At 40.8% G+C, this 144,179-nt stretch overlaps 4 protein-coding genes across 4 annotated transcripts; 2 read left to right on the top strand and 2 right to left on the bottom strand.

Annotated features, from left to right (window-relative positions):
- The first annotated feature begins 58,514 nt into the window (after nt 1-58,514).
- On the top strand, nt 58,515-62,028 carry LOC146633745 (somatostatin receptor type 2-like). The gene is made up of 2 exons (XM_085351637.1): nt 58,515-58,856; nt 60,284-62,028. Exon 2 carries the CDS (start codon nt 60,327-60,329, stop codon nt 61,437-61,439), a length of 1,113 nt encoding a protein of 370 aa, XP_085207763.1. The 5' UTR covers nt 58,515-58,856; nt 60,284-60,326; the 3' UTR covers nt 61,440-62,028.
- Nucleotides 62,029-66,957: 4,929 nt separating this feature from the next.
- LOC146633744 (ubiquitin carboxyl-terminal hydrolase 22-like) lies at nt 66,958-93,292 on the bottom strand. Its single transcript, XM_085351884.1, has 13 exons — nt 92,876-93,292; nt 77,607-77,739; nt 76,203-76,316; nt 76,004-76,105; nt 74,228-74,394; nt 72,564-72,723; nt 71,970-72,072; nt 70,690-70,848; nt 69,295-69,421; nt 68,106-68,197; nt 67,636-67,698; nt 67,086-67,235; nt 66,958-67,000 (listed from the first exon to the last, which is right to left on the bottom strand). The coding sequence occupies exons 1-13, from the start codon at nt 92,993-92,995 to the stop codon at nt 66,958-66,960; spliced, it is 1,533 nt and encodes a 510-aa protein (XP_085208010.1). The 5' UTR covers nt 92,996-93,292.
- A 7,027-nt stretch (nt 93,293-100,319) lies between these two features.
- Nucleotides 100,320-100,993, top strand: med9 (mediator complex subunit 9). Its single transcript, XM_085352462.1, has 2 exons — nt 100,320-100,410; nt 100,618-100,993. Exons 1-2 carry the CDS (start codon nt 100,331-100,333, stop codon nt 100,835-100,837), a joined length of 300 nt encoding a protein of 99 aa, XP_085208588.1. The 5' UTR covers nt 100,320-100,330; the 3' UTR covers nt 100,838-100,993.
- Nucleotides 100,994-101,715: 722 nt separating this feature from the next.
- On the bottom strand, nt 101,716-102,649 carry LOC146633742 (dexamethasone-induced Ras-related protein 1-like). The gene is made up of 2 exons (XM_085352461.1): nt 102,356-102,649; nt 101,716-102,239 (listed from the first exon to the last, which is right to left on the bottom strand). Exons 1-2 carry the CDS (start codon nt 102,624-102,626, stop codon nt 101,716-101,718), a joined length of 795 nt encoding a protein of 264 aa, XP_085208587.1. The 5' UTR covers nt 102,627-102,649.
- Nucleotides 102,650-144,179: the final 41,530 nt, after the last annotated feature.

Below are 144,179 nucleotides of genomic sequence, written 5' to 3'. Positions count from 1 at the left end.
ATGGTAATATTAAATGGGCATGTTTTCTTTTTCTTTATCTTCAGCCATGAAAAACACATTAGAAGGTTGCCTGACAAGAAGTGCCCTAAATTTCAACAAGGTGCTGGAAATAATATAACCTAAGGTGATGTGGTCGGTAGGTTTTTTGAGTATGTTCAAAGACCAGTTTGAGATGATCTGAGCTTCATGGCATGGTGCGTGTGCTACTCATTGGTCATAAACAGATGGGCTTGGTCAGCAGCAGAACTCGGGGAGATTGTGGTATTCAGATTACACTAAATTTGTATTAAGAGACCCAAAAACTCTCCACTGCACATCATCACCTGCCTGAAAGGGAAAGATGGAGCCATCCTTTTATGTTGTTCATGTCAAATTCTGATCACACGATCTGCTGCAGCAGACTCATCAGTCCAGTCAATGTTTATCCATTTTTCTGGTGTCTAATTTTGATGATGGATTGCATTTATATAGCGCTTTACAATTCCACTATTCATTCACTCTCACACACTGGTGGAGGCAAGCTACAGTCGTAGCCACAGCTGCCCTGGGGCAGACTGCCATATCGCGCCATCAGCCCCTCTGGCCATCACCCAGGGATCGAACCGGCGACCTTCCGGTTACAGATGCGCTTCCCAACCCCCTGAGCCACGGTCGCCCCTAAATTTTGATGAGTTGCAAAAGAAGAAAAGGCCGGTTGGTATAACAGATAATACAAAGAAGAACACACTGCCAAGACACACAAGGGAGAATCGAGTCACAAAGCCTCTTGCCATATATGTCCAGGCCTGACCAAATGATTGGCATGCTGAGGCAGGAGTTAGGCCTCAAGAATTGAGTTAATCCCGATGACTAGGTTTGGCTGTAAAGGAGATGAATCTAATAAAGTCTATGATAGAGAAATCCAGGAACTGGGATAGTAATCTTAAAAACAGGATCAACTTATCTAAATCTTTGGCCAAATCTGGCCATTATAAATACTAAATATTATGACTATGAATGACTAAAGCTGGGTGAAAAATAAAACAATGTTCCTTTTGTGTAAGGCTGATGCTTTACAAGCAATATGTGTCCCTGCCACCATCCTACCATGTCTGAGTGCAGAATGAGCTCATCATCACTTCAGAGAGGATTATGGCCTTAAAAACCTGGATTAAAATTGAGAATAGTCCTTTTGTAATTTATGCTGAAGTTATTCTTTATGCTAAATTGCAGAATATGTGGTGTCTGATGCACGTTATCCAGTTTAAAAGCTGCATTCATCTCATTAGTCCCTGCACAATGGATGCATTTGTTATTATACATACACAGAAATTGGTTAATATAACAACACAAGTCCCAAACTACAAAAATACCAAATGACCTATAGTTGCCTTGTGGTGTACTACACTACTTATGTGATTATATGAAGATCTATTACTGGTAAGGTGTGAGCTCAAGAAAGTGCAATTTGCAGGGTGTGTGTATACAAAGACGTATTATGACTCAGGCTACAACTGAGTCACTATTTGTCCAACTTTCAGGAAACCGAGAGGGCTGAATGATACAGATCAATCAAAGCAAATAACGCAATGTAAAATTTGAAATGTAATAATACATTTTAAGTTAAATCACATAAACTTTTATGTTTGGGAGATTAGTTCCTTGTTGTATAAATGCTTCTTGACAATAAATCTTATACTGTTGGAGAGCCTGTGTATTTCCCTTTACATTTTGCCACGTTTATAAGAAAAATGCATTTGTGGGTTGAGGAGCATGGTTGAGTGTGTGGGTTGCGCCCATTAAAAACGTATGACTTCTTGACCCTAATATTTGTGTGTGTGTGCACAACAAAGAGAGGGGAGAAATGCCTCCAATATGCACAAACATTTGACCACACAGTATACAATTAATTTGCACAAATATGTCTTTGATATGCTGCTTAGCGATGATACTAACGCTCAAACTGGAGCCAGCAAGAATCGATAAGGGAATTAGAATCCCTAAATTCTTTTCGATTCCCATCTCTACTTTGGTTTGCTTTTGTGTGCTTGTTTTTGTTTTTGTTTTGTTTTTTGTGGTGTGAGTGCTCGTCTACTTCATTTGTAAGGAAGCATTTCACTTCCCCACATTTTAAAGCTAAAAAGCAGGGACTGTATCTTTAAAGAAAAGAATTTATTCCAAGTCTAAAAGCTGCAGATGGCAGTAATGAAAAGACTATTAAAACTTCTAACTTCTTAACTAAACAATCTTATATTATAGAAAATAACAGTGTTGAGGCAAGAGACAGACATGATGCAGGGAAGAGAAGGAGAAGACTAGGAGTGAGAAAACCTGGAAAATGTTTGAGAGAGACAACAGGAGACAGTGAAACATGGAATATTGGAATAACGCAACCACAAATAGCCTCGCAAATAGAAGGAATGTATAAACATACAGTCTAGTTTCTTGGGGAAGTCTGGGCATCCCGTGAATGGATTGTTTGTTTGTCTGCCATTAAAACGATGTGGGGAGCAACACAAAAAAAATAATAAATGACTAAAGCACTACATTAGCTGAAGTTCTGTTTCACTTAATATGTTTCTTCTGCTGACTTTAAAAGTAAATAAGTGGCGAAAACAGCAAAGATGATCTCATTTGAGAAAATGAAAGAAACGATCTTTGCCACCTTCTGCCTCCAACACTCTGATTAGGGCTGGCAGTGAAGTCAGGACAACTGTTGAAAGCTGCTGGCCACCTTTTAAACTGGGCAGTTTAAAGGGTGAAGGCAAGTTTGTAAAACTAATGTACCCATTAGGACTCAAACGAAGATGGAATGAAGAATGTAGACGAGAGGTGTAGGGAGGGAGGTGGAGAGAAGGGAAAAGGACCCCCATGGGCTTACCAAACAGCCCAGGAATGCAGTGGTAAAAATGAGTTGGGCTCTCTGGCACAAGATGGTCCGTGTGACTGGGTTTAGATGATGGCTGTGACAAAGACTCCTTTCTTACTGACTTTAATAAGTACAATGCACCGTGGAGCCGCAAACAAGCAACTGCTTGTTGTCGAAAATATGGATACACCCCAACACGGCGATGCACCCACGCACTCACACAAGAAACCTTTATAGAATTTCATCTATTATATGTGGACAGCCGACACTGCCTTTACAATGAAAAGGGTTTGTGTGTGTGTATGTTCATGTGTGTGTGTATGAGCCACTCCCTTTTAAAAAACATCTCTGAGAAGTGCAGAGTAGGCCTGTCATATTTACAATAACAGCAGACTTTATTGGAAAAGCCATCAATAAAGCTCACGGCAATATAAAAGATTTCATGTGCTGCACATTTTCATAAAGATCGGCATGTGAGAAGCCACCAGCCAATTTAAAATCTTTCCGCCGATCTCAACATTATTTCACCATAAAAGAGAAATACGTGCCTGTCAGATATGCTGACTGTAAAGGTTTACACAATCTAGAAAATGCATACTATTCGTTATCTCACATTTTTCAGTGAAAATGTCTCTATCTGGATATATCAGAACTCACTTGACTACACAGACAAACCCTGGTAGAAATGGAACATACAAAAAAACTGAAAATGTCTTAAAATAGAGCAGAGCTCTTTTTTTTTTCCAAGTTTGCCACTAGCTCAAGTGACATCACATCAGGCAGTTGGCCAGATTCTGAACACAAAAGGACATTTTCTCCATTTATCTATAAAAGTTCTGAGGTGTAAAATATATGCTCAGGTCAAAACATTAGATTGTATCAATGTTTCCAACACGTGCGTCACCATTCATCGGTGGACTGTATGATATAAGGGACTAAAGTGTCTTTCCTGAGTATACATTCGTTTTTAATAGAACCTCCTCAGTGTTGTGCTCCCCATTCATCACCATTACAGCAAATGTGTATGTGTAAATGCGAAAAAACATACAAAACGAAGTCGACATTAAGCAACAATGAGCTGGAACTGATATTTCTAAATAAGAAAAGGAACAAACTGAGATTTTGGGTTTATGAAATTGGCAGCACCAGGAAGAATTTCAGTCAGAAAAATGTTTTAACTACATGCAATATTACATAAACAAAATATTTATGTGTCTCAAGAATGGCATACACACGATTTTATTGTTTGATATTCCAACTAAATTTAAGTCAGTTTTAATCATTTAGCACCAATTCACAACAACGTTGCCTCACAGTGCTTTATATTGTAAGGTAAAGACCTTAAAATGATACAGAGAAAACCGCAACTATCACATGCCCCCCTATGAGCAAGCACATGGCAACAGTGGAAAGGAAAAACTCCCTCTTAGCGAGAATAAACCTCTGGCAGAACATGTACCAGGGATGGGAAGCCATATGGCGCAACTAGCTGGAGGTGATGGGAGGACGAAAGGACAAAAGGCACACTGTGGAAGAGAGCCAGAGATTAATAATAACTAATGTTTAAATGCAAAGTGGTGTATAAACACAAACTGAGTTGCAGCATAACTAAGGGAGGATTCAGGGTCAATTGATTGAGCCCTAACTATATGCTTTATGGAACAGACTCAATGCACAGCTTTACGAACTTTTATTAATAATTAATACCTGAGAATAAAAGTCTATCCCTTTAACTTGTTAAATGACAGAAGGAACAGAAAATCATCATAACGCTGAAAATAAATACACAAAATGTGTTGTTCTGTTGAAAGTTGGGCAGTATGTGCACATGTATGCAACCCTAAATGCTGTTCCACCTCAGGCACCACCACTACATCACCATACATAACGCCTTCCCTTTTCACATCTGCACAGCGGTTTAAGTCTCTCACTTGCTCTACACACTTCCACTCACCACCCAGCATTACACACACCTTACATATGTGTGAAAAAAAAATCCCCAGCCCACCAAATGTTATTCCACATTGTTTTTAAAGTGAAAGATTTAAAACCCAGCTGCTGGCCACCTAATGCATTTGGGAACAAACTTGGTGTAAGGGGGTTAAAGTTTTGTATTTTTAACCAGGCCTACTCCCTAATGCATCCCATCTGGTCTGGAAATAAAGTAATACTATTCACTGCTCATAAAGTTCCCACCTGGATCCATTACAGCTGATTCTAGTGGGATATGGCTTTGAGAGGTTTTGAGGTTTGTTATTTGAAAAATGCGAACATGCTGTTATCTTTGCACCGGTGCTCTGCAGAGGACTCGCACTCTTGAGCATGTTGAAACCTTGGCTGTTCCAATACGAGCTTTGTTCTACTGACAGTTAGTGAAGATTTACCATCGCATGGTCTAAAAGGGGTGCTTTGTGTGTCTTCATCACAAGACAAAAAGTGTTGTCTTTGAATTTTGAACTAAAAAAACAAGCAAAAACAAAGCCAAAAAAATAAGGCAAGCAGAGAAACTGCTTTTATCACACACCTTACTACTCCTGTCTTAATCTTTCTTGCCATAAATTCTGCAAAAAGAATTTATGTCGGCCTGCTATAGTGCTACAATGAAATATATACACATCTATGTTTTTAGCGTTGACGCACTTCTCCTGCGCTTTCCGTTCAATAAAGAAAGATCAAATTTTTACACGAGTTGTTCCTTGGCCAGAGATGAGCCAGTTTCCATCTCCTCCTGATCAGTTTTCACTCCTACTACCAGTTCAGGTGTTACTCTCAACAATAGTCATCTTGTCCAAGCTGTCACCCTTCACATTCCTAAACTCATGTAATCCCAGCTCCACTACATCATAGTGTTACCACATATGACAAATATCTCTAGCAGACACAGTGTACCCTTTGTTCCTCTGATGTTTAGTTATTCTTAAAAACACAGGATATCCCAGACTGGGCACAGATGCTGGTGAACTACCATGGGGGGGGGATTGATTAGGCATTTGAATCCAAGGCAGGTGTAGGGCTTTGACACTGACACCCAACACCTGCTAGGAACAGCAGACAATCACTTCATCGGGTCCAGTCAAAACATTGCACGTCAATGAATGAATTCCAGTTTTTCTGAATCCAGCGACTGTTTATGTGAAACCTGCACCGAGACACAGCTGCAAAAGGGCATGTGCTGAAAATTATGCCAAGAAAGAAATGTTTAATTCTGTGGATAGGAGCAACCCACATTTTGACTAAATATACGGTCGAATTGGGAAGTTAGGTTTAGTCTTTGATCACAAAATAATGTGCAGCCACGGTTAATCCAGTAGGTGGCATTACTACACAGTAGACAGGGACTAACGGTCGTCTACACAAAACACTCAGACAGATTTTGCAAGAGTGCCTGTACTGAAATGATAAGTCTTGTTGGTAAGTTGGGATATGCGTACGTGTGGGATAGGAAAATAAACAGCATCTGTACAGAATTGTTGTGACTTTCAAACATTTCCCAGTGCAGGTGGATACAAACTAAGAGCACAACAATACGGCCTTTTACTTGCTCATCACTAAATCTCTGTGCTGAGTTGACCTTCACCCACAATGCAGTCATCTCTCTTTAGAGTTTCCATCTTTCACAGACAGTGAAATCAATCATTCTTCAGATGTGACATCAGAGACACTCTGTTCTTGTACTGTGCTAAATAACTCCTGAATGTGTCATCTGCGGCTCAGCCTATCATCCTGTAGCATCTTGCATCATGGTACAGGAGAGATGTGAAGAGTTCATTAATATTTACATGTTTTTCACTATCTCTAAAGCTCTTACTTACATGAAAACCGTCTTAAATTATGACACAAACCTCACAGCTACTGTTAGTTACTAGTTTTCTTTCTAACCTCATCATCTTCTGCAGCAACACACTCCACCTCTGCACTGACTCCAAAGATGCCTGATAAAACAGCACCACCACCGCCAGAGGCCATCTGTGCCTTTTCTCAGCATACTCGCTTGCCAAGGATTAAATCACCAAATTGCTCTACAAGTTTGTCGCTGCATATTTGTTCAGTTCCTGCTTAAAGACAAAATGTAACAAAACAAAAACAATGTGGGAAGACTGTCTAAATATGAGAACCTTAAATCTCATTTTAGTGCATAGCAAGGCTTTCGACAAAAATCCAGCGCAGGCTAAGATAGGGCGAGAGATCATCTCGCATTCGAAGGGTTTCACCAGCTCGGTAGGAGATCACAGCCGTCCATTTAGGCCTGCAAGGAAACCCTACTCTTCTCTGATCTGATAACAGAGCTTAAAAGCAGAGACAGTCTTCTAGTCTTCTAAAGCTTTTTAGAATAGGCTGTGAGTTCTGAGCCCCAGATGGAACAAATCTCCTAGAGCGATGTATAGATCTATAAGAGTCGCCTGCCAGAAAAAAAATAACCCTGCTAAAAGGACTGAAAAGTGTTACTTGTAAATCTTTTGCTCTTGGAATCAATACTACCATACATCTAGACATGTCTGGGGATATTATGGTCCTTATTATAAGTTACTCCAGCTGAAAGTGGTAGTATTTATGGAGACATTTGTTGCATCTGTCGCCGGTTGTAACTGTTTATTTGCTGGTTTATCAAAAGCCACAGCTTGGGCACCAGATGGTGGATTATAAAGACGTGCAGATAGTGCTGTTGATGTGTGGGCCTCTAATCACACACCTCTGCATGTGCAGCCAAAACACACCGATGGCCTGTGATTTCTCACATCACCAAAGTGCACTCCACAGGAGCGAAATGTCTGGAAGGCAAAACTTAGAACACCTCTTAGATATGGAGAAGGCTGCAGGGACTCCTTGTGCCTTCACTTATTCTAATTGCATATGGTAATCTGTGAGGTCGTGGCGGGTGTTTGAAAAGGGGGTTAGGTGTATATATTAAGACATAGTTTCCATGTTGGGTCATGATTTAAACTGAACAGTCCCAAATGAAGGGAACACTTCATTTTTAACAAGCTGTAACTGATGTAAGCTTGAGCCTTTGCATTCCTCTGACAATTGATCCAAGTATCCACCGGCCAAAACCACCATCTGTCGTTCTCTGTCTAATTCCTTTCTTTTTTCTTCTGTTTGTTTCATTGATTTCAACAATAAAGTGGGGAAACACAAGGGAGCGATGTTGCTGTGTGAGGTCGCTTCTGTCGAATTACCCCACAATTCTTGGTCCATTTTGCAGGCCTCATTTTTCAACTCTTCAATTGGTTCATTGAATCACTCCGGTGCTGCAGTCAGTGAGAAGGAATAAAAAAAAACAACAACAACAAAACAGCACCTCACACAAAATCTTTCACTAACTTAAAAACAGGCATGTGTTGTGTTCCTGCGTAGAGTGCGTTTGTTTCTATTTTCAAGCAGATTCTTGGAAAAGACAACATGAAGTATTTGTTTATAGGCTGTCTATGAGGGATGTACCTACGGTAGTCTCTATAGCCTTCACAACCCTGTGGAGGAAAAGCAAGCACAGAAATTTGCTGGGTAGTTGGTCTGAACAGCACTGTTCAGCTCAAAGTGGCTAGGAACCAAGCAGGCATTCATCAACAGATGACAGATCCTTGTGACTTTTAATCTAAGCAACCCAAAAGTGCACATCTGTTTTGGTGAAATAAGTGACTGACTCAGGATTAATTGCCGACTTTGCAAACCCACTAACCATTTCTCTAGAACAACCTTTAGTTGCTTGAAATAAAATGGCAAAAATGCATTGAAAGATTGATAAAAATGTTACACGCCAATTAAAATCTGGGGATGTGAGTTAAAGATACAGAAACAACTGTGAGCAAATCATGCAAAGGTTTAAAACTGCAGAAGCATATCGGCTACGCTGGGTAAAAAGAAGATAGCAAGGTGAAAAGATTTAGATATGTTTCAGTGACCTGTGCGGGACTTAAGCAGTTTTGCACCACAAGAGACAGGAATGAGTGACACAGGGACATCATGATTGGTATTTCGTTTTTAATAACCTGCTGTTGTACGGTCTCAGTGCTCCCTGTCATTTGAGTTCATAAGTAATTGCTATGCTGTCGTATACCAACAAACAGCATAGATTGTCATGGGCATAGCTGGAAGCCACAGTCTTTCATTTTGTCTCCTATAATTGAATACTCCGAGTTCATTAAAACCCATCTGGATGAGCATAAATGTAAGTCCCTGAGGAATGTTACTGAAGGAGATTCAAATGTTCTTATAAAGACTGAGAGACTCACTGCAAAACTAAATGTGACAGGGTTCATCCAATTTATACAAGATGTGTTCCAAGCTGGTTGCAGAGAAAATGGGAGAGAGCGTCCAAAGGCAACACACAACAAAAGAGCGTGGGTGGAGAACAAATAGAAACTTTAGAAAAGCAGAAAATAAAATAATGACCAGTGATGTATTCTTCTTTTACTAATAGTGTCGTTCCGGCACCGTTAGAATGCTTCACTTGTCACAGCACAACATTAAAAGCTTGCAGGTATTAAGAGAATGAATGAAATTATAGCAAAAGGTTTGCATATGAAAAAGTTTATAAGTTGATGGATTCATTTTCCATCAACAACCGCAAATCAAGCACAGAAAATAAACAGCTCTGTTTCACATCTCCTGCCCACATGCTTCATCACCAAGTAATTATCAGTAAAGGTGGCAAACAAACAATATACCACGAGTAGGTGAGGATCACTGGCTGGTTGCTCTAGAGAGCGGTGGACCAGATGATGATGTGATGAGGTTTCTTAAAGGAAACTTCTAGATTTAAAAAAATATATCTTGATGTAGTTTACATTAAAATGTCAAGCACAGAGTTGGGTCAGAAACAGCCTATGAGACTATTCAGAAGGTGATTTTATCTACAATTTACAGGAAAGAGTTTCAAATGTAGTGAACTGGAAAACAATATATATATAATATCAACAAATGTTCCCCAAGTGACATTTGGTCCATTTTGGTTGTCAGATATGATGAATTCATTGTATTGATTAGATTTTCCTCAAGTAGCCTGTTGCTTTAGCTGCTGTTTGCCAATAAAGTGTCAGCTCTGTGAAGATCATTTTGACTCTGCTTCAGGCAATAAAGCTCAGCCAAGTATTATTAGACTGTGGAAGTATACCCAGTCATGCAGGACAGAGGAAAGCACCCAAACAAATCAACAACCACTGTGACAAGGTGTGTGTCTGGGTGCTTCTCTGCTGATTGTGATTATCTTAGACTGTCATTCGCCAGTGGCTCATTTTGTTCTTTGCACCTTTGTGCTATGCAAAAGCCCTAACCACCCCTCGTTTCTTTACATTTTGCCAGGAAAATACAAACATCAGGTTATTAAAATATGAACAAATATAAGTGGAAATACAGTATATAAGACAAAAATATACTGCATGTTCAGTAAATATACTGAATCTTGTTACAGATTGTCTTCTTACAGAATCTCGGCACCGAAGAATATTATCATTATTAAATTATTGTACTATTTGCCCACGCAGTCTTTCAATGAGTGGGAGCTCTTTTGATCATCTTATTAATTAGTTGTCAGATTAACTATTAGAAAGTATTGGTTTATGTTTTATTTTTAGGATTACACAGCTATCCCCATCTCATATTGTTCCGCTCCAGACTTACTTCAAACATGCTGCTGGGATCAGTTTCAGATAAAATATAAAATATATTTTTTCAATACACGCACGAGTTCCTAAAATTACTATAGATCTTACACAGTGACCAAAGACCTTTGGTCTTTCCAATTCATGTACCTGCACCACTAGTAGCTAGCTAATGGATTAAAGAGTGAGGATTTGAAGAATCAGCATTAAAATTCATATGTGACGTAATGAGGGTGATTCCAACTGATTAAAGGTCTCAGGTCACAGAAGGATTCCAGCTCTGATCATTAAAATCATCCCTGTTACTTATTGATGTAACGTCAGTGTAGGAGTAATCTGTTAACACAAAGCAATACAGAGAAGTCAACACAGGGCAAAATATGACTGCTCACTGTTAGCAAGACAAGCATTTTTATCAAAAACTTGACCTTAAAATGTTTTGTTTTTTGTTACATTTGAAAGCAAATAAAGCACTCTCTAAATCAGCACTGATCTACTCACATCTATTCACTTCACCGCACAGCTTTAAGTTTCCTGGACTGGTGTAATGAATGACATATGAACGACAAATTTACAACAAAATTCAGACGTCTGGCGCAGCGGACGCCAAAGAGCTTGTCCTGCAAGTGACATTAACGAGGACAAAATCATATTCAAAGAGGGGAAACAATGTGAAATGAATGTGTAATGTGAAACACTGACCTTAAGATTTAACAAAAATATTGTGATTATCATTTTTGTCATTACTGTGCAGCCTATTTAACCTGAATTCAGCTTCACCAGAGTGAAGTTGCTCCATTGCACTATAGTTTTAAAATAAATAAATAAATGCATGTGTTAACACTACATCAGAATTTTAACTCGCCCTGGCATTGTTCATTAAGTTTACTATATTTCACAAAGCGGATGCTCCTCAATTAAAGAACATACCGACTCCAAACGAGGAAGATATGTGAGTCACTCTTGAAAAATATTGATTCTTCTCTGCTCTCTGACGATGCCTCAGCTTGCTGTCAAGCTGTCTTTCAGTTTTGGTGACTGTTAAGGAATACAGTGTGAGAACTGTGGCTGAGGATATATTGGCTGCAAAGGAAGATTGACAGATGGATCACTGAGACTGGTATTGAAAGCAGGGGTTGCACTACAAGTAACTCTGAAGGACCTACTGAGCCTTTTCCTTTTGCAGAGTTCTGTTCTTAAGCTTCAGGTATACAATATGTACAGTACTGCCATCTACAGAGCATACAGATTACAGTCATTACAGATAGACATCGTTCTTGAGGCAAATATCCCATGTGTAAAGACACACGCCAGAGATAAATATCTATGCTGTGGAACAATAAAGCTAGATCTGTCTGTATGATATCATTCAACAATTTAATGACAATCCTCCCGAGGGTAAAGTAGATATAACAGGATATTACCAGGAAATTGCAGACCAATATCAAGCCTATTTCATTTTTAATCTTTCATCACCTGATCCTGACACCTCTTCCCCTGCTGACACCTGTTGAAAACACAACAGAGATGGATTCACTGTGCAACCTTTGTATAATTAAGGGTTAACTGATACTGGAAATTAAATAGTGGTGAAACTGATTTGTAAAAAAGGGGGCCAAATGTGGCCGGATATAGTTATGCCAAAGGGAATGCAAACATCTACTCAGGGGAATCAGTGACATACAGTCATATGAAAAAATTAAGCTTTCACAAGAGTCTATGTAGTCCTGTGAAAAACTGATTACACTGCATGATGCAGTGTACTCAGTTTTTAACAGAAGTAACTTTTTACTAACTAATAACTCATTTTGGCCCCATTCTTCTTTACGACATTGCTTCAGGTCATTGAGGCTTGCAGGCATTAAGTTACATACAGCTCTCTGAGGTCCTGCCATAGTATTTCAGTTGGGCTGGAAATACTATGTCATCAAAAGACTTACTGAATTATAAAGATTATATTTTTAAACAAATAGAGGTCCCTCTACAAGCACTACTGAAAAAAATTACACCACCCTGTTGGTTTTGCATTCAAAATTCATATCAGTAATGCCAAATCAGATGACACGTTCAGAGTTATACATGTTCTGTTTCTAATTTGAGCTTGAGTTATATTTCACTGGCAGCTAGACAACATTTTATAATCAATGTGCTCACACTCTGATTCATCGTATATTACTGGATAACAAACATGATCATTTGAATCAAGAGAGCACAGAAGAGCTCATCAAAATTCTGCAGAATGACTATCACCTTTTTTATATGACTAATTAGAAGTCTTTCTGCCACCAGAGAAGATAAAGGTTCAGAAATTACAACGCTGAGAGGAGATAACACTGTTATGTTTTGGAGTGCTTTTCATATTTTCAGCAGTAAAACTTCAAAGTATCAAATGGCTAATAAAAATGATTTAGCAGAAGCAATTGCAATATAAAGAAAATGAAGAAATGAGCGCATGAAATACAATTGTAATCAAATACATAAGTGAAGTAAGTGCATGAGATAACTGAGAGATTATCAATCTTGCGTATCATTCATGCACACAGTATGTGCAGTAGAAGATCTATTGTAGCTAATGATAGAGTGGTAAACCTTAAAGCCGCAACAGAACAAAAACAAAACAAAGAAAAAGAACTTGCTGCTACGCAGATGTCAAATTGTTTTCAACTAGAAGATGAAAAGCAGATTAAATGAATACAAATGATAAAGGACATTATAACAGTTAGAATAGAAATCCAAAATGTACCATGTTATCAGTGCAACTTTTACAAAGCCTTATCAACTTGCAAATCACAGCCTATTGTTATACTGTTAGCTGGTCTCTCATATAGCGATTGTGTTGGACACAGCTGACTGGAAGCTCTAATGAAAGCAAATCTCCCTCAAGCCTGCTATCTGCCCTGACAAGAAACAAAGTGTTAGCTCCCAACCTTTCAGACGGAGAAAATATCCCCACTTGGCTTGCAAACAAACTTTTCACTCTACGGCTCTCTCACCACAAAGTTAGACTGAGCTAATGACAAGTGCTTTAATTTGAGAAGTGTCCTTATGGTCCTTTATCTTAGATGTGCGACGGGCATCGGGCGCTGTTTTCCACTGCTGCGTCCGAGCTGAACGCAGATGATAATTTACTTGCAAGGATAAAGTCAACAGCAGAACATCCAGAGACACATTTTTCCCCTGCTGGTGACAGTGGATGGCTAGTGAGAAATTAAACGTGGAAAACTTTCATAATATAAAAGTAATAGTGCCCACATGATGCTAACATAATGTCCTCTAATATAATATACATACTTATTGTTCCGCATAACGCATTAGTGTCGTAATAAACTAGACTAATGAGCAAGGTCCCATAACATGTCACGTCTTCTTCTATAATAGGAGAGATCACTTGTTCTGCAACTGTACCAAATAATGTTGTTAAATAACCAGAATGACATGAGCGGTTATGAGAAGCATTCAGCACTGAGCACTGCACATGCACTTGTTATGAGGCTTCAGTACGTTGTTTAGATTTTGGTCAAATGTAAAAGTGTTACTGCTAATCCACTAAAGATTCTCAGTTAGAAATAAACACCAGACCAGTAAGGGGAACAAAGAATAGTCTTTTCGCCGTCTTATCAGAATGACATTTTGAGCAGCATCTGTTGCCAGTTAATCCTCCCAAAGTGTGATGAGGAATGCTCTCACTGACTTTCTCCTTTTGAAATGTTCCTTTTAATCAAATTCAGTCTGGTATCTCAATGAAAATATATGATATCATATATGATGATGGTAAATAGGAGCAATGTAGCAATGTAAATAAATTCAGAGTGAAGGCTTAAGTAAATCATTTAGGTTAGACATAAGTCATCACTTATTCTTCAGTTATCCATTGACATTTGAATATTTTACCACAGGTCTTTTGCTGCGGAATTTGCATAATTTTGAATTTTTAGATGAAAAAGTCAAAAACACCACCGGTAAAATGTGTCTGTTTGATAAGTGTATACTCATTGCAAAGATTTGAAGAAACACATGCAAAATAAAAAGCAGCTCAGTATTTTTAGTGAGGTCCAGTCCGACCAAAGGCCTGTTATAGCAACTCCTCCCCCTTCAGTTCAGTTAATGCCATCACTCCGAGACAAGTGAGCAATCCAAAGACAAATGCAGCTTCCAGCCATGAAACCTAAAGCCGTTACACAAGTGTTTAAAACCTTCATTTTTCTTAAGCTGCATCCACACAGTGGGCACTTTGCTTGTGGATCACATGCCAGGCTCTGGTTGCCTAGGTAACCCTCTAATGTAATCACCTACCTTGCCATATATCAATCGCCATCACTCACCTTGAAGGAGAGAAAGATTTATCTCAGGGCCCACCCATTTAAAATTTCCTCACATTTTTTTATTTTGTGATTTTGGTTTTTAAATTTTTCACCCATATTCTCTTTACATTGTCGAACGTCATTGAGTTTCTATGTTCGCTGGTCACTAGGTTGCTGTGGGTCACTCCCTGTGTGGATGCAGCTGAATGTTCCAAGTCTATCTGACTGTAACAGGGCAGCCCTTAGCGGCTGGAAACACAGTGAGACAGACCAAGGCAAGTGTAGTGGAACAAAGTATTTATTTGCTATATGGCTCTCCTTAAAACAATTAACTTGTCGCACTTCTTCACAGCACAAAAATCCATCCTCTAATGACAACTGGCAGCCTTAAATATGTTCAGCTGTCACAGACTCAACCATTATTCCACTCTCAGGTAAATTCTTAAATCCCAACCTTCCACCACAGTATACAATATATCAATAAGAATAAATAAATACATAAATACATTTTCACATTTACATATTAATAAATATTTCACACTTAATGTTACACCAAACCCAATATTATAAAAACCCAGAAACCCAAGCACAAAAAGATTCACCACACTCTCTTTACCAATGGTCTCTCCCGGAAACTTTAAATGGTGTCTGGACCCCCGGGGACACATTTGCCCAAACACCTTGAAGAGGACACAGGCAAGAAAGGTGAGTAATCATTAACTTACAAACACTTATTTGCACCACTTTTATCCCTAGATTTCACACACACACTTGCATTAGTTTTCCTTATTGGTAGTGATGGCCAAATGAAGCTTTCCGAAGCACTGAAGCTTGTATTGAAAAACGGTTCATTACTCGAAGCTTTTCAACACAGTCCTCTCCGGTGACATCTGGTGGTGAAAATTTTGAAGAGCAGCTTGAATCTGCAAAATAAAACGGACTGCTCAATCATCGCTGCTCACTCAAGAGTGGAGTTCTCTCTGATATTGGGCCACCGTTCCGTTGCTTTGAACATGTAATTGGTTTTGTTTTCTCGATTGGGGGGCTGAAAAAAATGTAATGCGTATTTGCGTAATACATTTTGATCAATAAACTTTCCCTATTTAAACATGCACTATGGTGTGGCCTTTCTTTGCTCATAACTCCTTGATGTTGGTAAATACAATAAGTGAGCAATATATATAATATACATATGAGAATGCACAGCACATTATGGAGTATGCCCCTGCTGTGAAGTCCTGCCTCCATCTACTTGTCGTTTAATCACTGGACAGCTGGACAGGTTCATACAAAATATTAGATGAGGCCAATTGTCCTATACATATTTTTGACCTAGGGGTGGGATTGATTGTGAACTGGAAAGGGAAAATGCTTAGGAAGCTGAGTACGGCTGCATCGTCACTGATTTGTAGAATCATTTTTGATTCGATACAGGATCCGATTCAATTTGATTGGAATCTGGAAAGTTTTGCCTCAGTCAGAAATATTACAATTCTGATCATTTAACAGTATATATCCATAATTTCGTATCTATTAAAAGAAAGCTGACACATGTGAGACTTAATTAGAGATGTAAACAGAGAGTTATGAAACCTGCAGCTGCAGAAGCCAGCGGAAAAAAAAAGAGGCAAACACAGCGCGGACCCGACGACGCACCAAAATCTGACTCTGACGCGTCGGGTCCGCGCTCTGTGTTCACGTTTGTATGCAGAATCCGTAAACCTGCTCCCAGTTACTGTTTTAGCTGTATGGTGTTTGACGACATGTTGTGAGGTTTAACCTGAGATGCTGGCTCTGCTGCCCTCAGGTGAATGTATGGCTATTCACCCTATGCAGCGAGCTTAACATAAGAGGAGATGGTTCCAGGAACGACAGGACACATTGCTTTGTCTTTGTGTCTTTAACTGAAGACCGTTTTTTCCTCTTTTAATTTGTAAGACTGTGAACATACAGTAAAATAATACGCAAGCATCAGTATCAACATATTTTGTAAACAAAACAGAAGTTAGCAACATAGCTTTCCTTATGCTTTACATTCACCATTAACATCTTTCCTTATACGTTCAAATAACCTTTTAAGTAACATGAAAGTAACAATCTTACAGAAAATGAAGTTAGACATTGCTTACTTACAGATTATGGCTCAACAAACTCCCCAACGATGTAAACTGGGCTTAAAGTTGTGCAGCTTGTTTTCTGCTCCATGCATTTTCTCACACTGCCCGCGTGAACTTTGCCTGCTGCTTACAACACATCACCAAAGGGGGCAGTGTAGCGCACACCAAACAACCAAAGAAGAAGCCACAAACTGAAGGGGTAATACTGCCCACTATTGGGAAACCTGAGAAATGCGCCAGCCAAAGAAATCCAACAAAGTAACAACCGAGGGGCAGAATACTCCCCGCCTGACATCCATGGAATGTCACCCTCAACTAACATGTAAAAGGCAAGTGACATACAATGAAACAAAGTTTCTGCTTCTAAGTACAATCCTTAGACACCAATAGCACAACCTCACTTATAGGCCTTATGTAGCACTTGTTTTCACCCTTGCGGAAAATCCTCACCTCTATCTTCCTTACAAGCCCATCCTCACTGGGAAAGGTTTTGGTGATAAGTCCAAGTGGCCAGTTGTTCCTATGTTCGAGTGTCTCTCTTAAAAGAACAACATCTCCTGTTTGTAGGTTCGGCTTTACTGTTTTCCATTTGCGGCGGTCCTGAAGTCCTGAGATGTATTCTTTTTTCCATCGTCTCCAGAAGACATCAGCGAGGTATTGTACGCGCCTCCATTGAGCTTTGAACAGATCACTGTTTCCAAACTGACCTGGTGGGATTGGTGGGGTCGTAACCTTTTGCGTGAGCAGCATGGCTGGGGTAAGGATGACTGGGTTATCTGGATCTGCAGAAACTGCTGTTAACGGACGAGCATTCACTATTGCAGTGACTTCAGCCATTAAGGTCACTAGTATTTCATGGGTAAGCTTTGCATTCCTGTGTTCTAGGAGCATTGCATCAAGGATTTTGCGTGTGACCCCAATCATTCGCTCCCAGGAGCCAGCCATATGCGACGCATGTGGGGGGTTGAATAGCCATTTGCAGCCAGAGTCTTCAAGAAAGCTGTTTAGTTTGCTGTTGTAGCAGCCCTGTTTGTCTATTTGCAGCTCTTTGCAGGCACCCACAAAATTTGTCCCACAATCGGACCTAAGAAGTTTGACTGCACCTCTGATGGCAAAAAAACGACGCAGGGCATTGATGAATGATGACGTGTCCATTGATTCTATAACTTCAATGTGAATGGCCCGTGTACTCATGCACGTAAATATGACTGCCCATCGCTTTGCATCCGCTTGCCCACCATGCGTTTTTCTGACGGTGACAGACCAGGGCCCGAACACATCAAGCCCTACATGTGTGAACGGGGGGTCAGTGGACAGCCTATCCTCTGGTAGCTCAGCCATAATCTGTTCCTGCTGTCTGCCTCTTAGTTTTCGACATGTCACGCAGCTGAATATCATTTTGCTTATTGCTCTTTTTCCTCCCACGATCCAAAAGCCTGCAGCTCTGACTGCTCCTTCAGTAAAATGTCTGCCCTGATGGCATACTTTCACATGGAAGTGTCTTATAATGAGCTGGGCAAGGTGGTGTTTGGCAGGGATGAGGATAGGATTTGTTTCATCCGAAGTCAACTGTGCTCGTCTTAGTCTCCCACCCACTCTGAGGATTCCATTTGTGTCAAGAAATGGGTTCAGTTTGCTAAGTGGGCTTGAACTTTTGAGGGGCATACTCTTTTCAAGCTGTCTTATGTCTTCTGCATAGATTTCTCTTTGGACAGTGCAAATGATAATGATCTTAGCTTGATCGAGCTGCTTTTCAGTTAAATGCTCACTACAGCTGTGCCAGCCCTGACAGGCGCCTTCTATGTTCTGCTTAAAGGACTGAACAATGTGTCGGAGTCTAGATATAGCCTTCAGTAGTACATTCCAACTAGAAAACCTTTCGAATCTGGCACCACTGAGAACATCCTTTGCAAGAGTGGTAACACAAGTAGTTACCTCATGACGCAGTTCGTTGTCAGTCTCTGGGTCTACAAGATCAAATGACTCTGCCTGAGACTGACCTGTTTCTGACTTGGTAAGAAAAGCGGGTCCACTGAGCCATGTGGAGGTAGAAAGGTGCTCAGCAGGTAATGCGCGCGTGGCATGATCAGCAGGATTTAAGTGAGTGGGCACATAATGCCACTGGTGAGCTTGTGTGGATCGCCTGATGCGTTCCACTCTGTTGTGCACATAGATGTAAAAACGCCTCTTTGTGTTGAAGATGTAACCAAGGACTACTTTGGAGTCTGAATAGAAGCTCACCTGATCAACTGCGATGTCCAGCTCATCCACGACCAACTCTGCCACCTCGACAGCCAGGACCGCTGCACAGAGCTCAAGTCTGGGTATGGTGATGTCTGGTCTTGGGGCAAGCCGTGCCTTGCCGAGAAGGAAGCCCACTTCATTATGACCATCTCTGTCTGTGAGCTTAAGGTAGGCAACAGCGGCCACTGCCTTGGTAGAGGCATCGCAGAAAACATGGATTTCCTTAGTTACTGCTGCAGAGAGTGGTATTGAGGTGAACATTCTGGGAATCTCAAGTTGTTGTAGATGTTTGAGAGAGTGTTTCCACTGTTGCCACTGTTGTAATTTGTCTTTAGGGAGTTCAGTGTCCCATTCACGAATGTCAGTGGAAATGTCTCTGAGTATGACCCTGCCCTCTACAATGACAGGGACAGCAAAGCCGAGTGGGTCGTACACACTATTAACGACTGACAATACTCCACGCTTGGTAAAGGGCTTCTCATTGACGGTTATCTGGAACCTGAACAAGTCTGTAGACAGGTCCCAGCCCAAGCCCAAGCTTCGCTGCATGGGTGTCTGCCCAAGGTCAAGGCCCTGCATGTCAGCTGCAAGGTCCTCACTTGGAAAAGCGTTTGTGATGGTAGGACAGTTGGATGAGATTTTATGCAAGCGTATGTTACACTGAGCCAGCATCTTCTGAGCCCCACAGAGAATGTTGATGGCCTCATCAGTGGAAGGAAATGATTTTAGTCCATCATCCACATAAAAGTGGCGTTCAATGAACTCTCTTACATCATTGCCGTGTTCTTTTTCTCCCTCCATCGCTGTTCGTTTCAGTCCGTAAATGGCCACTGATGGGGAGGGGCAGTTCCCAAACACGTGGACTCTCATCCTGAATTCCTGTACTTCTCCATCCAGATCATGGTTTTTGAACCACAAGAAGCGAAGGTAGTTGCGGTGGTCTTCTCTGACAACAAAATTGTAAAACATTTGCTCCACGTCGGCCATGACTGCATATGGGTCGGACCTGAAACGCATCAGAACTCCCACAAGAGTATTATTGAGATCTGGCCCTTTTAGTAGCACATCATTGAGAGAAACATTGTTGTATTGCGCACTTGAATCAAAAACCACCCTAATTTTTCCTGGCTTCTGAGGGTGATAAATGCCAAAACTAGGGAGATACCAGCATTCTTGTTCTGGAGCTAAAGCTGGAGCTGGTTCAGCGTGGCCCTTACTGAAAGTTTTGTCTAAAAACTCAACGTAATGTTCTTTCATTTCAGGTTTCTTTTTCAGTGTTTTGCGGAGCGTCATTAAGCGACTGAGGGCTTGGTCCCTATTGTTGGGTAAACGCTGTCTGGGGGAGCGGAATGGGAGTGGAGCTACCCAATTGTTCGCCTCATCTTTAGTAAAGTCTCTGTGCATAATTTCCAGGAATAATGCATCTTCTACTGACAGAGCCGTTTTGTCATCATCTGCTGTTTGCTGGAAAATGTGTCTGCCTACTTCTGCTTGTCTTCTCGAATTTAGGACAGCTTTCTGTGTATTTGTCTTTTATATAGATTTTGCTTGCACAGGGGCTAAGGAAGGTAGGGCGCCCGTTATTCAGAATGTCTGTCTTGAAAGAGTTTACTGTGGGTTTGTGGGCACCTGAGAGGCAGACATCGCCTACAACCACCCATCCCAGATCGAGGCGTTGGGCATAAGGTGCACTGTTTGGACCATTTACCTGACTGCGAACCTTGTGAGCTTGGATGATGTCCCGGCCCAAGAGGAGGAGAATGTCCGCGGCTGGGTCCAGAGGAGGGATCTGTGAAACGAGTGCGTGTAGATGAGGGTGAGCTGACACAGCCTCCTTGGTGGGTATCTCATCTCTATTATCTGGAATGTGATCACATTCTGTTAGTGTGGGCAGCACCATGGACACTTCCCCATTTACATCCTGAATAACGAAATTAGTTGCTCTGCGTCCTCCAGCCTCTGACAAACCTGCACATGTTTTCATGGTGTATGGGAGCATAGCGCTTTTTACATTAAACATGTCGAAGAAAGCAGACCTGGCTAAGGATGAGTTGCTTTGATCATCCAACATGGCGTACATCCTCCTTTTCTCTTCAGGATTTGTGCGGGGATACACGTCGACTAAACAAATCTTAGAGCACGATTTGCCTTTCAGAGCTGGGCCACACACCTCTGTGCAAGCAGTTGTGGTTACAGGGCTTGAAGGATCAGACTCCCCGCCGTGGCTTTGAGGCAGGAGGTTAGAGTCCTTGGTTGTCCACAGAGGTGGACCAGCATGCATAGCAGACACATGAGCGTCACTATTACATTCCGAGCATTGGATAATGGCTTTGCAATCGTTAGCTCGGTGACCTGTGGAAGAACAACACTTATAACAAATAGCATGTTCTTTGAGGATGCTTTTCCTTTCATCTAGTGTTTTTGACCTAAAACCCCTGCATTTGGCAAGTGAATGGGGCTTGTGGTGAATAGGACATTGTCTGTCTGGGTTGAGAACTGACGTTCGAGTTGTGACATTTGTTTGACTAATATCTGTTCTGTTCACTGCAACCGCACCTCTGTATTTAGTTGGTTTCAACAATGGCTTATCAGGTTTTGGAGCTACTATGTTTGGACTTTGTAACATAAAGCTAGGATCTGTTTTCATTTCTGCATAATCATTTATAAACTGAACAAAATATGAGAAAGGTGGGTAAACTGCACCGTTGTCCCTTTTGTATTTTGTCCCCTGTTTCACCCAGGACTCCTGGAGTCCGTAGGGGAGCTTTTCCACTATCGGGTTTATCCCCCTTGGGGTGTCCAGAAAGCTAAGGCCGGGTAGATAATTTTCACTTTGTGCATACTCTAACTCCAACAGGAGATCTGCAAGCTCCTGCAATAAGTGAGTGTCCTTATTAGATATTTTTGGAAAAGACTGTAAGCGTTGGAAAAGTGACGCTTCGACTACCTCTGGAGAACCAAAACTTTTGTCCAGGCGTTGCCACAAACGTTGAAGACCTGCGTGTGGGTTGTTCACATGGACCGCCCTGATCCTCAGCGCATGTTGTAGTGACTCCCCGCTGAGCCACTTCGTGAGAAGGTCAAGCTCTTCGCTGAACTTGAGGTTGAGGCCTTCTATGGCGTTGCGGAAAATGGACTTCCAGGACAAGTAAGACTCAGGACGGTTGTCAAAAACCTTGAATCCCGCTGTCAGCAGATCACGGCGTGCTAGATAGGCTGTGAGATCTGAGAGTTCAGTCTTTGGAGGCAATGAAGATTTAGGCTCGGTTGAAATGTCAGTTTTTCTGTTTATAGGAGGGGACTTTGGTTGCTTCTGATTTACAAAGTCAGTGAGATGTTCACCTGGAGAGGAGGCAACTGGTGGTTGACTCTGTCGTAGATGCTGAGCGTCGTTATTACCAACCAGTTGTCCTGTATCAGGCTTTCCGTCTTCATTAACTACCAAGCTGCGGTTAGCGAAGTGAGCGTTCACATAATCTTGAGCGCGTCTGATGGAAGGTGTTTTAGAGGAGACTCCTTGTTCTGTGAGGTCAACGGCGTCATGCTCCTCATCGGCTGCCGCTTCCAGGACATGAGCTGCGGCGAGCGCTGCTTCAGCCTCACCCTCCTTCTTTAGAGCGTTTAGTGTTGCCTCGATGCGTGCCTTCTCAACCTCCATGTCGATCTGGCGTTTGGCGTACTGTGCTCTAGTGCGGGCGGCTTCTGCTTCTGCTCTGGCTCGGGCTGCAGCTTGACTGGTGGATGAACGACGTGAAGAGCGTGAAGAGCGTGAAGAGCGTGAGTGGCACTCTGACCGGACCACCATCTGGGAGAGAGGCGGTGACGCCTCAGGCTGAGACATCTTGGGTGCTTGATAGGTAGATAATCTTCTTACTCTGCTGCCCTCAGGTGAATGTATGGCTATTCACCCTATGCAGCGAGCTTAACATAAGAGGAGATGGTTCCAGGAACGACAGGACACATTGCTTTGTCTTTGTGTCTTTAACTGAAGACCGTTTTTTCCTCTTTTAATTTGTAAGACTGTGAACATACAGTAAAATAATACGCAAGCATCAGTATCAACATATTTTGTAAACAAAACAGAAGTTAGCAACATAGCTTTCCTTATGCTTTACATTCACCATTAACATCTTTCCTTATACGTTCAAATAACCTTTTAAGTAACATGAAAGTAACAATCTTACAGAAAATGAAGTTAGACATTGCTTACTTACAGATTATGGCTCAACAAACTCCCCAACGATGTAAACTGGGCTTAAAGTTGTGCAGCTTGTTTTCTGCTCCATGCATTTTCTCACACTGCCCGCGTGAACTTTGCCTGCTGCTTACAACACATCACCAAAGGGGGCAGTGTAGCGCACACCAAACAACCAAAGAAGAAGCCACAAACTGAAGGGGTAATACTGCCCACTATTGGGAAACCTGAGAAATGCGCCAGCCAAAGAAACCCAACAAAGTAACAACCGAGGGGCAGAATACTGGCGTTTCAGGCATAATAACGTTAATTTACAAATCGACACGGGATTTTAATGAATCAATATCACTTTATTCAATTTAGCATGGATTGTAATCAGAAAGGCGATAATCAAAACCCACCCCTAATCAAGAACTTGCAAAGTAAAAACATGATCTATGTAAGGTAGCCCTTTTGTTATTTACATTTAAAAAGAGGATTAGTGTTACTGTGCGCTGGCTGAGTCTGTTTCTTTTCTTAGAAATAGTTTCTCCTGCCCTGGAGAAAATCCACTTGCATGGAACAGAAGAGGCTGTGGAGTGCAGGAACTACACTGCAAGCTGGTAGATATGCAGGTATTCCTGGGTCCTGCAGACTATCACCTAAAAACAATAAACAAAATGATTTTCTAAACTGTGTAGCAATGTAATGTACGTATAGTGTCAAATACATTTTTGTAGTCTTCATTAGCTTTAATTCACATGGAAGTGTTCCTGAAGTCATATGCTGTAATGATATTTACATTATGAAAACATGATTTTGGACATTTCAAGTTTTTCACTTCGGCAGATAAAATGAATTGAGCAAAATCAACTCAAAATATTCCCACACGCCAGAACGTCCTCTCTTCCTCGCTGGCTCCATATCTGTCAGTGGAATGATCACCTCTTCGCTCTCTGTCACCATCAACACACTCCACGAATCCCGTGGATGATTCACTTCCTTATATCCGTTTGAATCAGGTACCGAAGCAGTTACGTGCGTAATGAAGCTTCGGACGTCACTGGTCACGTGACTTTTGCCAAACGAAGCAAGCCTCGACACAGTGCTTCTGAACCAGTGTTGTTTTTTTCGACACACGCTCCGGAGCGTCAGCTTCAAGCGGGCCATCACTACTTATTGGTAAACCTTAATCACAATCTCAATCACCATTCTTCTCTCCTGACAGACAACCACCACATTCCTTGACGAGGAGCAGCTGTGCAGGATCTGAAATAAGGCCACCAACTGATTTTAAAATTCCCAATAAATAGTCAATAAATATTTAAACTTCTTGTGTGCAAATCCATGCTTAAAGTGCAATGCTACATAAAGTGCTTGATAAGGTGCTTTTAATAAAGTGAAAGGTGTGCTCTAAAGTGCTATATAGACAATACAATATAAATAAATGCAGTAAGGGAGTCCTCTTCCTTACACTGACCAAAAAAAAGAAAGACCCTGCAGTAATCCCGTAATGTCACGAGTTTCTTTTGACAGTGAAATCATACATTCACTTACGTGAACCACAGATGTTTAGCCCCCCACAGTGCAGCAATAAATGCAGAGAGAATCCCAAACCGTTCTCGGATGACTCATTTGAGATCTAAAGCTTTAAATCTTTTCACAACAGGTATGGTCTGGGTGAGCCTTCTGGCTTAGATTTTCAATTAAATTAGACCCAAAGCATCCAGAAATATTGTGTTTGTTCATGCAGAGCACTGCATGAAAAATATGTTCATAAAAATAATTTATCCAGCCATTAGAATGATGGTAATGAGGACTGTAATGATCTCTGCTGAAGACCCATTTGTGTCTGAAAGTGCACTTCATTTATGAGAAAAACACTACTTTTCATATCAAAAGTTAAAAACAAAACTATTGTTAAAAAAGTGAGAAAGAAAACCTACTCCTTGTTTGATTGAAAACTCATCAGTAAATTGTTATAGATGTACAAAAAAGTTAATGCCATTTTGTTCTTACCCTCTGGAAGAGAATACAGAGGTTGCTGTGTGGTCTTCAAACAACAAGCCTCTTCGATTCACATAGGCAATCAAAAGTATGTAAAAAGTAAAATTATCATAATGTATACAACTGTGTATGTGCTATTTTTCACCTGTTATTAAATAACAAAGGCCAGGCGACATCATGTGCTTACACTTAATCATTTGTGGTATTCCCATAAGAGAAACGGTTTTCTATCAAATCGACTCACTTTATTTGTAATCAAAGTTGCTGAGCAAAGTCTGGACTTCTGGCGCTCTGTCTGCTGGACACTTGATTAATGATCCCAAACATGTTTCTCACTCCCCTGAGCCTAAACCTATTTCTTCTGATACTGTAATACATTTCAGCAAAAAACACACAAACACAGATGTAGTGCACACACACACATGTATAAATAGGACAGGGCAGTGAAATTTTTCTCCAAGCAGGAGCAACCTAATTGATGATAACATGTTTGAGAGCTGTCAAGACATGCCACCAAAGAGGTCTCGCACAGAATTCCTTATTCTACAAGGAAAAGAGAAAGTAGTGTTTGCCTGCAGTCTCTTAATTCCTTTAAGCACATTCCAGAGTGAGACCATGGATTTTGTCATGTTTCATTTTAAAACTAATATTTGCTTAAGGTGGAAAAGCTATTTTTGTAAAAGTGTCACTTGCTTATTGATATTCATAATTCTTAGCAAGTATCTTTTTTGCACTCAAATTCATGCCGATCTAAGACACATGCTGTTTTTGTTTTCCACTGAGAGGTGGAAGCGTGCCTCTTTTCCTTTCAGCCCCATCTGTGCAGGTCAATGGATTAATGTAAAAACTCAAGTGTTCTGACTCTTAATTAATGCTGCAATCGAGGGTCAGCATGATTGCTGATGGAGAATAAACGTATGGAGTTGCTGCTATTGCTTTTGAAAGGAAATTGGGGTCAGTAATGATGCAAGGTCATATAAAGCGAGCTTTCACAGGCGTAAATGTGATGAGAAATCAAACCCCTCCAAAAAACACGAGGGAGGTCTTCAAGGTGCAATAGTGCAAATGTCCTCTGTGGGCATCATTTACCTATAATATCTGTAGCTTGATGCTTTATACACTGTTAAGTGGTAATGGTGGTGCAGTGCACGTATTTTTTATACTGACATATAGCTTATTGTAGGTATTTTTTTTCCACGCCAATTGTTTAGCTGTGAATTTGTGTAATTTATTATTAATTTATCTATTAGTGATATATTATAAATGGCATCTGTGTTAAACATATTATTAAGTCACCAATATCTGATTTCTACAACCTTGCTATTTGAGTGAGATTCATCAAAGGCTTATAACTAACCTATAAAGCAGTAGTAAATATTTCATAACATGGAAAAATATATAACTTAAGCCAAGTTATAACGGAAAGATATTCTTATGCAATTTTAATGTATTTAAAATAATAATAATATTAAAAGCTGAAAAACCTCATTTAGATCAAAAAACAACCTGTGGCGTGCTGGTCTCTAGACCGAATACCTGGGTCGGGTTGGTTCAGAAAGGACATTCGGCATTAAATTGTTTCCAAATCAAATATGAAAATCATCAAAAATGAGATTTTCATATGTGAGTGATAAGATGAGATGGAGGGAGATTATCCACTGTGGTGATTCCTAAAGGGAGTAGCCAATAGAAGAAGGTTAATACACCACCTGGGTCTGGGTGCAGTTCCCCCCTCCAGGGGCGGGGGCACCTAGACCCGGTTTGTAGAGTACGCTTGGGGAGTGTGATCGTGTGTACAACGTCTCTTTATGTCTGTCTCCACGTTGGTTGAGTGTGGAGTAAGTGCATATGAGAGCATGAGGGTGGGAATGGATGTTTGTATCTGTGTGTGCCTGTATGTCTGTGTCTATATGTCAGGTTGGGTGTCAGGCGCCACCTCTCTGGGGACATCTCAGGCCCTCCAAGGTTTGGAGGCCTATCTCCCCCTACCACCACTTCCCCTGCCAGTGGCGGACCCCCTCAGACATCGGTGCGTTGGTGGTTCTTTGTGTCCGGGGATGGGCGTCCAGGTACACACCGGCTCACTCCTTGGCAGCCGCTTATCGGGGCCTGGAGCCTGGGGCTCGCTCGGGCCACTTCGGAGGTGGGGTGCCCCCGGCCTCTCGGCCTGGGGCTCGGTCACTCAGGCGCAGCTGGCTGCCGGCGGAGCTCACGGGCGCGCCACTGCAACTCCCCCTGGCTTCTGCTCCGCGGCTGCTGAGTGAGCCCTCATCTGGGACTCTCCTCAGCTCTTTCCGGGACAGTGGCGCGGCTGCCCCTCTGTTGGTCTTCCTTGGTCTCTTGTGTTCTGGGGGCCTCTGGATGTCTGGAGTTTTGATCTCCTCCACACCTGCTTCAAGCCCTGGAGGACGGGGCTGTGGCCTCCCCACACCCTCTAGCAGATTATTACATGAAGGAACCTTTTAAAAAAACAAAAAACAAGCGCGTCCATGCTCACAGGTGTACACACGGGTGATCACACCCACAAACTACACCCTTTTTGGCTCCTACCTCAAAGCACACTGTGTTCTGTTGATCTTATGTGCTGCACAATAATGTTTAACATTTAGTATTTACTGTCATATTCCCATATATCATTGTGATGTTGTTTATTCTATTACTCTTGTTCTCTTCTGCTTGCTTTCTTTTTTCTTTCTCAGCAGGTGATCCAGGTGATTGATATATGCATTTTTTTTCTCTGCCCGTTCTGTTGGTTTTTGTCTTTTGCCCTTCTCCCCCGTCCCTCTTCTCAGCTGTTTCTCTTTCCCTCTTTCTTTCTCCCCTTCTTTCCCCCAGTCAAGTCTGTCCCGTATTCAGTAAGTGAAAATAAAATAAACAATAAAAGGTGAATCAAATGGACCATTACGGCAAGGCTGGGATGGTCAGTTTGGTAAAGTAAATCCGTTGGGCATCTTTCTTTGCCTTTAGACAACAATTCTGAGGGCAAAAGAGCCAAACGGGACAGGCCAAAAAAAAAAAAAAAAAAAAAGAAGGTTAATACATGGATGTATGATAGGGAGACTTACTGGTCTCACCCTAAGCCTTTCACATAGGGACATCTGTTCAAGATCCCTCTGTGTTCCATTTTAATGCACTCTTTAGCCCTCAGTGCACTTTTTTTTTTAAAAGTGGAGACTTAACATTGTGAACGCGTGTTTTATATAACCCAAACCATCATTGTATTGTAAGCCTGAGCAAGTAGCTTTGCCCAAACCTAATCGAACAAAGCAAATAAACAGAACTCTCTTTCTGAGAGCCTCATGGTTTACAAAACTGATGCCCGTCCTGCATTATTAAGCAGACTTTTTTTCTCGTGCAGTCTGTATGTCGACTAGGGCTGTGTCATATTGTATCATTTGCGTTAACACAAAACGCAAATGATAGCTCAGTGCTGTCAGAGTCTCCCGCATGGGGTGGAAAATGTTGTCCAACAGGGATGACAGCCACCGTTCTCCTGTCTCTCACCACCTCCACTGGGTCCAGAGGGCATCCTAGAACAGAGCTGGATAAGCCTGTTCAGTCTCTTCCTGTCCCCAGCAGAGATGCTGCCACCGAGGCAGACATGGCTGAAGCCACCACAGAGTAATAGAAGGTGTTCAGGAGTGGGCCCCTCACTCCGAAAGATCTGAGTCTCCGCAGCAAATACAGCCTGCTCTGCCCTTTTCTGTAGAGGGTGTCTGCATTATGAGACTATATCTCCCACCCCTAATGGAAAAGGAGTTGTAGCTGGAGTCAAATAGACAGCATTTTTAAAGTATCCATTGAAGATAGTAGAGCCAGCAGTACTCCTGGATATATTTGGTTACACTTCTGACCTTGATGAAGAAAGAGCTGAGGAAATTTCATTAACAATTCATTATGCCAACAGCACAGCTTTATGCCCATGCAACTACTGTCTTCAGTGACTGCAGTCTTAACGATGCCTTGCAAAGAGACACATAATATTTGAGCAAGTAAGTGGGGTCACCTGGGTGGCATTATGTTGTCCTGTTTTGGGGAAGTTTGGGGGAGGTATGGTTTCAAACCACACTGACTGCTTTAGCCCAAAATTGTCCCTAAATCGGTTTAAATGCCGGTTGCAAATGTAACAAAATCACTACAAAATAAAATTTGAAAAATAAAATTATACTGAGTACAAAAGATAAAATATCTCCCAAGTGAAAACAGAATTACCAGACACAAAAAGAAGCGACGTTAATACATCTCATGTTGTTTCGTGTCACAGCTCTCAGTCTCACAAACCACTCATCTCAACATGCTAGCCGTCTTCCCTGTAAGCCTTTAACAAAGTCCTTCAAAACTCCCAACTCAAGCAACAATTGCTCATTGAACACTGAAAGCCTTCACCACCACAGCTCCCTGGGCAATCAAGCAATTTCAATCGCACCTTCCAATTCCAACAGTGGGGGATGAACCTATCCCTGCTGTGACATCTACAACCCTTCAGACTTCCAATATACATTCTCCCTCTAACTGTCTCGCTGTGAGTACTATGTGCTGCAAACAGTATGCACTCTAGGTTTTCTCTGCTGCGAGACAAATCCTTGTGATTTTGTCAGTTGTATTTTTGTTTGCAGAGCCATATGGCTTCGTCTCGGCAGCAGTCACCAGTCACTCATCTCAGTGTCGCAGCTATAAACGTCTCAATTAAATAAGATTCAATCTTCAGATGAGCGGTTTCACGACTGCTTTGATCCTTTAATCTTCAGGTTCATCATTTCTACAATTTAATTTGGAAAAATGACAAGGCTGGGTTGAGATGTGCTTTTGAGCGTGGTACACTAAGTCCTAAATCACAACTGCTATGATTAGGTGGCTCACGGCAGGATGGTTATTCCAATGAGTACTCCAGTTCAACCCTCTTTTAAATACAGAAAACAGACTTGGAGTGTGCACGCAGTGTTCCAACAAAATATGTGAATTCATAACTACGTTTGTGAGGGTCTGATCAAAACTGAAGAGCATTATAGCCCTACAGCTATGCACTAAAGTATTCCTTACTGTCACATAACATCTCTGATACTCAAATGAGGATTAGTTTGAGAACGAGTGGTGAGCTTGAAAAAGATTAAATGCAAAGAAACAAAGATATAAATGGTTGCATGCAACAGCACTGCAGAAATTCATCATAATTCTATTCATCATAAATCAGGAACAGTCCATCTGAGCTGATATTGTTGCTCAGGTTTACTGTAATCCATATATAATTAGAGTTGAGCAATCATACAAGAGATTAAATCCAGGATATGGAAACACAGAGAAACAAGTTAAAGTGACCCCAACTGTAATCCAGAAAAACATATTAGGATGAAACACAGGACTTCAGTGAGCTTCTACTGCAGATTGTCTTGGCTTTATAAAGAAAGAACAACCGTTTAAAAGGACAAAGAACTCAAAGATATCATATTTATCACGCTCTACCATGCCATAGAAGAAGAACAATGACCAAGAATGCCATGTTCTTGTCTTTAAGCTGAATAAGTGTACTTAAGTGTGTGCGAGCATGTCACAGGCACTCCCGACAGACATCAGCACACAATGTACCAACACCTTCAGCACCGCAGCAGGCCTAAAGAGACACGCCTGTTGTTTTCTTCTCTTAATTTACGCTCGTTAAGACGTATCCTTTCACATTCAGCTCCCCTCAACAGAGGCAGGTCAGACCACCAACCTGACACCTACGGCGGTGTGAACACAAACACAGAGCGCTCGATTTTTACTCTTACTCGGGTAATGTGACTTGAAGACATTCGTACTGTGTAGCATTTGGTGTGAAAAGAGTGGGCAGACTATTCTCTCGAGGATTGCTTTCAGAAGTGCAAGCTGTTGTAATATACATCCCCAGTTTCCCGTGTTGATTCGTCACTATTCGCTCACATTCATAAAGCTGTTAGTTGCATACAATATGAAGCTATTCTTATTTATCTGTTCTGTGACGCTGCAGTGTACTTGTTCACACTATTGCCTAACAAGCAAAAGGGGGGAAAAAATCCTTGGTTTGGTCCTCATTGGTTCCAGGAGGAGACATAAATCCCTTTGGGGTTGGGTCAGGAAGGGCGTAAAAATCTGACAAATCAAACATGCACAGCTACCCGTGCTGATGATCCTCATAAATAAGAGAGCAGCCGAAAATATAATTTCATATGAAAAGAAACAGCACTATAAACTGAATATTAAACCCTGTTAGCTACAGTGGCAAACAGTGTACTATTTGCCATCTGTTGTGCTTTAATATAATTCCAGCTTGTTATTATTTCATTACTAAACCATTTATAAATCTCCTCCTCAGTTACACAGCCCAAAACCAGTGGCGGGTTCCAATAACAACAACACTCATGGTTTGTTCAATATTAAACATTCATTAAGAGGCAGGCAATGCTTTATTGAAACATGGTTTGTTTCTGCAGCCGGAGGCGGCTAAGCTCTCCATCTCTGTCACTGCGTCTCTGGTTGTCTTTAGCAACACTCTGCTGCTGCCACAGGAAAGCAGCGTTCTCACTTTGTGCTGCTCCCTGTCTCGGTTTGCCACTTGTATTTTTTTTCCTTACACAGCCATCTGTCCATAGCCTGTGTGTTTTGTGTTATGGGTTTCTAAACAAACATTAAGCAGGACTCACTGCTACAGATTTCGAACATCAATCCATGAGAAACACTGGGGCCTATCCACATAAACAAATGATTACCTCTTCTACTGGTAGAACACTTTTGAATAAACGTGTGAGTAAATAAATAAAAGCATTCAATCTGTTAGGGGTGATTAACTTCCTCTTTACTGATACTGAATTTGTGCTAGGCTGCAGCATTGTACCAGTACTGTGATTATTACATATACAACACCGGTATTCCAGATCTCTTTCTTCTGAAAACTCAATGATGCTGGAAAAAAAAGAAAGGAAAAAAACACAAAAAGATTTTTTTTCTTTTAGAGAGAATCTAATCTTGTGGATTTCGTTCTGCTTTTGTGGAGCAAGAACAGCTTTGGCAAGCTTGCTAAAAAAAACACTGACACACAGAAACACAACCAGGATTTGATGCAGAAAATATACATTTTCATCCCAAAATGAGAGGATTTACCAATGTGTTTAAAAGATTCAAAGCTGTTTCATTTAAACAGGACTGACATGCACATTCATGGCACTCGATGTAATCCCTGCAGGGCAACAGGCTGCAGACTGTAAGCCAAGACTGAGTCATCTCAGACAGACAGAGATGGAGAGAGAACGTCATGAAGCAGGTTACTTTTCACCCACCTTATTAAATTGGATGTCCAAACAAGCCTTATGTCGTGGTGATCAACTCTCTCTCCACTACCTTCCTTTTAACATGATCTGTTGGGCTTTTATGTGCGTTTCTCACACGTTTAATGGATCGGAAATGGATGGTACCAAAGAATCATTATGACCATCTGACAATGTGACTGCTGCCACGTTCTACATCTAACAAACCACCTAAGACTATTCGTTATGTAACACGAATAGTGCACTGATAAAATGTGACCTTGAAACAACTCTTTGAAAAACTGAATGGAATGAATGAAAGGAAAACGTTCAATATGAAATGTTGGGGGATTCAGTGAAAAAGAAAATCTAGTTTAGTAGTGGCAGTGGAAGCCCTGGTTTCATTATGTCTCCTCCAGCTGTTTTTATGACTGCACCATGGGGACACAGCAGTTGAAGAACTGCAGAGAGATTTTGATTCAGTAGGTTTTAAAATCGTTCTCTACTTCTCTACACTTTGTGTGGCTTGGAAGAAATTCCTAACACTGCCGAAAGGTTTCTATATTCCATAACTGTCATGATGGTACAGTATGAAGGGTTAAACTGCTGCCTCTTATGACCCACTAGCTTGTGTTTTACTGGGAACCTGTTTCTTTATGCATTTTATGACCTGAACCACACTAACTCATTTTTTGCAGCGTCATGCAACAGGAACCTCTACTGCTTAGGAAAAGATGAGCATCATGCTCCACTTGCAGAACTGACTGGTTAGTAAGGTGTGATTTAATACACATCGATCATTTAACCTGTTTAAGAGCAGGTTAGGTCTGCACCTTACGTTACCATGGTGATGTACCCCAATGAGAATAGAGCATCTCCTGAAGCTACTTTTCTAAGACCATAGCTCCGCTTTGTAGTAAAAGTGTGGTGGCGACCTGTATGTAAAGTGGTGGATTTATTCAGACACAATCTCCCTATTTAGAATTTCTTTTCTTTTTTTATTTTTCAGTAACTTATTGTAAATTTCTGGCAACATTAGACTTGTAAAAGGGTATTTATCTACACTTGATGCTTTATTTCATTTTAGATAGCCCAGTGCCAATACACTCTTAGCATGACTTATCAATTAACTTTAAGTTTAAATTGTTGATTACAAGCCATTTAACTATTTTTACATTAATTTGCTTCTCATAACTGAAGCTTGTATTTCTATTTCTTTATTTCTATTTGAATATTCTGTTTTGTTGTGTTTTGTATCTGATTTGATTCATCTTGTCTATTTTTAAATGTTTGTTAATAATTCAAATAAATCCTTATATTATAAATGAGGGATACCCCCAAGGATTTGTCCAGTCTAAATAAAATGCCTTTTTACCCTTTAAGACAGGTCGGAGCCAGCACGCTCCATTTTGCGTAACTAGAACTACAACCATGCAAGCTCACGCAATAATTTTTTTTGCACATGAAACAGGAGTTGTACCTACATCTTATCCCATCAGCTTGCCCTAGGTCACAGTTTCCTTCCACATATAGCTTTGCAAAAATTGCATAAAAAGCACTTGCAGCAACAAAAACATAATATTCCAGAAACAGGCTTTGCCGATCCGATCAGCTGTTCGTAACACTTCCTAGGTTGACGTCAGCATGAACTATTGCATATCCGCCATTACCAACCTAAACCGGAAGTGACGTCATTTTTGTGGAAAATGTAGTTTTTTACCTTCAGGGCTTTATAAGCCTTCATTGGTGTTTTTAAAAGTCATGTTTGACTTTATGCTTTTCTATATAGTTTCTGGGATTCTTAGAACTCAAGTTGCACAGCTGGAAATAGTTTATTTTGATGCACATGCTGTTTTGTTTTGTTTTTTTACAAATTTGCAATATAACATTTATTTTAGTTTTTCCTGCAGGATATAAAAATTGGTGTATTTCAAAATTAAAACTATGAAGACACTCAGAAATTATTTTGTGCAACATTTTTGTATTTGCAGTTTTGAGGGATAAACCTCTTAAATTTCTCTTTTACATATATTTCTCTAGAAATATATGTAAAAAACAAAAACAATTTTCAAATTTTTTGTAGTTTATTACACCTTTCTGCAATTTATGTAGTTACTATGCACTTAATGCATACATACTACTAGAATTTGGGCTATAATGGTTGTATTGATGTATAGCAACTTGAAATGCTCCCAGAAATTGCTCTTTAGCATGTAAAAATATAAAGATAAGCTCTGGCGGACTTGGTTCTATGGTAGGTCTTAAAGGGTTAATACTACAAAAATAGTAAAAAATCATAGCTGTGAATGAAATACACCTCTCCGTAGAAACATACATCTATTCCCATCTGTACGTGCCACTTATGCTGCACAAAGTTTGTTGTTTCTTTCAGCATGATTAAATATATTGAATACCTCTATTTGTCAAATCAAAACATATAAACATAACCTTTAATAAGAAACCTTCCATTATTCCAGAAAAGCTCCGTTACCTGCTATCGCTTTGTGTTTTCACATGATGAAGCTTGCAACCCTTAGCCTTCTATATCGATGGCAAAGAAATCACTAGAAGATTATTATGGAACATATGGAAATGATATAATAATAGATACATGTCCAAAGATGCTACAATATATGTTACATATAATCTATGTAACAAGTTTTTTGTAACATATACTTAACATAGATCTGACAGAGACATGGCTAAAGAGGGAAATTTCAGACTATCCAGTGGAACAGCTAGTTTCTCACTAATTCTGGTGACTGCAGAAAAACAGCAGTAAAAGCAGTAAGAAGGGCTTAACAGCTTTGTTTACTCAATATGCTCAGCACTGGATTGAGGCCATACTATTTACCACTGGAGTTTTCATCATTGTTCAAATTATGCCATCAGTGCTCTGCACATGTGACATGATTAATTCCACAGTCACAGGCCAATACATAGCAACCCAGTGCACTGCTCATGAGTGGAGATGGAGCCCATTTACCAGTTCTTGACAGTGCAATTAAACAACAATGTCAAGATGCGTTCGCACAGTCACTGTAACTTTTTCCAACTATACCAGACAGAGAAAGCAGTTAGACTGCACTGCATTGTTAAACAGTCTGCACCCTGCCTGCTCTCTAGTGAAAGATTCACTTACACTGCACCTCATAGAAAACCAGAATAGTACAAATTCTGTATATAATATCAGAAAAGTGAAGCCAATGCAGAAATGCCTTAAACTTGCATTCTTTTGAACAGCCAGCAGGTCGTATTTCATGAGGAAATTATGGTTCAGTGATAGTAGCGCGTGGGCAGCACATACGCAGCATGTGGGCAGTCAGTTGGCAGTCCATGAGGCAAATACAGACACAGTCTACCTGCAGAGAACGTTTTTTGTCAGATCGAGACAGTCTGTGGGTAACTCTTGCTCGTGCTGTTGCTGGTCCATCAGCCAGCTGAGGAGAAGAGACAAGTCCTTCCCTTCCCTTGTCAACCAATTACCATTCAACCGATGCACAGTGTCATCCACATCATGCACTGGGATGCTGGGACTTTGGGAAGCTGCACAAGAGCAATGGTGGTTATTGATATTTTATAAATAATCAATTAGCATTTCATAGTACAATAAAGCAAGATATGCTTTAAGATTGGCCTACCTAGCTTGGAGCAAAACTGAGACTACTGGGCCACATTAACTACTATCCATGTCCAGTTGATGTAGACATGCACAGTCTGCTGTGGTTGTTTTTCCAATCTGCAGTGGTCAGTGTTGTATTTTCTATGGTTTGCTGGGGAGGTGGCCTTGGGCCTTATGATGTCAATACGCTTATGACGAAGGCCAGCTCTGTGACATGGATGGAACTGGGCAGTATGTAGGCAGTGACAGAGAAAGGGATGAAAGGAAATCTGAAAGCACTCATGAACAACCCCTCTTATCCTTTGCCAAGCTGAGGAGGCTCAGGAGCACATTCACACACAGATCCAACCAGCCATGTGCCTCAAAATGCTTGGAGGATCTCTCATGCCATCAGCAATCTCCAAAGTTTACGTCCAACCTCAACTAACCGACACTCAAACACATGGTCTCTATAGCTTTTTTCCATATATAATGCATGAAAAACAAATGATGTTGCCTGGAGAGGCAAAGAGTCAACTGGAAAAAGTGGACTGTTGTGTCTATTACACACTTTGCTGTGATATGGGGTTGCACCAGCAGATAACATGGCACCTCAAATCATTACAGACTGCAAATCCTGTATTCTATGCCTCTCCACTCTCCCTCCAGAACCTTGGGAAATCGGAAATTTAAATGTCAAATCCAAGAGTATCCCAGCTAAATACTGCACTGCATAGGACTTTATTTTAACCATCAGTGTTTTTAATGTTTTCAGATCATGTTGAAATAATCAAACTCCCAAAGAGTGGTGTGAAAAAAAGTTTAGTTTTTTACACATTATTTATGTAAAAGAACTCCAAATGCTAGCAGGTGTTTCTGTGGTCAGTTGATAAGAAGTCTGTAATATGCAGATGGCTGTGCATTCTGTTTACGCTTCCTCTGAAGAACAGAGCTGCAGCCAGATACCCTAGGCCTTCCCCAGGCTGAAAGCTAATACATTAAGTGCAAGACAGCCCCCACTGATGATAGTACTCATCAAAACACACTCAATTATGCACATGTCCAAAAAAAGAAAAACTAACCCACAATCTCAAGCGAAGGCTCCCCTTGTCTTCAACAAAATATATATAAGCTCTATGAGTCAGTAGTTTTAATACAGTCACTTGTTGCTGTATCTTATTTGTGTGTACATTTATCCAACTGCTCTGTGAAAAGGATTGAATTGAAAAGAAGAAGTTGGATTGAAAAGAAAAGTGATTTAAATTGTTCGTTGGAGCTCATTGGTTTGAACATTTCAGAAACTGCTGATCTACTGGGATTTTCCCACACAACCATCTCTAGAGTTTTACAAATTATGGTCTTAAAAAGAGAAAATTTCTCGCGAGCAGTAATTCTCTGGGTGAAAATGCCTTGTTGATGCAAGAGATCAGAGTAGTTCTTGCTAAAAGGAAGGCAACAGTAAGTCAAATAATCACTTGTTACAACCAGGGTATGCAGAAGAGCATCTCCGAACTCACGACATGTTGAAATTGGAAGCAGATGGACTACAGCAACGGAAGACCACACCAAGTGTCATTCCAATCAGCTAATAACAGGAAACTAAGGGTAGAGTTCTCACAGGGTCACTGAAATTTGGAAAAAGTTGCCTGATCTGACAAATCGGGCGAACATGGTGTAAAAAACATAAAACGTCAGCTCCATCCTGACTTGTGTTAAAGGTTGGGGCTGCTGGCGGAGGCGTAACAATCGCACACTGAGCATCGTTTAAACACCACAGCCAGTTGTTGCTGACCATGCGCATCTCTTTATGACTACAGCGTACTGATCTTCTGAGGCCTGCTTCCTGCAGGATAATGCAGCATGTCACACAGCTCAAATTTATCTTGGGTTTCTTGTATGTGAGAGTAAGTTCACTGTACTCAAATGGCCTCCACAGTCGCCAGCTCTCAATCCCATAGAGCACCTAATGATTCTCTAATAAAACTAGGGAAAATTGCGAACAGTGTTGTAAAAGCTAATTGTCAATTTATCTGTTGTTTGTATGTGAGATTAAGATGTATTTCTTTCATAAAGTTGGCCTGAAATATCAAGCAGTTTTCAACATTAGCGATCTGGTATTTACTCATTAATATTTAGTTCTCATCTCCTAAACTGTCATGTATCTGAGAAGAAAATAACATAATGGCAGCTGTTGTTTTAGTCATGAAATTACTGTTACAATCCCAAGATAATTACAAGAAGAAAATGTATTTGGAATTATATGACTTCATTTCACACCATCATCAATATGGCACGCTACACAACACTTACTAGAGAAAGAACAGGCAAAACAAAAGCAAACCAGTAACAGACTGAACTTTTAAACCCTTTAAAGTCCGTTTTTGAGAGTTTTTGAGACATCTACATAATCAGTGTTATTTTTTTTTCACTCCAAAAAAACCGAGGTGAAATTGAAGAATACATTTTTAAGCAATTTATTAAAAAAAAAAAATGCTGGAATTACAAAATGTTGATACAAATGAGCTAATATATCCAGATAAATTAGACATTTCTGGCAATTATTTCATGGTTTGGGATTTAAAGGGTTAAAGACTTTACTTTAGATGTCAAAAAATGGGACAGCACAGTTACAGCAGAAATTTTCAACCCTTAATAGAAGCTTTGCACACCACATAATGCCCCAGGAATCAGGCAGAAAATGACACCTGAAATAAAAATCAAAGCTACATTTTAAATCAAGAGGCACTGTTTATCTGCAATAAGCAGCACTGATGCTACGATTATAATTTTAAAGTGGGAAAGTCAGACACTGAGCAGCGTGCCACAGAAATGCAACAAAAGCAGCACTGACAGCTTATTCAGACAGAGCTTACCTGAGAAATCTTATCCAACACCTGTCTCCCTCCATGAGCTATTTTATCTCTCATCTCTGGGCTCTGAAAAGTAGAGTGAAAACCAATTGGTTTCATAAGATTAGAAAGTACCACACGACCACCAGGTGCTCCATCTCTCAGCTTTTACCCTCACACACAGCTGTGAAGCAGAAAAGTGTGTCGAAAAAAAAAAGGTTTATTAGAAGATTGCAAGATTGATTGAAAACTGTTAACTGGCTTTTTGTGGATGGAAGGCTCAAGAGATTCATTAAACGCCTCTGTGTTTAAAATAAAGCCCACAAAAGTGTAATGCTTGACTCTATAACTACCTGCTGAAGTTAAAAATTATATTTGATCATTTCAAAATATATTTCCTCTAGTTTTCATTTTATCGTTTAACTCACAGCAAGTTTCTTCTGCTTCCCAAACATGTAAGCACACAACCAGGCAACACTTGAAAGAGAATATGAGTCACAAAGTTACAGCTGTGAAGGGCATACAATTCTGTCTGAAGACTGGTTTGAAAAGTGGAAGAAAACAATTCCAAGGACCTTCGAGAGGAACAGAAAATACTCAGAACATGAAAAGAAAATGTGTCTTTAAGCAAGCTTTCAGTGCTCTATAAAGAATCCAGCCTTTATTTTGGAACGCTAACTTCATTAGGTGTTTGGGTCAACTGCCCATGGCAGCAAATTACTGCATTTAGCCATGTAGGCATGGTCAAAACAAACTGTTACGTTTAAAACAAGCATCAGAATTCAAAGAAAATTTAAATGACTCTGAATTTTTCAATCTTTGTTGGGCTAGTCTGAGTATTTCAGAAACTGATGATTTACTTCCCACACAAGCATCTCTGGAGTTTACAGACAATCTTTTCTTGTTTAAAATGCATTGCTAACGCATTTCAGTGTCATGGCTCTGGTTCTGCTTTCCAGCATTCTGTGTTTTTTGAACTTTAAACATCTTTTTTTTTAAAGTAAGTTTACATTTCACACAGTCACAGTGAATAAAGAAGGTTAGAAAAACATTGTCTCAGTTTCTGCTTCGACATTCAGATGATAGGGTCAGATTTTAGCTGTAAACAACTTGAAAACATGGCTCCATGTTTACAGCCTCTTGTTGAATATATGCCATGAAGAATTAAAGCAGTTCTGAAAGTAAAAGGGGGCCTGGTCCCATATCAGCACGATGTACCACTGTACTTCTAAAGGTTGTGAGCTGGCTCCTTTCCCGTGTCTTTCTCCTTGTGTGTGTGTCAGTGAAATAGGGTCTACTCCTTATCTAAGGAGGGCAAGGTGTGAAAAGGAAGAGAGACAGATGTAGAAAACATTACTTGAATTAATGACGGTGACAGTGAGTGCAATAAAACCTTCTGTATTTATCACTCTAGAGCCAAAGATGGAAGGACACTTACATCAAACATGTGAAAGTAAGGCCACATGAATGTGGTGACAGTGGTACAAAGTCCCCTGCTAGTACCATCACAGCTGCCATGCTCCAAAGCAATCGACCGAAGGGAAACACTGTAGCAACAGCCCTCCTTCCAGATCATTGATATTGGGTATTGACAGTCTCACATGGTGTTGACTGAACAATGTGACTATGGAGAAGATTACCCTGCACAATAAACAATAGTCACAAACGTTAGCTTTAGCTCTTTTTTAGTTTTTATCATGTTACACAAATGACATCCTTAATTGTGTTTGGTATTTGTGTGCAAATGGATAAGATGGAAAAAGGTATGCTATCTGTAACTCATAAGAAAGCAATTAAAGAAAATTCTGGACTGAACCTGAGAGCACTAAAAATCCAGTGGAACAGTCTCCAGCAAAGATAATCAATCGCACTACACAGCTCTGAAACAAGCAGTTCTTTAGCTCTGTTCCATCAACAGAAAAGAGAGCAGTGACTGGTTTGCATGCCAGATAACATCCTTTGACAAAGCTCTAAAAGCACATTTACAGCCACATCAGGAACTGATCATTTCAACTTAACCAGCTATTTCAATCACAAAAAGCATTCATAAATGAATTATACATGAGGAATTACATAGTAATTAATTTGGATTTTACATCGCATTTTGTCAAATGTCATTGGTACAGCTATTATGGGAAATGGCTGGCACTTAAAACAAGCGCAGTGATTTGCGCTGACTTTTAAATTATTCCTAATCATCCATCATTTTGTGGAGCGCATCAACCCACACTGTTTATTCCCAGCTTGATTACAACCTGTGCTTCCTGCTACAAAGATGAACAGTCCGGTGACATCATGCCAGCAAAATAAAAGATACCTCTGACAGCAAAATTCAGCTGAATAGCAATCAGAGGTTTGTCTCAGTTTTTATTAACAGTCACGGCATCTAATACCAAATCTTATCTGTGTTAAATACTCTTTAACAAATGAAGATGGGGACAGTGAGATCCCACTGAAACCACTCTGGATACAGCTGAAAAAGTATACTCAATATGATTGAAGCCTTCCAATGTCAACTGTGAACCTTGGTGCTCAAATCCGACTACTGTGTTCTAAATGTCCCAACAGGTGTGTTTCAAGGTAACGTCTGTATTTCTTAGTGCTCAGTTTGTTGTAATAGACTATGTGGAGCAACATGAAGCAGACCATTATCCTTCAGAATCACCTTAGTCACCACAACTGTGTCTCACAGGAGTTAGTTTGTTGCAGCAGGCAGAGTCATTTTCTGTAAATAAATCGCAGTGTGTTAAGACTACTGATAGAGCCGTTGGCACAGACCGGGCAAGGCGTATGGCTGAGAGTGCCTTAGTCACAGAAAAGACTTATAATGCCTTAAACACAAAGTCTTTGGTTTGATAAATAAATAACTCATCTAATTTGTTTTGTTCCATACACAGTTGTGTGTTGCAAAGTTGTTCATGAATGTCTGAGAAATTAATTTAGTCCTTTTTATTTAATGCTTTAAAATCAGTTAAAAATAATTTTAGCAGGTTATAAATGTCTTTCAAAGATCTCTTTGGGCATTGGCGTCTTTTTTATTCATTGCCAGTCTAAACCTTGTATCTGACTATTTTTAGGGGAATGTTGTTTTTTAAGCAACTTAACACTTAAAGATCCAAAACATGTAAACACAGAAACTTTATCAAAAAAAAAACCTCACAAAATGTATTTCATTTTTTCAAGAAGCCTAAAATCAATGGAATTATGAACATATCATAAAAAATATCTTGAGATTTTGGTCCAAAAAGCAATATTATCTGGAAAAAATCTGGACAATGATTTACACTGCCAATGCAGCAGAAGCATATCTGGATAAAAAAAAATCACACAGTAGAACACCATCATTCGTGGACTGGCCTCCCCAGAGTCCAACAAAAGGTAGCCAACATTCAATGTCTCCCAAGAAGGCAGGAGAACTATTCCTGAAAATGACAAGAAAACTGGTCTAAGAGAGTTCAGGCTGTGGTGAACAATAAAGGTGGCTTCATTAAATTCATTCATTAGACTGTTTTTGGCTTATGTACTGTATTTCCATGTATGTTTGCAGGTGTTGCAATAAATTTCTGCCCATATTTCCCATTTTTCTAGCAAAATATAGGAATGAGAGGTGGCGCCAGACTTTTACACAGTCCAGTAGTAACCTTTTTTTTCTTTTACAATTTGCAGCACTATAAGTGACAAAACACTAAAGACAGAAAAAGGACAAAATATGTCAACAGTCTCTGAATGAAGCCTAATTTCCTCCACGTTTGCTAACTTATTATATAAACAGGTTCCAAAAACACCTGTTTAGTTTTTGTCACTGGTGGTACAGTCATTACATAATTGCCAAAAGCATCAGTAGTATTCATTAAATATTTTACAGCTGCCTCGGGCTTCTAATTGCTTGTCAATTCACCATGGTACGATGTATAATCAATGTTTTCAGTTCAGGGCCTGGACCAGAGAGGTACTTCATCATGCCTCAGTAATTAGAAAGCAAATAAAGACCTGAACTACCCAGCAAAGCCAAGTCAGGATTTCATTCTGCACATCGTTCAGTGCTATTATGTACTGCCATGCATTTTTCGCAGAGGGAATACCCGTAATAAGTGTTAGTGCCTAAAGGCCTCATGAAAAAATCTTTTTTTTTCCTTCAGTTGCCATAACATCCCAAGACACTTTAATGCCAAGGTTTCAATGACAACACAGCTTTACCTACAATATCATTGTTAAAATCATACAGAAAAGTTAATAGATCACTTTAATTTAACTATATTGCATTGTACACAAAACCAAGTTGATGGGTCATTGATTCTTTGTCACGGCAAGGTACCTACTAATAAATTACAGTTTAAATTCCCCCATGACCTTTTCCTTTTCCTTGTCTTTCTTCTGGACAGTCAACATGTGCTTGTTTCCTGGCTTTCACAAAAAGAAGAAAAAAGAAAGCCTAATATCCAATCAATAACTGCTTAATGGACTCATGCGAATTTTAAATGCAGGATTAGCAGACAGGCATTGACGATGAAGTGCACCCAGTACTAGATTTTCCCTGAACTGCTATTTATGTAAAAACAAAGTATGCTTTTAAGCCATTAACGGCCACCCTAAATCTGAAAATAATGTTACAAACATTGCACTTCCCTAAGTTCTTTTCTTAAACGAAAAAGAAAAACAAGGCAGACACAGTAGATTAAGTCCAATTTTAAACCCGATGTGGTCTGACATCTTCCAGATTGGTTGTTGTTTCATGTGTCATGAGTAATACAAGTAGTGTTAGGACAGAAAGTGCAGGTCTGTCAGCTTACTAGTCATGGCTTTTGTGGCAAAAAACCCACATTCATCCATTTGCAAAGAAAGTGGCACCTTAGTATTATGCTATCATATTGAATAATGCCCCCAAATTTTCATGCCAGCCTGTTACTTACAGGGTATCATTTGCTCTTCTTTTGACCCCATGCAGATTACAGCAAGTACCGTACCATTTACCAGAGGTTGCAGTACCATTGATACAAGGTACAAGTGCTTAAAAACACAACTAACAAACAAAATGCTTAAAAATAAAAGTGATAAAAGTGTGTCTCTCTTTTACGGAGCCCCGCAAGGGACATGGGAGAAAAAAAAATTACAATGAACTTTTGCGAGATCTCGCAAAACTAACTCGGGATCTCGCAAAAGTTTTGCCATGTCCCTTGCGGGGCTCCGTACTCTTTCTCTGTCACTATCAGCAAGATGGAAAAAAATCATTATATATGTCTCTTTAACCACTTTATACAAACTAAACATTGAATTTTTATAGACTATATAATTGCAATTAGAATATGATTTTCTGAAACATTAATACTGTGTTCTAACTGTGCAGAAGACTCACTCATAATGCGATGGATGATTTGATTGGCTTGTGAACTGTCACCCGCAGGTTGACGAGTAGATGTTTGGGATGCTGGATTTGTCCCTCTCCCATCATGCAGAGCTGCTGAAGAACATCAAAAAACTTCAAAACCAACGCTTGGGTATTACAGATGTGAAGTGAAGCACTCTGCAACAGTGATGTGTCGGTCGCGAACGAAACGGCTCTTAGAGCCGGGTCTTTGACTTGAACAACGTGAGCCGGCTCCTTATCGCGAGCTGTGGGTTTTGTTCTTTTTTTTTTTTCTCTCACCCTCTCTCTCGCACTTTTTTGCCGCTTCACTCCGCATGCGAGCCTTGTGCTTTATGCTGGGATGGGGGGGGTGTAGTTACACTCAGTAGCACAGGAAGCGGGAGGGAGAGAGAGAAAGAGCCAGGGACAACAACGTCACATTAGAAAGGTATAGTAATCATCCACAACTATTTTCAGTTGCGGATGATAAAGGATTCAGAAAGTTTATTCATGCAGGCCCATATGACAGAGAATGTGCATGTTCTTTTTGTTTTCATATTTTAATTTATATTTAATTGTGTTTTGGTTTGCAGTGTTTTGTGTTGTTTCACTTTAAATTTGTAAAAGGAAAAAGCTGAAAATTTAAATAGATAAAGGTTGAAATGTGAATAGTTGGTTTTTGTATTTTTTTGTATTTGTATTAATTTATGGATTTATTTATTACATTTTATGCGGAGTGAATAAATAAAAGTATATTTACGGTGGCCCCTACAGACAAAGAACATACAAACTTCAAAACACGTACAAACCCCGAAGCAGTAAAAACTCCAAAACATGTAAAAACTCCAAAACACGTACAAAACACAACAGAAGTGCTCCAGAATGCTAGGTGCAGTGTTGAGCTTTTGTTACCTAGTGGCTACACAAGCCAGCAAGTACCAACGACTGGATTTAGTGTGTGGTAGTAACAGGTAAATGAACTTTTTTTTTAATTATTTGAATATATATGAATGTTTGTGTATTTATGCAATACACATATGCTTTCATGCTTTCAATTGTGTAATTTAAGTGATCTAGTAGTTCTGTTTTGGAAGTTCAGTTCAAGCTAGAAATGTGTTTTGGAGTTTGTACGTGTTTTGTCTCTAGGGGCCACCACATATATTTATATATAAACATATATAAATAAAAACACTTTTTTAAATTCCTTTTGTGCATAATTTTATATTATTGTTAATAATAAATTAATTAAAGCAACAAAACAACCTGAAGAGCCGGTTCGGAGCCGAAAGAGCCGGCACTTTTTAGTGAGCCGAGCCGAAAGAGCCGGTTCTCTAAAAAGAGACGGAAATCACATCACTACTCTGCAACCACCTCAGCTACATCCTGCATCGTTGAGACTGCTAGATATGTATTGTGTTTACCACATTCAGGAAACAAGATGAAATTAGCTTTGCATGAGTGCTAGAGGTTTCGGCAGCACCTGATTGTTTTTGCAGCTCTGTGCTCACTACTGCCCCCTGAAGGGTAAAAGCTGAACTAAAGGTAAAGTATGGGCATGAACTTGCACGACACTTTTTTTTTTTGGCTGAAAGTAATATTTTCCTTTGTGGATGACATCCAAGTCTCACTCCAGTCACTCCATTTTCTTTTCTTTTTGACAGTTTGACTTTCACTGTGCAATGCCTATGCCGCATTGCTCAGACTGTAAAGTTTAGGTTCATTCGGCTAGCTCTAATTTCCCAAGGGCTGCCACAGCGGATGGATCCGTATTGTTTGATTTGGCACAGATTTAAGGGCAGATGCCCTTCCTGACGCAACCCGTCCTTTTATCTGTGCTTGAGGGACAGGTGTCGTACCATTTGTGTTAGCTCCTGGTTTCGAACCACAGAGTTTTCACGTGTAAAGCGCATGCGTTAAAGGTTTCAGCTAAAGGTTGTCGTATTATTCAATTATACGCGGGTCCACTGTACGATTCATAACCACACTTTATTTTCTTGTTCTTGCTCTGCCCCACATAACATAACATTCTATACAGAAACACACCGGTCTCGCCCTCTAGCTGCCATCAGCCTAACTACACTGACCGGCTGCATTAACATCTACTGTACAATGCAATTACACCACATCTCCCCTTTCTAGAATCAATGGGTAGACTACCATTGACTCACCAGACCTTAGAGGGTTATTCTGCCTCTGTGGCTGGAAGGTCTGGTCCTGCGCTTACCTGTAAGGAATACTATATAATGAAAATCTTAACTCTAATTAACCCGTTAAGTAACACAAATTCTTACATGCTAACTTGTCACACCCCCTGCATTTCCCAACTTCTGAACATGCATATTTGAAAATGACAACCTTTTAGCTTTTACACTTTTACCCATATTGTGCAAACAATACTACGAAAGAGGGGTATTCTTGTATAAAACAGTCCTTTCCATCTTATCCGTTATAAGTCCAATCTGGTTGGTCTCACAACCACTCTTCCGGATCTGGTTCTGGGTGTAGATGGAAGCTCTGGAGAAACTGTCTCTGGCATGTCCGTGGAGCACTGCTCCCCGGCTTCTGCAGATTCTGGCTCCCCATTATTGCTCTCAGTTTGGTCTGGAGAGTGTTTCATGGGAACAAGATGCCGACGATTCCGCCTAATTGTCCCACGAGGTCCCTCCACGAGATATGATCGTGGTGTGGAGTGGCTGCCAATAACGGTGCCGCTGGCTCTCTGGTCTGTTATCCACACTTCTTGGCCTGGAGTGAGCCTGTCGAGGCTGCGTGCGCGATGACGAAGGTTATATGACTGTGCCTCTTTAGTCCTCCTCTCCTTTTCCCTCCGGGTGACAACCACACTATCAGGAAGTGCGGGGTCTAGCAGAGATGGCAGTATTGGCACTGTGGTGCGAAGCCGTCTCCCCATCAAGAGTTGGGCTGGACTATAGCCATTCTGCAGTGGGGTGGCTCTGTAAGCGAGCAGAGCCAAGTGTGGATCAACAGCTTTCCGCAATAGATTCTTGACAGTCTTAACTGCTCGTTCGGCTTCGCCATTGCTTTGGGGATATTTCGGGCTGCTTGTAATGTGACAGAAGCCATACACTTTTGCAAATGTCTCAAAAGCTGCCCCTGAAAACTGTGGCCCATTATCTGTTACCAGCTGCTCGGGGATCCCATGTCGTGCAAAAATCACTTTGAGATGATGGATCGCGTCCTCTGACCTTGAAGGTGTGAGAGGGGCAATCTCAACAAATCTTGAGGCATAATCCACGACAAGAAGGTAGGTTTTCCCTCTCAGCATAAACAGATCGGCTCCTAGCTTTTGCCACGGCCGCCCCGGATACTGTGATGGCATCAGCGGTTCTGTGTGGTTTTCTCTCACTTGGCAACATGTCCGACAGTTAAGGACAAGCTCATTTATCTGCTGGCTTAGCCCTGGCCACCAAACCGACTGTCGTGCTCGCTGTCTGCACTTAACCACTCCCTGGTGACCTTCGTGCAGTCTGGTGAGCACATCAATTCTCATAGTTGCAGGTATAACCAACCTGTCCCCTTTGATTAGCAGACCATCATGTACGGTGAGGAACGCCCGTTCTGCCCAGTACAGTCTTAGCGCTGGTTCGCTGTTGAAATGTGTGGGCCATCCTTCCTCACACAGCTGCATCACGCGAGCACATACGCTGTCCCTCTCCAGCTCTTCTCTCAGCTGCTCCAAGAAATTGTTGCTAGCTGGCAGATTGTCCATCAACATGTCCACGTAAATATTTGTGCTCTCCAACAACTCCTTGTCTTGAAGTGTTTCTTTTGCTTTCACTGGAGATCGTGAGAGCGTGTCAGCTGTCCACAGGTGTTTGCCTGGTACATGCGAAATCGAGTAGGAATATCGCATGAGGCGCATCCTAAAGCGTTGAATTCTGGGAGGGAGCGCATCCAGAGTTTGTGCCCCCAGCAGACTTAGCAGCGGCTTATGGTCTGTCTCCATTTGAAAGTGTTTGCCAATAAGAAAGTTGCGGAACCGCTCACAAGCCCAGGTCAGACCTAAAGCCTCCTTTTCAACCTGAGCGTATCTCTGTTCCGTTGCAGTGAGGGAGCGTGATGCGTAGGCAACGGGTCTCCACTCCTCGTCCCATCTTTGAAGCAGCACACCCCCTAAGCCATACGATGATGCGTCCGCTGACACCTTGCAGTCACGGCTTGGGTCATACATGGCCAACACTGGCGGTGATGTGAGCGCATCTTTCAGGTTCTGAAATGCTCTAGCCTGGTCAATGTCCCATCTCCAGCAGTTTTTCTTAGACAGTAAGTCTCTTAGAGGTTTGTCCTTCTCTGCGAGCTGTGGGATAAACTTTCCAAGCTGGTTAACCATTCCCAGAAAGCTCCTTAACTCACTCACACTTTGTGGCTCCTTCATCTCCCTCACAGCCTGGGTCTTGCTTGGGTCAGGGCTGATACCGCTGGCTGAGAGAACATGCCCTAAAAACGTCACCTGCTGTTTCGCGATGTCGCACTTGTTAATGTTCAGGGTGATGCCAGCTTTTTGGATCCTGCCCAGCACAGCGTGTAGGCGAGAGTCATGCTCTTCCTGCGTTCTGCCCCAGACCAGCACGTCGTCCATGTGGCAAACCACCCCTTCCATACCATCTGTGACCTCTGTGACCATCCTGTTCTGGAAATGCTCCGGTGCTGAAGCAATCCCGAAGGGCAGTCTCTTGAAGTAATAACGCCCAAACGGTGTGATGAAAGTGGTGTATTTGGCTGAGTTTTCCGTCAGAGGTATCTGCCAAAACCCCATGTTAGCGTCCAGCTTGCTGAATATGCTGGCACCAGCCAATCTGCCCAATGTTTCCTCCACCGATGGCAGTATGTACTTCTCTCGACACACAGACTCATTGAGGTGTGTAAGGTCGACACATATGCGTACATCTTCTGTCTTCTTCGGTACCACCACCATGCCTGAGCACCAATCAGTTGGCTCCTCAATCCTGCTGATCACCCCTAGTTCTTCCATACGGGCCAGCTCCTGCTTAACTTTGTCCATCAGAGGCAACGGGATTCTCCGTGGCGTCTTCAAGGAAAAAGGTTGAGCTCCAGGTTTCAGTTTGATGTCGTACGGCTGACGTACTTCACCGAGACCACTGCACAGCTTTGGGTAGCACTTTTTAAGCGTCTCTATAGTTATGCTCTCCAGACGAGCCACAAGCTCCAGCTTGCTAATAGCAGGTCTCCCCAGCAAAGCAGTGTGCAGGTGTCTGATGACAAAGACATCCTCAAGTATTTCTTTGTCTCCCTTCCTCAGTGCAAGCTCACTGACACCAACGACATCCAAACGACTCCTCCCGGGACCCAGCAGAGCCTTGGTTGATTTGTGGAGACTGGGGGGGTGGTTGTGTCTGTAGAGCTCCTTAAACACCTTAAGGGGTAGGACTGTCACATCGGCTCCTGTATCAATTTTAAATGACATGTTTTTGTTGTTTATGCTTAAGTCGACAGTCCACGGCTCACCCTCACACTTAACACTGCCCAGGAACAAACCATGTTCATCCTCTTCAACCTCATGCACTGTTTTTGGTGCCCTGCATACACGCCTGTAATGTCCTTTCTTTCCACATGCATGGCATTTCACTTCATTCGCTGGACAATCCTGCTTTGAATGGGATGGAGCGCCACCACATTTCTGACAGGTTGGCCCTTTTCTGCCATCTTCTCGGAATCCACGTGTTTTAGCTTGACGACTATCAGTCTGGAGCAGTTTGGTTCTAACAGGCTTACGACTGATTTTATGCACTCTATCTACTGACTTAGCATCGCTAGCCTCACCTCTAGAGTCACCTCGCAAGGAGGATTGTTGTCGCTTTACCTCTTCACTTTGCCTCGCCATGTTGATAGCCCTCTGCAAAGTCAAATCTGGGTCAAGCTGCATGCGTTCTGACAGCCGTTTGTCCGTGAGACCGACAACGAGCCTATCACGTATCAGCTCATCATGTAGCACTCCATAGTTGCAATGTTCTGCTAGCGCATACAGTGCTGTCATAAAAGCATCCACTGTCTCATTGTCTCCCTGTCGGCGCATATTGAATTTGGCGCGCTCATAGATCACATTTTTCTTCACAATGAAAAAAGCCTGGAAACCATCACGTACCCCCTCGTACGTTGTCCTTTGCTCCGCTGTTAAACTCAGACCGCGAAGCACATCGTCCGCCTCATCTCCCATGCAGTAAATCAACGTGTTGACTTGGTTTTCCTCCGAGCTGACGTTCAAATTACTGGCGAGACGGAATCTCTCGAACCTCCGTATCCATTTGGACCACTCCTGCGGTTTTGAAAAGTCGAAGGATTCCGGTGGCTGGATGCTGAATGTCGCGCTCGGCCCCGCCGGTGCTCTCTGTGCAGTCTCATCCGCCATATTCTCCCCTCGTTATCCCGCGAGCTCCGCCAGACACAGGTTCGTTCAGTCGAGGTTATATGGATCAGTACAGGACTTCTGACACCATGTCGTATTATTCAATTATACGCGGGTCCACTGTACGATTCATAACCACACTTTATTTTCTTGTTCTTGCTCTGCCCCACATAACATAACATTCTATACAGAAACACACCGGTCTCGCCCTCTAGCTGCCATCAGCCTAACTACACTGACCGGCTGCATTAACATCTACTGTACAATGCAATTACACCACAAAGGTAATGTAACAAGTGTCACCTGGCAGTTTGTTGCTCTCTGCCAGGTGATTGGCTGAAGAGCTGTGAAAAGGTAGTGGGTGTGTGGGGTGAAGTCAGCGCTCTTCTGTGGAAAAAACCAGAGGCAATTAATTCACTCAGGTGCGAGTGGGTATACTGTCGGTAAGAGACTTTTGCCATTTTTTGTTTGGATCTTTTGCTATTGCATGTGCCTATTTTTTAATGTGTCATTGGACTTTTTTAGTGTGACCACGAATTTTAATAGAAGAATTGATCAAGCCCTAGATCGACTGCGCGCAGGGAAACTGATCAATATTGTAGGTATATTGAGTGTTTGTTTTAGTTTCATGATTTTGAATGGTTTTATAAAATTGCTATTTTATTGGGTAATATTTTAATTGATAATGTTGTTTGTTTTTCAGCTGTGCTGTCTCTGCTGTCCTTTTTTTGTTCTTTTGATTGATTTGTAATTTTGTTTTGGTTAGTCCGTCCAGCCGTAGAGGCGGTTGTTGATTGAGAGTAAGTTTTGTAAGGGCGGACTAACCTCTCTTTTGTTTTTTTTATTTTAATTGTTTGTGCCACTTCCCTTTATCTCTCAGATCACAGGCCATACATAGCACTGATTCCCAGCTGCGCTGAGACCCGAATTGTTTGCAGTGTGTGCCACGATTGCAGTGTCACTAAGCGGGGTGTGACGGGTTGTAGTGTTATTTCGCACAGTTTGTGTGGTAAGTCTCATGTGCAGCTGGGATATCAGCAGGATGTGTTGTAAGTCCTGTCTGGAAACGACTGGGAATTTGTATGTTTAATTCATGTAATAAATAAATGATTAATTATTTCTTTGCCCCGTTTACTCATCCCTTGTCCTCGGTTACATTTTGGCGTTGTTACGAACAGGTTTCAAGGGAGTGGCCATTTTGTTTTGTTATTTTGTAAGGACAGCAGGGACAGGTTTGTAAGATTGGAGAGAAGGAGCAGCCAGGTCTCGATCGCCATCATGGAGGGAAGCGAGCAACAAACAATGGCCCAACGTATACAGGAGTTGGAGAATGAACTTAGAGACTTGAAAACAGCATCTGTGGGTACAGAGAGGCCCTCTACATCAACAGGAGCTACAGGAAGTGAATCAGAGACTGTGAGACCCAATCCTGTGGTATACGTACAACAGGATAGAAAGTTGCCAACATTTTCAGGGAAGTTGGACAATATGGGCTCACTGACTCTAGATGAGTGGATTGAGCAAATGAGAGACTTTGTGCGCACGAGAGGCAGAACAGAAAAAGAGCAAGCTCAAATCATTTTTAACCATTTAGAGGGTACTGCACGCACTGAGATAAAGTTTTTGCCAAAGGAACAGAAAGAAAATGTTGAGAAAATTTTTGATACACTGAAAGAAATGTACAGTTGCTTAGATTCCCACATTTCTTTGCAACGCAGATTTTTCAATCGTAAACAATTAGAAGGCGAGTCCTTAATTGACTTTTCTCATTCCTTGATGGCCTTAATGGACCAGATTATTAAAACGGATGAGGAAGCCGCAAGAAAAGCTTCAAAAGATCTGCGTGATCAATTTTGTGATGGTGTTAGAGATCTGACATTGAGGATCAGGCTGAGAGATTTGATTAATGCCAACCCACAGTGGACGATTCGTGAGGCGAGAGCCGAAGCGACCAGGTGGATGGCACAGTATGAGAATCAGCCTTTTAGGTCTAGATATAATCAGTCTGTTTCAGTCTCTGCAGATATGCAAGCTTCTTGTGAAAGTGTCGATTCTAGAACATCAGAATATGCTGAGTTGGTGTCCCTTTTTAAAGCCCAACAGACACAATTAGAGTTGGTCATTAAGGCATTAAACCCACAGGAGGTGGCTGCTTCTAGCAATCACACTTCTCGACGTAGAAGGACGGTGAATGGTAAACCCATTTGTTTTAGGTGTGAGCAAATTGGACATATTGCCCGATTTTGCCCGACATTACCCAATTCTGATGGAAATCAGCATGAAAGAGCAGCTAGGGCTGATGGCCAAACTACTGGGGCGGCGGAAAACTAGTACCCACCAGTGCACAGAGCCACACACTGGTGGGAGGGTTGCAAGGCTCCAGTAATGTAGAACTCGGTCATCTAGTTGGTGAATGCTTGGAAGGGGAGGTTGATTTGGGTGGGGTTATTATTTCATGTTTGCTGGACACAGGGTCCATGGTCACAACAATTACAGAAAGCTCTTTTAAAAATAACTTTTCTCATCTCAGTGATAAAAAGCTTAAAGACTGTGGTTGGTTGGGACTTAAAGCAGCTAATGGCCTACAAATTCCTTATTCTGGGTATATTGAGTTGGATGTTACAATCCTGGGAATTCACCTACCTCGTCGAGGGGTGTTGATTGTGGGAGATCCAACAGATAGCCACATGGCACAGAAAAAGATATCTGTACCTGGTGTGTTAGGAATGAATGTATTGAACCCCCTTTACTCTGAATTGTGTAAACAATATGGTTCTGACCTCTGGGAAGCTCCAGTTTTGAAGACTGCGCCACGTGGTTGGAGAAGAGCGTTGAGATACTGCCAAATGATGGAGGCTATGGCAAATTCTCCTGAACCCCATCGTGTTAGAGTACAGGGTAAGAAGTCTTTCTGTGTTCCAGCTGGAACGCAAAGTTATGTTCCTGTTACCTGTCCAAAGATGCCTGTGAATACACCTATTGACCTCTTGATTGAACCCCTCGGGCCTGATGATGGTTTTCTCCCGGAAGGCCTATTGGTGTCTCCTTCATTGGTAAAGGGAGAAGGAGGGGAGGCTTTTGTTCCAGTTACTAATGTTGGTAAAACTGATGTCTATTTGACACCTCGTCGGGTGATTGCTACAGTTCAACTGGCCAGTGTGCTAGCAGAGGGTAACTCTGAAATACAGGTCTCTGTAAATTCACAGTGTTGTACAGCTTATATTTCCAGTCATACAATGGCAGACAATGCAGCGGAATTGGATCTGCCTGAATTTGAAAGTCTTGAGGAGAGCGAGAAACGGCAAGCAAAAGTTTTATTGCAGAAGTATAGCGGCGTGTTTGCCAAGAATGAGTTGGATGTTGGTTGTAGTAAATTGATCACTCATGAAATTCCTTTGATAGATGAAACACCAGTGCGACAACCATACAGGCGAATCCCTCCGTCTCAGTATGAACTGGCAAGGGATCATATCAAACAGCTGCTGCAAGCTCGCATCATCAGAGAAAGTAGTAGTCCGTACTCATCCCCAATAGTTCTTGTTCAAAAGAAGGATGGAAGTCTACGCATGTGTGTCGATTATAGACAGTTAAACGCCAAGACCAGAAAGGATGCATTTCCTCTGCCAAGGATTGAAGAATCCTTGGATGCTTTGACTGGTGCTCAGTGGTTTTCCACTTTGGACCTGGCTAGTGGTTATAATCAGGTGGAAATGGCTGAGAAGGATAAGATTAAAACTGCATTTTGTACCCCATTTGGTTTGTTTGAGTTCAACCGCATGCCGTTTGGTTTGTGTAATGCACCCAGTACAGTTCAGCGCCTGATGGAGCGTTTGTTTGGAGATTGCAGACATCAGTCGGTGCTTTTGTATTTGGATGATGTGATTGTTTTTTCATCCTCCGTGCAACAGCATTTGGAGCGGTTGGAAGAAATCTTCTCTCGTCTGGATAAAGAGGGGCTTAAAGTGAAACTCTCAAAGTGCCAGTTTTTCCAGAGGCAAGTGAAATATTTGGGGCATGTGGTGTCTGCCGAAGGAGTTTCTACTGATCCAGATAAAATAGCTGCAGTGCGGGATTGGAAAACGCCCAGCAATCTAGCAGAACTGCGTTCCTTTTTAGGATTTGCTAGTTATTATAGGAGATTCATAGCTGGTTTTTCACGCATGGCTGCTCCCTTGCATAGATTGGTCTCTGCACTCCTCCCTCCAGGTAGAAAAGGTAGGACCCCCCCAAAACCGTTATTGGATTCTTGGGATTTGGAGTGTGAACAAAGTTTTCATCAGCTCAAGGCTGCTCTGGTTTCTGCACCAGTGCTTGCTTTTGCTGATTTTCAGAAGCCATTTACATTGGAAGTAGATGCAAGCTATGGGGGTCTAGGGGCAGTGCTTTCCCAGGAGTATGAGGGTAAATTGCGGCCAATAGCTTTTGCCAGTCGGAGCTTAAAGCCTACAGAGAGGAATATGAGAAATTATAGTTCCATGAAGCTTGAGCTTGTAGCTCTCAAGTGGGCCGTCACTGAAAAGTTTAGGGAGTATCTTTTGGGTCATCGTTGCACTGTATTTACAGATAATAACCCACTAAGCCATCTGTCCACGGCAAAGCTAGGTGCCACAGAACAGAGGTGGGCATCAGAGCTGGCCGCTTTTGATTTGACCATAAAATACCGGCCTGGGGCTCAGAATGCTAATGCAGACGCATTGTCCCGCCTACATGGAACTGTAATGGAATTGGATGGTCCATTATCTAATGATATTGGAGTGCAGTGTGAGATGATTCCCAGTGTTCAGGCAGAGATAAGTGTTTTACCTGGTTGTTCTTTCTCTGATCTCTGTACGTTACAGAAACAAGACCCTGTGATTGGTCCCTTCTTAAAGTATTGGGAGGTGGCCAGGTTGCCAGATTCAAAGGAAAGAGATGGTCTTGGTAAGGGTTCGAGGGAATTGGTCCGTCAATGGGGGCGGATGAAACAAAGGGAGTCTGTGTTGTATCGCTGCACTCATACTCCTGATGGAGTGAGGGAGGTTGACCAGCTGGTGCTGCCACAGTGTTTACAGGGCCGCGTCCTTCGTTTACTCCACGATGAGCATGGCCATCAAGGGGTTGAGCGTACACTGCAGTTGGTGCGCTCGCGATATTATTGGCCGCACATGTATGCAGATATTGAGAGATGGTGCAGAGATTGTGAAAGGTGTGTTCTTTCTAAGGCTGTTGTGCCAAAGATTAAAACCTTTATGGGTAGTATTTCTGCATCTCGGCCTCATGAAATTTTGGCAATTGATTTTACAGTACTTGAACCCTCAACTGATGGTAAAGAGAATATTTTGGTAATGACTGACATCTTTTCTAAATATACTCAGACTGTCCCTACAAAAGATCAGCGAGCCAGTACAGTGGCAGAGGCTTTAGTGAAGCATTGGTTTCATTTATTTGGGCCTCCAAGCCGTATACATTCTGATCAGGGGCGAAATTTTGAAAGCGCTTTGGTGCAACAGCTGTGTAAAATTTATAAGATAGAGAAGAGTCGGACGACACCCTATCATCCACAAGGTAATGGTCAATGTGAACGATTTAATCGTACACTTCATGACTTGCTGCGTGCCCTGCCTCCTGAACAAAAGCGCCGGTGGCCGCGGCATCTCTCCCAAGTTACATATGCGTATAACACCACAGTACATCAGTCAACTGGTATGACTCCATATTATTTGATGTTCGGGCGAGAGCCACGGTTGCCAGTGGATTTTTGGTTGGGTGCTGGCAGTGAAGTTGATGAGGACGTCACTCTTGAAGAGTGGGTACAGGAACACCAAAAGTCCTTGGCTGCTGCATATGATGTTGTGCAGCAACGGTTAGAAAGGAGAAGGGTTCAGAGAGATTTGAATTCCTCTAAATGTGCTAGTCCTGATTTGGAGCAGGGCGATTTGGTGTATATGAGAAACCACTCTGTAAGAGGTCGCAATAAGATTCAAGATTTTTGGGATCCCACGCCCTTTCAAGTAGTGCGACCTCCTCCTGGTCATGGCGTAGTATATTCAGTCGCTCCTGCTGGGCACACTGGTCCACTTCGACAAGTACATCGAACTGAGTTGAGAAACATTCCAATCAGGGAATTGGATGGAGACCAAGATAGTGGCCTACAATTGTCAAAACAGGATGATCTAACCGGAATGTTGGCCACAAATAACAGTATGGTTGATGAAGTGGAACAGATGTTTACAGAACAGGGAGATGGAGGCGATTCTGCAGTGTTGGAGGAAGGGACGTTGAGTCCCACACATGTGGGGGTGCCCCATTTGGATTGTTCTGGGGACCTAGAACCTGGGGAGGAAGATGTTGCCAGCTTGACGCAAGGGTCTCGTAGGTCAATGAGGAAGACTGCTGGACAGCACTCAAACCCATTTAAATTGCCACAATCCATTATAAAATGAGCAAAATTTTAAGTGTGCTCTCTTTTCAGCTCATCGTCGGGTCGCCGATGCCCTTTGAAGGGGAGGGTTGTAACAAGTGTCACCTGGCAGTTTGTTGCTCTCTGCCAGGTGATTGGCTGAAGAGCTGTGAAAAGGTAGTGGGTGTGTGGGGTGAAGTCAGCGCTCTTCTGTGGAAAAAACCAGAGGCAATTAATTCACTCAGGTGCGAGTGGGTATACTGTCGGTAAGAGACTTTTGCCATTTTTTGTTTGGATCTTTTGCTATTGCATGTGCCTATTTTTTAATGTGTCATTGGACTTTTTTAGTGTGACCACGAATTTTAATAGAAGAATTGATCAAGCCCTAGATCGACTGCGCGCAGGGAAACTGATCAATATTGTAGGTATATTGAGTGTTTGTTTTAGTTTCATGATTTTGAATGGTTTTATAAAATTGCTATTTTATTGGGTAATATTTTAATTGATAATGTTGTTTGTTTTTCAGCTGTGCTGTCTCTGCTGTCCTTTTTTTGTTCTTTTGATTGATTTGTAATTTTGTTTTGGTTAGTCCGTCCAGCCGTAGAGGCGGTTGTTGATTGAGAGTAAGTTTTGTAAGGGCGGACTAACCTCTCTTTTGTTTTTTTTATTTTAATTGTTTGTGCCACTTCCCTTTATCTCTCAGATCACAGGCCATACATAGCACTGATTCCCAGCTGCGCTGAGACCCGAATTGTTTGCAGTGTGTGCCACGATTGCAGTGTCACTAAGCGGGGTGTGACGGGTTGTAGTGTTATTTCGCACAGTTTGTGTGGTAAGTCTCATGTGCAGCTGGGATATCAGCAGGATGTGTTGTAAGTCCTGTCTGGAAACGACTGGGAATTTGTATGTTTAATTCATGTAATAAATAAATGATTAATTATTTCTTTGCCCCGTTTACTCATCCCTTGTCCTCGGTTACAGTAAGCTCCTTTTTTTGTGCGCAATCAAAAATCTGAGTTTGTAGCTTCCGGGAAAATTTGGGACAACAGACCGTCTCCTGGCCAATCCTAGTCTGACTTTAAGGAAATGCGTTCTGACATATTTTACCCAGAAATTACATAAAATTGAAATTAAAAAAAAAATGTAGATCGGGTAAATAAACTTTAGTAAATAAGTAAATAACCTTTTTCATGAAAAAGAACTCGTGCCTCGATCCTGTAACCAAAATGTTAAAGTCAAATGATAACTGGATGATAAGCTGGTATGAACTGACCTCCTTTAAGTCTTGGTGTCAACTTTATTGTCACATCCCAGAACTATCCTATCCACAGTGGCGCAGGGCGTTCGCCACCAGAGTCGTTAAATTATAGCATGCTTCATGCAGATCAGCTCCATCTTATGTGGGATTGGCTATCTGCATCATTGTAGACGGTCCCTCTTCGTTCAGAGGTGAGTCTCTTCAGCACCTCCCCGGCACTGCTTAAACATCCCCGCGACCGCCTGCCGGAGACAGTTACTGCGCGCGCCACACCACGAGGGCATCCGTCTCCTTTTCTCTTGCTGCGTAACACACAATACAGTACGGATTTAATGCAAAACGAAATTTTGCATCACGCAGTGGTTTTCCATCTCGCCCATGAGACAAACTTGGGGAATATTTAAAGATGAACCTGCCGTGGACACTTAAAACACTTGAACCCACACAGAAGCGGTGTGTTCTGTGAATGCTGAAAAAAAAAAAGCCCAGTTACAGGTAAGATCATAACTTCCAAGAGCAACTGATAGGGATGTGTTAAAAAATGTACGAAAATAAAGGAGAAGTCAGATTTACGGATTAATGAATTAAAAACGGGAAATTGAATGTGCTTGAGCCAAAGAAATGTCTCGCCCGTTTTCCGTGGGCTGTGGTAATTTTGTTAACTGTTTACACAGGCGCAATTTCACAACACACATAACCAAACAATATCCTATCCTGTTTGTATACAGAGTTTCCTAATATTGTTAATGAATGACTTAACCTCACTCTTTCAGTTTGTCTTTTCTGAACCAGATTTGTGTCATTGTCTTGTCTTCTGCTAAAAAAAACAAAAACAGGTTCCTGAAGGCTTTTAGCTACAAAATACTCTTTTTACCATCTTTGCTGGAAGCAAACTGCATTCCTGACTCCTTTCTTCCTGTGCTGGCTCTTGGCTGTATATTTTTATAGGGAGAGATAGAGAATACCTGTTGCTCAGTTTGCACAGTACCTCAAACACAGCATTTTTTCCACAATATACCAGACACCTGCAGTGTTTAGGTGGTGATTCATTTTTCATCTACACAAGTGCTTTGGGCACCATGTTAATCGTGTCTGTGCTCTGCCTCTATAGAACTAATCACTAATCTTGTTTATTCTTTGCGATGGGAATGTGCTTTTTCCAGTTTCCAAGTGATAGGTAATACAACAGTGTAAGCACCCGAACAACAGTAACATGTGGTCGGCTGTTTACCAAAATACAAGACTGCAGGTAGAGTCCAACCTTTCCTGCTGCTATGGAGAAAATGATGCACTGGCATAATAAAACCTCTTATCTTTTTGGCTTCAAACTAAGTTGTCAGACCACGTTTGCCTCCTGTGTACTGGCAGTGAAAAGCACTTCAGTCTCACTGCAACAAGGCTATTGGCAGTGCCGTGATTCCCCCCATTCAATTACTTAAGCTGAGATAAATTTACATCCATGCTTTCCCCCTAATAAATTGGGGGGTGGGGGGGAAATGTGTCAACAATCAATCCAAGGTGGCTTGTCACAGCTGATCGTTTTGCAGCGTGTGAAATGAAAGAATTTCCCCCGGGAGAGCTCATGGCTTTAGGGGGTGTGGAGTGATTTCCCTCGGTAGCAGTAAGCCTGACCGAATAAACGCGCAAAGGTCTAACCTCAGGTAGAAAGCAGCATCTAAGCTTCTGTATGAGAAGATATTCCTCCTAAGACATGCTGTTATTCAGGTCTGTTCTCAACAGAGATACAGATAATCACGGTGTAGACTATTAGATTCCCTATATAAACTGCTGGCCATACGTGTGGAAAAAATACAAATTTTCTTATTGCTACAGCGTGTGCTCGCATGTGGACAGTTTTCTGCCATATAATAGCCACTCATATCATCTGTCCGCAACATAGCTTCTCTTGTGCTTGTGTCCAGGTGGGATGTCATAATCAGTGCGACACAGAGAGACTGAGGTGTCATGGACTCGTGGATCTTCCCGTCATCCCCTCCGAACCTGTCGGAGCACCTCATGTACGACAGCTTCATGCAGGACAATGAGTCCATCCCCCACGGGAACTACACAGACCACAGCTTCAACAGAACCAGCACGGTGGTCATCACCTGCATGTACTTTCTGGTTTGTGCTATGGGGCTGTGTGGAAACGCTCTCGTCATCTATGTCATTCTGCGCTACGCCAAGATGAAGACAGTTACTAACATCTACATCCTCAACTTGGCGGTGGCTGACGTGCTCTTCATGCTTGGCCTGCCGTTCATTGCCATCCAGTTGGCCCTGGTCCACTGGCCTTTTGGGCCTGTGCTATGCAGGGTTGTGATGACCGTCGACTCCCTCAACCAGTTCACTTCTATCTTCTGCCTGATGGTCATGAGTATTGACCGCTACTTGGCTGTGGTGTATCCCATTAAATCCACAAAGTGGAGGAAGCCACGCATGGCCAAGACTATCAATCTGGCAGTGTGGGGGGTGTCGCTGATGGTTAACCTGCCAATTGTTATTTACAGTGGTGTAATTACAAAGCATGATGGCTGCTTCTGCACCATCGTATGGCCTGAACCTCAAGAGGCTTACTACACAGCATTCATGTTCTACACATTCATTCTAGGCTTCTTCCTGCCCCTCATGGTCATCTGCCTTTGCTACCTGTGCATCATCATCAAGGTGAAGTCCTCGGGCATCCGTGTGGGCTCCTCCAAGAGGAAGCGCTCAGAGAGGAAAGTCACCCGGATGGTGTCCATCGTGGTGGCAGTGTTTGTTTTCTGCTGGCTGCCTTTCTACGTTTTCAACGTCACATCAGTGACGGGCACCATCAGCACCACCCCGATTCTGAGAAGTACCTTTGCATTCGTGGTGGTTCTAGGATATGCCAACAGCTGTGCTAACCCCATCCTTTATGCCTTCTTATCAGAGAACTTCAAGAAGAGTTTCCAAAATGTCCTGTGTCTTAAAAATGTGGGAGGGCTGGACGAGGTTGATCGAAGTGATAGCCGACAGGACAAATCTCGCATGATGAATGACCCGACGGAGACCCAGAGTACTCTCCTCAATGGGGACCTGCAGACAAGCATCTGAGGGGCGGCTGATTGGACTCATGTACACACTCTCAGAAACAGTCATCAGTTACCAATCTCTCTAAGGTTTCATCAGGAAGAACATTATTAAATATTAAACTTATTAAAAACCAACACAGAGGAAAAATCAAAGGCATGCCAAACTGCAGTGTCCCTCTTGATGTATTATCAGGTTCTAAGCAAATCTATTATAACATAATAACACAAATTCATAAATGCTGTCTTTAGGCTGTGGATGAAATGCAAATTTAATCTCCTCAGTCCCGAGTGTATTAACTCTGAAGTAACTAAACAGACGTCAACACCCAATTGCAAATGTGCCCAATTAACCAGTGTAGTAGAGACCCAGCACTATGTACAGAGTTTATAGCAGAGAGGCTGTGCCAAGTTTACACATTTTTGTATTGGCTGAAAATAACAAGAGAACAGTGTGCTCAAGATATTGTGTAACTGCAGATTATTTGCTTCTTTTCGGGAAGTATTTTGACAGTAAACAAAATAGAAACTGTATTTAAAGAAAGTCAGAAAATGTATATAAATATATGAATCTCTCAATCCTGTCTTGTACAAAACAGCTGTAGAACATAACGAATGTCACTGCTGTTGTGTGTCGTTATGTTCTGTAAATAGCTACTTTTTTCTTATTTTTGTGAGTGATTTTCCTTGGAAGACAAATGTATCTCATGTAAATATGAATGTTCAGTAGGCCACCAAATATTTAGTCCTGTGTCACTTTTTCCCTGCATTACACTATGTACATATATAATTTAGGTCCCATTAAAGGGTACTGGCTTGACAGTTTATCAAGCAAGCCTCTAACCAAAGTGCTGCTAAGATGTATAGACATTTCGTAGGGTTGTAGTACCATGGTGGTATTAAATAGAGCAATGTTACCTTCCTGTTTTACTGGATTTTTCACAACACTGCTTATTATTTAACGACATCTACCATATAATAATCTTGCTGTCATTGTTTGCAAAGTAATAATTACCAATTAGCTTAAATTTGGGGGAGCTGTTTCTAAATGATCAAGAATGAATCCAGAGTCTTTTTATTATGTTTTTTCCAAACCTGAAACCTGTTAAGATAATTTCTTATTTATAGTTATTTTACTGCAATTTTTTCTGTCCACCGGTTTCCCAGGAACTGCAGTGCGCATCAAAGGGTACAGATGACTTGATCTATATCTTAAATCAGTTCCTGTATCTGGAGGCTGAGCTTCCACATCACATATTATTAGTTAACACTTTGTATCCTTTGACTCTGACCCATCGTCCCCCGTGGCGTCTTGGGGCTACATTTTGAGTGTGGTTTCTAACACTTTGTGTCTGCGTGTTGTGAATTTGTGAAGGGCTAGAACACTTATCCTAAAGAGGCTGTGGTGTTCCTTTTTAAATCGTCACTGTGCTGCTCCAGGAGTCCACAGTTCCTTCTGGCAGCCCGTGACCTCTCTGTTCCTATAGTCGGATTACTATCTTTGTGTTTATGAAACATTTATATTAGATGTGGAGGTTTCTTCAAAAGCATCAAAGCTACTGATAGATTTTAATTAATTCATGAAGAATCGTGACTGCCCATGTGTTGATGTGAACATGTCAGCTAGCACTCTCTAGCAAACAAGAGGTAAAATACGTGTTACTACTGCCTTAAGCATGCCGAGTTCAGTATGTACTTCTTTGTGTGAGTGTTTACATGATATGCAGAAGTGCACACACACACACACTTAGTCACACCCCATCCATAACTAACCAAATTCCATATCCAGCCTGGCACTCTCTCTGCACTATTGCTGCATATGTTAACAGGATTGTAACTTCTTATTAGCATTGAAAGACATGGAGCACCTCTAGTGTCCTATATTTCTATAGCAACAGTGACCAGTTGGTATTGGTTGCATAGAAACATTTATAGCAGGACAATAATAGAGAGATGACTCCAGGAATACATTATGACTAGATGTTGCTCAGAAGACTGAAGAAGAAGAAAAAAACTCACCATCTCTGAGCTATGAAACCAAACACATCAGATATACATGTGAAAGCTTATAGTCTGTATTAGTATGTGTGAGCAAAATAAACACCTTGCATTAAGTATCATGGTAGCAGATATCAAGGGAGAGCTGTGTTACTGCTGTTTATTAATGCTGATTTCTTAAAATCCATTTTTTCCTTTAAAATATCTGAATTGGTTACATTGCCTGTTCTATTGGTGTTTTATTTCACTTTTCTTTGTTTTGTGAATGTTACCATTCCTGTATTTTGGGATATATATGTTCTCCCAGCTCCTGTTTAGTTAAATTAAAGTGAAATAGTTATCTAATGAGATGAGATGAGATTGCGTATAGTTGTGTTGAAACTAAATAAAGAATATGTTCAAAAATCATTTGGTGCAGTCTTTTAAAACTGACCTTTGTCACAGCATGAATGAGCAGGTAAACACAGAGGTTGTTTATGAAGAGTTTGGGACTTAGATATCAAAGGTATCCAGAGGTGTGGCTAAAGGGGAAATTTGATTGGACCCTCTCCCTCCCTGGAGAGGGAGAGGGTCCATTGCACTGACATGCACTGACATGTGGTCATGTCAGTGCAATCATGGGTGGAAATTAAAGGGGTATAGCACCGCTCATTGCAATCATCAAGCTATCACTTTAAATTATAACTATTTCATGTTAAATATTATTAAACCCAATGAAAGCTATTAGTTTAAATGTAGACTGGAAGATAATTTATTTTGAAAGTTGAACTCCCCCTCATGAACCTCACATTGGCTCAGTCCACTATAGTACACTGCACAAAGCATGTGTGAGTGGTCTCAATACCCACTAAAATTAAGCACGTTTGGTGTTGTAATAACCGGACTTTATTTTTATTAATACGCTACCTCGCTGACTTGTGTTTCAATATTGTTACAAGGTGGCTACGGCTTATTTCCTAATGTGTGTTTATGGAGATGAGGGATTTGTGCACTCATTTAATTCTCAACCAATTTTCTAAGGATACAAAATGTTAAATTAAAATCCAATTTACTTTAAACTGTTTTAATTAGGCGGAAGTTATAGTCGCTTAACACAAATTAACACAAAATAACTGTCTTAGCAAATCATAAATACGAGACAAGTTTCACTTATGTCATAAATAATGAAGTAATGTAAAGTAGTGAAGGGATACAACCTCATCTTATGTGCTGTTTTAGTGCAGGATGTGGTTAAATGCCCATGACCAGGCTTGTTCTTTTTTTGTGTTGCGGTTTTAAATGTGACCACAAGGTGGAGCCATAATCACATGCCTACATCTGATCAGTTAGGCATGTGATTATCAGCTATCAGCTGTGTTTCAGCGTTCAGTCCAAGTTTTGACAAAGTGAGACTCCACTTTTGTTTCTGTCCTTGTTCTTCTATAACAGTACATGCACGGCAGCGCTTCACTTCTGAAAATATATTTTAATGTGCAAACAAAAACAAAAAAAGAAATGAGACAGACAGCATATCCATATTCCAGTTTTGTTCTGAGTTTAATCACTGAAACGAATGAAGCTCTCCTCTTCCTTTTCGTTTCAGCTGTGTCCCTGAATGTCCTTTGGGCGGTCTCAACTGCTCCACCACAGAACAAAACCACAGTGTGACCATTTCAGAAGTCTTCAATTTCACCCTTCAGAAATTCCTCACTGTCTACGAGCTGAGGTTACGCAGGAGACCAAAGGATATGCATGTTGGTTTTCAATAGAGCAGCTAAACAAACAGGGGTTCCTTTTTTTCTTCTTTATGTGGCATTACTTTGTGATTGGTTAGGGCCCTGGTCCTCTTTTTTCCCCCTTTTCTTTTCTTTTTTTTTTTTTTTTTTTTTTTTTTAAATACAAGTTTCAATCCGTCAATTTTTTTTTAATACACACAATCAGTGACCACAAAACCCTGACACATATGTGTGTTACCTAAAGTCTGAGTTGACAAACAATTTAATAGAACACTAGGTTTGCAGAGGCAAGACATACTGTAAGCCAAACTGGTTTACACCATCCACAGTTGCCATGGAGAAGATTAATACTGATGGATGCAGAGCCAGACTGCGGTCGCACAGGGCCCATATATGTGCAATGTGTTTAATCCACTAGAAATCTCAAACAGCCTTCTCACCCAAAAGTACAGAAGAAACAAATCATGACGGGCAACAAGCCTCGAGCCATTACTAAGGGCAATTTTTCACATATAAGACCATGAGAGCCCAATCGCATGCAGTGCTGTTAACAGGGCTTCTTTTTTTCCTTTGCACAGAAACATTCAAGGTGTTCAACTCGAAGAGAACACATCAGCCTCACATATTACAGGACCTGATCTGTAGTTTTGTGTATTGAATCTTCTTGTCATACAGTACAAAAACCCAAAGCTCACATTCAACATACACACTTTCTAAACAGCAAAAGGTGAGCCAATTAGTCATCACCATCATTATACCAACAATTCCACAAGAATGAAAGTATAATACGTCAAAACAAAAAAAGAAATTTCCAGTACCAGGACAGCAAGAAACATATGAATGTACTGAAAATAACAATTAAAAAAAAATTAAAGACACTGAAAAGAAAACAAGTAAACAAAAATTCAACGAGTCGCTAAAAAAATAAGATATTCCCTGCCCTCAGCCAGACTTTAAAAAACAAAAATGAAACAATCAACACAGTAAATAATGAAACATGAGAACACACAGGTCCAAATCTGTTTAGTTTCCATGGCAGCGCTTCCCCAGCTACTGGCAAAGGCAGCGTCTCCAAGCTCTCCCATTATTTCTTTGCCCATAAAAAATAGATGTATACTAGATTCATACAGTATTTCATAACTAAATTCACAAATGATAAGAATCATAACCATAAGTTTAAAAATGTTCTTGCAAAGTTCATAATACGCTGATTTATATATTTCCTTTTTTGTCCTTTTTTTTTTTTTTTTTTTTTTGCATTCAGTCCTTTATGCATATGACAACATACTGTCCTCCATCATCACTAAGTTAAATGCTTGGTCAGCTGAAATGAGAGCACCATGGGAGAGAGATGGAGAGTGTGTGGGAGGTGGAGAGGGACAGAGGGTGGGGTGTGGGGGTGGGGTCAGAATACTGTGAGAGAAAAAAAAAATCCAGATATGACCAATCGGCGTGACAGTCGGTCACGCTCAGACTCTGCCCCTGCAGCAGGAAGGGGAAGGGAGAGAGAGCGACGGGGTGTGGAGCCTCTTCCCTCTGCCCAAGCCTGGAACTGGCGGTGCCTGACCCTTCCTCCTCCTCCTCCTCTTTATTCAGTTTTGTCAAGTAGATGCCAAGAAGTAGCTCAGTGCTTGTTTTGTTTTCTTTTGAAAGTATGTGTAATTTTACACATCTCTTTTTGTTTGTTTGTTTGTTTTCATCCTCAAGAACTGGAGGAGCAGACTGGTAGTCAGAAAGTTTCAGGTAGCTTTGTGTGTTTCATCCTGTCGCCAGTCACATGACTGTCTCATTTAAAAGCAAGTGGTTCTTCATGGTCATTGGTCACAAAGACTACTCATACTCAAGGAACTGTTTATGGTAGAATAAGAGATACCTAGAAAGAAAAGAGAAAACAAAATGAATTACAGTATCACACTGTATCAGACTGTGTACCACTAATGTTGTGTTTTGACTTTTACCCTTCACTATCGAGTACATCCTTAATGCTAGCCTTGGTGATTATGGCATCATCACATTTGAACCACTGATCCTTGTGCTGGCGGATAAAGCTGGTGTAGTGGCCACTCTCTAATGTGCCTTGGTGGTTGACCACAGCAAACAAGGAATACCTAAAAAGAAAAAAGAAAAGAAATGGAAAAACTGAGTTTTTAATGCAAGAATATCCCATCATCCCACCAGTAAATGAGCTCGTTCGGTTCAAAACCCAGTACCATTAAACTTTAAGGTCATTTTTCACACTATAGAGATATTAAGGAAAAAACATTTTCACAAACGACACAGTATCTTCCCAATAAATGTCCTGGAAAATTAAAGCAGTTGTAGCTGCAATGGATGAAGAAAACTAAGCAGCTTTTAATAGGCTTCAAATTGATTTAATTAGGGGAAGTCACAGCCGGATGGTTTGGGTCATTAGCATGTGCTACTGTGTAAGAGTCTTTGATGTCATACAGCAACAAATGCTGATAATTTAGTGATATTTCGTGAATTTTGCTAATGCAAGGTACTCACTTATTGTCATTGTTTAATACATCAACCGACTGTTGATACTGCCCGTTCATTCTGCTCTCTTTACTGTAAAAGACAAAGAAGACAGTTAATGTTTGAGGCAAGTATAAACTTCCTCAAAAATCCACTAGGTGGCAGAATACTACAATCAATGAAAGCACGTTGGTTCTCTGCCTGTAACACTAATGATGTTTCAGTCTATGAGCGGAGCTGAATGGATGCAACATTCAGGGGTGGGGCAAGACTGCTGCTGCATGCTCTAGTGACAGTGTATATTACTAGGGAGCATTTACACAAAGCATGTCATGAAATGTAATAAATGAATTGGGAAGGTGAAGGCTATACGAGGAAAAGTATTTTTTCCCCATTTGGATCTTAGCTGCCAAATATTTACTATAATATATATGAAAAGAAAAGCTGAGGGCCTCATTAGTAGTAGAAATGAAACATGTAGACTTCAGCGATCATCTAACCTGGACGCCATGAAGGGTGTCATGTCCAGCTCTAGGGGGAAGGAAACATACGTGGTGATCTTCCTCCGTAGTTTAGCAGAGTGCTCAAACCGCTGGAGAGGGCCAGAGAGGGTTGATGAGAAGGGAGACGGGAAAAGGAGAAGTGGCAAGAGAGAGAGGCGGGGGGTGGGGAAACCAATACTATATGTTTAGAATTAACAGGCATCATTTTTACAAAAAAACAAAACAAAACAAAAAAAAAACATGAGTGAAATGTATGTTTTCCACCCTGGCTGTCAAACATTTCCATATTTGTAATGAGATAACAAGTGAGGCTGATATCCATCTAAGACAACATTACTGCAGCCTACAAATACATTATAGGTCTCCAGTATTGCAATAAATAAAACATGAAGATAATGGAGCACCATATGAGTCATTAAAAATCATAAATGTCCTGGGACACTGCACAAAGGTGCAACACTGTAGGAGGCAACAACAGCTAAATTGAATTATGAACACACCTACGCACATGTACCAGCCAGCTAAGGCACTGCATAATGTGAACCTTGCTGACATCAGATGAAAGGCTGCATACACACAGAGCAAAATGAATCATATATTAATGCCACTGCAATATAGAACAAGTACAGATAATTGAACAGCAGAATGCATTGGCATGAAGGCGGAAAGGAGGGAAAGTTCACGTCAAGATCAAATGCATTTGTTTTCCTCTGGCCTGCAGTGCAGTCTCTAACTAAAGGAAACACAGAGCTAGTCAACCTTATAGCTTGGCATTAATGTTTACATCCTGTCACGAGCGAGGGCAGGTTCAAGATTCTCCTCCGTGCAGCAAAAAAGCTAAAAAAAAAATAAAAATGGGTAGCACGATGGAAAGAAAAGTAGTTCCTACATAAAACTGCTCAAATTGCTGCTCAAGTTTTTAGGGGATGAGACCTTAGCATTATAAGGAAATACTTATTAGCTCAATTACATATAAAAGCATGCAGGAATCTCATCAACACATGCACACATTTGATTTTAAGGGTGAACTTTCCTTTTAAGTCACACAGCTCTTTTAACTATTTCGGAGTGGTGACAAAATTAGACGTGCGAATGTTAGATCCTCAGATTAGCCTTAAATAATCAAACTGTCAGACAGTGACAGACAATGTAACGAGTGATAATTGGCAGCGCATGGGTGACTCACTTTGAGATGGAAACATGCTACGATGGGAAGCTTCTTCATTGTCAGCTGTTTGGTGGACTCCTGGTAACTATGGCAACCACCACATTTTATTTTGGCACTGCTTCCTAGATGCTCAGGTCGCGTAAACCTGCAGAGTGAAGAATGCAATAAAGAGAGAGGGGAGAGATGACGTGTTAAAACGTGCAGCCAGAAAATGGATATGGAACGGAGGCATGAAACGCGAGAAGCAGGAAGAAAGATTTCTGCGTGGAGTGTTTCTGGTTGTGTTAGATGTCCTCTGAATGTGGAGCGCACTAAGCTGTTCTCCGTATCAGTGGAAGAACATGAAGGTCTGTATAATATGCCTGCTTGCACGGTTTTGCTGCAGCACATACGCATGTCAGTTTGCCTAACGCAAAAGCCCATGTGGTGTCGTCAACGCCTTTATCACCATGGCAATAACATCAACCAGTTCTGTAGCTTTAAGAGACTTGCTGCAGCAACTAGAGATGTGTGAGAAGCTGCAGTAAAAAAAAAAAAGTCAGCAGGAGAGGAGGTGAGAAAAAGAGAGGGGGAGGATGAGACAAATGTGAGTGGTAGAGAGTGAGGGCAAACGGGAAAAGAATGAAATAAGATAAGGAGAAGAGGAAAACAAATTGAAAAAATGAAGAGGCAGTAGAGGAGATATGAGAGGTCACACTCCCTGGTCAACCTGGTGATGGGAGAAGATGAGATTCAAGGATAACACGGCTGTTGTGCCTGAATAGAAACTATATGTGACCCCCTGTACATGTGCAGGGGTGGGGTGAATGTCTGACTGCTCCTGAAAAGATGCAGGTGGACTGATAAAAGCTTATTTCCTTTTAAATCAGCGCAGATTAATATGCCTACTAGGAGCCCGATAAACATGTAGCATCCAACCTGAGAAGGGTTTTGGTTTGCTTTTGCTTTTTGTTTATGTATTTTACATCACACTCACTGACACATCCACAAGTATTTTTAAAATCAAGAAAAAATGTTCTTCTTTGACTCTCCAAAAGAGAAAAAATGCCCACAGAAACATTTATTAAAAAACAAAACACAAAACAAACAAACCTTCATTTACATAAAAATGTCAAAAAACACTTAAAATGCAAAATGCCTGCAAAATCAGCAGGTGACAGTATAACTAATTCCAGCACCATGCTGCCAGTTGGCCCTGCCGCTGCCACTATAATCCATAATATCAGTTTTCCATGTCTAGACATAAACAGGGAGTATCTGCACCTTATATGGAGTTTTCCAGCAGGCCTTTTTTTCAGTGGCTTTAAACAGTTTTTCAAAATGTTAAAGTGTTGCATTAAAAAACACAAAGCAAAAGAAAGCACTCCTGGGGAACCTGGACTGAACCTTATGTATGAATGAATGAATATATACCTGCGCAAGCAGTCTGTGAGCGTGGTGGATCCTGACAGGTGACTTTCGCCATTAACTGTGCTTCCATCCCCTCCAGGGCTGAGGGGCCAAAAAGGCGTGGAAGAGCCAGGAAGGTCCAGACTGATGTCCCAGAAAGGGTCTATCGTTGTGGAAACCCCACTACAGGGGAAAAAAGAAGAAGAAGAAGGGAGTTCAATTATAATGTTTAACTATTAGTGTGTGGCTTTGTGTAGTTTGGCGTCACTTGGCAGGATGATGACATAGATGGTAACGAGTAAGATTAAACTCCCACAGCCCCCTTGAGATTCTGATCATGTCTTTGTTTAAGGCTGATGGAAGACTGAATGTGCGCATGTGAATAATGTCTACACAGTTGTTCCGGGTTCATCTGCAATTCAATGATGTGTTACGTCAAAGAAAATGGCTTTGCGTAAAGAATTTGTATTATTACAGCCCAATAAGCGTGATGGACTGCAGCCCAGGCAAAACAGAGGCCTCAAGTGCAAAATGTGTAGAGTATACATAAATATATATGCACAGGGGTGGGCTGCCAAACATTATCAATGTTGGTTAGATGAGTCATGGTTTTGCAATACCCAGAGCAACCAGTGGGTGGCTAGCAAGGCAAGCAGACATGCATTTATGGCAATAGGAGATCAGCTCTGCAGTAATTTGACACCAGTATGGCACTACTTTAGTTTGAAAGCCTTTGCTGATGCATTTTATTGCTTAAGAGCTTACCCATTATATTCAAAAAGTGATTTTAATGATTATGAAGGGGCGTGATTTACTGCCACGGTGATGCACTGTCATGAGCAGCTCTGCATCAGCAGTCTCTACTTTCACAGTGGAGGCAGGTAATGTCACAGTAAGCTGGGCTGGGCTTGCCTGCAAGTCTGGGTGAGGTGCTTTCCAGTTCAGTGCAGCGTGCTAGTGTTAATGTGACAGGACAGCTCTAGGGGGAAGCAGGCAATGCTTGGGTTGCGCTGCTGTCTAGACAACCTCCATTAAAGCAGCTCTGCAGGGACTGGGTCTTTGAATAAGAGCGCAAAAACCAATGGTTCCCCCACTACTTGAAGATGACAGGAATATGTGGAGGATGCATGAATGAGTAAATGTTGGAGGGAAAAAAAGACAGAAGGCGTGATGCTGCTTCAACATGAATGCTTAGTGAACATCTCGAGTGGGATTGTCTTTCAGCAGTCCCTTTCCATTGCATCATGACGGGGGTTTTATCTGACCCCCCCCCCACACACACACACACACACACACACACTTACTGGCAAACTTGACAGGTAACATCTGATTGCAGGCCCCCGGTGAAGATTTGGTCAATGATGCAGTTACAGTGGTTTGGATTGTTGGCTTTCTTGCCATTGTCGTCTGTTGACCAGAGAGAGGAGACAATATGAACACACATGACTGCACACTGCCCACCTCTTTAGCACATTTAAAAGCTTCACAGTGCCTCACTCCCACTTCACAGCTCTTTATTCTCTCTAGCCAATCAGGGTAAGCCTTTCCGTTGTGGCTATGACTGAGTCAACCTGTCATTGCACTGCAGCAGGGCCTATTGACATTCCTTACACTACTTGCTTGCTGTCCCGTTGGTACATTGTAAGTCTCCTTCAGTATGTTTCCAGTGAAGTAAGGCACTGTTGTCTGTCGGTAGATTTTAGGTATAATTCGATATGCCAAATCAGAGACAGTAGGTGGCTCTGTCTCCTAACACTCCCCTCAATCTCAGCCGACACTGTTTTTACCTGCGTTTACTCACTTAAGTCGAACTGGAATTTCAAACTAAAGTATTTATGGGCCACAAACTCAATAAATAAATAAACCCATTAAACTAATTGTGTTTAAGGACGACTTACTGATAGTGTCTCCTTTGCAGTGCCTATGCAGTACATCCAATGCTGCAATGAGGAACTCATGGGCATCTTGCTGCTCGTAGCCTGCGAGGTGGCGTGCATGAGTCCACACCAGGTGCAGCAGCCGGAATGGAATGTGGGGCGAACGGTGGCCCGAGTAGAACTGGGAGAAGGGATGAAAGATGGGACAGGTGGGTGAGGGTGAAGAAGAAAGGTGGTTAGCCTATTTTTCCAGGTGTTACTAGGTGTGTTATTTTATCCACTTCATTCCAGTCTCTTTTGGCTCTTTTGTAAGCACTTCATTCAACAGGTCTTGCCAGATATAAATGAATTCTAACAAAAGTTACAAAACAGAACCAGCTCTGATGACAGCAAATCCACAGAGAGGGAAAGTGTAAGACACAACAGAGGCAAGTCAAAGCAGATGGGTGGGGGAAAAACAGGGAGAGTGTGCAGCAAAAATATCCATCTGTTATGTGCTGGAGATCTCTGGCTTGCTGTTGAAATTGGACTGAGAATTCAGGGCAGGTCAGGATGGACAAGCAAGTGACAAGGCAAGTACCGGCAGGGTGCAAAAACAGTGCAACGAAGTTCCAACAAGACCTCATTAATGCCAGAGGATCTCACATCTCGACGTGCGGATAATGCGCGCACGTCGCTTTATACTCCTCAGTTTTCTCTGAAGTCTGATTGAGCGGTGAAAGAAAAAAAAATGCTGAGCTGACGTCTCTTTTTGAATCTTACAGACTCTTCTCCTTTTCGGCAGTCTGAAGGTGGCTGACAAACGAATTACGCGACAACACGAAGACAAGAATAGGGGAGAGGAAGAGGAGAGAGTCGCTGATCAAAGCAGGCCACACCTCCCCTTTTCAATCCAAAAAAGCTGCCTGAGATCACGCAGGTGCCTACAGAGCCACAAGATGACTTTTGATGAAGATACAGAGGGGAGCTGGATGTAACCTATGAAACAAGGCTTAGGCACAAAAAAAAAAAAAAAGACTGCTCACGTGCCCCGGACTGTTTAAATGTAAAATCCTGAATTTTATGCCTCAAAGACACTTCATGTGAAATACAACTGAACAGTTCAGCTAACTGAGACAGGACAGACATGTCTGTGTGTGTTGCGGAGGTGGGGGGCTGATGATTCAACTCGTTATATATTATAACACCACTTGCCAACTGTGTGCCCATATACACTGCAAATGAGAGGATGTAAGAAGGAAGTGAGACAGTGTGGGAGCAGAGCAGGCAGTCATTACGTAAGACTCTGGGTTGAGTTTATTAGATGTAAAATGCCTATTTTCTGTTGCATGAAGAATAAACAGTTAAGACTTTTTAAGGGCTACGTAATTTAAATCTGGCTGAGCAGATTCAATAAAGGTGTATAATTACTGCATTGTATGTTGCACTCTACATTCCTTTCAGGCAGCATTTCTTCCCTTGTCTCTGCCTCCCTCTTTGGACTTGACAAAAGAGCACAAGAGTGACTCAGCCTTTTATGGCAGAGAAAACATTCTGTATTGCATGGTTGTTAAAAATCTCTAAAATTATAGCTGTGTACACAAAAAAAAAAGATGATAAAAAACTAAACATTCACAAACCCATTTTCTTTGTGCCATTTACCAAACCTATCTAACAAGTTTGCACATGTCGACTGTGCGTCGTACCTCCTGAAAGAGCTGCGACATCTCACACACCAGACAGGAGTTTGATTGCATCTCGCACTTGTGTCTGTCGGAGAGAAAGAAGTCTCGTAGCAGTGGTGTGTGTGTCAGAGCCTGAACGATGCAGTTCATGAAGCACGTGTTGCCCAGATTTATTAGCCCTCGTAAACCTGCGGAACAAAAAGGGAATAAAAGAAGAGGGAGAACATCAGGGCTTTGAAGGTTAAACACGGCAGTGACTCCAATTCGCACTGGTGACGATGAAGAGATTTTTAAATCATATTTATCTTTGGACTACAGTGAACTTCCTTGTTCAAAAAATAATTCAGTACATAAACTATTTACAAGTCTTTTTCTTTTTTTCAATGCTCTAAGCTTTCGCTCAACTTAGCCAGACAGTTATTCCAAACCCAATTCAGCAATGTTTTAGCCGTTAGCTTTGGGTTATCTTCATGCTAAAAGGTGTATTACTTACTATTCATCACTCACTGAGTTGCATTGGGTTTCCCTGGGCCTGTTATTAAGAACTAATTCCATAGTATCATACTGCTACTACCATGCTCTACCATGGAGGTGTGACCAGAAGATGAGCAGTGCTTCATGTTCACTAAGAGCTCTTTCCAGAAAGTAAAATATTTATCTCAGAGTCCTTTAAATGGCATTTGGTAAACTCTGTGAGCTGTCATGTGTCTTTTACTGAGCGATATATCCCTACAAAGGACTTCTGAAGATGACACACATCAAAATTCTATGCTACTGGGAATACGCGTTGCTTTTATGCCTTTAACCTGAGCTGTGGCTCGACAGAATTTTAATCACAGAGCTCTGAAGAGTTAATTGGATGTCACGCTTTTGTACTGGCATGTAGTGTAAATTGTGAAACAAATGCACCTTGTAAGAATATAAAGTCAAGTAAAAGGTTTGAACACTTCTTTTACATTTAATAAATTGAGTTAGATTTGGTTTTTAACACTAGATTGATATATAAAAGGCTGGTTCATGTATTTAAACATAATGAAGTTATGCATAAAAGCCACCAATGCTTTGTGATCCATTTTTGTTTGGCTGAAAAGTTAATATGGTGTTGGGTCAGGTATGCCAGCAACACTGTGTGCAACTTGGATGTGTTCCCAAAGCTTTGAATGAATTCATTTAGAGTGAGAAATGATGGCCAGAAGAACAGGTGAGACACAGCTAGATCTTGGGTCTAATCCAACTGACCAAGGTTTGGTTCTTGATAAGAGTGCTCAGTGAGCGCCTAAACAATTTAGACTGGTCATGGTGGGAACACACACAAAGACACCAGTTCCACTGCCCAGTCAGGTTGACCAAGCAAATTGTTTGAAGGTATAAAGAGAGTGAAGGCTGGTGGGAGACGGGGCGGGGAAAAAGGGTAAATTACTACATGTACAAAATTAGAGACACAATGGAAACAACAGGAGGGGTAAAAGCATGGCAAGAGATAACTCCAAAAAAGGAACAAAGAGAAAACAAGCTATGGGTAGAGATAGACACACATTCTGATGTAGTGTGCATATATCTGGGAGGGAACACTGTGTCCTGCCTCTCCCAGTCCACTGCCTGCGGGGCTGCCCAGTCTGGTTGACCTTGAATATTACACCTAAATGCATGAGTGACTCCAAGCACACTTGCGCGCACACACACGTACACAAACACACAAAGAGCCATGGAGAAAACCCACAGCAATCACAACTACGATGAGAAGAAAAGCTGTGCAGATTAAGACGTGCAGAATACACAGTGCAATCGATTGCCCACCTATGGTGCAGTTTGTAGTGATTTTCCTCCGCTTTGGATTGTGTCGTAATAACTCTAGCTCCCTCTTGGTCGGCTCCCACGTCGTGTACTTCTCCCCTATGCCTGTGGACAAATGTGACGGGGCAGAGATTACCAGGCTGCTTTAGTTTAAAAAAGAGAAAAGAAAGAAAACTGTATTAATGAAAACAGAATGCTATACCTTGCAATTTCCATGCTTTCCTCTGTTCCTCTTTGGCAATCTGCTCCATGTCTTTGTCATAAATGTAGTCTTGACACACAAAACAATATATTCCACCATATAATAGGTCTATTGCTGTAGGAAGGAAGGAGGGGGAAAGAGAGTGAGTATTAGATTGCAATCAAATTATAAGTATTTTTTTTTTGTACAGTAATAGACATTTTGGGGGGGGGTTAAAATGATTATTTTGCTGTCTAAAACCACTGATAAAACCAAGTGTTACCATCTTATTGCTTCCACTAGAAAAATGACAGATGTGAGGCAGGCAGTGATGGAAAAGGTGTATTTGTCTACCACCCCCACTTGTGCTTCCCATTAACACAACCCAACTTCTTCCATTTTCAAACTCCACAGCAACAATATTTCAGCTCTGTTGCTGTGACAACCCATTTTTAGATTAACCGGACATCTTTCTGTTTTTGGCGCTACTCACAATAAGAAGGTGAGCTAATGCATCATGTAGAAAAACCAACCGGTGTATATGTGCTGCTCAGTGTTTTGCAAGGGCGTGAAATAAGAAAAGACAGTAAAATATATATAGAAACAGGATGCTCCACTGCATACAACAGCACCCGGTTAATGAAGAAAAATTAGAATAATACAAGTGGCAGAGAGAGGAGGAAGACAAGGTCCTGCATAAGGCATGAGAAGCATTTCAGCACTCGTGCTGAAATGAGTAAAGCATAAGAGCAAAACAGTAAGAGGATGAAGAGGTGGGGAAATGAGGTTGATAGAAAAATAAGCAGACAAAGAAGGCATGAGCAAAGTCCTGTGAGTGAGCCTGCTAAGAACGGGAAGTGAAAATGATGGGTACAGAGCACTGAGAAGGGAGCTTGACATCTAGCAGTGGAGCAGACAAGGGAGTTTGGATTAATTTGATTAGAGGTAGAGAGGAACAGAGTGCCAGTGTCAGGGAGGCACCTGTGGAAAGCTCAACGCTAATTAAGACCGCATCCCCGCACACAGGACGGAGTGTGTGTGTCTGTGTGTGTGTGACCAAACTGCTGAAATGGATTAAATCAATTAAAGCCATTAAGATGTGTACAAAACTGTTCTATTGTCTCTGTTGTTCCCACATTTAATTGTGCTCATCAGGGTGATGTCAAAATCTTGCTCTTTAATACCTTTGTCTTATTTAGCATAATTGGTATGTAATGTTGAAGCTACTCTTTTTGGTAGCACAAGATTAGCAAAAGTCTACCATCCCCTTGCTGAAGAAGACTGCCAGTTTAAATGTGACTGGGACTAGGCACTCCCACAGGAACTGTAATGCAATGCAGTCAGCATCTATTTTGCCACTGGTCGTGAGAATAATTTAAATATAACCAACTAGGGTCTTAGAGTGCGTGAGAGTGAGCAACTTACCTAGATTGTGTCTCTTGTTTTTTGCGTGTTCGTGGATGTGTTTCTTTGTAAAACAGCCAAAAAAGACGCAGTAGAGACAAGAGTGGAGTCGGTTCAGGTGGGCGCCACACATGTGACAGATACACGACTTGGCCTGGGGAGAAGGACCCAAGGGATTACGGGGGTTGGGAGAGAACAGGGGACAAAAGGAATTAAGATCAAGGCAGGAAAGGACAAGTCCATAATTTTGAGAAAATCCTCTGAAGCAGGACAGAGCTTCGAGGCCTAGTAAAAGTATAAAGAGCAGAAAAATAAAGTTCTATCTTCAAGTGTCAGACAAACAATTCTGAGGACACAAAGCTTGAATGAACCTGACAGGAGGACAGACTAAAGACTGCTGGGCCTGCTGACAAATCAAACACAGCGACAAATTAATTTCACAGTGAATCTTTCTGTATTAAACATGTGCAAGCCATAAAGGGTGTTGATGCTTGACAGGCACACCAGAGGATGCAAACAATGTGCGGGTAACTCACTAACAGCAATAGGTGTGTTGCCAGTGATTTCATTCATAACATGGCATAACTGGCAAACATGCAAAAAACTCTTCCTTAAAGGAATCAATGTAGAATAATAAGCAGCAACTATAAAGCTAAAATGCTAAAGAGCATGAGTGACACAGAGGATAAAGGACCTGTTCTATGAACACAATGTGTAGAACTATAGTCCTAAATAATGTGATCAGCAATAGAGTAGGACAGAACTGCTTGACATGCAGGTCAAGCATTTAAAAAGGGTGAAAGGTCAACATGAAACTACTATAAATAAATATTAGGGGTGCAACGATATTCGTATTGATATTGAACCGTTCGATACAGTGCTTTCGGTTCGGTACGCATATGTATCGAACAATACAAAATTTGTAATTTATTTTATCAACTTTCCTTCTGACGATGCTGTCTGTGTTGAGAGCTCAGTGAATCTGCGTTCGACTACTCCGCCTAGGCTCGACAGTGCAGCCTAGGCGGAGTAGTCGAATGCAGATCCACTGAGCGCTCAACACAGACAGCATCGTCAGAAGGAAGAGCGCAGGGCAAGCTAGCGAGACAGAAGTTAAGCTCTCCTTGCAACATGGACCTCCCCCACCCTCATTCAGATCTGGCGTTTGGAATTATTTTGGTTTTCATGTGACGTATGACCCTGAAGGTAAGCGAGTCATGGACTAAAGTAAAACAGTATGTTGGATGTGCCACGCAATGCTCAATTACATGGGTGGGAGCTAGTGTGTTAGCGCAGTTAGCTCGTTAACGTGTTGGCCGTCTAGCCCCATGCACGGGGCGATCGGCGGTAGCTCATTAACGGAGATTTGTCGTGTTGTGGCGTTAAGGTCATTTCAACGAGATTAACCTGAAAGCACTAGTGGGAACACAACGAATATGACTGCACATTTACGCCGACATCATCCTAGTGCAAAGACAAGTGGAAGCAGAAAAAAAAACAAGCAAGCATGCTATTAACTTTAGCCGAGTCATTTAGACAGCTGTTAGCACATGATTCTCCTTATGGGGACCTGATATGTTTAATATGCTGCTGAGAATATAGCCCAGAAGAAGCGGATAGTATAGCTTTTATTTTGGAAAGAGACATTTCTCTGTAATAAACTCTTTTCCAAAGATGAGTGATTCCTCAATCAGATACAGGGCTCGCAAAATCGCTAGCCCGACGTCCCGGGGCTAGCGATTTTTCCAGTCGGGCTACCAAAATCTATCTCTGCCCTGCCCGTCGGGCTATTGTAGGAAGGAAAAATATATGTCAATGCTTTTGCATTCTTTCAGAAATGTCGCTTGGTAATTATGTAATTGGCATCGGTGAGCCACTGTCAATATGTGACATATTGAAATCGCGTTTGAATTTGCGCTTGCTTTTTTGCTTTCACTTTGCAATCGTGCGAACTGTGTATAGAGAGCGACAGCACTGATTGGTGAGTGATGATAATTTGCGCACCAATTCCTCTGACATCGTCTTATTAATCGTTAGCTTACTATGCAAACATGACAAGTGAAATCTCCCGCAGCTTAAACATGTGAGAGGTTGATCGCGCAGAGAATCGCTGAGCTTATGTGAGTGTGTGTGTAAAAGCAGCAGGATATATATTTGACTACGATGACCTGGATGACTGAGAACCTTCACAGACAGATATATATTTTAGTTCTGCTGAGCCAAATAAGACAGGTCAGGGTGAAGAAGTGACAGCCAAAGAAAAGCTTACCACAAAACGGAGAAGTTATGACAAATCAGACTATAAGGCAAAAAGAAAGTGCAGCTTTATGGTTTCATGGACAAAAGAATTTCTGTGGCTGCAATATGACGAGCTAAATAACCAGGGCTGCACATAAGTGGTCCGCAGGTGCGCATTCGCTGTCAAAATAAAAAACACGCACAAGGGTTAGGGTTAAATTTAAAAACTGTACTTTTGAGTTAAAATATATATTTATAATTTTAATAAATGACAAATTAAAAAGGCATGAACATTTTTTTGTATCGAAAAAATATCGAACCGTGACACCAAAGTATCGAACCGAACCGAACCGTGAATTTTGTGTATCGTTGCACCCCTAATAAATATATAAATGCAGTATTAATGATCTAATTAAAATCAGAGCTTTGTCTGATCTTTGTTTGTTTATTTAGGAATCTAAAGGACACTACAGCAGAAAGTTGTCAGCATGCCTTTTTGAAAGGGAGAAATTGAATAAGGAAAGGGAGGAGAAAGAAAGCAATCTAATCAAAGCCTTTTAGGGTGCAGACCTGATGCAATGAGTCACCCACTTAGAGGGGAGATAGCACAAAAAGAGCTGTGAAGTAGGTGAAGATACCGAAAATAAAAGGAAAAAGTACTGACCAGACAGCTTTCGGTTTTACACTTTTAGGCACAGTGTGTGAAACTAACCTCACCCTCTACTTTATAACTAATGCTACTGCATATAAACTCAGCGGTCCCGCGTTATGTTGTCTGCCTATTGTTAACTTTGAATTGGGATTCAAAAGCATAACCTGAGACACTCTGAAAAACATAAACCATCATTGTGCCATAGAAATAAAAAAGAATTTAAAAAGAGGTCCAGTCAGTTTTGCCTTCTTCTTCCTGGACAAACCACATATTAGAACAGTGAACAATGAAATGGTATTATTACACAATTATCAAAGATACCACTAATAATGCAATTCCTAAAATAACTAACTACAATTGTAAATATGTTCTGTAGTGAAACTTTGTTCCCATGACAAAGAACTGGGCAAAGAAGTGGGACGTTGAATTGGGCTCCTACGGGCACATTAGTTTCAGGTCTGTGTACAGGTTTTGTGTTTCAGGAAACTAACATTATAGCTGCAAGTAACAACGCCGTTCAGCAAGGCACAGTTGCTAAAATCTCATCTCGCCGCTTGGTATGGCTATGCATTTTGTTTCCAGTGGCCCCTAAAGGTGAAATGCAACATTTTTATGCTTCCTTAAAAATTAACTTTCTGTCATGTGATATTTGGACAGAAAGTATATTTAGACCTCACTTCCTGAGACAAATACCGTATTTCCCGGACTACAAAGCGCACCTGAATATTAGCCGCACAAGCTAAAATCAGGGGAAAATCCTGTTTTGTACATACATTAGCTGCACCTGACCAAAAGCCGCAGGTGTTTCAATGTTGACTTATGTAAGAGAATATGCACAAAGGGAATTGTCAGGAAAGAGATGGCTGTTTGGAGACATCACTTTTATTAATATTTTGAAAAACAAGTTATGGGTACATATTTGCATAACTTTTTAGGTATATGTGCACGTAGCGGTAATTACAAGTACGAAACATGTACTGTGCTTCATAAATGAGTAACAAATGTAGTACATAACAATAACCTACAGCACACCAGAAAAATAGATTCGGACTACCTTTTAGGCTCAGGTGCAGTGACACGGCTTTAACAAGAAGAAAAGTCAGTCATTCACCACCATCTTTCTCTTCTTCCTGCGCACTAAAACCACCAAAGTCCTCTCCTCCAGTGTCTGATACGAACAGGCTCAGGATGGCTACGTCATCCACTCTCAGCTTCTTTCATTCGTTGTCACTTTCAAAACCAAACAAATCCTCGTTGTCAGTGTCAGAGTCGAACACCCTCTGAAGGGCCGTGGCGGTGTCTTCCTCTCCATAATGCAGCAGTCCAGCCCTTTGAAATCCGTTGGTGATCATGGATGTTTTCACACTTTTCCACGCTGTCAGGTTCCACCGGTGGAGTTGAGCATAACTTGCTTTTCGCAAGTTTATTGCCGCTCGTCATCCACGACTCCCGCTGAACGCGTAGCGTTAATTTGAAGTTTGTTTTTCGCGCTACTTGTACAGCACTATGTTGCCTGGCGGATGGACACGTGACCAACATACCACTCTTGAACCCCGATACTGTGTGTCTGATCACATGCCCTCCTGCCAGTCAACGTAGTGCCGTACAACAGCGGAACAAACAAAATAAATCCTCTTATGATATCACAAAAATCTTGGACAATCCATAGAAAAGCCGCACCTGACTAAAAGCCGCAGGGTTCAAAGCTTGTGCAAAAAGTAGCGGCTTATAGCCCGACAATTACGGTACTTAAAAAAAATCCTTACAACTCCTGCAAATGGTGATTTGAAGCTCATCTGCACCAATGTTCGAAACAACTGGAGAAAACAAAAAAATTCGCAATCACCAATATGGTGAAAACACCTCAAGCTGAATTAGCCACAAGCCCACAAATTCAGCAAGTCACTTTCAAAAGCCAAACGCCCCTAGAGACAGTCTGCTCCATTTACATTATATATTTCCTTTAGGCATTATTATTAGATGCAGCATACATTTTCAGTACAATAAACTTTCCTTTTTGCTTATTGTTAGCTTATAGTTAATGGTAGATCAGGTGCCTCTGAACCAGTAGTTATGCTGCTACAGTCTCAGATAAAGCATCTTCTCTAGCACATCCAAAGGTTTTTCAGTGGGGCTGAGGTCTGTATTCTAATGGCTAACCCATGTGTCAAAATGACTCATGCTATGTGGACCCCTCTTTCACAGGCTGAGCCCGATGAATCTTAGCATTGTCATCACAAAATAAGCTTAGGGAAGAAAAAAATTTAAATGATGGAAAAACCTGGTTATTCAATATATTCAGGTAATCAGCTGACCTATTTTCTTGTTGAACCTAGTCCTCCATTCTAATGAAAGGCTCTTTCTTACTTTAAAGTATACCTGGGAATGGGGAAAAAATAATCCTGATGATACAATGATGGTTTATTCACTGTAGCATTATCAAATGTGTAACGTGTCTTTTTCTTTTTTTTTTATTGTTTAAATGGCAAATGAATTACCTGAGTCACTTTCTTCTCCTTCTCCAACACTGATTAGTTACCTTCTATTCACCTTAATCTGGCTTAATGAATACCACCATGACTAGTTATAAAGTAGTGATGGATTGGTCAATTTAAAGAAAAAAAAAATCAGTTTGGACTACATACACAATAATTTATATAAAAAATATTGATATTGGGTGGCAGTGTAATGATTCTCCCACCTATAGCACATATCCAGATTTAATACTTGATACCCTCTATTTCTATCATTTCTCTTGTCAGCTACTTGCAACAGAATTTTAACAACAGAAGTTAACACAACTATTTCATATGTTAACAATAACAGAAATGCCGCTGTTAACTGTACTTGAGGCATTATGTTTTTTTAGAAGGAAAAAAAACATTTGGACTGAGACCTGAATCCCCGCAGAGATGATTTATCAGTGGGAGTGGGCAGAAATGGTCACAAATTGTGTAGGAGCCAGTGGTTGCAGGATAAAAATACCATTCCTGTGCAAAATTCTACTGTCAGAAGAGAAAAGAATTCAAAATTCACTTATCTGATTTGCAACAAAATATGCTAGTCAGGATGTGATCAATGCGGACAGTACCATGCAATGACACAGAGGTAGCCAGCAGAACTCCCAGTGCGGTCTATGTTTTGGATAAGCATTAGTAGGCATGGGCTAGATTGTGATGACATTGCAGTGGAGGGGATATTCACGGTTGCAGGCACTAAGCTCTGTTTTTATTCAAATTGGTCTGTGAGGCAGCCAGCTTTGAATGGGCAGAAGGGGCAGCACCAAAGAAAAGCTCTATGAGCTTGGTGAGTGAATAAGGAAATGAACTAATTACGTCACTTAAAACTAACATCTACAACAAACTCTAAATCTTTAAGGTCGCATGTAAAACATATAAAAGGTAAAATGGGAGACAGTAGTAGTAGAACAGATAGAGTGAAGAAGCAGTTCCGTTTTTAGAGTATAAATTAAGCCCTAAATACACCAGTAAGAAAAGCTACTCACTGTACTTAATATTAATAACATGTTTTTAACTGCCTGTCCAAACTCATCCCACCAGCAGTGATGTTAATCCCCATTTCTCCACTGCACCATAGCACCAAAAACAAGAAACCCTGCTAATGCCACGCCTTACCCTACTCCTCACCCTCCCCTACCTCAATACATCTGTATTGGGCAGAAAATCTATCCCTGTTCTCTGCCTCTTACAATAGTTCACAGGCTGTCTACTCCTCAGTGTCAGCAGTCCTGCATCTCTGTCTGCACCTGGAGCTTTTAATGTTCTATTAGATCAGCTATTGATCAGCCGCTGGCTCAGATGACTGGAACAAGTGTCGGGCAGGTAGCAAGCTCATGTTCGTGCTGCGCTAGGCTGCATCTCCCACCTGGGATGCACGCTCTTTGAGGGCGGTTAGGCTGTGCTCTGAGTGAAGGGAAATGATGCGCAAAGTTGCTGATTCATAGAAGAGCAGATTTAGAAAACCACCGATTTAAACGACTATACCTCCAATCTATTATTAGCATGGGCAAAAGAGGGCATAATGCTTTGTGGAGTCCACCGATGCTGTGTGGGGCTACTAGCAAAAAATGACTATGATGGAATAAATATGAATCCTCCAGTGCTCTAGATCTAACTTCACAAAAGTGCCATCAGTACGTCACACTTACTCCAAGCATTAAGGGTAATGCATTCAGTTATTCAAACGTAGCCAGTAATGTGATGAGCTGTAACTGAGGAGGAGAGAGAATGATGACAACAATTATGATGTGGACAAAGGTCTGGCTCAACGGAGAACCTTCTTGATGCTGTAAAGAGAGGAGCAAGGAGGGGAGGGGCAACAAAGTCAATACAGACTAGAGAGCAAAGCTATATGAGAACAGTGACTCACCATGCTGCCTAGCACTCATAAGCCCATGCATGCTTTTCAACACACACACATACATTAACCGTAACTGACATTAAAAGTGCATACTATAAATACGCCTGAAAACACACACAGCAAACACAGACATTGTTAGACATTTGCTGTGGTACTTGGACACAAGTGTGCACATATACCGAGTCTTCTTTGACTCCATATTTAACAGGAGCAAGTCAACAAGAGACTATGGAAGGAAACTGATGGTGATGCTCCAGAACCGCCCTGCTTCTGACTGACCTCATGGGGCTGTTGCCTGACACTGTCTTGGCAGAATGATGCTGTAACCCCCCACCCCCACTATTTTCACATAACAATGCCTGGCCCACAACATGCACTTTCAGTAAGCTGCCCTAGAGATACACAACATGAATCTGTACGGTTTCACGTCAGCTCATTGCATGGCCTGTTGAAAGTGATATGAATGCTGTGTAGTCTTGGCTTGAGAATGTATTCCCACCTCATACATATGAATTTTAACTTGTAGGAGACATAAGGGATTGTTAGAGTGTGTAGTTTAGCCTCATACTGTCACATATAGTGGTATAACGACACAAAGCTAAACCCTAAGCCCTTAGTGTACAGAGTCTACTTTTCCCAGGAAAACGAAAAAAAAGACACACACACACACACACACACACACACACACACACACACACACGAATAAACAGTGTATGAAGGAGAACTCCATACTGGGGATTTGTGCAGATTTTGTAGGCCTGCTGAACACGTGATAATCTACATAATGAATATGTGAAAGTAATTAAGATCACTGAATAAGGGAGTGACAGTCTGCATTCTCTATTCTTTTACTCTTTTATTTAAGACATTAAGTGATGTGGGAGAAAACAGGAAGCAGAATGCAGCAGTGAAAGATGAAATATGGTATTTAATTAGTAATACTGTATTTAGAGATCGTCTTCTGGAATATGCATATACTTGGAAACCAGCCATACTCCCTTGAAAGGTCATTGTGAATCAATGCAAAAAGCTCCATCACACAAGAGCACAAAGCCAACTTTAATTCAATTCACCTCTTAAAAACAATAATAATTTATGAACAAGTTTGTTAAGCTGCAGAGATGTTTAACTGTCCAAGCTAACAAATTGCTATATGGTTATTGCAGCTATCAGATGCCCAAAGCCTGCTCTACCAAAATAAGACAACTATTTATTTAATCAGAAATTGAAGAGCAGCTTGTTTTGAATGGCACCCTTGGACTAATCATCAAATTGCGTGTTTTTCCCTTCAGCACCAATATGCCATAACCATCACTTGCGAGAAAATCTATAAGCACCACTGAACAGAGCCACAATGGAGCTATTGCAATATAGCTTCCTTAAAAGTGATATTACAGAACAGACCCAAGTAATTGTCATCCAAGTGTCTGATGCTATTGTCTTTCTCACAAGGAGAGAGAATGTTTTGTAGACATAATGTCAATCCCAAGAAAAGCTGTCACTTCAGTGAAAGGTTTTAACTATAGGGAATGACCAAGTGTCTACAAAAAAAAGAGATTGATTGCCTCTTGGTTCTGGTCAGCCGCTGGAGAGTGACTGACAGCTCATTAGCCAGATGGTGGTACTAAGGGAGGGCTGGACAGCAGCCTCATTGGCTGGCTCATGCCACGAACAGCATGCTTTGTGGCAGTGATGCCTTTCCAAAGCCTGCTGGACAGTCAAATGAGAAGTGTAGTTGAAGGGAGGACAATGAAAAGAAACAGTCTGTGGGAGAGGAAGAGGGAATCAGTCAAAGGGGAATGAGACCAATGAAATTGCAAACTCATGCTCTTTTTCCACTTACACAGACTCCCATATCTGAATATTCGGGTGTAAGGATCAATGAGGCCATTGCAAAAGATAATACCACAACACAAAAGCTTTTGTTTTGTAAACACCTATTTTTTTTTTTAATGTTCCTCTCCATTGTTTATCTAAGAGCAAACTTTCATGCAAAATCCTACCCATATGCTTAACCAACACTTTACATATGTGGCTATTATTTGTAAATTTTGTACCTACTTACTTAAAATTGCTTCCAAGTGGAAGATTGTTAACATTTGTCCTTTGGTATGTCTTACCAGAAATGAAAAAACCCAGAATAGTATAAAATGCACCTAGGGGTACAGTACAAAGAAGTTCACAGAGTATGTTACAGTTCCCTCAGGACACAGAGTATTTATGAGGCAAGACTTTCTATGACTAAAAAACTGGGAGGCAAACAGCATGTGAAAGGGGCACCACAAGGTGACACACCAGGTCCATGATTACTCTGGGAGGGGTTTACAGACCATTTGTTTAGTCTGACTCACTGAGCCATAGCCATGGTGCTTGACAGACCGAAACCCACATAAGAAGAAACCAAGGAGTGACAAAGAGCATACAGACATGGAAAAAACAGGCCTGGACAGGGGCCCAGGAACCAAAATCTGACATCACCAAAGCCACAGAGTGTTGCCTGCAAGCCAATCGGATGAGAGGAAAAAAAATAAATAAATAACTAACAGAAAAATAGACCATTTGATTATGCATTTCCCAGGATCCACAAAATCAAATTAATTCAGATAAAGATATAATTCGAAAAATAATAATTCAACCCATGTTTTATTTAATTCCAATAAATACTCAGCATAAGCCTTGAGTAACCCAACCATTTCTTTGTTCCATTTCCAAGTAGCCAGATTTTCTTCTAATTTTTAAAGTAGTTTTGAAAAACAGTTCTTCCCAAGGTTTTTCAGTCCTTATATCTGACCAGACCAAGAAATGTGATATTTTTTTTTTGTGCGTTTGATTGTTAAACCACTTCATAATGACCTATGTATCAATCAAGTATAAAAAGGCACCCGACTCAAGGGATAAATCAGTGCTCTAACTACACATAACAATACAACCCTTTAAATTGTGTAAAATAGCATTTTTACACCAACAAGATGATTCCCAAAAGAAAACTTGGAAGATTTGGCATATATTGTCATGGTGTGCAATGTGTCCTTAAAAATTTAAGACGTGACAACTGAAGCTTGAAAAAAACGAAGTGACAGACTTAAAAACTATCCAGGGAAGATGGATAGTATTAAAAGCCATGCCCTTAACAAACGGGGGGGATCCCACAAAGACCTCACACCGGACCTGAGAGATGTATGTGGCCCTTATTTTGATCCATCTACTGTTCACTGAAGCCTCATCAGAAATGGTCTCAGTGGAAGAGTGACTGTCAGAAGCCATTCTTAAGGAAGGGAAACTGGAAGAAAAAGCTGGGGTATGCCAAACTACAAAAGAAATCGATTTTTGGTTCAGGCTGTGTGGAAAAACAGCGATGACACAAAATATTGTCCTTCAACCTATTGAGAATTGTACAAATTCTATTTTTGCTTTATATACACTATATTTCCAGGCATGTATGTAGATGTTTAAAAAAAATAGCTGGACCTAAAGAAATGAGTAGCTGCTGAAGATTTCTGTACAGTACTGCACACCAATAAAGTTAAATAAAATATGAATAATCAAAAGAGTATTTGAAACAAACTTAATAGGCTAGACTTTAGAAGAACCATGGCTTAGCAAGGTTTACAAATAAAATAAAGTCAAGGTAAAGCAGGCAGCAGCGGCGTGGGCGCAGAAGAGGAAAAAAGCGTGATAAGAAGAGACTGTAGGAATAGATCCTGGCGCTAGAAACGTATGCTGATGAGTCAAGGAGCAGGCCTGTGATGCGATGGAGGCAGATCTGACAAAGAGATCTCCTCATAGCACAGAAATCAGGCGCTCTCTGGGATGGGCCGTGCCTCGGTGATTTTGTGCATGTGTGCATGCCAACTGAAAGAAGAGGAGGGAGAGACGGGCGTCGTAATTGTGTCAAGCCTTGAAAATATATCCGTTTTCTGAAATTTCCAGCAGCATCTAGCAAATGATTTATTTCTCATCTTCTCTCATCAAAAGCAGAAAAGCACAAAGGGGGGTTTGCACTTATGGGAAAGGTAGAGGAAGGCTGGGGGGCAGGGGGTGTGGTTTCTCAGATCATATATGATTTATCAAAACTAGAAAATACAAGTTCACTACTGTCAGCTCTCTAATCATTACTCTTTAATCTACGTAACAGCACAATCTTCAAAGTAGTTATGGTTGTAAAAATTCTGCCAACCCCACCCCACTCTGCTTTCATCCTACCCCGTTTCCACTCAACCTAGGGTAATATCTCTTGTTTAACTGTATTGCACAGACCCTCACTGTGGAGTAGTCCAGTAAATGAAATAAGAGTTCATCGTCCTGGATTAAGCAATGTCAAGATAAATAAGTATGAATAGAGGCATTACCACTCACAACCATGGCCATTCACAAACTATAAATTTTGAATACAACTGAAATAGATTAGCCTCAATCAAATGACACAAAAGCTGCTCTGACACCCTTCTGTCAAAGTCCACTTAAATGGAAATCTGGCAATTAAGAGAAATAAAATGTCAGGAAACAGCACAGAAAAGGTCCCACACGACATACCCATTTTAATCACACACAGAATTTAAAGCACACTAGCTTAGCATATCAAAAACAGAAGGGATTTGAAAGACAGAAGGGAAAGCAAACCAAAACAATGGTCTTTCCTTTCCAATCCTTTCGCTACCCAGTATGGCTAAAGAAGATCTTTCCACTAACCAGCATCTAGGTTCTTGTTCAAGGCTAAATACAATGAACCACAGACTTATTCATCTGGAATAAATCCACCCCGAAGACAAACAACACTGCATACTTGTTTATTCTTGCCATTTCATTTCACGGGGCATCTTCAAAACGCCCCTTTATTTGTATTTAATTGTTTTCTCAATGGACCGTTTGTGTCCCAATTACGAAATGATTTAGAGGCCATTTGTGATTGTGCAGAGAAGACGGTTGCTACATTTTTAGAACAAAATGACACCAGGCTTCAGGCGTGACAGAGTCTACAAAAAATAACAACATTAAACGTGGAGTTTATGGTTAATATTTCAACTGTGTGTCAGTAGCAGATTGCAGAACATTACACAGCAGATAAGAGTACTTGTCATTCCAGCTGAATGGGGAATTTGCTCTAGAACCATAATGCAAAAAATAAATAATCCTAAGGTCCTCAAAATGAAACACACAGAATCCCAGGCCACACTGGGTCACCACATCTCTCCTGCAGTGTCCTATTCCTGATGTTCAATCTACCGGGTTTTACCAGTGAAGGGTTGTACATTCAGAACAGGCGACAGCGTAAATGCATCACCTGGGAATTGATATTGGCTTAAGGTAGGAAGAGTGACAGCTTACAGGAAGGCTGCTGAGGACAGTCCCTTCTAAAAGAAGATGGGAAAAATGCAATACAAGATTACAAGATTATAAGGCACTTCTAAAACCAAAACCACACTCTCATCTTTCTAGAAGGTGCCTCTTAATTTACAGGGCTTCCCACCAGTGTAAGATGAATATGCAAAAGGAACTGCACAGATAAGCTTTTATCTAGTCAATGAATATGACATTCACAACATCCATCAGTGTCAGTGTCATCTAATCAAACCATTTTGATGCAATAAGTATTCAACATAAAGTCATACTGGTATCTAATGATCTTAAGAACAAACACAAAGTGGTCTCAACTTTACTTTTGTACCAATGAACCAGCACAGTAGTGCTCTGCATGTTACATTCGTTAGAAGCTAAACAGGCTCAGTGACAAGTTGTAAGGCACAAATATATCAACTAAGTAAAATGCAGAAACTTTAACTTCTCTTTTCTACCTGCTTTCAGCCGTATGTAAACATACTATTTCAATATAATAAATAGTCATATGCTCGATGAAGGAAATATAACAAGGTATAGCAAGCAAGAAACATGGAAAAAGCCTGCATGACTCTAAGGCTACAGGCGTATTGTGATAATTTGACATGATAGAGAATCTAGGGGGATACATTATAATGAAAAACTGAACTGATAAAGCACATGGAAATGTGGAGCACAGAGCATGAATTAAAATGCAATCCAGTCTGGAACTGAACATGTTAAACTGTACAGAAACCTGCTTGTCACTACTTTCAATGCAAAACCGTCATCTATCCTTGAGCACTTAACATCTAGCAGGATTGGGCCTGGATGACTGTTATTTATGCAGCATACTACCAAGCACAGATGGCGCAGGATTGATGGGAAAAAATAGGAAAAGAAACATCACTATACCTCTGATAAACTGCTGTTGTGTTTGTCTCAACATTGCAGACACATGGAAAGATTTATTAGACGTACTTTTTATGTGAAAAGCGGAGCTTGCTGCTGATTCAGAGACTCTGGAAGATATTATCTTGCAAAAAAGATGGTTGTGTGGAGCTGACAGGAATGTTGCTGAGACAGAGAGCGCTGCAAAACAGATACGGAAAGATTCCTCCCAAATGTATAGGACAAACCAGATTAGCCACCACTAAACACAACAACAGGAGTTTAGCCATAACTCTGTACATCACTGAGAAGTGAGCAACACCTATGACAAGTCATACTTTTACGACGGACTTGAGCTGCTGTTGAGCGCTTTCTTGTCTGTAGTGTGCCAAAGAAACCAAACAGGTTTTTAAAATAAATTGTAGCAGTGCCCCCCATTATACCGTCATGTATACATTTTCAGATGCTCTCTCACAGTTTTGCTTTATAATTCTGTCGTCTTGGGTGGGTGAAAAAAGAATTAAGACAGACAGGGTGAGCGCTGTGCTCAAGTTAAAGCATGTCATTTCAACACTGTATAAGCAAAAAAGGGTTACTGGCCATTTAGCACTATTTGCTCTAACATACCCGCAATGTAACTGAGCCATGCTTTTGGCTGTTCTACTCATGGTCCACCCTCCCCAACAGGCAATATTTCTGGCTGTAACAGTGCATCACAAACGATAAAAGGATGGGGCCGATGCCTCCTGCTACACTGGTTTACATCCAATATTATGTCCACTAAATGAAGGAGGCACTGAAGCGGGTGGGTGAGCGGGAGGAAAGCAAGCAAGCCAGCTCTTATTCATCTGAACTACCTGCATTATGTCAGTGAAGATGAGGAGAGGGGGGAAAGCATCAACTCACCAGCTCTGCCCATCCTGCATCACTGTGAAGTACCTATTTTATCACAACGGCATAAATATGCATTACAACATGCAGGTGAAGCATAGATGGCTTATAAGCAAGCAACAATCAAACTGTTGCTAATGCAAGGTGAAAACAAAGCCAAGCTAGACAATGTGAAAACAGTGGCTCAAAAAAACAAGAGGAAAGAAAAAGAAGAAAGAAAAGGAGTGAAAGGGTGGGAATATAACAGAAACTGCAGCACGGTCCAGTGATGACATCAGTGTAGAGAGATACTCGTAGCTGTGTAGGCCAAGCAGGTGTGGGATGAGCCCAAAAAGAAACTGGGAATAAAGCAATCAGCGGAAGCCCCTGAAAGCGACATGGCCAGGGTAGAGAAGAGAGCAAAATAAAAAAAAAAAGAAACACGCACACAAAAAAACAATGACCTAGTAAGCCCAACAGAAACCCGCTAATAACGTAAGGACTCTGTGTGTTCGTGCGAAGACACAATAGGTCCCAATTGGTGTGGTTACTGTTAACCCGTGACCACAACTCCAAAAAAAGGAAAGAAAAAAATCCAAGTTTAGACATCCAGCAAAACGCTCAGCTAATAGCAGATTTTCTCGAATTAACAGTGTTTCACTTATTAAAGACAATTTCAGTGTTTTAGTTAATTCTGCTAAGGATCCTACAGTATCCGCAGTTCACCAGGCAGAGTCCTGCTAGCTAAGTTACCGGTGGCTAACCATAGTACTGGCAACATTTGCTGCTGCAAGAGTACTTTCATTAAGATTTTGTGATTGTGCTTCGTGTGGGACACCATTTGCACTCCAGTTCTTTGTCTGTCTGTGCCACATTAAAAATTATTTCACTTCTGTTTGTGAGGCTAGCGTTGCAGTTCCTGTGTTTTTTGTTTTTTTGTTTTTACCTTGCGTCTCCTGGTCTCAGCAGTACCACTCCAAACAAAGCATTGGTATATGACTCGAAGATTTTGTTTCCAATTATCCACCTTATAACCGTTCACATGGGAGCACCCGGCCGGACTCATGACAGACAAAACATTCAGTATGGGTTTTTAGGTGACAATGAAAAGTCTCCTGGATTATTCACTTAGCTAGGCTAGCTAGCACGAATTGTCTGTCCAGAAATGGTTTCCGTTTGGAAATGGGACAATCGATGTAGTATCCAAAATGCTCCACGGGCATCTGACAAACACGGTCTTTGATTAACTAGGTCTAAATCTTTTCATGTAGTCATCAAACAGAATTATCACTTCACTAAAATTCTGTTCCCCTTGCTGTTTTGACAGTTGGCTTTTCGTTTAGCTCCACTTCCACTCTCACGATTAGTTAGCTTTCTTTCTCTAGTTAGCCTGCTAACACTCAACTACAGCTTCACAATGCCCGCCCAGCCTGCGCTATGATTTGCCACAAAAAATTACGTCACTACGTTCGTGTTGGAACTCGAATGGTGTTCTTGTTTTACAACCTAGAGTGTCCCGTAACCATTGACTTCGTCGATGACACAGGCTTGAGACAAACGCCTCCTGTCCCGGATAACGTGGAGTATATAACTGAACCAAATTTTACAAGAACGTTATTCTGAATGGTTCACGCTACATCCATGAGTGGAAGGGTTTGTTGCTTCTGAAATAAGCAATATTAAAAAAGAAAAACCTATTTGTTGCTGTCCTGTATCATGTCCGCCTCGGTTAGAGGATGTTCTATTGAGGCGATGCCTCTTTCTTACATAGTCACTCTTTATTCATGTAAAAGTTTCAGTTTATGATTGCAGTGCAGTTGAGTGTGTGATATAATAGCAATAGTGTAAAGTGGATTTTTGTTTATTTGAACATGTGCAAAAATCTCCAGCACATATTTGAAGGTGCAGTCCTATTAAACGTGTAACCCCTTTAAATTAAACAATTGAAGCCTACCACCTAGTGGATAAATTGTGCATGGGCATAAAGGATGCAAGGAAATTTGAAAATGTTTATGCCGAAATGACTGACATGAAAGTAAGACAGTTAGGGAATAATTACCCCTGGCTGAGGGCTCAAAAATGCAATGCTAATCTTTAAATATAACTATATGGTACACTGTATGTCAGCATTTAAAGCCTTGACAAACTCCATATGGAAGACCTAAGATTTTTTATAAGCTTTGTATGGAAGCCAACCAACAGGATCCAGTGGTCTTGTTGACAGCATCCTGGTCACCCACGATCACCAAAGGCAACAGAGGACCTTCAAAAGCGTTGGTAATACCTAATAGTCACAGCATTAAGGAGGTGGCTTAGTGGATAGTGACTTATAATGTTCTCATACTCGTGCTGTGTTTAGGAAAGGTGGTGGAGAAAGTTGTAAATGAGTGTATCTGCACCTGAGATGACGGCAACCAAGATCAAGCAGCTGGTCTCAGTACAGCCCTACTCTATCACACTAATTACTACCTTTATACATTATGAACCCAAGGCTGTGTTCTGAAAGCCTGTGTATGATTTGCATGATTTATTTTTATGATTTATTTTTTAATATTTATGAGAGGGTTGAAAAAGAACAGAAAATGTTTTTGTTTGTTTGTTTTGATTCATAAAGTGCTACTTTCTTACATTTTTCACTTGGGGGCAGTGTTAGCTAATTTTGCGCAACAAAGCCCACAATTCTGGATTTTATATACTGATTTCTAACTATGAATTCATTCCCACATTTAATATCTCTTCTTTTTAATACAGCCCATTTTGGAGAAGTCTGTGCAAGCCTCAAGCTTGTCATTGCTCTGCATCCCCTGTTGCTTATAACATCTCTTTTTTCCCCAGTATCATTAAATTAAAACAGACTTTGAAGTCTGATCATAAGCACACAGAAAAGGAAAAGGTGTTGTATCAGCATTATTACCCACCAGATGTTTTGCTTGACACCAAACAAAGGCTGTATTACACTATTTGGGATTTCCTGAGGAATATTTTTAATTCCAGTTATACAGTAAAATGCACTGCTATTCCAGTAGTGGTCATTCCACAGGAGTGGAATTGTTTTTCATGAATAAAATGGTACTGTATGGTTCCAAAAAATCTACACTGAAAGGTTTATGATGCTTTTGTGAGCTTTACGTTGTGGGCATGTCATGATGGTGGACTCTCTGCATGTAGAAACAAATTAAATATGAACTCTTCTTGAAATTGCACCTACTTCCCTGAAGACATTTTCCGAAACGTTAATGTTTTCTGAATGCATGTTATTAATCATTTATTAGTTAAAAGAAATACATAATATTAAGGTGAGCACCATTGGGCCTGAGACTGTCCTTTTCAATCACGAATAGTAGCTTTTCAGTATGCAGCAGTGAACCTGACACAGCATGCCTGTTTTAAGTTTCAGTAACCTGCTGTCTTGAAGACATAACAGTTCAGATGATGCTGTTTATCCTCAACCAAACGGAGAAAAATATGTTACTGTCCAATATTGAGACAGGCCTCGGGCACATTGTACTATTCATATTTACGACATTCATCAATCTTACCAGTTTCTTACCAGTTACCTATCTGTCATTTGGACTTTTTTTTTTTTTCTTTCAAATGCAGACATGCACAAATTCCCTTCTTATCTTGAAAACAGTCAAAACCTTTTTCCTGCAGTGCCCAATTTATTTCATTTAACAGGCAGAAAATATACTGTTTGTTCAAACCTTGCCTGAGTCCTCAGCAGCAATGACTCCATCTGTAATTCAATTATGGAAATCAAAGAGGCCTGTTAAAAAAAAACCCAAAGCTTCGTGGAACCGAGCTTCAGATTTCTTGGAAATAAGAGACGATGAGCATGAACGTACTCTGGTTATAATCAGGATGTTGAACAGTAAAATGTCAAATGAAGTGCAGGAATCAATTAATAGCTGCACCAGCTTATTATGTTCTCCTGTTTTGGATAGACCAACAACTAAGAACAGACAGAGTGCAAATGTGCATTTCATGTTACATGCCACAGAGGCTGACTAGTACAGCTGAATCCTGACCCCTGATCTATCTCATGCACATATCCTCAAGTATCCATGGCAGTGAAGTAGTGTTTATTAAATTAAATGCAAATTTGGATTGGATTATGACCAGCAGCTGACCGGCTAGCTCTTTGGTGCACATAAAGACACTTTGTGAAAGCATCTTTCCTAGAAACTTTTATGAAACCAGGATTCACATGATGGGAACAAATCTCTTGTCAAATAAAACTTTCACTTTGCCCTAAATCTAAATAACAAGAAAGGTTCATTTTATTGGGAAACGATTTGTTTTAATGATGCACAGCTTCAGTGACTGTGTCTTTCATATAGAGATGCATGCTAAGATTAGACCACAGATTAGCAGACAGGACATCTGCATCCTGTCAGAGATGCTGGGAGGTGACACATCTGTTGGAAACTGTCAGCTGCCCATTCACGTCATTACAGAGGCTGAGTGGGGAAAGGCAAGCCACTCTGGGACTCCTATATATGGGTTCAACTGGAAGTGTCCTAAAGTCACCCAGGCTTAAAAGATATCTATAATTCCCTTGTTAGCTATAAGTTACAAGTTTAGTCTGGGCTCCACACGAGATATGTTCCAGGGCAAAGTTTTACTGCTGGAGTTCTTACATAGAAATCTATATTGAGAGCTAGAAAATAAATAAATCACATTTTGTTATGAAGTATGATGAAATGATTACTTCTCAAGAAATTTTAAGTAAGAAATAAAATAGGAGCTTTGTGTAAAAAAAAAAAAAGCAAACAACCAAACAGAAAACAAAACAGAAGAACTACTTAGAAGAGTTTTTTCTGTTGAATAGCTAACCATAAATATGTAAATGCATACTCCATTTTAATAAACATTACTGGGAAGGATATACACTGTAAATAGTGTATATCCTTCCCAGTAATGTTTATTAAAGGAAGGCTGAGGTTGATATTTACAATTGTCCTCTGTGAAATTCACAGAGGACAGTTGTAAATATCAACCTCAGCCTACCTCACATCTGAAAATTGACTTCTCCCTTCTTCTACCTATTGCTGTTGAGATGAACTAGATGTGAGAACTGTGATCTTTGAGAACTATGAAGGATCATGCAAGTGTGAATAGATCTATGAGCTGAAAGTGATGTTTAGAGCTTACAGAACACATGTGACTGCATCTACAAATCACTATTCCTTCACGACTACCTGTGATGTTTAATAAAACCTCACTACCTCTGCAGGCATTCAGTCACTTTACTTGAAAGTAGAGCCACTGACATTTTCACTAAATATTATATAAGCATAAGCAGCACGCCCCAGCACTGTTGACTAGTATGTGCTGTTGGCAGCAAGTAAGTCCTGGATTTGAATCCACTGGCTGGCTGGAGCCTTTCTGTGTGCAGTTTGCACATTTTCCCTGCGTCAGCATGGGTTTTCTGGCCTGATCCTACAGTCCAAGGGGTTACATTAATGGTGATTTTAAATTTGCCACATTGGTTATCGTTCTGTTTGCCCTGCAGTAGAGTGTGACCTATTCAGGGAGTACTCCACAGTTTACCTTTTGGCAGCTTGGATAGGCTCCAGTCTTAAACTGGATAAATAGAAGAAAACGGACTAGAGTAGATGGATTACAGAAGCCATTAAAAAAATAATTAACATGGATTTTCCTTAAATCTATCAACATTTTTCTACTTTCAGTTGCATCACAAGGTGTTGACAACAGGTATTTGATTTTGCAGTTTTATGCTAGAACATGCTTCGTTAACACAGCAAGTGTAAGTAGATGTGTTAATTATCATGCTCTGCAGTCACTGTATATATGGAACAACTAATTTAAAGAACCGTAATGAAAGCAGGCCACTTACAATAAAACAAAATATAAGTCATAATTAAAATGTTACATTTCTAAATGCTTTTCATATACTTTTAACTTCATGTTATCACTGTCACTGCTTTCGCCGAATGAATAGTCACTTGAGTATCAAGAACAGGACTAAAGATGTCACTAATGTTCACGAAGCCTAAAAACCAGACCACACCACAAATAAAAAATGTTCAGTCAAATAAAAGTCAATGAACTAAATTCCTGTGTTCATATAATAATGGGATATTTATTCTCTCTACTGTGCGTGTTAGCCATTGGGATATTTTCATACCTTTCTAATAATGCTGGGTCACAAAATGACCCACTTTTTAAAATGTATTAATATAAGGTGTCAGAGCTTTCCCTGACCCAAATGGTAAAACACTTAGGGAACATAATGCCCAACAAACTCAATCTAGGTCACCTGTACTAACTCATGTAAGTTTGAGCAGTATGTAACACTCTGTCATACTGGAAATTAGTGTGAGGACTGAGCTTCTGGTAGGATCTTCAATGATGCCACACACTGAGGTATGAGAGAAAATGTTTCCTGCTGACCTATATTTTTTCATGGCTATTTGTTTTCATCAAAGCTTAATTTCAGCAGCTGCTCCCTTCCTCTTCCCATACCTGGCACACTCATTACCCACACGTAGCAAACACTATAAGGAAGCATTCTCATTAGTCACTGCAGCAATGAGACCACCTCTGTGACACAGCCAATGAATATTTAAGATCATCTTTACTGAGATTTAACTTCACATTTAATGAGGCCAACATAGAGACCTGCTGGTGACTGATCTCCCAGGAATATGGGTCAATGTAAGGGAAGACAAGACAGATTAGTTTTATATTTGCACAGTTATGACAATACTGTGATTTGTTCCTGAGAATTCATTTTAAAAAGGTATTGATTCCATCCTGTTTTCTAGGTTTATCGTATGCCACTATTCTGCATTAATCTCTATAAGTTGAATATAATATATAAATATAGTTGGATACATTGTAGTCCATTAGATTATATTTGTGCATGTTAAAGTTTATATGGGTTGCCATGCTTCACTCAACATGCATGACATGTGTTACACTTGTAGGGATAGTAGATTGCATTTACTGCCGAAATAGATGTTTCAGGTTGCTAGGTATTGGGATGTGAAGCAAATTTTCCCACTCATTGCAGGTCAGCTTTGTTTGCTCGGTGTATTAATGGATTATCTGGGCTTATTTAAGGGCCAATGTGTGCTGCCGTGGGTTTCATTCAAAATAAAAAAACACCTGGGGAAAGTTATTAGCATAAACAGTAGGAAAAAAATAGGTTTCATTGGTTTCTCTTAAAATACAGTTAGCTTTAGGCTAACCACCACTTTAACACCTTAGACTCAAGATGAGAAGACAGCAACTTTGTTTCCTTGATGCTGTGTAATGAATTCAATGATGACACTTTAAAGTAAATGATGTTGACATCATTTCTCCCTCAGCTTTTTTCAGCCTATATTGCTTAAGGTCATAATTCCCTTTTGCATTTTCATAGTTCATTGGGTGCTCAAAAGAGAACCCAAGGCAGCAAAAGGAATTACATAATTTTAATTGTGCCTTTTTATTTTTTTTATTTATTTCAAACATTTTAGCAATGAATGAAAAACTAATCTCCTCTATTTTGCCTTTCAGTGTGATTCACTTTACCTGTATAGTCTGCATGTCCATTCATTCATTCATTGCTCTTTTTCTTGTTTTTTGTTTTGTTTTGTTAGACTTATTTATTTTTTACTTTATTTTCATGAGTTTTTACACTCAACCTGGACTTGTATAGCAAAAACACAAAAATACATTCTGTAAATAATGTATGTGTGTCTGTTTGTTTATGAACTTTACTGCAGGTCAAGAATGTAAAACTTATTTGACATTGTGGCCCACATACAGCTCACTTTTATCTTAAGTGGGTTGAGCCTTTCTGCCAGTGAATTAAATTTTAACTGCACATTTAATCACAGCGGTATCTTAATATTAGAAAAAGGAGAGCGACTTCAACGGTTTTTCCACATGATAAAGAAATGCTGCTGTAGTAAATGAAAGAAATGTATCAGCAGAATTGTTTGGGCTTAAATTATAAGAAAAAAAATGTGTAAAATTACAGAGAAAGTTGCCCAGACTGGCCTGTAATTATCTAATTATGAATTACCACTCACTATTTATTTATTCTGGTGGGGATGGGAGGGGGGCATGCAAAAGTTTTAAAAATTCATTTAAAAGTCAAAAAAATTGTGCACTCTTTCACACATAGCATCCAGTGGGCCGGACTGCAGTCTTTGCCAGCCGGTTCTGCCCCGCGGGGCTTATGTTTTACACCCCTGCTCCAGGTAACTGAAGAAAATACGTACAGCACACAGTGCGTATCCACGCAATTACAAAGTATAGCACTATATCTCGAAAAGGTCGAATGAATAGAAATAAATATTTCTATTAGTTTTTTACAATTCGAATGTAGTGATGTCATCAGCTTTGTGGCTGACGTAAACAATCTGCGCCGGGAAGCTGAAGAGAGATGGCGACAGCTCAGGCGAAGCTCGACAAAGAGAGCGATGACTGCTCTCTGCTGCCTTTAGTTCATGATATTATTAAATGGTAAGAGTATTTATTGGTTCGTGTGTTGTCACATTGTGTGCTGTATGCACGGGACAACACTTGCTTGTCTCAGTCGCTTGGTGGAGTTGCTATGTTGTTTGCTGTGTTAGCTGAAGCTAATGCCGATAGCTACAAATGTTACGTTAAGTGTCTGCAATAACAAAGCAGACGGATGACGCACTCTTCTTTTCCCCCATTTGCTTAAAGCATGGACAAAGACAACCAGGATGTCCTCCAAGAACTTGGTAAACTAAAGGCAAAGATCCAGGAGGCTCGAGAGCAGATCTCCAACATGCCGGGGATAGACAGCAGTCCGCTGGAGCAGCAGCAGCAGCTGGCCACGTTGCGGGAACAGGTTCGCACCAAGAACCAGCTGCTGCAGAAATATAAAAGTCTGTGCATGTTTGACGTGCCAAAAGCATCGTGAGACTAAAAGACTTGGTATGCACGCAGTATGGAGGAAGTAAATGGAGGTGGCGTGATTCAGGAACACCGGATGGACATTGAAATAATAACCGTCTTTTCTTTAATTGTGTCGGACTGCAACATGTTTTGAACTTGTCTTTGTTTTGTGTTACCACAGCGCAAATTTGTTTATATGATATTTGTATTAAATTGGGATTTTTCGCTTTTTTGAGTCCCATGATATTGATACGTTGTAATAAATTGTATTTTGTATAAGCTTCGTCCTTTAAGGTTATTCGGAATACATAAAACAGACTATGAACCACGGCGAGCTTCTTAATAAGGGCTTCTTGCAGTTTTAATCTGCATGTGAATGACGTGTCAGGATGACGCAACAAGTGCATTTTAACAGATGGACAACATTTTTCTAGTTAAGGGAAACGGAGATCTGTGAAGAGTGTGAAGCTTTGTTTTTAATGCAACTTCTTGGAGATTTGCTTGAAATGAAAAAGAAGGGGAAGGCAGACTATAAAAGTAACAAGTTTTATTTTCTTATGCAAAAGTCTGGGTAGACAATAAATACACATTTAGCATTAAATTTGATCATAATGGAACAATCAAGTTTCACCATGGTTGAAAAAGTACAGTGAAGTGTAAACATGTTTCTTCTTTCCTCAAATGCTGCTCTTAGAAAGTTAAAATAGAGACAGATTTACAGCATTTTCAGAGCATCTACTGCACTACACAGAGATTTATGAGCCGAGCTAGTTCACAAGTCTCAGCCCAGGCTGCACCACTGTGTCAGTTTATGGGCTTACATATTCCTTGTCAGTAAACTGGCTATCCACCACGGCTCCTAACCCTCACAGAAAAGTCTTTCACAAACTGGCAAATGAACTGTCAGCATATGATGCAGCCTTTCTCTTTGGCTTGGCTGCCGCCTACAGCTTTCTCCTTTATGTACATCAAGTCACTGTGCACGCTTGGTCTCCGTGCAAACGGCGCCACTATTCCATATGCGTTCCCGTCCTTGCACTTCTTGTTTTTGAACGACTTCCTGTGGAGAACCTCGCAGTACTGGAGGGAAACTTTGCAGTGTCGGTCGGGGCTCATTTCGTTTGGCAGCTTGGCCATGGTGAAGAGAGTCTGAAACATTTGGTCTACGTTGGTGTTTTTCTTTGCTGAGATTTCAAAGTATGCGCAATGTTCGTCCCCGCCAACCAGCTGCTCAATCTCGTCGTCTTGCACCTCACGGTAAAAGTCCCTGTCACACTTGTTGCCGCAGATGACCAGCGGGACGTCCACGTTCTCCTTGGTTTTGTTTCGCAGGCAGGACTTGGTCTCGTATATCTGGCGCTTCAGGCGCTGCACCTCTTGGAAGGAGTCTCGGTTATCGAGACTGAAAACCAAGATGAACACATCACCTGGAAATACAAGAGAAGGTATATTTGAATATCAAATAAAATTATAATAACAATATTTGACTGTAATTAATTAAATGCATGGTCAAAGCTTCATGTGTCTGCAAAACTCAACTCACCAGTAAGGATTGAAAGCCTCCTGATTGCTGGGAAGGGATGGTTCCCAGATGTGTCCAGAATGTCCAGCTGGTAAACGTCTCCCTTGATACTGTAGAATTTCCTGTGAAAGTCCTCGATAGTAGGCGTGTACTGGTCATCAAACCTCTCGTTGAGAAACCGAGAAATTATGGCTGTCTTCCCAACTTTTGTGGAGCCCAGAATCACCATCCGATGGCAATTCTTGGCCGGGATGTCGAACTCGTTTTCGGGCGGTGACATTTTCTTAATCATGATTGCAGCAGATGCACCCGTTGGCAAATGGTGCTCTGTCAAAGCGATCGTTCAAAAATCCTGTCAGTGATGTGAGGGCTCTAACCTCGCTCTCTGTCTGAAGCCAGAGGAGAGCAGGCTGAGAATTTATGGAGAAGGCTTGCCGCGCCTCCAGTGCGTCATGCGTCACCCTACAGCTCTCAGAGCTGGAGCAAGACCTGGAATTAGTACTGTTTTTGTGCGTCAGCCCTTTCTACCGCTCATCAAAAGAAAACACGAGTTTGTTTTCAGATATAATGCTTAACTGTTTCAAAGTCTCGCCATCAAATATTCCTAATTTCACACATTTCGTTTACTTTTTTCTTCACATTGTTTATACAAATCTAGAAAAGGCAATCAAATTATTCACACATTTATTCACAGTGTGTGCATTATAATGAGGCATGGGACTGCAATAACATTACTGCCTTTAACCCTCTCAAGGCAGGCGTTGCCGATTTGCAACAGTTAAAAACTAACAACCTGATTACCCCACATACATATTTTATGAGTTTTTTTTTACTCAGAAGTACCACTGCAGGACTTGGTTGTGCATTAGCAACAAAAAGTTTAATTTGAGCCTGAGAGGGTTAAAGCATTAACCTCATATGAGTATTCAACCACACAGTCCAAGCTCGGGCAGTTCAGACGTAAGTCAAATTTCTTGCAAACAAAAGCTTTATTTGTTCTCTTTTACCACTGGCGAGTAAACAGACTGTACATCAGCAGAAAACAGATGGAACAAGGTTAGGGAAACTGAGAGGGGCGCAGTGATACACGCTTATGTCAAAGGGGTGACTAAAATGTTTGTTGTTGTTTTTTTTTTTGTTTTTTTTGGGGGGGGGGGGGGGTGGGGGGTGATTTTAGTCAGTATATTCCTCCGCATGAACCACCTTGTGTGTCAGCCTGTTTAGAAGATGATTACGTGTTTATTTGTGTTGCTAAATATCTTTAGGTCGTGAGATCATCACAAATGCAAGTAATTCAGGCTACATAAGATTTGGAACACACGTGCTCATCAGGTACCCAGCTGAAGTGGGCTGCAGCTGGGTGTACCTGGTGCGCTGCAAGCCATCGATACCCATTTCTATTGATTTTTTGCTAGGTATTAATCGAAGCAGCCCAAGATAGAGCCTTCGGTTTGTGACTCAGACTCTGCTTTTCCACTTTACCAGTTTAATCCCTTATCACCTTTCACTTGTCTTCTCACCTGGGAATCATTGTAGAGAGGATTCAAGAAAGAAAGGAAGAAAGTATTGGGTGTTGTCTGGAATTGCTCGTCACTATTCACTTGGGTATTTACTGTGTAAACAATTTTCTTTGATTTGTCTAACTTACAAATGTTGCTGCTGTTGTGTGTGTGTGTGTGTGTGTGTGTGTTTTAAATACATTAACAATTTTATGTACTTTTTTCAATAGCAGCCTGAAAAGTTAAACTCAAAGAGTCAATAAATTATAAGCAAGTAGTAATATGATATGACAAAAGTTGTAAAAAAAAACCCCAACTAATTCTGCATAACGTTAAAAAATAATGATATTTCTATTTATAATCTTTATTTTATTCAGAAATTCAGTTTATATATAAACTGATTTTTTTTTAACTCTTAAGTTTTCATTTCTTGTATGAGTGTAGCTTCACTAAGCTGATGCAACACAGCTGCCACCAGGGTTCACAGTGTTGATATATTCAGTCTTGTTGCCCAATACGCTAAATATGCTTGACATAATAAATTATATTTTACCCTATAGGTACAAGTCTGGATATTTACCTTCATTTCACACAAATCCTAAAACTTGCAAATACTGATGACCTTTGTTAGCATTCTGTGGGGTAGCAGGAACGAAATCAGATAGGTGTAGCTAAGCCTGGTTGTTCAGTGCTTCAGTGATGGGTTTGTGTAACCCGGCTGGAGTGAACAGTGCTAGACCCTTGACTATTGGTCAGTAATTAAGCCAGTGTGTTCTCAGTGATGTGTATAACATGACACGTGAGGAATAGCTTGTCCAGGCTTAGGCTTCAATAAAAAGACGTGCATGAAAATCTGATGGGTGATTTTAAATACTCTTATTCGCAGGGGATTATTCTTGTTGTTTTCGAGAGTTCTGATTAAGTAATTACAGTTGCATCAAAATATTTCTGCATATTATAGTTCCACATAATCCCAAAATAGATGGTATGAAGAATGTAAATACACTGAAAGATGTTGACGTTTCTTGGTTTCGGTTGTTTTTTTTCTGATGAACTTTATCAGAGTATTTCCACTGCATTTCTGCTGGACTCATATCGGGACTTTGACTCAGCTATTTAAAAATATAATCTTTATTTATCTTTGGCTATCTGTTTTTATGATTATTTTTCCTGAGGGTTCTCAGCATCTCACTTTATGACCCACTTTCTTGGAATTTGCTGTTGGGTAGTTGGGTTTTTTGTGAGAGGCGTGTCTGTTTCCTTATAGCCCTGCCATGCACACCACTGAATAACAATGGTGAATATGAACATTAGCCTGTGCGAGACATTCTATAGAAGTTACCTTGGGTCCCTGTGACCTCACAGACTATGCACTCTCAGTCATGCCTGGAGCGCAATGTAATTGAATTTTTTTCCATTTGTACAGGGTTTGTACACACTCTGTCTGAATACGGACTGATATAGGTCACATTCTTCAGAGGTCAGCAGTCGTCTCTTCTGTTCATGTCATGATATATTTATCAAGCATTTGTTGACGATCAGACTCTGAAAGAGCCGTGTGATTTCAATTGAAACAGCCCTGTTTCTCTAGAAGTTGTGATGCTGTCCCGTTCATCCACTGATTCTCTTAAGTGCACATCAGATCTCAGGTAAAAACTTTCCCAGCTGACACTGGGTGAGAAGTAAGAGATGTGATTTTACCTTAAAAATGATAAGTAAGGATTTATCTTTAAGCATTAACCAATGTTTTTGTTAAGCGACTCAGTAAGTTCATAATAAATTCAAGTTCATAATGAAATATGTTTTTCATAATAGATATTTAACAAATAATTTCATTTCTTGGTAAAACCTCACATTGAATGGGTCATGGTCAGAGCTTATTTGCTTAGCCAGATGGAAAGAAACATCAACATTTTCACAGTGAATTTTCTTGAAGCTCAATGACAGATACACAGACCCAGGCTGCTCATCTAAGAGCTAGCTCAGGGTCAGTCCTAGAACATACTAACACACAGAACATGTTTTTTCAGGCACCATGTCTCTGCATGTGTTTTTACGCTTGTCATAAAACATGAGCCGCATGCACTGACCTGTCTACATGGCTGTCGGTAGAGTAAACACACCAGCTCCAGCCCACTCAGACCACGGCCAGTCACACACATTAGGCTCATTTCCTTCTCAGCCATGTTTGCCTTCATCAATTAGTAAAGAGAACACAGAGGAAAAAGGAAAAAAGAGATAGTGTGATTCTCTATGAGGACAGAATGCTTTATAGGCAATGTAAAAACAAAACTGTGTTATTTTGGTCTGGTGAGAGGACTGAACTCTTCACAACAGACCTACGTTTTGGTGTTATTTTGGGCATCTGAATAGGCGCACTAAGTGCATGCTTTATTGTGAAGAAACCAGTCCAGTTTAAGAAAAATAGAATCTCGAGTGTCCTTATTTTTGTCAATGACAGCACCATAAAATCTGACAACACAGCTGCGGCAGACGGTGGCGACACAGTCTGAGTCTTTTTGCTGAGAGGAGCTGCAGATAATTTTCACTGTGATTTGTGGCTTGACCTCATTTGTGATGTTATGTATAAAAGGAAGCCTAAGCACTCTCGCTGATTTCACAAACTGCAGCTACTTCTGTAGAATCAAACTCCCTACGCCAGAAACTACACAGAACACTAAGATTTTCTGCACTATGTCATCATCCTCATTCTTTTCTATGGCAGCGTACACGCATAACACACATTTACTTAGTGACTAATTAATAATTGACAAGAATATGAGCATGTGTGCACATAATTGTGTGAATGAGTGTGTTGGTGGAAAGAGATGGAGTTGGTTCATATTGACTTGTATGACTAATCTGCCCTTGAAGCCTAAGAAGTTTAGGAATAACTCTGGGGCGAGGTCTACCCTGGCTAGGTTGCCAATCTGTCAGAGGGCTAACACAGAGGGACAGACTTGTAGCTAATTTAGGATGCCAAGTTGACCTGATGAGCTTGTGGCATGAAGCAGGTCTGTTTCATGGAGAGCATACAGGCTTAGGAAGACCATGCAACACCCACACAGAGCCCCAGTCAGCCTTGATTCAAATCACTGCAGCACAGCACTAGCAACCCCCCCCCCCAAATATAAAGCCATTTTTGAAAAAATTGTTAGTTAAATTTCTGGGTCGGGGATGAGTTCCTGCCCCAAGTGGAGGAGTTTAAGTATCTCGGGGTCTTGTTCACGAGTGATGGGAGAAGGGAGCGGGAGATCGACAGACGGATTGGTGCAGCGGCTGCAGTGATGCAAACGCTGTACCGGTCTGTTGTGGTGAAGAGAGAGCTGAGTGTAAAAGTGAAGATCTCAATTTACCGGTCGATCTACGCCCCTACCCTCACCTATGGTCACGAGCTGTGGGTAGTGACCGAAAGAACAAGATCGCGAAATGAGCTTCCTCCGAAGGGTGCCTGGCCTCTCCTTGCCTGGCCACCTTGGTGTTCCCCCGGATAAGCTGGAGGAGGTGGCTGGGGAGAGGGAGGTCTGGGCTTCTCTGCTTGGGCTGTTGCCCCCGTGACCCGGCCCCGGATAAGCAGAAGAAAATGGATGGATGGATGCATAGTAAAATTTCCTATTACTGCTTCTACATTTGTTGCAAGCAGGACATATTGGATGAGATGACATCAAAATATAGATTTAGATAACATTTTTGTTTTAATTGTGTATAGACACAAGGCAGTTCATGCACACTCCATTATGCACAGGGTTATTGAAAACAGAAAAAGAACTACAGGAAAACAGTTGATTTAGCTCAGGTATGAGTTATGATGGTTGGGCCTGCAGGTTTTTTAAATTTTATTTTTAAAAGCTTCTGAAGCTCTTTATGCTCCTCAAAGACCCATCAGATATATTTGATGAATTTTCCCCCCTCCATTTCAAACCTTCCATTTTGCAAAATAATAGGTTACATACTCCAATAAAAGTACTGTGTATTTATCCATGGAATTTGCCTCTGTTTACTAAAGATGAATATGTAGCAATGTGCTAATGATCCTGCAAGTGACAATCACAAGATGATGATTATAAGATGGTCATTTGGTTGTTTTTTTAAATACTAGAATCAAACTGTGTTTACATGGCGTGAGGCTTGGGCCTGTTGCGTGTCAGCCCAAGCTATCTCAGAGAAAACCTGTTGAATGAAACAGGGGCCTGTGATTTCCAGTACAAAAGCTTCATATTTCAGAGCCAATCAGAGCACCGGACTCAGTGCAAGTTTACTTTGCCAGCCACCTTCATGTTTGAACAATCTAACAATCTGTCAACCACATTATTATCTACAACAACATGCAAGCTGATGTCGTGCTCTCTGCATGACGTAGAACACGCGGTTGTAAATATGAAACAACAAAACATCTCCCTATATGATAATATGGCTGCCAGTCATAGGTAGGAAAACGCCAGTGTTTATGGCATTTAGTGACCTGTTTTAAGGACTTTGCTGGGCATCACAGTAGGAGGGAAATAAAACAAGAAAATTATATCCTTTTGAGAGATGTCCACGAGGACGGAACAACTTGTTCTATCAGCAATGTAGCTTCAGCTTCTCTCTGTGAGTAATCAGTGATTTGGCGTTAATGATTTCACATACACTGAACAGACAGTGGTTCAAAAGGTTTGTGTTTTTTGACCCATCTGACCTGGAAATTGTCTTGTCTGGTGGTTATTTTCCTCATGGCAGTAAATTTACAGACAGCCACATCTCATTATGTGCACCCAAAGACCTGAACACACCATAAAACATTAGACTCTCTCTCAGGTCACAATTATTATGACTCCCTTTAGAAAACAGTAAAGCCTGGAATAAATCCCAAATGCTCATCAGCTGATATAAAACACAGAAAATGGTGAGAATATAGAGTCAGTCTTTAAGTAAGTTCACATCAATGCTTTGCATTCCAATTTTGCCTTTTTAATTCAGTATCACTTATCCTGAGCCCAGTTTCCAGAGTGTGTGGACAGTTATTTTCTTAAAAATAGCTCAGATAAACACTCTTCACCAGACTGCAGGCCAAATCTGACCCTTTGGTTGTCCCTGACCAGCCTACGTTAGGTGGATTTCAAAGAAAAAAAGATTACACATGCACATCTGTACAAGTGACTACAACTTCAGTGTAAACGCAATACAAATAACTTTTATTAAATGTGAGTTTTGTAGGCCTGAAAACTATGAACTCACACTAAAAATAAAGACAGACTGAAGCACAATGTGGAGTTTTTATCAAGACATAGACTCCTAAATATTTATCTGCTGAAGTTAGAAGTAAGGTTGAGTGCTTATTCTGTGGAGATTGCTGTGTTTAACAGTTTGAATCACCATTATGAGACTACCCATGAAGAGAAATACAACAACTTGACCAATAGTGACATCTGAGCCTTTGCCAGCAAACCTGAAAAAGTAACAAGGACTTATTTTTATCCAAGCTTTACACATCCAGAGATGGAGCTGTCAACACCAGCTTTGTGATTTCCCAACAAATCACTAAAAACAGTGAGCCATTCTCTGGAGAGTATACCAAAGAGTGTTTGATGAACTCTGTCACGCTAATAGTACCTGAGAAAAAATGGCCTGTATTTGTATAGCGCTTTTAGAGCATCCCTCTCCAGGAGAATGGTAACAATGATGGATCAAGGACTTGACTTTTTCTTCTTGGTTCTGGACAAGAGCTGTGATATCCTACTATAAAGTTAAATCCAGATACAGATCCTGTGATGATCACCCGTCTGCCGCCCTGCTCATTTCCACCTCAGACACTAAACCTGACTGCAATTCACTTGCTCAAGCTGAAACAAACAGGAATTCTGTAACTGAACAAGAAAAAAACCCTGAAAAACTGAAGATTGAGAAATAAACTACAAATAAAACTGCAATAGCACTTTGTATAAAGTTGAAATTCTTTGAATTTTTGCAAAAGCATGTACATTTTGCTCACAATTAATTTTAGGAATTTTGATGAAATTGTGAGGCCTTTTCTGTGTTTGGTTGTCATCCTGTGCTGTTTCATCTTCTCTTTGTTGCTCTCCCTTTCTCTCTGTGTGTGTTCATGTGTATTTGTGCGAAGACCTAACCATGCCTTTGTGTTTCAGGGACGGGATTCCTTCTGCCTCCCCACCCTTTGTTCCTGTGCACCTGAAGATGAAGAGCTCACCTGTTTGTCATGGATGAGTGGAAATCCTTCCATAATCACCTGAGCATTAAACTCACAGGGTTAGTGAAGCCGGTTCCTTGTGTTTATATTTTTGCTCTGTATTACTCTGTGAGAACTGGTATTCAGCTGTTTTCTTCTCTGCGCAGAAAAAACGAGTTTCTGAGAGAATATATCTGTGTTTGGACCAGCAACCTCTCCCATAAGTCCAGCATTTGAATCCTGCTTGCTCCACTGGTTATGACAGATTTCGCATTTTCATTGCCCAATTATAACATATACTCTTATCAGTAGCAGTTTATAAAGAGATAAAAATAATATTGAGCAGAATTCAGTTCAGAATAGTCCTGGGTCCATCCAGAACAGTTACAGTTTCTCTTATTGCTCCTTGGGAAAATTAATTGCCCATCTCTGCTCTGCATGCTGCCTAATGAAGGAAATTCCACAATTTCCTTCGGGATTAATAAAGTATTCTGATTCTGATTAACACCAATTATTATCTAAAATTAGGAACCATAGGTCAATATAAAGCATCTTAGCATTTTGGTTAGTTATAAAGTTGATGGAGACCAAAAAGGAATAAAAACAAGGTTTCTATGCTAATCTTTCTTTAGCTTTGTGAAAGGTTTAGCCATTTCAGCTATAAAATGGCTAAAATATATATTGATTCTGCCTGAGGTTTCTTCCTGTTAAAATGGAGTTTTTCCTTCCTACTGTTGCCAAGTGCTTGCTCAAATGGGGTCATTTTCTTGTTTGGGATTCTTGAGGAAATTGTTGTGGTGATTTGGTGCTTTTAAACAAAACTGAATTGAATTGAATAAAATCACAATATATCTGTGTATTTACTAGCTGGGTCGTTGCCCAAAGTAAAACAACACAGTGGGCTTTCAGGGGTACCAGGGCAGAAGATTACTTTATCATGACAAAGAAGAGAATATAAGTTTTATTTGACAATTTAATGTTTGTTAGGGAAAGAGTAGTATCTAGCTATCCTACTCCAATTCCTTGCTGAATTTGATATTCTTAACATAAGTTAATTTGTTCTTGTGAGTTTTGTCTGCAAACAAAGGAGCTCAGTGCACCTTTTGGAAAATTGGCTTGAGGTACTACTTGAGTTTTTCCGTGATGCATCCTACCGACTTGTATCAGAGGTAACTGTCCATTACAAAATTGTTATTACTTCAATGAGCAGTGCAGTCAGTGGATGTGTCTACACGAAGTGATCTTATAAATGCTCAACCTTAGACGTCAGTGAGCTGCTGCCCTTTGCAGCACTGTTTACGTAACTGTAATAGTTCTCTCTAAAGAGCAGGAAGGTAGAAGAAAGGAAAGAGAGAAAGGTAGCAAGTCTTTAGCAAGGATTAATATATTTAACCTCACCTCACACACTCACGTAGGCTCCCTTGTAATACCAAATAGTAATAAAATCAGTTGAGCCACCCTCCAGGTTGTTATGTCAACATTTAACCCCCTCTGTGAGCGCCCAAACCCACAGGCACACACACGTACGCACAGCAAATATTACATAAACTCCCACCAGGTACCTGCGCTGCTGTTGTGTACAACCTGGGTTCCGTGTAAAATTACATTACAATTCTTTTCTTTTCTTTTTTTTTGCATGGAATGAGTTATATCTAATAATTTGCAGAACTCTTTAAATACCTTGTGTGATCAATACTAATTTAGCCTTTTTCTACGTGACTCACAGCTCTTTACAAATGAGTGTGATAACACCACACAACAGAGAATGCCACAGCCTAAACACCAGAGGTTTGAAAAGGACACATTCCCTCTGTCGCTTTGAATTTGAGTTTTTAATCACACAAACCTAATTTGCAGGGATTAACTGCATTTCTCTAGGTTTCCTAATCTGTTTCTTTTTATAGAGATGAAAATTTGCTATTATATGTCATTACTTTCCGTATGCCTTTATTAACAGATTTGTGTGTAAGGGAATATGAAATATTTTCTTGTTCAACTCATTTTAAAAGGTTATTAATTTTTATCTCCATGTGCTTTTCCCCAGAGCAACATTTGCATACATTTGCCTAAAATGGTCACTGATAACATTAACACCTAAATGATTATTAAATGCTTTCCAAGGCTGACTAAGCTGTGAGTCTCCAAAGGTTGTGTGCCACGGAGCTCATCATCATTTAACACACACCTTGTCACGATCTAGCCTGATAAAAGCCTACTCATCGAATGCTGCGCCTGATATTACATTTGTGTCAGAGTCATTCGTGATGTGATGGTAATATTAGATTTTCAGTTGCAGTTAATATTAAAACCCCATCATCACATAAAAGTTTTGACTATTAAACAAAAGCCAAAAGAATTCATAGTGGTTATGTGTAAAAGCTGACATATATTGAAATAACCTGGCTTCCATTTAATCCACAGGCATGAATGGGTTAGGTTTTTTGACCACAGGTGTGAATGTGAGCATGAATGTCTAGCTGTTTGTCTGTCTGTGTTAACCTTGCAATAAGCGATGACCTATCACAGGTGTCATTTACCCCGCCCTTTGCCCTGTGGTAACTGGGACTGGCTTTAGCCCCTCTATTACCTTCTGGTTGAACAGAAGAAGATGGATGAATGTGTGGATGGATGGTTGGATTAAGCAGTCTGTTCTGGCCATCTTCTTTGTTTTTGTTTACACCTGCACTGTCTTATTGCCTCCCATTTGGACTCTGTATGATGCCATTTCACAAGCTAGTGAGAGGGCGAGTACTAAGTAGCCAACATGGATATTCCTACTGTTCAGCTAATCAGGCATATATGCATGTTCTTTTCAAATAATTACATAGGCATTATGCACAGCCATGCATAGTGGCCTTCAAGTTGAACACAATTCACCCTTCTTAATGAGCTCTGATATGTGTGTGTGTGTGTGAGAGAGAGAGATTATCTGTGTAAATAAGAAGGCATCAAACGCATCACAAAGCACACATAAATTACAGTAAAACACATTCACTCTACACTTTAAGTTTGAAAGTGAATTGTGTTTACTTTCTCGGAAAAATGTCAATACATGTTACAACAAAACAACTGCAAAGTTACTTCAAATTCTGATGTAACTTCACTTTAAGATGCAAGGGTAGAAATACTGCAACCATAGAAGAAAGGACACCGGAGAGATATATCAATCCTGACAAGTGTTTGAACAGTTAACACACAAAGGTGCCATGAAAAACAATGCCCTGGGCTCACAGGAAAGAGACTGTGGTTTCAGTCTCTTGTGGCTGATTTAGATGAATTACCAATATGAAATTATCCCACATAATGGAAAAAGGAAAGGCACTCTCAAAGTATGAGTAATCCTAGTTGATTGTGGAACCTTGTGTATTAGCTGGATTTCATAAGGCCCTTGAAGAAGTGGGGCTCAGCAGGCTAATGAAAAAAGGATATGTAGTCCTTTCGTGTACAGCATGCTCCAATGATTATAAGATTAACCCAACAAATTACTCCTGGACTGGGTGAAAAACTTAAAATAGTTGAAAACACATAGTTCTAATATATTTGTGTGGAGGATATATATTATGATTATTCGGGGTGATATGGTGATAGCAGACAAACAATCAACAAACAACAAAACTATGAAATCATATGAGAAATCATGTAGGGGGATATTAAAGCTGGGTGATAGGTGAAAATAGCCCTTAGCCCATAACTTGGAGGTGTAGTTTGGAAGTGATGGACCCAGTAAAGGCAACACTGGGTCACTTCAGAATGTTGCAGTTTAGAAATACCAAATAATTGTGTCTTGAATAGTAAGTCAAACAGGATGACCAGCAACAAAAACGTGCATGGTTCCTGAAGCCAAAAAGCATCAAAATACAAATTTGCACTGATGTAATAACTTCACTTAGTCCAAGCAGTTCTCACCTTTGTTTTGAGCTCCTCACTAGTGTTTCTTTGCATCAGTTCAAACAGAAAGGTTTATTTCAAGCAGCCATCTCCCAACAGTGGATGATGAAATGCTAGATTTGCTACTTGAACTCTGGAAATCAGTGCGATGCCACTTTTGGGAATTCGCATAGCAAGAATTGGACTCGTATTCTGCAGCAGAAGTAATTCTGTGTCTTACTTTTCTGGTCTTTCTTCATTAAAATATCTGACACTTAAGATCATATAATACTGTATATCTGCAAAAGAAATGTCTTGAATGATCCAGAGTTTTGCCTGGTACTGCAGCTACATATTATTTTGCGTAGGAGTGAATTTGAAATACAAAAGTGTTACTGGAGCAAGACATATTTCATTTGAGTAACATCTTTAGGAAAATGTCAGTGGCTTCTGACAGCAGGTCAGTGAGAGCACAAAGCATTACAGGAAGTTTTGCCCTCAGAGCTCAGCTGCAAGTCAGCTAATTAGTCCACAGCATGACAAGTTTGTATCCTGCTGTTCACAACCAGACTTCTCACCTTTGATCCTCTTTTATTGCAGAAGCAGAGTGAATATTGAATTCTTACCTCATTCAGTTTGAACTCTTTCATGCATGAATTATGACAGCCAACAATCTGGATTTTTTTTCTGAAGTATTTTTGTTTATCTTTAGCCATGAAAAAACGATTTTTGAGCTTCATTTTTTTAAACATACTTTTCAAAGAGTTTTTTTTTTTTTTTTACATGTCCACGTAGTCAGTTCATTGGCTGACCAGTGCGTGGCAGGGTACGTGATACCATCAGTGTCCAATGTAGCAGTTTATGTGCAAGAATACCATCAACACTGACACAAATACAAGAAAACAGCCTTTGAATAGCTGTCCACTGTAGTGACCACTATGTGTGAAAGGCTTAACCATGTAGCCACTGTTTCCTGCCAAATGTCAATCAGAAAATAATTTCATGTTTTAGTTCATACAGTGTTTAAAGAACTCGCATCCTCCATATAAACATAATGAAATTTTAGATTCACCAGCATCTTTGTTAGGTATTCCTGTCCAATTGCTTGTTAATACAAATATCTAATCAGCCAATTACATTGCAGCAACATTTAGGTCATGATCATGTCAACCCCATTAGGACAACCTGCTGTTGATGCATGGCTGCCTGTTAATACATTTTGGTTGCTATGCCCCAGTTGTTGCAGTGCAACTGGCACAGCAGACAAACTTGTCATAATAGGACGAGCACAATTGCTGCTAAAAATATTAATAGCAACTCTATTCTAACCTAAGTGTCCTCTTGACTGTGTAACTGAGCCAACATGAGCAACACCAGGCCTGAAATAGCTTATCTGACATCAGAGATCATAATTTGTTAAACCACACCAGCACTTTTCTCACTGGTACATTAAAATCTTTTAAAGTACAAAATAAACCGGAAAGTGCTGTAGTTTGATTTTAAATGTATTCTTTATTTATTCAAGCAACTACACTTTACAACCTAAATGAAAATGAGAAACTGGGGCTGCGTTAGAGGGCAGCGCCAACTAGCTTATAAAGAGATAAAATTAATATTGAGCAGGACTGAGTTCAGAATATTAACCTTATTTCTTAATAAACTTTTTGGTTTCTCATGGGAAATTCATTGTCCACCCTGAAGTATTAATTATAACTATTATTAACTTTGACCTTTCTCACAATTTTAATACAGTGGGAGAAATAATTGTTTGATGGCCTGCTGATTTGTAGTTTTGCTCACTTAAAAAAAGAAACAAACAATCTGTAATATTATGGTGGTTTCATTTTAATGGAGAGAGACAGAATATCAAAAATCCAGAAAAAACACATTACATTAAAGTTTTGAATTGATTTACATGTTACTGAGTGAACAAAGTATTTGATCTCAGAGCAAAATGTGACTTAGTACTTGGTGGAAAAACCCTTGTTGACAAGCACAGCGATAAGATGTTTCTTGTAGCTGGTCACCAAGTTTCCACACATTTCTCTCCTCTTTACAGAAATTCCCTAGATCCTTCAGGATGCTTGGCTGCTGCTTGACAACTTAAAATTTCAGCTCCCTCCACCAACTTTCTATAGGATTGAGGTCTGGAGACTGGCTCGGCTGCTCCATGACCTTAATGTGCTTCTTCTTTAACCACTCCTTTGTTGCCTTGGTGGTTTGTTTTAGGTCATCGTTACGCTGGCAGACCTAAGCTTCCACATGACGGTCTTGTCCCTGATGTCCTGTGACATCGCCCATGATGGTGGAGAGGTTGCAACTGCAGAAACTGATTCTGTGGGCAGGTGTGTTTTATATACATAATGAGTTTAGATCAGGAGTATCTGTAATTGAATCATTGATTTGATTGATATAGACAGAGGCCTACTTTTAAATGATTTATAATAAGTCGAGTATTTCACCCGGTTTGTCTTATGGAGCTCATAGTTTATTCATCTAAACCTGGCCTCTGAATTTTTGACCCTGGAGCCAGGAGAGGATAACGCTGCTGAGCTATGCAATAAAGAAGCAAGGACAGTTCTGCTTGTCTGCCCTTCTTCTGTCACTTGATTCACACAGTCTAATGATAAATGCAAGGACAACTCAATAAAGAGAGAAACGAGCACTCAGATACACATACAGTACCATTCAATATTTCAACACAAATCTAGGGAGGGATTGCAGTGAAGATGTGATTATTCAAACAGATTAAATGGTGTGAAAAGTCCAAACCCCATTGTCTGTGTGGAAATGACCAAAATAGAATTTCCTCTCATGTTCTTGTTGTTAAATTTAGCAACTATGTCTGGACCAAGTTGCACAACAATAGAACACAAGGTCATGTCCTGCAATCTGTGTGTCAGTGCCTAGCTGCAACTCTTGGGCCCTGAAGAGCCATTACCAACAGCAGGAGGACAGGGTGTACTGAGAAAATGACAGACTTGGTCAATACTGGCAGCCTGTTAGCCTTGCTGCTGCACCGAGCTAATTATGTATAATTGGCCCTCACTGCTTTGAGTGCATTACTGGCACCATGACTCCAGGGATGAACGTTATCGAGAAACTGATGTTCTGTAATGTGAGACTGAACTCAGAGTTGAACAGGTGCAAACACACACGGGCGATTTACATAACTCATGTACAAATGCACATAGATTTCTACATGAACTCATACACACATGCAAATGCTGACCTTCACTGCACTCGCCTACCTGAGCTGTCACCTGAACCCAAGAGCAATCTCATTCTGATCTGCATCATAGCGACTCTTGTTTTCAGGCTATTCTTCATATCTTAAATTGACCCACCATGTTTATGGAGCCTGATAGTGATCAGCATCCCAGAAGATCAATCCCGTGCACCCAGCTTTTCTCTGACCTCAGGGAACCTGGCTACTTAAGCCTTAGCAAGGACAAGTTGTACAGGCGTGTATCTGGCTGAACTATGTATTACCTGGAAAGACCTTCTCCTGGCTGTGATGAGAAGGATATAATTCATTAATGCTTAAAGTGGAATTTTATTATTTTCTTGATAGTTCTTAAAGTACTTGAAAAGTTAAACAGAGTTTAGCTTATTAGAAAATAGCCATGGATGCTCTATGGATATCCTTATGGAAATCCATGGAGTATTACAGTAGGGCTCTAACCCTTTCATCATTTTCCCAAAAACGCACAAAAAATGTTTTATACCATTAATTCTTACTACTAATTCTTATAACTTACTATTTTAGAGGCTTTAATCAGATATTGAATCTATACATCAGGGGCGGGGCGGGGGTGGGGGGGGGGGGGGGGGGTCTGGAGTTCCCCACCCCTGCTATACATAGTCTGTTGCTGAATTGAACTTTTGTGAAACCCCTTTAAAAGCTTACTGAAGAGTACACATTTTGTGCTACTCAAAAGTTGCATTTAAATCCATACTAGGCAGCATTCATATGGACTAGTGCAGGTTCTTGTTCTTGTTGGCAATTTTGTGCTCTAGCTAGTGAGATTATCAGACATCAATTTAAATGCAAGGTGTTGGTGCTGATTAGATTACCTTTATACTAGTTTCATATCTGTTTAACTACAAACCAGCCATATAGCTCACTGCTCATTGTTTGTTGAATTCAGTTGGCTAAATCCACAATCCACACTTCATCCTACATGGATGAAGTGAAGAATCTGGCATCATGGTGCCAGGACAACCACCTCCAGCTGAACGTCGGCAAGACCAAGGAGCTGGTGGTGGACTTCAGAAGGAGTCAGCACAGAGACTACAAGCACATTATCATCAATGGAGCTCCAGTGGAGAGGGTGCAGTCCTTCAAGTATCTTGGTGTCCACATCTCCTCAGACCTGACATGGGCTGCCCACATTCAGGTCCAGACCAAAAAGGCTCGGCAGCGCCTGTATCACCTTCTGTGGAGAGCATCCTCACATAGAACATGACATCGTGGTTTGGGAACAGCTGTGTGAAGGACCAAAAAGCTCTCCAGAGAGTAATCCGTACAGCAGAACGCTGCTGCAGGATTGCTCTCCCCCCGCTTCAGGACACCTACACCAGGAGATGCCGGACTAGAGCAGCGCAGATACTGAAGGACCCGTCGCATCCTGGCAACAAACTGTTCCAACTTCTGCAATCTGGTAGAAGGTTCCGCATCTTCCGGGCAAGGACAGAGAGACTCAAGAGAAGCTTCTATCCCCAAGCCATCCGGGCCCTAAACACACACACCCGCCCTCTCACATCATCTATAATTGACTGAGACAGGACTCTCTTCCAGACACTCTAAACCAAGGCACAATGTACATTTCAATTCCTTTAATTTTAAATATGTTTATATTGTCTATTCTGTAAAATAGTCAGATGTCTATTCATATTAATGTACAGAATTCACCTGGTTGCTGCTACTACTGCACATTCACCCAATGTATATACTATATATATATATAATGTTCTTCCTCTACACCCCCCCCCCCCCCATTTTTGCACATGCCGAGGAGCGTGTCAGGCTACATTTCACTGTGTGTTATACTTGGACATCAGTGTAGCAGCACAGGTCAGCTGATCATCACCTGCACACAAAGAGACATCTATTGGAGCTCAAAAGAAAGAAATTATGTTTGAAAAGAATGACTTGTTTCTAAGTCATTATTTTCCCCCACCTGCCAAATGCTTTAACCCCAAAAAGCCACCCCATAACTCACTAACCTTTAGAACCATCTATATGTATGAATTATTCAATCTCTTTCATTACTGTGGAGGAATTTTCTCCCACTGTTCTTTACAAGACTGCTTAATTTCTTTGAGTTTGGTGGGCATTTGTTGATGCACAGGTCTCTTGCCACAGCATTTCAGTCAAGTTGTGGTCTGGACTGACCACTGACTGGGCCACTGCAACACTTTGATTTGTTTCTTCTGGAGCCATTCTGCTGTTGATTGGATATATACAAGGGGGGTTGTGGTTGATTCAGTTACTATAGGGTGCCCTGGTCTTGTGACTGCAAAAACAATCATGCTTATTAGTTGGGTGAAGTATTTGTGCTAAAGTGGCACTATGTGTTGTAGCCAAACATCTCCGCTTTGGTCGTGTATGTCCAAAAGCCTTTGTTTTAGAAGTCTCGTGGCGCAGTTTTGCAAGCCTAAGCTGTGTTGCTATGTTCTTTTTAGCGAGAAGAAGCTTTCTCCTAACAACCCTTCCGAGAAAATACTTGTTCAGTCTTTTTCTAATTGTTCTTTCATGTCAAGTGCATTTCATTAGCAGCACCTGTCTGCTACTTAATGTCTTCATTCCTATGGAAGCTTCAAAGATGAACTTAATTTTCCACAGCAATGCATAAAATCTTCTTAATGCTAATTAGCTCTAAAACGACCTTCTTCCTAAGATAGCTATGTGTCACTCAGGTTGCTTTCACTGAACATCAAGCACTCAACAAGCACTCAGAATTTAAAGTTAAAACCTTTTTGTTTTTCTTTTAAAAAGACCTCTCACATTTTTGCACTGAACTTGAGTTTTCAGTTGCATTTACATGGAAATGTAATTTCAAAGAAATTGTTCTGTGATATTACTCCGTGTTCAGCCTGTGTCAGAAGAACACTTCATGAAGACACACATCACCTGCAATGCAGTCAGGTGTTATCATTCACGGGGGGGGGATTTTGAATAGTGTATTGTTCCTTCTGTGTGTTACGTCATGCCACCTTGTTGACCCTTTTACATGCAGTACGAGATGTGATTATTAAAAAAAAAGCTGGTTTGACTTACTGACTTACTTAGGCTCAGTCTTGTTATTTAATACCCAGACCTTATATTTATGAACATGTACTCATTTTTATGGTTAAGAGAACATGAACTAATGGATACAAATCTGAATATACAACAAAATATCAGCTTCCTCATTCTCACTCACCCTGGTACCTGCTGACAAGGCAAATTACTCAATGGCAGATGTCTAACAAGAGAAGACGCAACAGGCTGAGCTACAATTGATTTGTGTTGTTTAGTAAAGCTGGTAAAAGCAAATCTGTGTGTTAGATTAAAGGGATGCAGGAAGACAACAGAAAAAAGCATTTGCTTGATGTTGCACTTAAATGTGATTAGTCTCGCTATCCTGTAATAGCTAATCGGGTGTCGCACCTCCATCCTTTTTCGATTTTCTCAAAGCCTTTGAAGATCAAAGGAGAGCAGAGACTATGACATTTTCTATGTTTGTTTATTAGACGCATTGAAAAGAAGATTACATAACTTTCAATATGACTGCAGCCGTTAATGCCATAACTGAAAATTAAATATCCCCCCCAGCAAGATTATAATGAAAATAGATTTATTTTTGAGCGCTTGATGTAAAAGTCAATATTCTTTCCTGTTCTGTGCTATAATAAAATGGCTTGATGCGTGTGTACGTGCTTTAACAGGACTGTACATTCACAGCAAGGCTGATTTCCAAACACAGGTAGTACCGTATATCCCTATTTGTGTCCTTGGTATCTCAGTTCTAACAAAAAAGATATGCTGTGAAAACTCTTTCCAAGGACTTTCTGTACTTTTCTGTATAACATGAATAAATATCAACTATTAAAATTTTAATAAAACCAGTTAGTTTATATCTACATGGATGACAAAGAAGGTAATAAGGTCTGCACCACATTCTCACCCCACTCTAATTCAACAACAGCAGATTTTGTATTTGTGGCAACAACTTCAATTTAATTAAGAATATATTTTTATTTTTTTTCCTATATATCCGTACAAAGGGCATGTCCCACCAGGAGGAGGCCCCGGGGCAGACCCAGGACACACTGGAGAGATTATATCTCTCTGTTGGCCCTGGGAACGCCTTGGTGGGGAGAGGGAGGTCTGGGCTTCTCTGCTTGGGCTGCTGCCGCTGTGACCCGGGCCCGGATAAGTTGAAGAAGATGGATGGATGGATGGATATCAGTACAAAGTTAAAATTAGTTAAAGTTGGTCAGTCTACTCTAGTAATGTGATGTTTGATCATGATTCAAACTTTTTTCTAAAAAGTTAAATATTACTGCCATCAAATCTGGGAAAAAATGTAAAAATGATTTTCACAAGTTAAATTTGGCACATTTGGTATTTTTTATTAACACTACACAAGGACTAAAAGGGCAATACATCTTCTGGAACATATACAGGAGAAGCCTGAACACTGAGTTTCAGCTATGACTGCTGCAAGAACAGCTGGGAGGGAGGGCTGTTATCCAATACATGTGCTCCCTCTGTACAAGGACAAGGACACACCTGTCCTTATAGAGCTCTATGGGTGTGTTTATTTTTGCCGGACCCAGTGACCCATTACAACTGCATATAGAAAAACCTTTAAGAGGATTATTGTTTCTGGTATGCATTTCCATTATTAAAAACAGAAACACTATGTGAATCACCCTTCATCCCCTTGTTTCAAAGCTTACTGAATGTTTAATCTACCTGCTAAACGCTGGCTGAATCTATCTTTATTATTTAACAAACTCTCAATCTCAACAAAGATGCAACAGAAACAGAAGTTTATTGTGTCCTGACTTTCTGCCATTCTGAACAATTTACACATTAAGCTCATTCACTATTGCTCACCATTGCCACATAAAGGATTTTGGCCGCTATTAGAGTGGAATAGAACATTCTCACCCTTTGTCTCATTGTTTAGCAGGTTAGTTAGTTACTTTAAATAAAGCTTTTATATGAAAAGAAATTTGAATTTGACACACACACTGAATCTCAAAAGCAAGTGCAAGGGAGAAAGAAATATAATGAAGTTTTCTTGACCATCACATTCTGTTCTTTCGTGAGAATGAGGAAAAAAGCATTCGCAGACACTTCCATTAGCTCTGTGGCAATATCACAAGACCCCGATGCCACCTAAGGCCATCACAGCAAGAGCATAATTAAAAGAGCAGAACATTATCCCAGGTGCTTAGCACGGCCTGAACCAAAGAGTAAAACCTGTAGTGGAAAAGGTTAAGAGGAGAGGACGCCTAGATCTGGTTCTCTAACAGCTAACACACACACACACACACACACACAAGCTCACACATAGGGTTGCCAACTCCCTGAAAAATAAATAAGGGACACCTCGTGGCCAGGGCCGGGCGACCCAGTTGTCTTCACCCTTCCCAGTGTGGTGAGTTTTCTAGCTCTTTTTTTGTGTGTGAAATTATTTTTTTAACCCTTTGACTTGAATTTGATTTAAGTAGATGTGTATTCTTTGTGATATGAACACATGTGAAACAAATGATCATTTAGCCATTTATTTTTAGCTCAAAATGACAACATTAACACAGTAAAACAGGTCTCCTTCTTAAACAGAAGCCTGTCATGCTTAACTTTTGAGAATATAAGTAAATCTTTCTTTAAAAGAACTCTGTCCTGCTTAACTTAAAATAATAGAAAACAATAGAAAGAAAAACATTCTTGTAACAGTGCACATTTAGTGCATTTAGTACAATCGGCTTCAGTTGAAATATTATTTCAGCTTTTCTAATGCTAATCAGCTGCTCCTGTTTGTAAACCCGCTTGTTCCCATGATTACGCATCTTAACTCATCATCATTATTCATCTATGTATTACTTTTATGTATTAGTCATCTATTTGTTGTAATCATCTATCCTTGCAGTTGTTTATTACACAAAATAAATTATATTATCACACTTCTGGCCACATAGCGCTGATATTCATTGCACATGCCCATATTAACTTTTTCCAGCCAGGTGTTTTCCTTTTCCCATTCTTCCCTTTCTCTGAGGGGAACAAACATTGCTGCTCTAATGCTGGGCAGAGGCGGAGCCAGACATTTGAAACACCCGGGGCTTAGCCCTAAAGGGTAGTATGCATGTGGTATATATATTTTTTTTTTTGGGGGGGGGGGGGGGGGGGGTTAGAAATGACTGAAAGATTAATAGGCTCTGTTTTGAGTTTTGTTCAAGAAAGAATGACTTCATATAGGGAAAAATATATATCACATGTGCAGGACATCTTAAACTAGTTTTTTAATTAAGCAGCAAGGCAGAACAAAGTCGGGGCTGTATCAAGACACAGGGACTAAACCCCAATTCAACCAGGCAGAACTGATCCTGAATTAAAACAGGACTACAACAGTTCAAAATCAGGACTACTGAGGACTTAACCAAGACAGAACCAGAATCAGAACTAGATGATAGTAGCACTAAAAATCATCATAGACCTGCACTACACTTATTTTTTTAATTCTACCAAAGTACAATATTTAGATTGAGAAAAGTTTATATAATTATTTATCCTTGTTGTGCGAACAAGCCTGCATAACTTAATAAATATAGAATTTGAAAAATAGCAAACCTAAAAAGAAACACTAGGTACGAGATACATGAGGACCTATGATACGGTGATACTTTTGGCAAATGACCATTTGACTAACATGTGTGTCTCACCTGCTCTTGTTAATCTCTGTTCTGTCCTCATTCTCCATCTCCCTCTCTGTTCCTCTCTCTCCCTCTTTGTGCTGACAATCATCAAATATACAGTTGAAACCACATATTTATGTACTGTTCAGATCAAAACACAAACACTTTTTAATTGTAACATCAAATCGGACTAAATGTTTATTTTTTTAGATTGATAAATATAAAAAACATATTTGTTAACTTTAAGAGTAAAGAGAGAAACTATCTGTATTTCTTAATTGCAAATGGCACCAAATTGTATTCAAACTGAGCCACACTTATGGAGCTCCACAGTTCTTTTCCTGGTGTTTTGGTTGACATCTCTTGATTTTCCCATTTCAAAAAAACAGGCTCTGTGTTTTGCCTTATATGCATCCACAGCTGTGCCACCAGTTTACTCACATGGACTCTACTAACCTATCAGAAGCTTCTTCAGCTCAGAATGGAATCGTCTGGAGTTTCTTACTAATTAACAATAAACTTAATGTATATGTACTCCTAAATTTGATCAAAGTGATAAAAAATAGACAGCTCTGTCTCTCTTTATTCTGACATTTAACTAATTCAAAAGATATTTCAATATTTATCTAAAACAAAAGTTTACTCTAAATTGATGTTGTACAGTAAAAATGTTTTATGTTTTCTCCCTAAAGTGTATGTAAATATCTGGTTACAAATGTGAATATCCTGCTTTGTACTGAAATCCCTCTTGTTTTGCATAGAAATATACTGAACAACATACAAAGCATAATATATAAAATAACATTTACCTGAGTTTTTTCTTTGAAAGAAGCCTCTAATGTCCATTCTTATATTTCAGTACATAACTGAAACCGATTTAGTCGGGGAGGGTAAGAACTGAAAATATGAAATAAACACACGTAAGCTAAGACTCTAAAAAAATAGCATTTGTTCGGCTTTTCATTTCGCCATTTGTTGATTCACTTGAAGAGCGAGTAACGTAATATTGGTCAAGTGATCAGTTTGATATCAATCTTTCGTGATGCACCGTCATATTTACATTATTTGTACGGTACGAATGATTTTCTTTGGTAACTGGTCAAACTTAAGCTCTCCTTAGTATGCCTGGCTCCGTTTCTCCAACAGCGCACACAGGCAGCAGCTGCCCCGCCCCCTCGCTCAGTCACTTAGTGCCTGAGCTCGGATCATACCAATATCAGGGGGGATTCACGCACAGTCGTAAATTCCCACAGTGTGCACTATGTGCTTCGAATATTGTGTGTACTTTTTGTTTTATACAGTTGTCAGCCAGGCATCTAACTATGAAAAAATTACACTCCAAAAGACCCCGGGCTTCTGACAAAACAACCCGGGCTTAAGCCCAGTAAGCCACCCCCACGCTCCGCCCCTGATGCTGGGCTCACACTGTGCGGTTTTAGGCCCATTTTGAGCCGATTTTTGACCGATTTTGGCCTTCATCGTGCATCGTGTAGTATACGTGGGGTAACGAGAAGTGATTAACACCTCACGACCAGGGCCCTGTTTCAGGAAGCCGGTTTGGAAAACTCAGAGTGAAAAACGACACTCACGGTTGAGTAACCCCGAACTGTCCAACTCGGAATATTCCGTTTCAGAAAGGCTGATAACAATTAGTTCAGTCAACGCGGAGTTGCTTTAACCCCAAGTGAAGCGCGCGGACGAGGATACATAAAGCCCTGATAAGCGGAGCACAGATTAAGCGAGTCACCATGGAGACGGAGGGAAAGAAGGCGCGGTCAATGTATTTCACAGCGCTTGAGGCCGAAATTCTGATGGCAGCATATGCCGATAACATGCAAATTCCGCGGAAAAAAGTAACACAGCCACAGCTGCAAAAGCATGCATGGCAAAACATAGCCGACAGAGTCAATGCGTGAGTGTTAATTTAAACATTGATCGAGGGATTTCCACCCATTTAACACGTTATTTTATCATATGTTATTTTATTTGTTATTTTATACATTTTATTTTGTGATGTGATGTGAGCGCAGGTGCAACCCAACAGGCCCCAAACGTGCCTGGCAGCAAGTAAAAATGAAATATAAAAATATAGTCCAAACAGGTAAGGTGTAATTGTATTATGAGCCATAGTGCTTGGTCTGTTTGTCCGATGTAAATCAATTGCAGTTAGAGGCTACATTAATTTTCTTTCTGTAAGCACTTATTGAAATTATCTGAGCACATTACAAGTACATATTTGCTTACTCTGTATGCTCAAATGTGGCCCGTTATAGCCAACAGAAAAAAAGCGGAGGCCCGAAAAACAGGTGGGGGTCCTCCACCACCACCACTCACAGAGGCTGAGCAGTTGGCCCTCAGCCAAAACAGTGGGCGCCCTGTGGCTGAAGGCATCTCTGCGGGGACATCCTCTGAGGCAATAACCCCGCAAGACACAAGTGCCTACATAAGGGGTAAATTCAAAATAATACATGATGTGCATACATCCTTTCTTCACAGTCACCTTTGCAGTGCTACTCATTCATTTGATAAACTCTTTACCATAATGGATTATTTTGTAGTGAAGTTATTTTCCGACTGATTTTGCCTTCCCTCAGCCTTGGTTGTCTTTGAGAGCATAATGACAATGAAGTGTAAGGTGCTTGGTATGTTTGTTAATTGCCATTTGGTCCCTTGTAAGTTATAAGTGACCTGTATAAACCTCATATTCTATCAGTTGATGGTGATGGTGTACTGCATCTGGTGCAGCCTCCTGTTGAGCCAGACCAACATGCAGTTGTGAGTAATACTCCACAGATTATATGAGTTTACAGTAGAACAGCAATGTTGTCTATTTCTTTACTACAGGAAAATAATGAAGAAACATTGACAGCTGTTACAGAGGAGGAAGCAACAGAGACACTTTATGAGGTTTACATCTTTTAATACTTTGTGTACAGGAAATACAGGCGACCAATAAAGCCAGTTGAACAAAAAATCTGTTTATTCTTCTTTCAACATGTTGAGGTGATGGGTCAAAAGAAATGATTGTGACATATGGTGTCTCTGACTGCTCTTCCATCTTGTATGTCCGTGGGAGGGTCAGGATGTTCATGGTTTGGATCACTGCTGATGTTTGGTTCAGAAGGACAGTGTTCTCCTCTAATTGTGGCAATGTTGTGAAGAATCACACATGCCACAATAATGTCACATGCCCTTTCTGGGGTGACCCTGAGTCTTTGCAGGCACTGGAACCGGGCCTTAAGCATTCCGATAGTCATTTCAATTCTGGCTCTTGTCCTGCAATTAGCCAGATTATATCGCTGCTGTGGGCCCGGTTCAGGGTCAGGGTAAGGGGTAAGCAAATAGGGTAAACATGGATACCCCCTATCACCAAGCAAGTAGCCAGTGAACTCTCCTAAGACAGAAGGGTACACTTCAGTTCAAATGTCCCTGAAGCAATTGGTCTTTATATATTTTAAAGTATTCTCAACTCACCATGTCCAAATTTTGTGCTCAGTGTACATTCACGGAATATTTGTGAGTCATGGACAGAGCCTGGCCACTTGGCTTCCACATTTGTGATAATGTTGGCAGCATCACATATGATCTTCACAGTGCAGAGAACACAAATTAGCATCCATTACTATAATGAAATAATTTGTTAGTTTGACATGCTACAGGGAACTATGTACCTGTACATTAATGCTGTGGAAAGACTTCCTGTTCACATAGTCTCCTTCATTTACTGAAGGAGCAATGATTGGAATGTGAGTGCCATCTGTACAGCCAATCACGCCTGGGAACCCTGAAAATAAATGTGCAATTTAAGTAGTAGTCCAAGTATCACCACATCATAAATTAAGTTTTGGTCATCCTGATACCTGCAATTTTGTGGCATCCCTCTTTGATAAATCTTGTGGGTCTATGACCGGGGAACACCACAGACGAGTACAGGAGACGTTTCAGTGCAACTGTAACATTCCTGACTGCCCGACAGACGGTAGCCTTGGAAACGTGCTCAGCGTCACCAATATTATACAGAAAGCTCCCGTTTGCAAGAAACCGAAGTGCAATACAAATAATATGCAATGAACTGAGAGCATGTCCGCGATGTGTCACATGCGTAATATATGGCCTGAGGATGTTATCCAAATAAATTATAGATTGTGCTGAGAAACGGTAACGTTCGCACAGAAAATCATCAGGAAATGATAAAATGTCCAAACGCGCTCTGATCACTCTCTCCCGGCGGAGAGCTCTGCGGAGAATTTGGGCTTCACGATCTACTGGCTCTTCAAGGAAGTGGCACGCCATGTCCGACACTTCCTACTGTCAGGTTTCCGACAAAGGGGCGGAGACAGTCAGGGTTAGTTGTAGTAAACCTGCTAGGGGGCAGGTTAGCTTCACGGAGTGTGTCGTCATAGTGACTCACTCAGGCTGCAGCTGAACTCGCTTTGTGAAACCGAAAACCCAGAGTTTTCGTTAACTCAGGGTATACTTACTCAGTTTTTCCACTAAACCGGCTTCCTGAAACAGGGCCCAGCTCCCGATCATCAATCGCTCGTGAGGGTCTCATCACAGCCGCTCACACTGCTCGCGCGCAAACACGTAAACGTTGGTGTAAAAGATGGAGCAGCACGGCTGTGCAGCGTGTGATCTGGACACAAGCGATGGAGGCACAACTTGTAGAACTTTGGAAAGCTCATCCGAGCCTTTTCGATGTGGCATCACAAAATTATCACGACCACAACAACCGTGAAAACAGTTGGATTTACACTGCTGCTCAATCACAGCTGCCTGATCATGTTTTTCATTAGCAATTTAGCAAAGTTGATGGTGGTGGTGTGTGTGTCTGTGTGAGTGTAAGACGGAGAGAGAGAGAGCGCGACAGATTTTCTGTTATAACCTTCGTGTTATGGAGGCACAGTGTGAGCACTCAGGTCGCATCAGAGCATCGGGCGGTATAGTGTGAGACCCTGCATCGTGACCTACCAACTTCTAACCCCTGCGAGTCAATCGTGCAGTTTGAGCAGGAGCTGAATAACGTGACTGAAAAAATCGCACAGTGTTTGCCCAGCTTTAGGTGTACTGTCGTCCGAGACTTGCACCGCCGTGTCGGCGTTTGTTTCCCTGTTGGCCATGCTTCTTGTTGTGGTCATCTGTTGTCTTCCGGTATTTTCTCCGTAAGCGACCTTTCCTCGACCAATGAGATGAGCGGTAATCTGAATTGTCATACTCGAATTGTCATAAGTGTGCTGTCAGCTCATTGGTCACAAAGCAGGAGAGGGGCTGGGAATTATGTTTTCAAACAAAGCGTTAATTCCATTAAAAGTTATAGACTACTTTTGATTCTCACTGTATTACGGGACAAAGTGCGTCCCTTATTAGCTCAATACGGGACGTGTACTTTTGTTTCGAAATACGGGACGATTCCGTATTTTAAGGGACGGTTGGCAACCCTACTCACACACAAGGGCGCACACATACACACTGGACAAGCTGTTCCCTCTCCTGAATCTGCTAGCTAAACACAGTCTGATCTGTGAGTGTGCACGCGCTCTTGTTTTGCACATCTTCTCTACACTTTGCACAGTTATTTTTCCTCTTGCTCTGTCTCCCAATTACAACAGCGGACTCTCTCTCTCTTTCTCTGAAACACAAACACACACATAAACACAAACACAAGTGCACACGCAAAAGACGCATACTGTTCTTGTTTGCATTTAACAGGGCCAGAATTTTCTTTTTCTATTCTTCAGACCAAAAGGAAAAGTGTCATCTTCCACTCATCATTCTGGACATCCACCCACTTGGACTGCACAGTCAGGACTCTTTTAATCCCTATCAGTGATATCGAACAGCAGGTAAGATCTTGACATTCTGACTTGTCATTTCCAATAGGAAGAAGATGAAACAGATGATAAACCATATATCTATGTATGAGTACATCTTGCACTGGATAATCCTGTTGAAATGTAGATGAGTTAGTGGTAGGTGGCACGTAACAAAAAATCTGCTCGATTCAGAGAATACCCAGTCTTTGTTTCTGTTCCTTAGTTTTATTTGTTTTTATTATACAATATACATATACATATGTGTGTGTGTGGAGGGGTGGGGTGTGGGTTATGACACTCACCTCCCCTTTGCCTCCATATTTGATAGACAGTGATTGAAAATGATTTTTAAAAAGGGGGAAAAAAGAAAAATAACTCATTCCCAGCCTTTTAGAGGCTTTGTCTAAAGACTGTGGCGAGACATGATAGGCTGAGGATATGTCAACACATTTACAGGACCGACTCTAACAGGGAAAACATGTTTTTGTTTTTTTGCAGTGCCGCTTAGTAGTGGACAACCTCAGGACGCGTGATCAAGCCAATACATCAAATTTGCTGGTATAAGAGCTCATTTCCTGTTTGGTAGCTTTGCCAGAGACTTTGACTATAAACAGCCAAAAGGTATTCAAAGTTAGAAACAAAGTTAGAAATGTATTATGAAGATTTTCTGTGCCAGACCTAAACAGGACAAGCAGTTAAAAAATATATGTAGATGGATTGCTCATGTCTTAGAAAAGGAAGGATATTTAGCTGAACAATTTAAGCAAAATCAACCGTGTACTTCACCTTCTTTTTTCTGGTACAAGAAAGATTTCTTAGGTCATCCATCCATCCTTCCTTTCATCCATCTTTTTTTGTAAGGTGGTGACTAATCTGAGCCCCAGCAAAATGCCTGAGCAGTTTATTCTATTTCTAACACTCAGCCCAGCCAGCTTTTACTGGAAGCTTATTTCTGCCACTTATATCCCACCCAGGTACTTGATCAGGTGCTGACTGCAAACAAGAGTCAGGAATTCCCCAAATCAGGCACAGGGAAACAATACCCTCACCCACCAGGGAAAACCCCAGCACAAGCCGAACCAATATGAAAACAGGTTTTAATCAGGTTGGTATAGTTGTTAATTTCTTGGTTGCGTATAATAATAAATAATAATAAGCTATGCTTTAGCTGTTAGCAATGGCTCATGGTCAAAGTAGTCATTCATTTTACATGAATCTTTAAACCTCTTTATTCATAATTATGTTCCTCCATCGATTTTCTTACCACATTAATTTCACCTTCCTCCACATCTTCCTCACTTCTTCACAGCTGGTGCTAGCAGCATTACAGGGATAGCTCAGTAGGTAGAGTGGTAGCCCCATAATCGGAAGGTCAGGGGTTCGAATCCACTGAACAGCTACAGGGAGCTACACACTGCTCCCTGGGCGCCCAATGGCTGCCCACTGCTTCACTGAGTGAATGGGTTAAATGCAGAGAACAATTTCCCCACGGGGATCAATAAAGTATACATTATTGTTATTAGCGTCCTGTGACTGTGAGGCCTGGTTACTAGTTGTTGCTGATGCTACTGCTCATGGTGCAGCAGCCCCGACAGCCAATATGCCTGTTAAGTCGACACATTTTCCTGCATCTATTTTTAGTTGATTTTTCTTTTTTTCTTTCGGCTTTTGAGCTCCACTTTTTCTCCACTTCCTTCACACTGAACTTTTCTACAAGCTGCATGAGTGCACAGCGAGGTAGGGGAGGAGGGGCCGGCCACATTAAGAGACATCGGTGTAACTTTGTTTGTTTGATTAAACATGCAACTATTTTGCTCGTAATAACTGAAAATCAACAGCCTATTTTTGCAGAATAATTCATAATTTATTTTTTTTTTTTGGGGGGGGGGGGGGGGGGGGGTTATATTGGTTGGGTCTGATTATTGGGGGGTCATAACCCCCCTAATCCCCCTGGAAATTACACCCCTGTTAAGAGATCTAATTGGACAATTCAGTGTCAGTAATGAAAATGAACAAATGGGCTGCTGTCACTGGCTGTACGGCTGATGCACTTCAGGCTGGACCTTTGGGCCGGTTGGCCAGATTACCAGACCACCCCTCTATGCTACCTTTCTCACCGCCTAACACGTAGTGCGATTCCTGAGTGTTACAGTCCCTCATCAGTCTCCTGGTAAGGGGCTGGACTCTGTACCAATGGCCATTTGCTATTTTACTCAAATATTAGACATTTTCCTTAGGAGGAAAATTCTTCAAAACATATGTGTTTACTTTAGATAGCTCAGAGAAGTACCTACTTAATGATTTGATCAGAGGTTTTTAACCTGTGCTAGCTTCAGCTTCATTTGGCCTGTTACAGCTACAGTTCATTGATTGCAGTGTATTGAAAAACAGAATTTGCCTACTGAAATTTGTGTCCTTCCTAAATGATTACAGGCTTTATGTAAAGAAGAAATGATGCACCACAGTGGTAAACATATTGCAACTCCAGTCTTGCTGCATAAAAAATAGCCTTTTTTCAGCAGCAAGATTGTTTCTAAGTTATTTGAAATTCATTGCATTCTGTTTTATTTTATATCTTAGATAGATCTCCAGCTCTTCTGGTTTTAGCAGAAAACTTATGATGCATGGAAAATCCCAAGCACTTGTTATTTCTTTTGAAACCTATTATTCTACTGTTAGATAATGCAATACTCTAAAAAATCTATAACTTTGAGAAATTCACTGATATATACTGAAGGCCCTCAGGCTGGAGGAAAACACACAATTTCCCAGCATATAAGCAAAAGTATCCTCTGCTGATGCTTTCATGCCCACATGCCCAGGCCTGTAGCATTTGCAGAAATTATGAGGCAGTAGTAGCGCCTGTGAATCATCATCCCAGGGTGGAGGAAGACAAAAGCAGAGGACAGACCTTGTTACAGGCTTTGTGCTTCACATTGCTCACACACAGAGTAAAACATACTGTTGAGCACATGAAAGCAACATTGTTACCAGCCTACTGAGCTGCTGACGTCGAATCTGTTCTCCAGCTCACACACAAAGACACGTGCCTGGACCACAATGAGACACACACTTTGAAATACACACAGATACACATTCATTGTTTATACACATGTATGCAATGGCGTAAAAAGAGGAGGTTTATACCTTTTTGTGCCATTAATGGTTTTAAAACAACAAATAATAAAATAATAGAACTGCCGCAAATGAAATGTCCAGTTCATCAAATAAAGAAATCATATTCATTGTCATTAGTGACTAGAATAAATCTAAATCATCTAGTGAACAATTTTAAGATATTTTCAGTGGGGTTAAATATGAATGAATTATAAGTCAGGATGTGGTTGTTAGGATGCAATTAAAATACAGTTAAGTCAGACTGGTTGATTTGCATGATATAGGTTCTTTCAGATTTCTTCTTAACGTGTGTTACTAGAAATAGAAAGAAATCGCTTTTCTGTTTTGATTTGCTTTCTTAATTTTTGTTTTACTGGGTTCAAAAAATGCTTACAGCATATAGAGGCAGCCTGACTCCTGAGAGTTACCACTGACTGCATAATTAACCATTATAGCTGGGTCACTGTCAGGACTTACCAGAGCAGAATGAACATAGAGGTATTTTTCTGAAAGGTGGGTAAACAGGCACAGCAAACTGAGTAAAAATCAAAAAGTAAACAGTACACATTGAGTATTGTGCACTAAAAGTCTTTATGTATTAATGAAGATGAGTAATAACAGACCCATTAATTCCTGACTTTCTGTTTGATCTGTTGGCCTCTAGTTGGCGCTATAGGTTCCTAAAATCAAAGTCTCAGAAACAGCTTCTTTTCAAGTGCCATAGCAACACTGAACCTCTGTATGCTCTAACTCCCCACACTACAATTACCACCAACTCCTTCTCTTCCTCTTCCTGGAAGGATTTCTCTCCTGTGCAATATCGCAGCCAAGTGCAATAATTAATCAGTTAGCGATATTTTAAGTTATTAGAATATACTGCAACATTCTAATAGGAGGTGTACTTCACAAATGTGTCATTCAGAAGTCTTCTTTTTGAATTTCTCACTGTAGTCTGTTTACTCATAAACTTTCCCCATCTTTGGATTTATTTCACAAAATGTTTTCATTCTGAAAAATCAGTCACACTTGTCCAATTCAGGCTCCCCGGGGAGCTGGAGCCTACTCCGGCTAACATAAAATAAAGGGTGTACACACAGAAAGAGACAGATAATGTTTCTTAATTTTTCTACAGCCAAATTAGAATCACCAATTAACCAAACAGCTAAAGTACCCGAGAGAACACATAGAGAGAACATGCAAGCTCCACACGAAAGGCCCCAGCTGCCGTTAATAAGTGCACCACTGTGCTGACCCACTGGTGATTAAATCAGGCTGGGTTCTTTTTTCCCCTCTAATTAATTAGACTTCATTAGACTTTAATATGACTTAGTTACAATAAACAAAAATGTTTTGTTGCACAAAGATGACACATTATAAAGATATTTTCCTGTTGAGCTTCTCTGTTGAGTTTATGTAAATGACACGCAGGTACATTTTACATTCACCTATTCACGTTGCTACAAGTGGTGGCTTAACTTCAAAACCAAAGAAATTAAAGTTAAAAACAGAGTTTCCAAAGCTTCCATCTGCTGTTTACTTATTAATACCTGCGTCTGTTTACATCACCAGGAGGTGGAAAAGAAGTTCATGCCTTTTTTTGTTGTTGTTTTTTTTTTAAAGTAAGGTAATTACACATAATACTTCTTCGAGAAGCCCCTAAATTATCAGGGGGGACTCTGACTGGAAATTATTATCACAGGGGTTCATGACTTAATCCTGTTCTGAGCAAGTAAGTCAACAACATTCGAGCATGATGTTCCAATAAAAATTAATTTGTTTGCTCTTTAACTCTGACATCCTAAGGTCAATTCCTACTTGAGAAATACTACAAAACAAAGACGATTTGGACTGAAGCTGCTATGTAGCTCTGTGAATGGTAAATGACCTGTATTTGTATAGCGCTTTTCTAGTCCCTAAGGACCCCAAAGCGCTTTACACAACCTGTCATCCACCCATTCACACACTGGTGATGGCAAGCTACAATGTAGCCACAGCCACCCTGGGGAGCACTGACAGAGGCGAGGCTGCCGGACACTGGCGCCACCGGGCCCTCTGACCACCACCAGTAGGCAACGGGTGAAGTGTCTTGCCCAAGGACACAACGACCGAGACTGTCCAAGCCGGGGCTCGAACCGGCAACCTTCCGATTACAAGGCGAACTCCCAACTCTTGAGCCACGATCGCCCCGTGAATGCTATGTGTGTATACATATGTACAGGGTTAAATATAAATTGTACAAAACCAGTTCATTTTTAAAGGCGCAACATTTCAGTGTCCGACAGACTTGGTAAGTGCAATATTTTGAAGCCTGCTTAGACAGACAAAGCTCTGTCCGTCCCTCAGATCTCTCCATGGCCTAAAATTGTAACCTTACCAGAAAAGATCTCAGAGTTATTGTCCTTTAAATTGTAGGGGTGCAACGATATTCGTATCGATATTGAACCGTTCGATACAGTGCTTTCGGTTCGGTACGCATATGTATCGAACAATACAAAATTTGTAATTTATTTTATCAACTTTCCTTCTGACGATGCTGTCTGTGTTGAGCGCTCAGTGAATCTGCGTTCGACTACTCCGCCTAGGCTCGACAGTGCAGCCTAGGCGGAGTAGTCGAACGCAGATTCACTGAGCGCTCAACACAGACAGCATAGTCAGGAGGAAGAGCGCAGGGCAAGCTAGCGAGACAGAAGTTAAGCTCTCCTTGCAACATGGACCTCCCCCACCCTCATTCAGATCTGGCGTTTGGAATTATTTTGGTTTTCATGTGACGTATGACCCTGAAGGTAAGCGAGTCATGGACTAAAGTAAAACAGTATGTTGGATGTGCCACGCAATGCTCAATTACATGGGTGGGAGCTAGTGTGTTAGCGCAGTTAGCTCGTTAACATGTTGGCCATCTAGCCCCATGCACGGGGCGATCGGCGGTAGCTCGTTAATGGAGATTTGCTGTGTTGTGGCGTTAAGGTCATTTCAACGAGATTAACCTGAAAGCACTAGTGGGAACACAACGAATATGACTCCACATTTACGCCGACATCATCCTAGTGCAAAGACAAGTGGAAGCAGAAAAAAAACAAGCAAGCATGCTACTAACTTTAGCCGAGTCATTTAGACAGCTGTTAGCACATGATTCTCCTTATGTGTTTAATATGCTGCTGAGAATATAGCCCAGAAGAAGCGGATAGTATAGCTTTCATTTTGGAAAGAGCCATTTCTCTGTAATAAACTCTCTTTTCCAAAGATGAGTGATTCCTCAATCAGATACAGGGCTCGCAATATCGCTAGCCCGACGTCCCGGGGCTAGCGATCTTTTCAGTCGGGCTACAAAAATCTATCTCTTCCCTGCCCGTCGGGCTATTGTAGGAAAAATATATGTCAATGCTTTTGCATTCTTTCAGAAATGTAGCTGGGTAATTATGTCATTGGCATCGGTGAGCCACTGTCAATATGTGACATATTGAAATCGCGTTTGAATTTGCGCTTGCTTTTTTGCTTTCACTTTGCAATCGTGCGAACTGTGTATAGAGAGCGACAGCACTGATCTGTGAGTGATGATAATTTGTGCACCAATTCCTCTGACATCGTCTTATTAATTGTTAGCTTACTATGCAAACATGACAAGTGAAATCTTCCGCAGCAAGCTTAAACATATGAGAGGTTGATCGCGCAGAGAATCGCTGAGCTTATGTGAGTGCGTGTGTAAAAGCAGCAGGATATATATTTGACTACGATGACCTGGATGACTGAGAACCTTCACAGACAGATATATATTTTAGTTCTGCTGAGCCAAATAAGACAGGTCAGGGTGAAGAAGTGACAGCCAAAGAAAAGCTTACCACAAAACGGAGAAGTTATGACAAATCAGACTATAAGGCAAAAAGAAAGTGCAGCTTTATGGTTTTATGGACAAAAGAATTTCTGTGGCTGCAATATGACGAGCTAAATAACCAGGGCTGCACATAAGTGGTCCGCAGGTGCGCATTCGCTGTCAAAATAAAAAACACGCACAAGGGTTAGGGTTAAATTTAAAAACTGTACTTTTGAGTTAAAATATATATTTATAATTTTAATAAATGACAAATTAAAAAGGCATGAACATTTTTTTTGTATCGAAAAAATATCGAACCGTGACACCAAAGTATCGAACCGAACCGAACCGTGAATTTTGTGTATCGTTGCACCCCTATTAAATTGCCTCTAACATCGTATAGTTTTACATGTATTGCCATATACAGGATCTGTAAGTGTGTCTGTGAGAGTGAAACCTCTCCAGAGAAGGGCTAATTACCAGGCCTGGAACAGATCTTGTGGACATGAAACGGATATAAAAAGTCTAGTTTGCTGTCATGGAACAAGTTACTTCAATTCCACTTACATTCATACAAAGCACCTCTGTCTATTAATTAACTTTTACTTATAATTTTCAATAATGTGTTTTGTGTCTGTCTATTTATGTTAAAATACGAAACAATATACAGATCTAGTATTCAAGGTTTAAAAATGGGGGTGTTTCCTCCACAGATTCTTCTATTTATAAAGCCTCAGACAGCTCAGGTTTTTCACCCCCACCTTATGTTCAGTTAGTATTTTTTCTCGACTTTTCCTGAACATCTTCTTTTCTCCTTTTTTATATAAGGCCTCAGATATCATGACACAGTATTGCAATTTCTTTCTCTAGCCCGCCCTTTCAGTCACAGCTTTTTAGTAGAAAATCTCAAACTAAAATTGAAATCAAATCTTAAACTTTAGTTTGTTTTGAGTAATTAATAGTCTAATTTGAGCATGCGCGTGAGCAGGGAGAACTCTGGTGTAGTTAATCTGCAGTTTGTTGAAGCTTTGCTGTGGAGGTAAACCTCTTCTCAGCATCAAAGCGTTTTAAAAGCTGATGCGTGGGATTAAAAATATACACTTTTGCTCAGGTTGAGTCGCAAACATCATCAAGAAATCTTCTCATCCTGGACACCACCTTTTCACTATGGAAAGTGCTGCAGATCAATAAGGGCCTGCATATCCAGACATCAGAAAAAATAATGTCCAAGCCATCAAAGTACCAAACTCCATCTGATAACACTGCCTCCACTCACAACATCCTGTGCCATTAAAGTTTGCTATTTGCACCGCTCAGAGAGATGTTCCAAATGTCATTGTGCACCCACACAATGACCACATAAAATCACAGACACCAGAATGGTGTTGGGCCCAATTTATTGTTATTTCAAAAACCAATTAGAGTCTTTTTGGCATTCAACATCTTGCCGTTGGGGGTGTCTTTAAGGTAAAATAAATAAATTAAAAAAAACAGGAAATTGTTGTTTAAAAAAAGTACATATAATATTTTCATGTAATAAAATTACGGTACAATAAAACAAGCAAGTACACAAGGAAACAGTTAACAGTTAATGGAGACCATTTAGTTTATGAGCTTTTTGAAAGAGTGAGGTTTTTTTTTTACACTATGAAAAAATATAGGGACAGAATGAATTTGGTACCAGTGGACAAAGTATATACTTAAAGGCACAAGTATATAAGCACAGCTTCACCAAGGAAACTGAAGCTATAAAATTAAACCCTTTTTTCACAAAAGTCCATAAGGGGACTCCAAACCACTCAAAACAAAACAAATCAGGAATGTAACTCTTCTCATTTCATCTCATCCCTTCTAATTTCATCTTATTAGATCTCTTCATATTCATCTCAAATAAATCCCCGGTGAAGAACAAATACATCTAGTAGTCCCTTGGATGGTTTTAAGACCTGATTAAGAAACACTGATCTGCCTTCCTAGATGATCAGCCACATTAATCTTCTTTAATGAGGAAAAAAAAACTTGTTGCTGATGCATCAAAAATATGTTTCTACATGTCCAGCAGCATAGTAGTGATAAGATGCAGTCCAATTATGCCTCTCTAACTAATTAGATTTCTAATTAAAGTAAAGCAACAGCTGTAAAAAGCACTATGTCAAGGAGAGTGGTGGAAAAAAGAGTAAGCAACAGCAGCACTAAAGAGCCATTAAAGATTCTACTGTTAATAAATTCTAATCAAGTGCAAGGACCTCTCTTTTGTTTAATTGTTTGTTGTTTTTCAGTAAGGTACCTTCTGTGTCTTTTTTTTTGTTTTGTTCTTATTACAAAAAATCTTGTAAACTTGAAACACCTTGTCCTAATTTTACAATAATAAATACATGTGAGTCTATGTAAAATAATATGTATTTTATACAATGGATAAAGTTTTGTCTTTCTGTACAACCCAAAAACTGTTAAAAAAAGGCTTTTCCCCCAGCACTTTTCCACTCACCAGCCCTTTCATCTTGCTAGTTCTGATTTTAACCCCTTGACTTAACAACTGCAGTCTTTCTTTCAACAAGGTGCTGCAAAGATTTTGGTCCGTAATGACCGGATAGCATCACACAATTGCTGCAGATCTCTCAGTTCCACATCCATGATGTGAGTCTCCTGATTCGCTACATCCCAAAGGAGCTCTACTGGATTGAGAACAGGTGACTGTGGAAGCCATTTCAGTATAGTGAACTCATTGTCCTGTTCAAGGAACCAATCTGAGATGATTTGAGGTTTGGAACGTAGTGTGTCACAATGACATGTGTGTGCTGTAGTCATAAAAGGATGGACACGGTCATAGTCAGAAATAGGGATGGGTATCGTTTAGGTTTTATCCGATACCGGTGCCAAACCGGTACTTTTGAAACGGTGCCGGTGCTTAAACGGTGCTTAAACCGGTGCTTAAAGAATGGAGAACACAAAATTGGTCCAAAAACCTCTCATGTTTAGCTGTTTTTTTTTTTGTAAAAAGATAACAATGTTAGCCTTTTCTGCAGCTATGGGGCATATATGGTATCACTCTTAGCTGGAAGCAGTGCTTAGACAATGGAAAAACCACAAACTTTGTCCAAAAACCTCTCATGTTTAACTGTTTTCCACTTTTTCTTTGGTCATTTTAGCCTTTTTGGCCAGGGTCAAGGGAGTATCTGCCATCAAACAAGAAGACAGCCGCATGTAGCTATGATGGTGTTTGCTAGTTCACCTTACATGCATTAATGTAATAACGTGGTTAGCCTACTCAATGTAAATTACACAGAAACAACATTAAGCTACTCACGCAGAGAAGAATGGCTGCTGCTGCCATCATCATCCCTCATCATTTCTGCTACACTGGCAGGGCTAGGGGCCAGGACTCTACTCTTCCGGTTTTTGGGGGATGTTGCTAACTCCGGTCCGGGGCACCACACCCCAGTAGATGTGCATGGTGTGAGGTCTTGCAGCAAGCTATCAAATACGCACATTTCTCGGCTTTTTAAAAAAACGCTATGCGTCGCCAGGTGTTTCATCGGATTTGAGGCTTTACCTCCTTTGACAGTATCACAGTATCAGCTTAAAGCACTTGTTGCAGGCTGCTGAGTTTGCATCTTTTGCTGTGAAGTACAGCCAGACTTTTGACCGCTTAGCCTTGAGTATTTTTAATCTGTAGCTCTGCTCTAAAAGAACGTACGTACCTGGACCCGCCTACTATCCTCGGAAACGTAAAATGATTGGCTAGAATCTAAAGTGTATCACAGCTCAGGAAAAAAAAGCACCGAAATAAAGCACCGAAATATGCGCTGCTTTTCGGTCTGGTTACTACCGTTTATGTCAGAACCGGTGCCATCATGGCACCGGATACCGGTACCCATCCCTAGTCAGAAACAATACTCAGGTAGGCTGTGGTACTGCTCAGTTGGTACTTAAGATCATGGTGTGCTGATAAAGTATTCCTCACCCCATTATACCACCAGTTAATTAGGTGTTTATATTAACGAGCAGTTTATTAGGTACACTTAATTAGCTGTATCTTATATATTGAGATGTAATAGGCACTTACAAACCACTTTGTTCAAACATAGTTAGCACTGTTAACTTGCCTTCATTTTCTCTATTCATAGCAGGCATGTGAGTCTCCTGATACTGGTGATTCACTTAGGAAGCTAAATTAAAAAGTCACTTTTGATCAAAGACAGGATCATTACTGCACATGCAAAACACATTAGCATGTGCATGCATCCACAAATGTCTGCACTGAGTGACACAAACATACACACAAACATGCACGAGGGCAAAAGTAGATGGATCCAGGTGGGTCAGGTCACCAGTCACTAAACAACAAGTACAGCTCTGTTACATGAGGAACATGATAGGGCCGTGCAAAGCTGATGATCATCGTACAACACAGGAACCTTAGAAAGCGTGTGTTCATACGATACTTAAATATGTGTCTAAAGCCCTGTGACACCCATATAATCTAATTCATCAACGTCAACGTGTGTGTATCCTTGCCACACTAGCAACATCTGCCCAATCTTAGCAGATGTTGTCAACACAGCTTTTGTAATTCTAGAGTTACCTGCATTTGTTCAACACTGCACTTGTATAACTCATTAACTACTAACAATATGACAGTGAACAAAAAAGTCAGTGGGCAAACCTTTCCCTTAGATTAAACTCTTTAAAATGCGTAGTGAGTCTTAATAAGATTCTTTTTTTAATGAAAGGCTGCTGATCCGTGGGGTATTTTAAAATGGAAGCTGCCTTTCTTGTGGATAAAAGCTCTCTGTTCTGCCATTTCCTGACTGTAGTCTTGGCAGAAGAGGAAAAAACGAGATCAAAGATAATGTGGAAGCAAATAATAAAAGTCCTAATCGGACTTCCACGTGCAGGAAAGGTGTTAATACATGTGCATATCAATTGAAAATGCATCATGTGCCAAACCGAGAACACTGAGATTACAAAGAAATTTATCACACTGCACATGGGAAAGCACTCAGATGTTCTTTCAAGAACTATTCAGCTAAAATATGGTTTTATTCAGCGTTTGCATGCATTAAAATATTTTTCTAATATGCTTTCTAAATACTTAAAGAGTGTTAATTCCAGCTCAACTACTCGTCATTTCACAGGGTCAGAAAACTTGCATATAATGTGTTCCTATTACACTGTATATATGTTATTCATGATGTCTTATTGGGAAGAAGAAACACACACACACGCACACATATATGTATGATGTCTTTTTAAAAAACATATATGTTTAATTTAATTAAATTTTTTTACATTTTAGATATTCTATATCGCGGATACAAGCGGCAGAAATGAGCTTCCTCCGAAGGGTGGCTGGCCTCTCCCTTAGAGATAGGGTGAGAAGTTCGGCCATCCGGGAGGGGCTCAGAGTAGAGCAGCTGCTGCTCCACATCGAAAGGAGCCAGCTGAGGTGGTTCGGGCATCTGACAAGGATGCCCCCTGGGCGCCTCCTGGGTGAGGTGTTCCAGGCATGTCCCACCGGGAGGAGGCCCCGGGGCAGACCCAGGACACGCTGGAGAGATTATATCTCTCGGCTGGCCTGGGAACGCCTTGGTATTCCCCCGGATAAGCTGGAGGAGGTGGCTGGGGAGAGGGAGGTCTGGGCCTCTTTGCTTAGGCTGCTGCCCCCGCGACCCGGCCCCGGACAAAGCGGATGAAAATGGATGGATGGATGGATGGATGGATATTCTATATATCATATAAAAGTTACCTTGCAGAATGCGGTTACCAAGCTCTAATACAAAACCAATGGGGCAAAACACGGGAGGGGAAGAGAGTTCACCAAGTTGTAGGTGGTGTTCTCAATCCAGTTTCATCCAGTCAAGCAGATCCAAACCATGGGCTACTGTTGAGCTTGCATTTCATTTATTTCCACTCAGTGCTAACAGATGGATTCCTTACTGGACAAGACATAAAGCCACATTGTTTTCACTGGCCTCCATTACGCACTTGAGACCATTAATATATTTTTTTCCTACCTCACTAACATCCTTCACACAGAGGTCCCACTGCCCTCCACTGGCACATGTGTGTGTCTGGCAGAGCCCACTAATTCAAAACACCTCATCGTGGTTATTTTGCTGTGGCATTAAAAGGAAATGAATTTCTCTTCAGCACAGAGAATATGCCTCTTTCCCTAAGGGTGTTTTGTGCCAGGGCTCTTTTTTTCGTTCCTTTCGAGATCCATTAAGGGCACAAATGTAATACAACTGAATATGTCTGATTGATAAGAGGGCTGTCTGTGTACTTTTTTTAAGATACAGTCTTATAATGCATTTCTAAAAGCAAAAGGAGCACTCCAGTGGCTGAGCGTGGATAAGGGCACGGTGAAATTGAAATAGAAAAAAAAAGACTTTAATAAGCACAGGAGAGTTTAAGGTCGCTGCGAATGTGCTTGTTCCTCTCTTAGCGACAACTACACAACCAAATTTAATTTGCTTGTAGCTTGCCGGTACAGACACTGGGTCACAGGGTGAGCTCCAAAAAGTCCTTCAACCTGAATGGCCAACAATTTCTCATCCCAGGGCATCCGATACTGCTAGATATTGGTCATGGTTGAAGGATGAGACCTTCAGTTTAAAAATCCAAACAATTAGTAAGTAGTGCCTCGTTTTATTTTCTGGGTTTTCTTGAGCCATCAATCAGTCCATCACCATCCTGTTAAAAGGGAGTTATTGCTCCCTCTAAAAGGGAGCAATAACTATAAAACAACAGGAGGTCAGCGAAGCATCTTAACTAAACACTTATCAAACATTTGAAACTGATTTATTTTGTGATGACCAGACATAAAGAAAATATTCAATGGGTGATTAATTATGCCTTTGGCACACCTCATGTACATTTAGTTGAAGTCATAGAGCAACGTGATATTTTCTGTGTTTCACTGATGGGTTCTGCTTGAGCGTCAGTTGTCCGTCATTCACTGTGACTCATTTTGCTCCAGGCTAAAAAAAAGACAAGAGAAACCTGTTGAAGCATAATCCTAATGTCTTCTTGTGCTTGGAAAATCATTTTAAATTGATTAATTTCTCCCTAACCCCTGTCCAAAATCTGTAGCAAGGGAAAGGATAAAAGGTAGAGATTTTAGTTGACTTGTATGAAAGGATCGCCAAGCGGCGGCTTAAACATTATATCCACTTTATCGTCAAAGTGAACTATGCAGTGTTCTCAGTAAAGATTCTAAAGGACAAGATAAGAACAGCTGGAGTTATTGGACTCTAGCAAGTTTAATAAGTTAATTCATACCGGTGACATTACGCCCCCCCCCCCCCCCCCCCTTTGGACACTGCCTGCTTTTTAACTCATCTTGAAAAGATGGATGGAATTGTGAATGTAGAAAAGTATCATCGCTTTACAGTAAGTGTCTGGAAAGTGTCTGATAGAGCAACAGCTCGATTTTTCAGGATAACAGTGATTCCAAACACTGGGCCATATCATACCGTTCACGGTAACACCGGTATAATGTTGGGCAACGATAAGAAAATGAAATATCGCGATAGAATATGGGTAAAACGCGCATGTGCAGTGCCTTTTATTTCATATGCACATGGCGGGAAAAGCATGGCGGAGAATGAGAAGGGCAAAAGCGGATTGTTGAATGAAACGGATGAACCAGAACTGG

Source organism: Diplotaxodon limnothrissa, linkage group LG4 (genome assembly GCF_057381915.1).
Source record: "Diplotaxodon limnothrissa isolate DT_005_m linkage group LG4, D_limnothrissa_male_GT1.1, whole genome shotgun sequence".
Classification (NCBI taxonomy): domain Eukaryota; kingdom Metazoa; phylum Chordata; class Actinopteri; order Cichliformes; family Cichlidae; genus Diplotaxodon; species Diplotaxodon limnothrissa.
Note: the sequence above shows the minus strand (reverse complement) of the source record. Positions and strands in the feature narration are given on the sequence as shown.

Coding starts and splice junctions, on each gene's coding strand:
- med9 (XM_085352462.1), top strand. CDS start 100,331: ATGGCGACAGCTCAGGCGAAGCTCGACAAAGAGAGCGATGACTGCTCT. Junction 100,411..100,617: donor GTTCATGATATTATTAAATG/GTAAGAGTATTT, acceptor ATTTGCTTAAAG/CATGGACAAAGACAACCAGG.
- LOC146633742 (XM_085352461.1), bottom strand. CDS start 102,626: ATGATTAAGAAAATGTCACCGCCCGAAAACGAGTTCGACATCCCGGCC. Junction 102,240..102,355: donor GAGGCTTTCAATCCTTACTG/GTGAGTTGAGTT, acceptor TTGTATTTCCAG/GTGATGTGTTCATCTTGGTT.
- LOC146633744 (XM_085351884.1), bottom strand. CDS start 92,995: ATGAGTCCGGCCGGGTGCTCCCATGTGAACGGTTATAAGGTGGATAAT. Junction 72,724..74,227: donor TGTCGCAGCTCTTTCAGGAG/GTACGACGCACA, acceptor CCCTTCTCCCAG/TTCTACTCGGGCCACCGTTC. Junction 67,236..67,635: donor GTATTAAACAATGACAATAA/GTGAGTACCTTG, acceptor TTTTCTTTTTAG/GTATTCCTTGTTTGCTGTGG.
- LOC146633745 (XM_085351637.1), top strand. CDS start 60,327: ATGGACTCGTGGATCTTCCCGTCATCCCCTCCGAACCTGTCGGAGCAC.